The sequence below is a fragment of the Fundulus heteroclitus genome, chromosome 13, assembly GCF_011125445.2.
Source record: "Fundulus heteroclitus isolate FHET01 chromosome 13, MU-UCD_Fhet_4.1, whole genome shotgun sequence".
NCBI classification, from domain to species: Eukaryota; Metazoa; Chordata; class Actinopteri; order Cyprinodontiformes; family Fundulidae; genus Fundulus; species Fundulus heteroclitus.
In genome coordinates, this window is record NC_046373.1 from 1,191,266 (window position 1) to 1,305,668 (window position 114,403).

General features: G+C 41.1%; 2 protein-coding genes across 3 annotated transcripts; one reads left to right on the plus strand and one right to left on the minus strand.

Annotated features, from left to right (window-relative positions):
* The first annotated feature begins 19,591 nt into the window (after positions 1-19,591).
* Positions 19,592-87,467, plus strand: LOC105935396 (hippocalcin-like protein 1). Of its 2 annotated transcripts, XM_036144842.1 has the most exons (6): positions 19,592-19,736; positions 19,908-20,003; positions 67,128-67,300; positions 77,722-78,003; positions 82,458-82,563; positions 84,339-87,467. In XM_036144842.1, exons 3-6 carry the CDS (start codon positions 67,205-67,207, stop codon positions 84,434-84,436), a joined length of 582 nt encoding a protein of 193 aa, XP_036000735.1. In that variant the 5' UTR covers positions 19,592-19,736; positions 19,908-20,003; positions 67,128-67,204; the 3' UTR covers positions 84,437-87,467. The 2 variants fall into 2 exon arrangements, with proteins under 2 accessions (XP_036000735.1, XP_021178869.1); XM_021323194.2 differs by lacking the exon at positions 19,908-20,003.
* Positions 87,468-87,738: 271 nt separating this feature from the next.
* LOC105935395 (keratinocyte-associated protein 3) lies at positions 87,739-104,532 on the minus strand. The gene is made up of 6 exons (XM_012875766.3): positions 104,360-104,532; positions 101,110-101,306; positions 100,429-100,488; positions 96,692-96,883; positions 90,486-90,632; positions 87,739-90,365 (listed from the first exon to the last, which is right to left on the minus strand). Exons 1-6 carry the CDS (start codon positions 104,370-104,372, stop codon positions 89,892-89,894), a joined length of 1,083 nt encoding a protein of 360 aa, XP_012731220.2. The 5' UTR covers positions 104,373-104,532; the 3' UTR covers positions 87,739-89,891.
* Between the last annotated feature and the right edge of the window lie 9,871 nt (positions 104,533-114,403).

The following is a 114,403-nucleotide window of genomic DNA, read 5'->3' on the forward strand; positions in this document are numbered from 1 at the left end:
ATTGAATGCTCATCTCATTAGCATAATTCATTTTATATCCCACCCGGAGACATCGGAGGCACATAGAAACCAACAGGAAGTGACAGAAGACAAATAGATGTTGACAAATTTGATGACCGAAGACAATCACCCGAGGAATTCTGATTTTATGGTTTGGACTTTTCCCATCTCTGCAGCAGAGCATTAACTTAGTACATAAGATACACACATCTTTTTCTAAGTATCTCTGGGGTCTAGTGCAGGTCACAGGAGTTATTAAAGAACATTATTATTCATTGAAGTGAATGACTTACAGTGACGTCGTTACGTTGGTTAAAGGGCAGTTTATCAGCGACCTCTCCTATCAGTCATCAGCTTTATTCACAATTTGAAGCAGCCTGCTTGGAAACTTTGTGTTGGTACTTACCGTAGCTCGGCAACCGCTGGCACCATTCGTCTCAGTGTTAATTTAAACCAACAACAAAGCAGATACATGACAAAAGGACGAAGCCCATCATCTAAACCAGCTGTGCTCACCTTACAGTCATGATGGGGGAATGAAAAAAAATCAATCTAAATGCATGACAAGGAGTCATTGATCAGGACTAATCATATTTAAACAGAGTTTGGTTGATGCTTCAGTATGGGCCGGATGGTATTTTCTCTCACTGAGCCCCCTGATCTAGAGAATCTAATAAATGCTTCCAGCAGCATGACTCATAGGCTGCCTTATTTAGTTCAGTGATACAGTAGATTTGTGGTTTCAGTCATGCAGGATTGTCAGTGATCACTAAGGACACGAATTAAAGGATGCCCAAGAATGTGCTATAACACATACTGCAGATCCAATCATGAGATTTGGTGTAATCTGATTTTTGGAGGATGTTATCAGACTGAAGCTTCTGGACAATGATTCCATTATGATTCCTTAAAATTCCCAGATTTCCATCCATCCATCCATCCATCCATCCATCCATCCATCCATCCATCCAACCAACCAACCAACCAACCAACCAACCAACCATCCAGCTTCTTTGGCAACACTGCAGCAACATAATGCAAATGAACATACTTGATGCATTTAGATAGGAAGCAAGCTGAATAACCTCTGCTCCAACAAATATGTCTTATAAAAGCATTTTTCACATTTATTTTCTGAAAATCCCAAAGACCAACGTATTTTATGGGTATTTTATGTGCTGGACCAACACTAAGTAGTATATTTCGTAGAAGTGAAAAAAAAAAATACTTTGTAAAATTACATTCTGGTGTGATCACAGCTGCAAGACCTCTAAGGTATGTGTCTACCAGCTAAACGCATCCAAAGACATTTTTGCCCACTCTTCTCTGCTTAATAGGTCAAGCTTGGTCAGATTGAATGTGAAACAACTTAACATAATAATAATAATGATAACATTTATTTAACCAGGTTTGTCCCTTTTGAGAGCAAAATATCTCGTTTGCAAGAGGGACCTGGCCAAAAGTGGCAGCATTCAGTTAACAAAAATAACAAGCAAAAAACAGTTTCAACACATAATCATATTAAACACAGACAAAAATATCATATTTCACAAAGAAATTAACAAAGCTGTTAAAAATAAAACTGTTTACACTCAAATAAAACAACTGCACCTTTTGTGAGTCGGATAAGATGCAATCTGTCATTGCCTTAAAAACATTCAGAGTATCCAGAGTTTTAAGCATGAGTTCAGACTGCAAATGGTTCTATTGGAGCAGAAAAGCTAAAAGCTTTGTTCTGACCAGAGGAACAGTAACCTGAGCTGTGGATCTCTGCAGCCCCAACCAGCGTAAGGCCTCTTAGCTGCTATTGGCTGTTTTTGATGTGGGCCATATGGGCAACTGTCCTGTGCATCTTTTCAGCCTATTTGTTAATTTACCTCAAATAAGTTTTTATTTGATTATACATATAAATATTAAATGGGGAGTCTACTCCCCCTGCCTGCTGCCAATGAAAGTTTACATGTTCAGTGCATGACTGACTGCGCAGGATTTGATCCCGCCGAAGAATTCAGATTTCCTCCCGCATTTTGATTAGTCGCCTTGCAGCAGAAGGAAGGGCTCGCCCAGGGCATCATTCATGCGTGAACCGCCACTGTTGGCGTCTTCTCAGAATAACGTTCTCCTTGCCTGGGCCTGTCAGCTCGGGTGGACGGCCATGTCCTGATTGGCTGGCAGTTGTGGGAAACTTGCATGTCCTTTTTTTGTGTTGGTCTATCGATTCAAACCCCAATAAAAACACTAATGTTAGTGTTTGCAAAGTGAAAAAATGTAAGAAATGTCAAGGTTTATGAATACTTTTGCAATGTTCTTTGTGCTATAGTCAATGGCTGACCCATTGTCAGTGTATTCTTAGGAAGTCAGTGACTTTATAACAGACATGTTGGGTTTTTTTCTCACCTGAATGTGATGATTAGATCCCACTGACAGCAATATACTCTTTTACAGCAGACATATAATTAAACACTCCCACCATAATAGTTGTTACGCTTTAGTCGTCTTGTTGTATACGTTTACTAAGAATAAGGTGGTAACAGAAACTAAAATCTCTGCATTCCCCAGACCTTCAGAAAACACTGGTGCACCACAATTTGAGATTCTGGTACTAAGAAAAACAGAAAACTACTGAATGACTGGACTTATTATGCTGCTTTTTCTATGTACGCTCTTTTCTTTTCCCTGCCCTGGATGACTCATGCTCTACACATCAATATTACAAGACCTCCCATCCTTGCGCCGGCAGGCCCAGGCTGCATTACTGATTTAACTTTTTTTATTTTTCAGATTTCTCGGCCTGCTCGGATGAGTCCAGGAGGCTGGGAGGAGGAGCTTGGTGATGAGGGTGACCTCCCTGCCGTAGATCCAGATAATGTGTTTCACATATTCATTTAGTGCAACACGACCCTCGTGTAGGACATTTTATATAAAGTATGGACGAAAAAATGAAAATGCATATTGATTTTGGTTGCAATAACACAGAATTGAATTGGATTTTAACATTTGCTGCTTTATATCTTTACAAAGCATCCTGGTTGTTCAGAAACCCGTTGTGACAGGCAGACACTTTCAGCTTCAGGTCAGGTTTTGGACAGATGGGTTGTTACTAGACATCGATCCTGCATCGTGCGTCCTTGGATCGCATCAAGCCTGCACACCAGGAAAGGCGATGGTTTTCTCAAAACAATTTAAATCCAGGAGCAAGATATTAAAATTGATCACTTGGACCGCCGTGCATCGATCACAGGGATTGTGCGGTTGTTTTGCCGCGGAAGCCAAGCGTGCATCATGTGATGTGTGCGTTTTTGCACACAGACACAGAGTAGCCTTAATGCTTTCTCGTCTGGATGCCATTTGTTGGCCGGGTCTGAACATTTCACACGGTGAGTGGTGCTTTCAGGGCTTGGAAGTAAGCAACGAATACATCAAGTTCATTCCATCACATCATAGTTCATCCTCATACATTATGAACATAGAATGGATTGTGAAGTTTAGAATATTCATAGTTTGCACATAACTCTTTTTTTTTTTTTTTTTGCTGCTTCAGCTTATTGCTTTGTGTGTTTGTTTCATTAGTTGCTTCACTGTTCCTTTTATATGAGCATTTTTTTTCCTAATGGGCTTTTGAAAATTTCCTAAAATGAAAGGCAATTTATGTAAAAGTACAGAAACGATACTCATAGCACAGAACCTTGTTAAAGGAAGTAAATAAAATAACGACAACCTAAAATGGATAATTGCAATTGTAAGATAATTAGGATGAGTGACGGCTTGTCAGTGGGGGGCGCTAGGGTGCCACCCCCTTTAAAATCCCAAATATGTTCTGATCACCAGCTGCTTTGATTATGTTGATAAATATAAATATTTACATAACCTTTATAAAAGAAAACCTAACCTTTTTTTAATCACCAAGTGATGATACGTTGGATTAAAGGTTCTCCTTTCAGGTCAGTCACGACTACCCAGATTATTCATATTTGCTTTTTGCCTAACTCATGAGAGACCAAATCTTTATATTATTTTGACTTTGAAGTGCGCATATTATAAACTTTAAATGATTTGGGAGAGCCCAGATGATGATGCCAGGTTGTTGTTTTTTTGGCTTCTTCTTGGTCATTTCACAGCATTTGAGGTAAATGGAGACATAGCTCCAAATTTATTAGACTTTTTTAGACTTTAGACAACTTTATTTGTCATTTTGTATGCACAGAGTGCGTACAGAGCGAAATTTCGTTGCATACAGCTTGTGAATTGCAGTTGAATTAAATTACAGTATAAGGTGCAGCAGTGATTCAAATGTGAACAATTGAAATGTCGGCAATGCAGGAGAAGTAACAGTGTACAGGTGAGTATTTTAAAAAACATTTGTATGTGCAGAATTGGTTGTGCCAGTTATTACAGGTGTTTCTATATGCAATCTATCGAAAACTAAATCAGCTAAGATTTTAGGAAGAGAATTGTGGAGCAACCACAAGTCTGGTTCGTACTGCCTTCAGATGCTTGAAGGTGTCACATTAACCTTTCCAGACAAATTACATGCAAGCCCAAAAAAGCCTTCCCGAATAACTTTCAGGAAGGAGAAACCACCTGTTTCATGTTGTGTGGCTGCTTTGCAACAGAAGGGACTGGTGGACTTTGCAAAATTGATGATATCACAAAGAACTAACAGTGTGTGGAAATATAGAAGAAGGACAATGGACAATAACTCTAAGCATAGCACCAACCTGGTTAAAAATTGGCTGACGGACACTAAAGTTGAGATTTAGAAGGGTCGTTACAAAACAGAAACAGTCTTATGGAAAATGTGTGACCAGAACTGGAAGGAGGGTCAAGGCATCCTCCGCACTCAGTTCCAACAGTTCTGTCAGGAGGAATGGGCCAAAATTGCAGAAAACTAATCTGAGAAACTTGTAGAAGGATCACAAAAAACTTGAACCCAAGTCATACAGATTACACAACAAAAAAGTCAAATACTAATAAGGTCTTAGAATACGGCTGAATTTCTCTCCCATTTTTCTGACATTTAGCAAAGTAATAATTTTAGAATATCCCTAACTGACCTAGTTCAGACTATTTTGATTCCAGACATTAATAGAAAAGATGTTCTGTCTTTTGTTCAGTGAATCTAAATATTTATTTTTAGTCTGACTCTCACCAAAGAGAACAAGTAAAACAATGTGTGTTTTTATGAATATTTGTTCTGTCTTTACCTGCAGCTCATGACCAAAGGGAAGGATTGAAACACAGCTCAACCGGCAACTTGACAGATACCAGTAAAAAAACAGGAACAAACAGCGGTGCACCATCTTGAGTAGAAAGAAAGCCTTTCATGTTTGATTACCCCCCCAAAAAAAGCTTTGCTACAACTGGGATTTCTGTGCCAGTTCAGTCCTATTCACAGCCTTGCACACAGCCACTTGCAGCCATCATAAAGTTAACACTCTTTGCATTGAAGGCTCAGCCTTTTTGTTTCATTAGTGGAAAACAAAATGCAGAGGGTCTTCTCCTTTGCATGGGAAATCCTGGACCATCTGCCTGTTTTGTATGCTGGTTGGGATTATGAGGCCTGTGAGTGTGCATGAGCACAGTACCTCCTGTACATGAGTGTTTAAGTCCCTTAGGAATATAGATAAGCTTCAAAAAATCTTCTTTTTTTGCTCAGTTGTTTCCAGAATCCAGTCAAATTTAAATGGGACCGCTGCAACAGCTCTGCTACTACGAGGACCAGGCTCATATCTTGACTTTGCACGTCTGAAAGTGTTGCGTCAGAACGGGAAATGGAGCTTTCCCACATGCTTAGACGAACAAACTGCATATCTGAGCACCTGAAGAGCTTATTGAGGACAGTCATTCATCATCATCATTTCAGTCACAGCTCCCTGCCCTCTTGTCTGCACTCATTAAGTCCTCTGATCTTGAGAACATCCTCTACTCACACCCAAAGGAGATTAAGGGGAGGCATTATAGTATGCCGTCAAGGCATTAGAGAGGCGTGCAGTTAAAACTAGCCCCTCTCACTCTAGCTCTTTCTCAATGTTTAAGTCTGTGAACACGAAGCCAGCAGCATTATGCATCACTGAACCGGGGCTGGTTAAGTCATTTTAAATCCCGTGTCAGTCCATCCGACATTATGGAGTCGCTGCATCTCCTAACAGGCTATTGCATTTTAACTAAGACTTCTTCCATGCCTTTGTTTCCTCCCTATCTGTTTTTTTTTTAAATAGATCTTTACTTAAAAGTACACTTTATTAGGTAAACAGGATCGATTTTGTTGTTTACACAAATTGTCAATCAGCAAATCCCAAGAAAGTGAGGGAGTGCATTTAGTGGTTCTGTAAAGATTTACAACAGTGATGTATTCCTGAAATCTGCTTTTAATGTGAGTCCATGGCACAAAAAATGACCAAAGGAACATATACTGCTCTATTTACCTTAAAGAAAAAGGAAAGACCCAGAAAAAATTTAAATTCCCCTCAAATTTACACAAGCTGACCAAATTTCATGCGCTTTGCATCAACTCAGTGAAAGTTATCAGAAACTATCGTTGTACAGAGACCCTGCTGCGTTAAAGAATGCCGGGATCTGAGCAGAGCTGCATCTCCAACAGGTAGCCATGTTGGAGATGCAACTGAATGCAGGACAATGCCGTGGCTTTTGTGACTTCTGAAAAGACAAATATCCCGTTACACGTCCTGCTGGAGGGAGTGTGTTTTCCACATCATGGAGTTTGGGTCAAATGAAACCATGAAACCACCTCTGACACGTAACATTTATGATTTTTTAATAGTCCGACCACTTGTAAAAGAATAATGGTTACCGCCAGATGGTGTCTTGCTTTATATCCTGTTGCCTTTTGTCAATAATAAAAGCACGACACAGTAAAGCCAAGCTGATGCCTAGCAACCAGGCTGCACTGACCCCAGGTCTGTAACCTGGATGCAGGTTTTTTAGATGCACAGTGGCTGGGTTTGTTAGGCGTCTGGGCGGTTTGCTACAGACTACAGCAGCTCCTTGGCTCTGTGCTAAAAGTTTGATACCTCCACAGATGAATATTCTATTATTTAAAGACCAGACAAAACAATAACAAGACATTTTGATCTGGAATGTTTGCAAAACTCCTCTTGACACCATTCCACAGCGTTATGTGTGATGTGGGGAGCTAATCTAAGGAACTGTCACCGGAAGAATTTCCCTTGTTCAATTTGAAGAAAAGAATGTATTTTGGCTGGTTTACCAGTTTTGTATTATTGTATTATTATTGTCATGTATTATTTTAAATTTTTTTTGTCTTGTCCTGCTGTTTTTTTATATATTCTTTAGTTTATTTTGGCAGCTCCTATTTACACTGTGTTGTTTCAGTGCAGATGCCAATCCTATTGCTTCCTTCCAAAAGACCTAATTCATACAGTGAAATTAAACATTGCTTTGATTTTTTTTTTTTACAGTAAAACACATGGGCTTGATCGTTTGTTCGTGTTAGTTCTTGCTTTGAATTCCAGCCGGAGTTTGCATGTCTTCCTGATGGATTTCAGGGTTCTCTTCGGGCAGCCACCCGCCTCCAAATACACTCGCGGTCGATTCATTTGTGGTCCTTTCTGAGAATATCAGAAAAACATCTTTTCTTGTAAGGTTGCTGGTGACTTTTGAGATATCCTGTGGCTTTTAGCCCATTATCTTTGCAGAAAGCCTTTTTAGATCAACAGAGAGGGAAAAGTAAGGGGTATTGATTTAGACATTATTACCACCTGTCTGACAACACTGTGATCGATGGCCAGAATCTTTTGGTTCTTTTCAAGTTAACTTTTTTAAGAAGTTGACATTTTGCTCTTATTGTGGCATCTTTTAAGGCTATAGTTAATACGGTCTTTGTTTACAGTCACTACGGCTTCAGAAATCATTTCTTTCTCTTATGGGCCAACCGAAAATCTCACACTCCACATGACGTCTGGTACACCAGACTTTTCTCCGTGTTTTTTTTTTTTTTTTCATTCTAAGAATGTGAGCAGAACCTCGTCCTCCTGTCTGTACTAGCACTGGCATTGCTAATACAGTGGCAGTCATGCTTTCTGCCAGGATCTTCAGTTTTTTGGGCTGGCTGGCTCTTTGCCGCTCTCTGCTCTGCTCCACCCTACTGCGCTAATTAGTGTGAGCAGCTACACCTGTCCCTCTCAATTACCTGCACTTTTCCCACCTGTGATCCTGCCAGTATATACCCTGGAATTGAGTGATCCTCAGCCATACCATACCTTAACTCTTTTCTCGTTGCCTGCATGTTAGCGCCCCTGTGTCTGTGGGCTCAGCTTGATCTATTCTGTCTTCCTGCACTCGCCCTACCCTCACTGCTTTTGGATCCAGTGCATGTGTGCACCACCTGCCTGCATTGCCGTGTGGGATCTTGAGCTCACTCTGCCCTCTCAGGGGGACTCATTGGCTGACTACTCTGGGCACACCTTCAATGTCCGGCTAGCATATCAGGTTCCCAGAGTACAAAACTTACACAGAATAAATGTATCACTGGGGACTGAGAAGTGGTTGTTTGGAGCATGCGCCCGATAGATGGTTTCTCTGAGTGTAACCCACGACGACGCTCAATTCCACTGAGTTATCAAACTCAGCTTACCCTATTCAGGTATACCATTAAGACGCTATAAGTTTATCAGTTACACATTTGCTGTGAAAAAAGCCCTGATCAACTGAGGCATGGATTCCACTTGACCTCTTGTCTTCTGTCATACCTAGCTCCAATATGTTAGCAGGAGTCCTTTAAAGTTCTTTAAGTTGTAATGTAAGGCATTCCTTCATGAAAGCACCTCCCACAGGTGCATGATTGGACTGAGATAAATAAAGTTATGTTTCTCAAACCACGCCTGAATAATTTTTGCTTTGGGGCGATGGGCTTAAACATGCAGGAAAAGGTGACAGGCGTCGGAGACTACTGTTTTCATGAAAGGATGAACTCATTAACACGGCCCCTGAACAAATATTTTCTTCAGGTGCCATGACAAAGAAACAATCTGAGGTATTCCTCTTGCAATGTTATGCCTCGGGACACATCCTAAGGTAGCTCGTAAGATTTTCCATGTTTTTTTTACGTGCAGCAGGGTCGCTGTAAACAGACTTAGATGTGTAAAATTAGTTCCACTTTAATAATTCAGCTCATGGATCTATAGAATGAGGACCCTGGGTATTTTGTTTCATGCTGGTATAATTCTCTAATGAATTATTTATGGCAGTTAAAGAATGAATACACATCTGCAGACGTCTTGAGCTATAACAAGCTATACTTCTCATTCCATGGGCTTGTTGATTGTATCTCCCTGTGGGGAAAAAAAACAGCCTTCTATTCATACGTTCAGCTGCTGTATTTAAATACCCGTGGGCCTCTCTGTGATGAATGACACCGAGAACAGCAGAAAGCCGAAACACTCATCAATAAATAATGAAATAAACTCATTGTTGCCTGAGTCATTTAAGAGCACCGCTCTTTGTCCAAAGCAAGAACCCGGTTCTTTATTCTTCTTCAGCGAAGGTCAAACAGGTCCAATGATGCCCTCCTGTTGGGAGCTGAGCTTTTTTTTTTTTTTTTTTTTTTTTTCTAGAATCCTGGAATATGAAGGTCAGATTTCTGGGCCGCCGTTTCCCTCTGTGCCCATCCCACCAGGGGAAGAGGAGATGGAGGATGCAACGCAACACGACCGCTGCGCCGTTACGCAAGGCCAGAGAAAGTGCCACAGCAGCACTGAAACCTGGCTCAGAGCAGGGAAAGTGCAAACGGTACACAAAAAATAAAAATAAAAACTGCGGGGGGGGAGAAAGGGTCGAGGAGGAGGTGGGGGTAATTCAATCACATCAGTGTCCTCATTTACAGGACAGAGAGCCAGAGTTAAGAAGAGCTAATGAAATAAGCAAAAGGCTGAGTCAGAGGTTTGCCTCTACCTCACAGCGAGGGAAAACAACAGGGAGAAGGACGGAGGTGAGAAACACTGTCCTGTACCTGTACACTTCTTTTTCTTTTCAGGTTAAAAGGTCAGACGCAGGGATAGAAACTTTCAAGCATCAAACATGGTTCTCGTAATGAAGAAATAGCCTGAAAAGAGAATATTGGTTAATCTGGCGATGAATTCCTTTTTGAACAAATCCCAGTGGTAGCTAGTCAGGGCAAAACAAACAAAAATTAACTTAAAATCTTAAAAATGTAGAGTAAATTTGTTTGTGATCGCTGTAAGGGTACTTCATGGTAACGCATCTTATGCGCTTGAAAAGTCTGTTTGTTTTAGCATAAATGATGCCACATTCCTGGGTTGAGAGGTAGTGCTGGATGATAATTCAATAACAATATATATCGATCGATAGAAAAAAAAGGAGTCAATAACAAGTTCAATTGAATAAAAGTTTTTCTTCCTTTTGTATTCTAGCCTATCATGTAGGTTAATATTACATTGTTACATCAGGGGAGTGGTGGCCTAGAGGTTAGAGCACAGAGCTTTGGTCCCAGAAGTTCTCAGTTCAACTCCCACAAGCTGCCATTCTGGGTCCCTGAGCAAGACCCTTAACCCCCAATTGCACTGCACCCCAAGGGGATGGGTTAAGATGCAGAAGTGAATTTCTCCATTGTGAGATCAATAAAAATTAGTTATTATTACATCCTCCCAACCAATCACAACACAGTCGCTAAGCAACAGCATAAAATGGCCAGGGCTGCACTTAAAATATATGTTTTAAATTTAATAATTATCTATAGATCAATATGATTTCTATTTTATCAATATGCTTTATTTCTATATCGTCCTGCCCTATTGAGAGGTAAAAGGCCACCTCAAACCAGAGAGATATCTAGACGAGATTCTGTCTCTTAACTCTGTCAACTCTGTCAGCGCTCCGTCTAACAAACAGGGCTTTCTCAGAGGCTACCCTCAGAATTTGGGACGCATTCCTGACCTGAGGCGACTGTGGCTCAGTCTTGTGGCTGTCTTGCGATCGGAAGATTGTGGGTTGTGGATTAGATTCCCGCTTCCTCCTGTGTCACATGTCAATGTGCCCCTGGGCAAAGCACTTGACCTCAAGTTGCCTACTGATATGTGTCGGTGTACTGAATGTGTGTGTTTGTGAGTGTGATTTGATGAATGTGGTTCTAGTTTAAAGCCCTTTGAGCAGTCAGTATGACCAGACTGTATAGATTCAGTCCATTTGGCCTTTATCTCAGTGCCACCAAACACTCGTGGGTTCAGCCTGGATAGACTGACCTGGTGTTGTGGTTTGGTGCTGTAATCCACTGAGCTTCCTGCTACATTGCCAGTATGTCGTGTTTTGTGTAACCTCAATTATCTAATCTATTAAACAGCACAAAACAGGAGCCGACAGAAGGGTAAAACTTCGGCAACCTGCGGACAGGATTTGGAAGTTTTTTTTCTTTATCGTGTCCCCGCATATCTCTGGGGCATGACCAACAAATGTGCTGTTCTTGCAAACGGGGCCCGATTTAAAGAGTAATAAACAGTCTTTCTTACTTCATGGCCAATCGTTTTTATTACAACACAGAAACAATCGTCCAAACACAAATGTTCTTAATTTTTGAGCAAATTATATTTGTCAAAAACCAGAGAAAGTACAAATATTCACTCACTCAATTATACCCTATAACACTGTTGCTATTGTGCACCTCATTATGGTGTCATGAAATTATGAGAAATTCAATGAGAAAATGGACAAATTAATTAGAAATTCAGCCATTTCACTGTCACAACTCTGAGACACCATTTTATTATTATGTCCTTATTGCCACACTATTGTGGCAATAAGGACATAATTTTCTGATTCACTTTACAGACTCTCCGTCTGCACTGATGAAGATGCTGGAAAAAAGAAAACACCACATCCTGATGCTGCATAACCATGTAAACTTTACACTCTTCCCAATACGAGCACAGACACGACAAAAAACAACACGCACTCTCCAGAGATGTGACAGGATGTAATGTTTCACAAAATGCTGTTCATTTGGTCGGGTTAGCACCGAAGTAACGTTTATGTCATTACGTCCACATGCATAGCAAGATAGACAATGAGAAAGCACCTTACACGTTCATTGGCTCTTTGTCACTGCACGGCAGTGTCACGGCAGTGGCAGTACCATTGGTTTTTGAAAGGGCTTCCGGTGTTGCCTGTCTCTGGTGTTTCTCCCAACGTCTTTTGCTTTCAAGGAGGCGGGGTTTAGGTGCTTTATGGATAAAAATAGTCGGCGCGGCAGTAGGTTTTAGCTAGCGAGGGTAACGTCCACCTGTTAGTTCCTTCATCGATTTTGTTGGTACAAATGACTCAAAGTGTTTAGAGTACAAATGAGGGTCCTTCAGGACTTGTCTTCTTCCATCGGCTTTTCCCATGCCACTTTTCTTTTTTCTCATAAAGGACGCGATGAAGACTCACCTCACCTTTTTCTGTTGTCTTCTATTTTCAAATTACAGCCAGCAGTGACACAGCGTGGCATAAGTATAAATTTAGACAAGTCAAACGCAATTCAATAAACGACTCGGATCACTCTGTAGGTTCCGGCGGTAGGACCTGACCGCGTCGTTAACCCAGCATGCATTGCGCAGCTGAAAAAAATGATCATCTACATGGGTGAAAAGTATGACAAAGGATATACAGTTTATGAAGTAAATATGAGTTTTATGTATTGCAAACAGCAATTTTTAAGTTAATAGGAAATTTACAACACATTTAGACCAACATGTTGAACTAATGGTGGATCCCGTTAAGACTCCCTGTTTGCGTGGGTGCAAAATGTGCTTTCCATCCTTTGAAACTTTATAATTCCCCCAGCAAGTTAGTTGGAAGTACAATATCTCACTATGGTTTACAGTTTATGAGATGCGCCATGACGTTTTCTTCTGTCTCATCATCAAAAATCTTTGTTTCAGCAGCTCAAACAATACTGATCAGGAACTTGCGTGGGTGCTTAATGTGCTCTTTGTGAGTAACGTATTGCATTTGCTCGTTTGACATCTTTTACTTTTTAGATACGTTTTGGATAATAGTATGCCTACAGCCATAAGAGTTTATTTCCCCTCTTGGCTGTTGAACATTGATTTTTTTTTAAACAATTGAAAGGCCTCAAAGATCATTAATCAGCATTGTCTGCCGAAGACATCTAATTTTCCTACAATCTCTTTGATGGATTTCCTTCGCTATTGCCACCCGCTTTTATTTCATCCAAACTCATTCGACGTCCTAGTTTGCCCCCGTTTTTAAAATTCCTCACCAAAGGGTCCTTTACAGACGGTCTGTGTCGACTGTTTATGCTTATTTTACTTGTTTCATATCACATTGCCATTACGTCTATTTAGCAGTTGTATTTGTAGTCTAAAAATAAAGACAGCCATAGTTTAATTTTATTTTTCAATTCAATTCAATTCAATTTTATTTATATAGCGCCAAATCATGAAACATGTCATCTCAAGGCACTTTACAAAATCAAGTTCAATCATATTATACAGATTGGGTCAGATTATACAGATTGGTCAAAAATGTCCTATATAAGGAAACCAGTTGATTGCATCAAAGTCCCGACAAGCAGCATTCACTCCTGGGGAACCGTAGAGCCACAGGAAGAGTCATCTGCATTGTACATGGCTTTGCTGCAATCCCTCATACTGAGCAAGCATGAAGCGACAGTGGGAAGAAAAACTCCCCATTAACGGGAAGGAAAACCTCCAGCAGAACCGGACTCAGTATGAACGGTCATCTGCCTCGACTGACTGGGGTTACAGAAGACAGAACAGAGATACAACAAGGGAGACAAACAAGTAGAAGCACACATTAATCCAGTAATCTGGATCAATGTAAATAAATATCTTAATTGTGTGGCTTGTGTTTGCAAGCAGCCTTCTTTACTATGATACCCTGAAATAAAATCCACAGCAACCGTTAGCCTTCAGAAATCATCTAATTAGTGGACTCCCCCGGGTTAAAATATACTCTTAATACAAGCTTAGCACTAAAAAGATGTATATTTCTGCTTGATCTTTTTTCTAACTATGCTTCTATGCAACAGATCTTTATAGGTTTAAAAAGGCTGATCATCAGCTGAATACTTGCCAAATGCTCTTAACCAGTGCTCCTTCCCTTTTGGTGAAGGCATTGTGAAGATTTTGATTTGGCTCATTGTGTTTGTACTCTAGTTTTTAAAAAGCAGCAAATTGACAACGTGGCCGCACTGCACTGTGAAGGAATTTCACACCTTAAAGTCTTCCCGTACAAAGGACTTGTCACACTTTAACAAGGTGAGCGGCGAACAGAAGACACGCGGATCCCGCTGAAGGAATCTGTGCCCTGAAGAGAGACGAGCTAATGAGACGTAATCAACATAATAATCCTCGGCGTTTGATTAAGACGGCCGCTCTCAGAGCTCTCCTCATGCGGTTCCAGTCTCTGTGTCTTTGTTGCTCCAGTTACAGGCTCCTTCAAGGAATGTGTCAGGTTTTTTTTTTTTCTGTAAAGGTAGTGCTCATTATACAAGGCAGCTGTATCTTCAATGAGCAGCCAAATATTTCCGGCGATGCCACCGACTGTGACTCATCGCTAACCTTTTGGAGTTGGTAAAACTTTCCTCCAGCTCTCTGATGCTCTGTGAGGTGTGACAAAGCGCGGCTGATGTCTGGATCAGATGGAAGACCTCTGAATGTGCGTGTGGATGTGTTCGTGTGCCGGCCATTAAAAAGGGAGAAAGCTAACATGCTGCAGCCCATCTGTCACATGAGTTTTTAAACTTTTAACAAAATAAAGACTTAAAGGCGATAAAATGCCTTCTGTGACTGGTACTGATTAATGTTTCATTTTATTGCCCGTCAGCAGCAGAGAACATCGACGCTCAGGGATAGATCCAGAAAACAACAGCCTTGTTTTTGTTGTGCTGGCGGGCTGGGCGTTCTGAAATGAGCAACTGTGGCCAAGCTGCTTCTCGTGGCACCTTCCATTATAACTACAGATGATTAAGCAAAAACATAACCCAGTACATGTTTCATGAATTGGCGCTATATAAATAAAATTTAATTGAAGCAGACACTTTTTTTTCACATTGAGACTCCATATTATGGGTCAGTTTGCTAAAAGGCAGACAAATTTGCAAGATATCGTTTAGAGAATTCTTTATTAGTTTCCTCAAAATTCCCCAATTTTTCCCACACTTAAATTTCTTAGCCTTTAAATAAATTGGGGCTGCCCTGTGATGCATTTGGCGTTTTTTTTTTTTGCGTTTTCTTTTGGCTGACTGGCTTTCTACGGTGCTGCTTGCCGCTGCCTTCTTCATCTGTTGAGTCTGTCACAGCCATCTCCATTAGTGCAGCTCTGCCGTTATCTCTGTTCACCTGTCATCTCTATCCCTTATAATACACTTTTCAAAACGCAAACCCCGTGTCCGGCTGGAATTCAGGTTCCCAGTTTATAAACCGTAACAAGCCCAGATGACAAAGCCGTGGCTTTGTAAGATCCCAGTAGGGTTCTTTCACATAACTTGAGCAGAAAGGAGTCACAGTTGTTGATTTATTGTCAAATGTCATCTCAAACCCAAGGCACCTCTGTACGGAAACATAGGATGATCTGAAGAAATAAGGCAAGATACCAGGAAGAAGAAGGTGTAAATCTATTTACAGAACAGATATGAGAGTATTAACAATGCGGCGAGGTCCGGCCATGATACTGTTCAGGAACAAATAAAGGTTCTCTGTGCAAAACGTCATTGTGTGTTGTCTCGAAGATCCTGGTTGAAACTGACGAGAACTATTATTTTTGTTATTATTTAGTTTAGTAAGCTGTCTAGCTAATACCAGCATGTAAAATAATTTTAAACCAACATTAACTTATATATTGAGGTTGTTTCTATGTTATGGAAACCTTCTGGACACATTAACTATATAGCTTTATAGGCTATCCGTGTAAATGCGAAATTTGTCATCTATAACAATCCTGACTAGATCATGTTAATGCATTTCTAACAAATTCACTCCGGGACAAATATACAGACAAAAAATGATTATGTTCTACTTATTGCTGGACTGGTTTTATACTTTCAACATTTACTTATTGAACATTTGTATTGAAAAAGTCTTCAGTGATAGATCCTCACTGCTTGTCGTTCCTCCCAGCTGCTGTTAGACTTTATAATCTCTGCTGCTCACAACAGACCCAATAATGTTTACAACATGCTAATGGTTGCACGGGTTCTGAGTTGTCTCTCAGACGCTAAGAGGTACACTTGCACAGTCTTAGCTACTCCAAGATGCTGCTGTACTATCATGCATACTGCATACTATTTCATGTTGTTATTTAAATAGGCTAGTGTTGAATATTTAATCTATTTTACCTGAGTATTCCCCATCATCAATGATTGTGCAATATTTACTCTGATATTTATTTTTTACTTTTATTTTTTTCAGCGTTTCTGATAAATCTCATTCTCTGTTGCTTTAGAACTAACATTAGATTAGATTAGCTTGTTTTTTTTCACTACTATAAACTGTGTGCAACTCTGCCTGTGTCTATGCACTGTCACGCCTGAATTTCCCCATTGTGGGACAATAAAGACAACAAAGAAATTTCTCATCTTCTCTTATTTACATCTTTGGATCCATACAACTATTTCCTTTGGCTTAATTGTGTTCACTAGGGCAAACTTCCATTATTTAAAGGTTGCCTGTCAGACTTGAAATAGGATTACAAGAGGGTAATTTAAATATTCAAACATATCCCCTCTATTATAACCCCATATTATACAGCTGTATTTTTACAATCCTATCAAGGCTGCAAGTTTCCTTGTTGCTCATGCGCCTTTTTCTACCACTGTTTTTCCTTCCACTCAATTTTCTATAAGTATGCTTTGAAAAGGCACTCTGGAAACAGCTAGCTTCTTAGTGAGAGTCCTTTTGATGCTTGCCGTCGTTGCAGAGGGGCTCAGTATCTGCCTGCTGGCCAATCGTTACATCAGCAGTTCCCCGTCATTATGGCCTAGAAAATCCTGAGGACCTTCATGACTGGCTGGCACAGCCGGACTGTACCACCTCAGCAGTGATAATAAAGTCTTGTAGCTGTTATTTCTTCCAGGCTTATTCCTCGTTCCCCTGGAACTTACATCAAGTTTCAGCCCAGTCAATTATAGAACATATCGTTTAATGATTTAACTTTCCCAATATGGCAAGCCAGGGCCAGACAGTAAGGCCGATAATCTGTTGATCGTGTGGAGAAAGAATGTTTGTTTCTCCATTATCTTTGACTAATATTGTAATCTTCATCCATCTTCTCAGTACAGTCTTTACCTATATTCGCAAAAGTACCTGGAATGAATCCATGAATTAGTTTGCTCAGATTTTGTCAAAGATATTAACAGAGTTGAATTTTAGATGGTTAAATCAAACAACCCTTTGTTGCACAATAGAAGAATATTAGGAAGAATCATCAGGTATTTACAGGGATTTAGAGGTATGGGAGAACAACCTCAGAAAAATTGTAAAAATCACAGTAAGAAAAAAAAAAACTAGATCCGATCTTACTGCTTGCATAGAGATGAGAGGTTTAAAGGTAGCCCTGCGATGCTAACGAAAAGCACTTCATTACCTGGTCCTCAGCAGGTGTGACCTCCTTTACAGAAGCAGACGTTTTGACAGTTCATAGGTCTGGAGCATTTATCTGTTTAGGTAATGCAAGGACAAGGAGCAAATATGTCACATCAGCAGTGATCTTAGATGAGTAATTACTGCTGCCGTTCGGTCAGCAAAATGTTTTGGTTATATTTTTAATTGGATGAAGAGAAAAAGCTTATTCAAAATGGAAAAGATTCGGCACAGTTCTGAATCTTCCCCAGAGCGGACATCAGAAAGTTGGGCCTCTGGGGAAAATGCAGTGCAGAGAGAATTTTTCCCCAAAACCACACCAAAAGCTAATGGCACCTGCTCTATTTGTCAGTAAACAAAGCCCTTTTGTGTGTATTTACCGTAACAAGACCTGATGAACGGAAGTACTATAGTGTTCATGTGCACAATGAAGAAACAAGGACATACGATGGAGCCGAGCGCCACAGCAACACCCAAATGTGAAAATGAAGAGGAAAAGTCCAAGATCAAATGTGATCAGGTTGGTCTTTGCCCATGCTGAGCTGTCACCCTTGCGAGGCATGGCAGGACGGTCTAATGGCTTTAACAGTAGCTGCATCAATTGTTGCCATCTTGCTTTCTGATATTCCTGCAGCAACAATGTCCGACAGATGATTGCACCCAGTGCAAAGTTCTCTTCAGGCTCAAAAAAAGTAAACACTATCAGTAAGAAAGCTTGGCGTATATTGTTTTATTTGGAGATGTTTTTTTCCTGTTTTTGTAGTCATAATATGTGACGAGGCCCCATTAAAGTTGACTGCAACTGTCATGTATGTAACCTTTATTTATCCACATAGATCTCATTGAGATTGAGAATCTCTTTTTTAAGGGAGACCAGGCCAAGAATGGCAGCAGCACACAATTCCAAATCAATAACTACAGATATGTAAGTACATTAAACATACAATTTTGGCAGAATATGATTAAAAATTAGGCAAAACATCTACAAACAGACACCTTATTTATGAACTGATTTAAAAATACCTTAAATACATTAACAGAGATCAAATCCTTTAGTTTCAAGTCCTTCTGCAATTGCTTAAATTGTGAGGGAGCTGCAAACTGGAAAGATTTTTCATGTCATAACACAATATTGTCTATCAACATAAATGGCCGAAACGACCTACTGTCAAGCGTGGCGGTGGAGATCTTATATTATGGGCTGTTTTGTTGCCATCGCACATTATTTTTTGCTTTTCAAAAGTGCTAATACCACTTGGACTTTTCCAAACGTAGTTCAAACTGCAACCATATATGTCAGTGGATTCTGTTTAGATTTATGGGAAGTTGGTGGAAAATACTGCTTTACTTTGAAAAGCTCTACAAATAAAAATGAGTTAAAAATGTTTTTTGTTGTTGTTGTTGATTTTCTTTTCTTTCTTTTTTTTTTTTTTGCTCAAAGCAAGCCACAATAAGTCCCTTTGCTGTTTGGTAGCATATAAGCCACAGGGGACACAACAAGAACTTGGAAGAAGCTGCAAATACATGATGCACTTTGTAGATTCTTAAACTTTTAAAAACCTTGCCTCGTTTTCCATAAAAATCCCAGCAAAAACACTCAGAGTTTTGTTCTACTTTGACAACACGTGAAAAGGTTCGTGGGACTGTGCGCGTCCTAACTGTGGATGAACTGCGCAAATAATGCACCACGGTGTGCCTGAAGCATATACGGGCATAATAACATCATTTCTAGAGTGGACGCTATTTTAACATATCTGATCTCCAATCAGCACAGGGAGACAGGCGTAGTAAATCACTGTATAATAGACCCGGCGTGGTTTACTATCATTGTGCGCCGTGAGACTCCGGTGACACGCATCCATCTGGAAAAGCAGGCAGGGGTAGGAGGATGAGGAGGAGGAGGAGGAGGAGGGCTGCGCCAATAGGCACAGCGCTATCTAATTAAACTCCTACCACGTAATCCCAACGACACCCCCCCGTTTAAATCCACTCCAACGGCGCACAGCGCTTAAACCCACAGTGCTCCTCTCCTCTGCGTCCCCGCTCCACGGCGCTGCTGTCCCGGTGTCTGCCTCTGGAGGAGAGCGAGCGCCCCAGCAGCTCCAGCAGCTCCATCACGGCTGCCTGCCTGTCGACAGCACGGTAACATGCTCTGCGGGCTTCGGCTGCTCTAGCTCCACAGATATAGGCTATATATATATATATTATATATATATAGGGGCGTGTGTTTTAGTGCGTGTGTGAGTGAGTGCATGCGTGCGTGCGAGTCTCCCTGGTGGTCAGAGGTTTTTTTTTTTTTATTCCGACCCGGAGGATAAAGCGTCCAGTGCGAGCCGAGCAATCCCCGCATCTCCCTCCACGCAGCAGGGGAGAGCCGTCGTCCGCTCCAGAGCCCCGTCGCTGCAACCGGTAAGGAAAGCGCTCCAGATACGAGCCCCCCATCTCACATTCACCTTCCCCTTGCATCAGCCTTTGTGAGCGGCAGTAGAGAGGAGAGTGGAAACCGAGGCGTTATTTTGTTTACCCGCGGGACAATGTGCGTTTTTATTCGGGATGCGTGATGGCAATATATATATATATATATATATATATATATATATATATATATATATATATATATATATATATATATATATATATATATATATAAACATTTCCGAACACCATGTCAGGTTGTTCTTCCCACATCGGACCACCGGCTGTGTGTTGGGTTGCAGGTTGGGGTGAAGCGCGGACAACTCCTTTGTTGGCAGAGGCAGTGATGGGAGCAGTGTGGGCCTGCAGTTTTTTATGAATGATCTGAACACGGGACGAGAGGCAGGATGCTGCGGATCTGCCACCTTTCCCCAGCACTCCTCCCTTCCACTTAACTCCTAAAAGACAAAAAAAACTGCATGCACCGGTTGGAACTTGCTTAAGTTCATATATTTTTTTTAAGAAGAAATGCTAAAATGAGCTGTTTTAGTGTGTCTTTTGTAGTGTATTTTCTTAAGGGCTTGTTAACTGACCTGGGGGGTCTATGCATACGCCACATCCGGTTGTTTTCTTTGCACCAAAAACAAAGAATTAGTGGAGGAGCATGCTGGCAGCTTGTTGGCAGCTGACCTGCGTGGTGGTCCATCACGGATAGTTTACTGGCGGGGATAAATAACAGTCCCTCTGATAGTGGTTCTTTATTATCTCTACCTAAAGCTTACAGATAGAAACTCCTTTCCCGATATAACGAACATTTTCTCTGGAATCGATTCAAATGCAGGGTTTGCAAAAAACAGACGTTTATCTATATCTTAATCTATATGTATAGTTGCATGAATCTATATCTACCACCGACCTAAAAACTCAGGGCTTTCTGGTTTAGTCCAAATGCTGGGTTTATGCTGTCGGGACAGAAGTCTGGCCCACCCAGACTGTTGGGTAGACACGGGCCTAGAAGTAGGGGTGTAAATCACCAGCGTTGTCACGATATCATGTTATATCGGTTGGTTTGGATGACGATACGAGTTGTAGCTATAGCAAAGTCTGTTAGGATTTCCGATCGATGCGATTAATATGACGCGATTATTATCTGCCCATCTTATGCTATTATTTACATTGAAATCAACCAACAAAAAAACATGATTTGCCCCTTTTATTTCTAAGCTCTTACAAGTATCTGGCATTTAAATAATTATACAAAATTCTTCTAATTTATAATAATAATAATAATAATAATAGATCACCAGTTCACTATAGTCTCATGCCTGAATTTCAAAACAAAGGTGTAGCTTAAAAATTATGACATGGATCAATATTTTCATTTTGCATCGGTGTAATTGGATCGTTAATCACCAAATGCGTATATCGATGTGATCAATGTATCGTTGCACCCCTAACTAAAAGGAGCTTTATTCATAATCTGGAGCCGTTCAATGAACCGATCAGATTTCACCGAACATCTTCCACACGGTGAGATAATGAATGGTGAGATGATAAAAATCATGCACTTTAATGCAATTATTGTTTTAACTTTAGGTCGCACTAAACAACCAGTTTGTTTACTGGAGTTAAAATCACAGGCTTGTGATGACCTTCTGAACAGTCATCACAAGCCTGTTCCAGTTGTTTTCAACATTCACACAATCTCCCATAAAGTAACAATGGCGCCACCAGGGGGTTGCCAGGGGTGGCCACGGCCGCTCTTCTTGACCTTCTATCGCGCTTTTATTTGTATCTGCCATTATCTACTTTGCCCTAGTAATTATTTTGCTTTTCAGTAAATGACTAAATGTACACCTTATTCTTAATATATTTACACAATAAAAAGGAACTGTTGTTCAACTCAAAATGTTAACTGTACTGTTATTATTTTTTCAACATTAAATTATGTGAAATTATGACTTTAGTTTCAGTGTGCCACCCCAAGAGTTTAAGTTGCCCCATCTGCCCCCCTATGAAACATTTCTTTATACAGCATTATAGCATGGCCTGGTTAGCAATAGCGAGGCATCCTGAAGTTATCAAATGGAAAAATATTGCTTGCAGCAAAACATTTCAACCCTATGCTGCTCCATGCCAGTCAGCTGGCTTTACCTGAAAGAGAAATTAAGCTGTTTGGAAATATATTTGATTGCAAGAACGAAAGAAAAATGGGTGTTGCAACCGCCACCCGTTCCTTCCATCAAGGCAATTTTGTTTTAACACTCTGGTAACAAAGAAAGAAGGAAATGAAAAAAGGAGCAAGAAGAAAGGGAAAAAGGAAAATAAAGGAGAGAAAAAACCTCAGTCAAGGCCTGTTTATTAAGCAGCCGACTGCAGGTTTTCTTCCAGAGCAGACAACCTGACTAATTAAGCAGTTCTATACAAGAACAGTTCACCAAAAGAAGTGAAATATTCTGCAAAAATAAGCCTAGTAAGTGAAGACCACCACTAATACTGGAATTGTAATAACAAATATGTCAGATTATTTTTGCAGTATTTGGAAAAAAATATTTGGAATTGAACTGCGTTATATATTTACTTTAAATATATCAGCAAATATATTTATATCATAAAACAGTGATATTTTACTCAAGCTTATCATAACATCATAACATGAGACTTTCAGCCCACTCAATGTCTATGTTTTTATTTTGATACTTTTTTCTTAATGATCATCTTGAGTGAAAAATCAAACCAAAACATGAAAGTCATTAATTGTAACCCAAAATTTTTTGGACAGTAATCCAGGTTATGAGCTTTTTTCAAAGCACTCCCTGGTATCCTGAACATTTGACACATTCCAGCAGCTTCTTATTGGCTGGACCGCACTCTGGAGTTGAAAAGTGAAAAGAAGTCCACCTAGAGATGTCTGTAAAGTAACTGGGGCTTGATACGGTGGGCAAACCAACACTAGCTTTCAACATCTTTGTCCAGGCTAAATTTGGAATGGACTTATGGGCTCATAACATCCCATTTATAAAAAATTTTGCGTGTCTAAACATAGACAAGGACTGGCCAAGCTTAAATTGACGTAGAAAAATGTTAATAAGTCTGCAGTGTTTGGAGGGTTTTCAATTTAAACCATTTTTGGAGTTGGAAAAGCTAACTGAAGACTTTGGATCAAACCCAAAAGCAACCATGCTGTGTTTTTGACTCAAGACTAGTTTGAATAAATTACACAAATTGGGTTGACCCAGCGGATTTTACAGTGTACTCATAGCTAAGGATGCACGGTGTCATTAACATCTGTAACGGCTAATCTGTATTGGTCCGATAAGTAAAACTGGGACAGAATTAGTATTATTTGCTGTTTGTGCATGTGTTTTACGGGGAATGTTGACCATGGGGTATTTTTTTGGGGATTTCTTTAATTGAAGCAAAAAACCAATGTCAGTAGTGTGGCTGCCTAAGGGCTAGGGAAATATATTCAGCCATATGGACAATATTAATATGATCCATCTTGTCCCACTTTTTATATTAGTGCTGTCCTCCTCGCTGATTGGCAGCAGTGTGAAGAGCTAGGCAAACAGGATGAGGTCCCATGTTGCCCCCCCCCCCCTCCAGAGACATTTAAAACTGCCTCTACATTTTCAGCTGCCAGCGAGGTGCTCACAACCTTCGCTCCGTATCTCTGCGACCGAACGGGCCCGCCTCTGCCTCTGCCGGGCTGCTTTGATGGCATGAGATATTTACCAGCACATCTTCTTTTTCCTAAACACCACCCAGCTGTTGCACGCCTTCTGCGTATAATCCCCTGGGATTGAACAAGTTTCTGTCAGGCCTCGCGTCATGCGCAGACAAGTGGAATTAGCGCCGACAGTCGTATGTTCAGTCCCTTTAAGAAGGAAATCGGTGCGTCCTTTTTAGCGGTGCGGTCCGTCTCTAGAGCGGGCTGATGTTTGAAAGGCAAACAACGGGCGCGCTAACGGGCCTCGCCCCCGCTTCTGACTCCAGGTTAACGGGGAATGGCCAGGTGTGGCCGCCGATTGATCCGTGTGCTGAGCAGAGCCGCTGGAATGGCCTTTCGGATCAGGCCGAATTTTGCCGCCTGTGCTTCACTGGGCCGAGGCAATTATTTAGCCTGCATGTGCTTATGCTCGTCTAGTTGTTACATAAGAGGATAAATGTGCGCTGGAGCACTACTCTCTGTGTCGCTTAAACTCCTAAGCACACACACACTCACACACACACACACACACACACACACACACATGCAAACCCTCCTTCTGCTTGTATGGTACACATCGGAGGAGGTTTTAACCCAGTGGCGTTATACGCCTCACACGTGGCAGATGTTGTGCTGAAGGTGCACTGAAGAGGACAGGCGTCGCTTACCGGGGCGAGGACTGGATCCCGAGGTGATCCGTGCATCTCTCCGTTTGTGCACAACGCATTTCTATCTCCGCGCTGCTCTCTGTGGGCTGTCACATTAACGGGAGCAATGCAGCTCTTCTCGCGGAAAATGACCTTGGTGTCATGTGACGCTGCCAGACATCTTGACAGGCCGCCCCCACTACGATGCAGCGAATACATTACGTGCGAAAGTGACTTTGAGACCAGGATTCAGTCAGGTCACGTGACCACGGGCCGAGGCACGACATCCCGACGTTAACTGGATCTGTGGTTTATCACTGGGAATGTGCTCGGTGCTACAGCTGTTGGGAATCCCAGTTCTTCCATAGTTTTGGGCCTCGGGGAAACACTCATCTTCCCCGATAGATCTCGGGATAACTCTGAGGCCGTTTTATGTGGGGAAAAATTGAACGGGGACATTTGAAATGTTATACGCGTTTGGAAAATCTAACGATTGGTCAGGTTACAACCTTACACCAGCTGTAAATATATTTTTATGGGATTTTTATAGGATGTTTTTGTGGGATCTGATGCAAAAAAGGGAAAAACGCATCTTGTGTTTGTATTCAGCCCCGCTGAGTTAATGCTTAGGTAGTCCATCTTTTCTTCCAGGGTTACTCTGCGTTTAACTGTGGCACTGAGCAGCTACAGAAGAAAGGCATATCCACCGCATGATGCTGCCATCACAAACAGCATTTTTTTTAATATGTGCTAGACAAACTGGAAGCTGGACTTCCTGTGGGTTACTTTTAGATTCAGCTGTATTTCTGGCACGCTAGGACACAGATTTGCCCAACTGAGCTGCCGATGTCTGCAGCTCCTCCAGACCTACCTCAGGCCTCTTGGCTGCTATTGTGATCAATGCTCTCCTGAAGCCAAATGGTTGTAATGAACTTCATGATGGAGTATTGAAGTTTGAGACTGTCACAAACATGCAGAACAAAGCACAGTGAGTGTTTGGACCAATGGTGACACTGAACCAAGAGGAAAATGGGATCTTTTCTGGTTCTAGAGCTATATTACGATATAATTAGCAAACAGTGAGTGGCCCCGTTCTCATTATCATTAACAACATAATTGCAGCGATAATGTCTGCTGTCAGGCATTAATGTACAAGAGGCTTCCCGCGGCAGAAAGATATGGAGTAGCTTTTGTCAAAAGGGTTTGAAGCATGAAGCCGGAGACGCAATTAGTGTCTGAGTTTTAAACTGACGCTGTGGTCTGCACCCCCTTTCCTCCCAACGGTCAGCATTAGCAATCTCTTTCTGCCCCTTTCACTTCACTTTAGTGCCGTATATTTCTCAGACTTTTAATGCTGGGTGCAACAAGTAGAGTTCAAGCACTTTTTTTCATTTTTTTTTTCTATTTTTTAACTGTTCTTCTCAAGTGCATATGATTGATCCGAATCTGTCCCTGTCACTTTTCTTGTGAAAGGCCTTATAAGTTTGGCATAAAAAGTAAGAAAATTTGTGTTTGGTCCATTTTAACCCCTTTTTTATGACAATGCTTCTTTGCAATAAATCTCCTGCTTACTGGAAATCCAATGAATCTTTCTTTAAATATCGCCATCTTTGTCAGGAAAATGCAAATATGGTTGAGCAACAGGGTTGACTTGCTAACACTTCGCTTTGGGCGGAGGTAGTGTGATGGTGTGAGACAGCCTCTCCATCACTAGAAAAAAACAAAGATTGTTTTTATTGGAGACAACCTTAATACCAAGAGATACCTGGATGACATTCTGCAACCACTGGAAATCCCACATCACTGCAACAACTGCTTGTGGATGTAGTGGGATGCCATCCTACAGCAGTGTGCAACCAAGCTGGTGATCAGCGTTAGACGATGCCAGGCGGTTGCTGTTGCATATGGTTGTCCTTCACATTACTGAGGCCCCTGTCTGTGAAAAAAATAAATTGCTTCTTCATCTAATCCCACAACGCCATTAAAGTAGAATAGGAGATTAAACTGTTTGGCACAGGAACAGCTGGTTTGACTAGTACTTCACCGGCACGACCCACACGTTCAACTCCACTGCTCAGCCCACAGACCCATTTTCCATGAAATGATGGCTCAGTTTAAAGGGAAATAAACACGTTTTCCAACTGTAAACCATTTATTGCACAGTAGCATTGTGTAAACAAAGAAATAGCTGTAGCAATCCAGTTTTGTAATCAACCAATCACAAATGTTTGTACTTTTTGTGCAAAGTGAAGTTCGACTCCTTTAACTTCTTCTCTGTCTCTGTGCCTTAGGAATAAATGAAGTATTCAGAAAGGATGAAATGGAATACGGGCAAATGTCACAACAGGGAATCAATCAAGCTTTAATTTGAATAATTTTTCATTAAGATCATTACGCTTCTGGACTGCCATATCTAGCTGAGTTTATTTATGTAGTTGGAAATCACAACAAGCATCATCTCAAGCCGAATAAATCCAATTCACATGCAGAAATTCATAATCAAATCAACCCAATCATATTGATTGATTCAATCCAATTACATAAATTGTAATTGGATCCTAGTTATGATGAAAAGCTATCCATTTCAGAATTATGGCAGTTGGTTAAAGCTCAAAATGTTGTTTAAAACTATTGAAATAGAAAGTTCTATGATATACCAGCATTCAAACTTGCGATAATACAAACATAATAATCAGTATTAGTGATTAGTACCACATGAATGAATGAATGAATTAATGAATGAATGAATGAATGATAAGTTACTTTAAATCAGAGATTCAACCAAAATGACCAAAATATCAAAAGTAACTCATACATCCATATTCTCCCTCGCAAATATAAAAACCATGCCACATATTAACATATAAACACAACATCAATCCAAATCAACTAATTTGGGAAACAGGATACCTATTGTATACCGCTGTAGGAATAAATACCCACACATACACAAATACAACACTTTATTTAGTGAATAGCTCTAAGAAGGGGTACAAAGAAGTAAACGTATTTAATTATACCCCTTCTTCATCCTGTAGTCCTTAAAACGAATAATATCCCTGATTCTTGTTTTTTCTTATGAGTTAAAAATACTCCAAAGCTACAATATAAACATACATGCACATATGCAAACACATCCACACATATGCATATTCATACATACTGTATACACATATGCTGAACATACATCTCTTCAGATACATGGAGCTTCATGTGTATTTTTCCTCCAATACTGACTCCCAATTTCTTTATATAATTCATATTTGAATAGACTTATAAACTCTTCAGTCCTTAGTCTGGATTAGTCTTATCCTTGTTTTTCTTGTAGAGGTTTTTACAAACTGCAAATACAAGTAGATGATCAATGGACATCAATAGTTAATAATCATATTTTTGTGTTATCTATGAGATTTGTAAATATATTATCTATCAGTGTTGCACTGCTGGATTTGATCCTGCTGGGCTAGGTGTGGTGAATTTGGGAAAAAGGTTCAGACTGTACATGACAACTAATAAAACTGTCTGTAGGTTTTTAATGCTACATCGCCAGACAGGACACACAAAACAAAACAAAAAAACAGTCAGTAGGTTTGTGATTGTTTGAGTTACGCCGATCAATATTAACAACTCCATGAATAAAAATTCTGAGCTGGATTTAACTGTGTATGCCAGCTGTTCTTGCACTTTAGTAGAACACCAGCCACTGTATAGTGTGTTTTTTTTGTCTTGATCCTTTATGTAATCTGGATTAATGTTGCAGTTCTTTAAAAAAAAAATGACGATGAAGGATGTGTGGACTGTGCTGAGTAAGACTGTGCACTTACTCCAATTTGTTTTTGAATTTTGGCTCCAAATCTTTTAAAAACAACTTTGGAAATTAGTTTTCTACATTTGTCCTCCCCTTTATTTTCCATGATGCGGAAAAGACGTCACCACTATGGTGCCATTTATTTAAAACTGATAATTTCTTTAAGAGTCCTACTTAAAATGGATTTTATCAGCTCCTACGCTTCATTTGATGACACATCATTTTGAACATAAATCAATCAGGAATATGACTCTCTTCCATAACTGAGCAGCTTTAGGCTTGGCCTTTACTTGTTACATTTGTGATTGGAATTCTTACAGGATTTTCACAAAGCATGCTGGCTTATGTAATGTCTAAAAAAAAAAAAAATCATAATTAAGAATGTTGGATATGTGATCGTGTGCATAAGGTTAAACTGTTGAAATAATATTTTCTCCCTGTTCAGATGTGTGTTTTCTCCGGGTACTCCAGCTTTCTACAACAGTCTAAAAAAGCCTCGTTATTGGAAATAGCGATGCTTGATTAACCTCGGCTGTGAGTGGTCAGAATTATTTTGCTTCTCTGAGATGCACTTGCCTTGGATAATGGCTATTCTGTCTTTACCGTGTAAACTGTTGGCTTGTGCTTCTTCTTATAAGGCTTCCTATGACTCTATTTACAGAATTTTATTTCAAAAGGTAAATATTTTACCTGTTCACTTTGAAATTAGTGGTTATCGGAAAGGATAGCATCTTCAGACAGTTTTGAATGAGTGCTGTAGGTCTAGCGTGGGTTCATCCGAGGTCTGAGTTTCCCAGTAATCTGGCCTGATCCTCCCCGTGAGGGGCGACTCCTGCCCTGTCGGACGCCCAGTCCCGATACGTCGGTGATAAGACTGAGAGAGCGGCTAGCCCTGCAGGAGGTGAACAGCTCGGTGCAAAAAAGCACTCCCAGCCCCAAATTCTTCCAATCAGCCTGAGGTGAGGCTTGGATTAGTATGAGCTTAGCATCAGCGGAGACTTTACAGGGCTGTGAAAAGTATTTGCCCTTGACAGATTTCTCCTGTTTTTGCGTTTTCACTAGACTGTTTTTTTTTTTTAGATTATGAGACTTTTTTTTTAAATATCAGACAAAGAGAAATTGAGTAAATACAATAAGGCTGTTTTCAAGTCAGGATTTCATTTATGAAGGGGAAAATGCTGTCTAAACCAACCTGGGCCTATGCTAGAAATAATTAGCTTAGTTGTTTAATCAGGAGTTGGCTGTGCTTAACAACCTGTTTTGCAAAGCTCGGCTCATTTTCACCAGCCACCCCCTGATTGCTGCGAGACCTGCATGATCCAGAAATCACTTAGGGTGTATTCACACCTGCCATGTTTGATTTGTTTTACACGGACCACACTTTGTTTCCCCCCCTTGGTCTGGACCTTTTGTGCAGCTGTGAATACTCTCAATGGAACCCTAGGCCGGACCAAACAACTCGTTTTTGTAATATTCTAGGTTCTGTTTTGGTTTGTTCACTCTCCTGCCTTAGGTTCTCTGGCTGCTTTGAGTTTTGTCTTGTCTAGGTTCCTGTTTTGCTTGTTTACAGTTAGTTTAACCTGTTTTAGTCATCCGTGTTAGTCTTGGCTTTATCGTCTGTTTTAGTTTTATACTTCGGGGTTGTTTCTTATAAGGTCTGGTGTAGTTTGTTTCTGTCCACTTGTCCTCTCAGCTTTTTAGGTTTGGTTTCTGATCTGTTCTTGTTTTGAGCCTCAGCACTGATGTCTGGTCTAATTACTTACCCTGCACACCTGCCTAACTCCACCCCTGCTGCAATCACATCTCACCGGTTTCACCTGCCTCCACCTCCATATATACTGTTGAGACCAGACATCAGTGCCAGGTCGTCTTGTTGGTCTTGTCATGTTTTTGGGTGAGTCAATCCTGATCTGATGTTTGTTTTTTGGAATTTTGACCAAGTTTTTCCCTTCCAGAGAACCTGAGCTATTTTGTCATGTTACCAGTCAGTTTCTGTTCCTATGAAGTTCTGGATGTTTTTTATTAGTCCTTTTGATTATTCAGTCCTTTTTGCATTGCTCTGCTTTTTGTTAAATAAATCCCTTTTTTTAAGAACCTCTGCTGGTCTGGCTGAATTCTGGGTCCGCTGCCGTGATTCATTACAGTTTTATGAGATTGGCCGTTTAATAAGACAGGTACGCTTCCAAAAGGACTTTGGTGCGGTTCACTTCTGGTCAGAATACTAAACCGGCCTTGAGCCGACCCAATTAAAGGGAAACATACGCCTTTTTTGGACTCAACGAGCCACCGTTGCAGGTGGTCTTTGCCCAAATCAGCCCTCAGTGTTGTCAACGCTACAACTGTGGCTTAGGGAAATCAGAGATCATCGTACCCTTTGGCTTGCAGCAATCATTCACCGACGCCGTTTCACTATCAGAAATATAATATAAGTTACGTCAGGAAACCTATGTTAAAGGAGCTGCTCTTGACATTTAGAATTATATCACAGCTGTAATAACAGCAATACAGCAGGAATTCCATGTTTGTTTTAGGAACTTTCCGGGTCTGTGCTTCGTCCCGCATTAGTCATTTCTGCCCAACGGGAGCAACGATCGTCATATGCGTGGTTTTGTTACAAGTTATACTTCACCTGCAGCGTGCAAAGCGCGCCACACGTTTGGTCCGGACCAAACAAGCAGGTCAAAGGACGTTCCTGGTGTGGATACACCCATAATGCAATCCTGTATGACAACTGAGGTAGGATAGGCTGCACAATAAAAAAACATCAAAAAAATAAACCATAAAAAACGTGCCCCGATATAAAGAGCAGCTGAAAAATAGGAACTGACATCTATCAGTCTGGAAAGGGCTATAGAGACACTTCCAAGGCTTTGGGACTCCAGCAAAACACAGAGAGAACCATTGTCCACAGATGGAGAAAGTATGGGACATGTGAACCTTCCCAGGAGTGGCAGGGATGCCTAAATTTGTCCAACAGCGTAAAGATCCAAGGAGGAAACAAAAGAACCCAGAACAACCTCTAAACCACTGCTGTCCTTAGTCGTCTTGATTATTTAATTAAGGTCTGTGTTGATGATTCAACAATAAGATACTGGACATATCTCCATGAGAGGATTCCAAAGCCAAGCCCAGCGGTGACCTAAAATAACTCAAAGGCCCATCTGTCTCAGGTCAGTCCCCCCAAAAATATTGCAATGAACCCAAAGAATTTTGGAAAATGTTCTTAGAAAAATAATATGACCGCTGTAAACCATGTTTTATGATGTGCAGAGTAGCCTCTGCTTCTTTAGGAGCAGAGGCTACTCTGCTCCTAAAGAACTAAAGATGGAGATGGAACCACAAATTCTGTTCTCTAGTACAAAATCCTGGAGGAGAATATCTGGCTGACCACTAGGTCAAGAGCGCTTCTGTTATGCGGCAAGACAATGATCAAAAATATCCAAGTGAGTCTAATTTTAAATGGCTGAAAAAATAGATACAAAAACAAGGCTGTGGTTTGGCCTAGTTAAAGTCTGGACTTATTGGCATGACTTTAACAGGCTGTTAATGCTAAAAAAAAACCAATGTGGCTGAAAGTGATGTAAAATATAAATATTAGGTGTACAGGGTAATTATTTTTTTCACTTATGTGTTTGATGATTTTAAGCATTAAACTGCTAAAATGAAATAAATAGAAGAAATCTGTCAGGAAGTAAAATGCATTTCCGCAGGTCTGTAGTTTCTGTTAGAGAATTTGCTCCTGAGTGAATATTCCTGACAAAACCAGGCATCACCATTCAGATCCCAGTTCATGAACAGACCGCAGCTGTCCGCTGTAGCATAACACAACCGAGAGATGGAGGCTGAGCAGCACAGACCTCATCACAGGGAGGTCCAGCGTCTCTGTCTCCTGTGAATCCAGAAGAAAAGATGCAGGTCTGGAATAATTTGACAGGACAATTTATGGCAGCTGAAATCTTTTGGCTTAAGCACAAAAAAACAGTTTAGGGCTGAGCGAGAAAGCCCGGCAATGAGAGCAAGCGCTGAAAGGGAGAGAAAGAGATCAAAAGAAAGGAAGCAATGAGAAGTTTTGAGCTGGGATCTTAATAAATAACAGAAATGGTGCTAGTTTGCCTCCGGGCCTCTTCTCCTATAGCCATTAGGAGGCTGAGAGGGCAGCCAATTACTCCCAGAGCTCTGCATGCGCTGTGGCTAATGATGCCGAAGGGGAAGAAGGTGTGTAAACGTGTGTTGTGTTGCATAAAAGGACAGACACCTCTGCGCGGATAAGGGGCGTGGCTGAGAGCACACTTCCACCACTGCCTCTGCTGAGATCGTCTCTCCCAAAATGGCCTAACCCTGTCTTCCTCTGGCTGGCCTCCACGTTTCCTCAGCAGATGATCTTCACCTCCTCCTGTTCCCCTAAAGGATGCCTTTGTTGTTCATTTTTCTGACTTGGGTTTAAGACCTTTTCAGATGAGACCTTGAGAAGAACAACGGGGCTCAATCAGTCCCTTCCTTTTAACGTGATTTAGAAAATAAAAGCATCTCCTGACCCACCGACTCTTCACTTCTCAGGGTGATCTCTCTTCCACACGCCGACGCAGGATGCAGGGAACTCTGCAGCGCCTGGTGAAAGTAAATACGACCCATGAACCTTTTTTTGATTTTGCCATGCTGGGAATGTTTGGGATTATTCTCACAAATCATAGTTAATGAGTTAAAGAATCAGTGGTTTGAAATCAATCAATGGTTTCAAATCATTTAGAAAAAAACCCAGAAAAACTGAAAAGTACGAGGTGCGTTTGTGTTCGGTCCATCCGAGGTATTAATCAGTAGGGCCAACGTTTGCTGCAAATACAGTCGTGTGTCTTTTTTCCTTTTCCACAGAATATTTCAAACTCAGGTAGATTGGATGAGATGTGTCTGTAAAAATAATTTTTCACCTCTGGTCACTGATTCTACAGTGTATTGGATGTGGGTCTGTACTTTGACTGGTCCACTCTAACTCCTGAATGTGCAGGAAGCTGAACTAGGTTTGCATGATATTAGGAGCAAACACAGCATTGCCCTATCAATATTGAACAACACAATGACAATTTTAATTACAGTAAACTACTCGCTATTTTTCTACCTAAGCTTTCTGGTCTTGGTTGCTAAGATCTGTATCAGTTGTGAGCAGAAAGAGTTGCATGGAACTCGAACATTCGGGATATTACAGGCAGTATTTTTATGTTGACAGGACTGATTAAATGTGTTTAATGGTCCATTCTAAAACCAAACCACAGTCTCCAGATTTGCCCATTTTCCTCCCAACTCCAACCAGCTTCGCTGTTTCTGCTGAAGAAATGCCCTCCCACAGCATAATGCTGCCACCACCGTGTTGGACTGTGGGAATGGTGTGTGCTCAGGGTAGATCTCTCTCCATTTGCAGATGCATTCCATGTCTGATGGCTTGAACATGTTTCTGAGACATGTTCACAGGATATTGTTCAGTAACCTAACCCTGCTTTAGACCTCCCCCCGTATTTCTCCCTGTCTTGTGTGCTGTGCCCCTCGGTCTTCATAGTGGTGTTTGTTTACCCGGTATTCTCTCACCAACCAGAGTTGGCAGAGAACAGATGGATTAACACTGAGAGGAAATGTCCCACAGGTGGACTCTGCCTTTCAGACGCTACCTAAGTTGTGAACAGACGGTTGCTTCTGATTTTATTTAGGGGTATGGGGGTAAGGGGGAACAGACAGAAATGCACACCACGGTTTCGATTTTTTCTTTTCTATTTGAGAAGCCGTCAGTTTCTGTCAACTTCCATTCTATGCTTGACAAAGTGCCGGCGTGGCACTGTGGGCAACAAGATTTATCCGTGACGTGTTTCCCATTTATTTCTGTAGTTAACACAATATTGAGAAGGAGGCGACGGAAAGTTTCAGGTGAGAAGAAAAATTAAACCAATGACAACATCAATTAGGCTCTGCTTTGACCCCCCCCCCCCCCTGTCCTCCCCCCTCCAACCACACACACACACACACACACACACACACCTCACGCTGCCACCCTGTCAGGGTAATAACAGAGGGCCAATCAGAAATAGCAAAAATCGATCTGGCGCCGGCTGGCTCGGATGCATTTACAAGCAGCCGTAATGACTGCAGACTCATTTCTGCAGGCCAGTGCTGCAATCACACTGCCAACCCTTTTCTGCCGAGCTATGAGCAAAAGAGCAGCGTTTTTTTTTTTCTTTTTTGTGTGTGTGTGTGTGTGTGGAGTCTGCTCAATTACTGTAAATATGCCGTCTGCCTGTCAGGTCGCAGCATGACACTCTTGTAATGTGAAGTGCAATAACGCTTCTGTGCTATGGCCTTGCTCGTGAAAGAGTTTTTTTTTTTTCTTTTTTTTTTCATTGGGAGTGTAACAGTGACTATGACTCTCCAGCTGCTCTCATACATACCGACTGAGGACGAGTCTCATCGGCGAGAAGCCATGAATGACTCTGTTGTGTCTTTGCTTTGGATTCAGTCAATGGCGTCTTTGAGGAGGAGGTTTCATATTGATTGGTGGTGGAACAACAGCAATTAAAAGGTAGAAGATGTGACCGACTCCAGCGCTCAACGCTGCTGATGGGCGGAGGTATGAAGGTTTCACTGGACCAGACATGGGTGGATTGCCTAGAGTAGAAATTTTAATTCGGTTTGCATATGTAATTTAGGGGCGAGGACTGGGCGGCCCTAGGTACACGCGCGTCCAATCCCCACGCAAATGTAGATGTATGAAGGTTTCAGGGTCTCTCCCTAACCGCCAACCTTTAGTATGACAGCTGTGCGCTCTTTCATACATGAGGCCCCAGGTGGGAGGATTACGAATGGAAAGGTCAGAAGACAAAAGTCACGGCTAAAAGATATCCGGCTCGAAGAAGTCCTTTTCGCTGTTTGCTACAAGCCATGCACACAGAGTGGAGGGAGCAAACGTCGTGTTGCAGAAAACCAGGACTGCATGCCACCGTCATGCTCAGAGGGAAATGTGGTGCTGGTTATATCATGCTATGAGGACTCTTTGCCTTAACTGGCACATGTAAGTTTCTTAGAACTGATGTGAGGATGGAGGGAGCCAATTAATGACCAATAGGAAACCATATCGGAAGCTTTGAGACAGACAAGATACATCCTCAGCTTCTTTTGAACACTTTAGAACCGGTTTGTTGTACTTCAGTTCACAAGGTCTGGTATCCTGACACTATAAGACTCACCTGAACCAAAGGGGTTAGATCGGTTCCTCCTCGTCATTCAGCCAGGTTTTCTAGATTTGTGTTAATGACCTAGTTTGATTCAGGCTTTTTGAAGTAAAGACGCATCTAAAATTAGCAGGACCACGTCCCTGAGAACCAGAGCTGGATACCCTGGTTTAGAAGGGAGCGTATGCACGTGTGAAGATGGCTTCTTCAGTCTAAAAATCCATTTGAGAATCTGTGAAAATAGCTGCTCTCAGATGCTCTCTGTTTTTGGGAGAAGAGAAATTAGGTAAAATTTGAGTCCCTAGATCTCCAAAGCTGCTTGAGACACAGCTTAGAAGCTTGCAGCCATAATTGCAGCAAAAGGCACACCACTTTGTGTTGGCCTGTTACATAAAATTCCAATTAAATGTAGTAAAGTTGGTTTGATGTGACCAAACGGGAAAAATTGTTAAAGCTATTTACACTTTTACACGCCACTGGAGCTGAATCTTTTTCCGGATGGCATCAAACCTTAAAGCCATATTACCCATATTACAGTAACATTATGGGGTTTAGCACTTTAGCTAACTGAATTTTGTTAGTAGTCTTGTTTTCAAGAAAATAATGACCGCCTCCTGCTGACGCACGCCAGCAAACCGGTAACAATAATGGGTACGGATTAAAAAACAATGTATTTCTGCCTGGCCAGTATGTATCTGTCCATGTAAAGTTTAAATTTGTCTAGTTTAACGTTTTGCCTTAATTGCCTTTTATAAGTAGCAGTGAAGTGGTAACACTAGGCGAGGCTGTCCAAATAAACCTAAAAGTAGTCAACTCAAAATGCCACTAGCTGTAAGAATGATCACCTGCACAGAAAGAGGCAATTAGCTGACTCATTCGATTGAAGGAAGCTTTTTGTGCTTTAGTATTCATATACCAATGCCGTGTTTTTACCAGGGAACGCTTTGTTCCAGGCTGTAGAGGACACGTAGAATGCATTTGGTAATTGCTTAAAACACTCCATTTGGGTGTCCTCTGCTTTCCTGCTGTATGCCACACAACTGCTGCGGTGCAAATAATAGCTGTGGTGGAGAGCTACGATTCTCCTACATCAGCTGATGTAGACCGTTCTAGGAAAGAATCAAGAGGCAGGCGTGACACCTGCCTACTCAGAAATGAAAAGCCTGTTTGGTTAGTTTGATAAAACTAACCAAACGGCCCAAACAGCATCCATCCATCCATCCATCCATCCATCCATCCATCCATCCATCCATCCATCCATCCATCCATCCATCCATCCATCCATCCATCCATCCATCCATCCATCCATCCATCCATCCATCCATCATCCCCATCCATCCATCCATCCATCCATCCATCCACCCATCCATCCATCCATCCACCCATCCATCCATCCATCCATCCATCCATCCATCCATCCATCCATTCATCCACCCATCCATCCATCCACCCATCCATCCATCCATCCATCCATCCATCCATCCATCCATCAGGCCATCCATCCATCCATCCATCCATCCACCCATCCATCCATCAGGCCATCCATCCATCCACCCACCCATCCATTCATCCACCCATCCATCCATCCATCCATCCATCCATCCATCCATCCATCCATCCATCAGGCCATCCATCCATCCATCCACCCATTCCATCCATCCATCCATCCATCCATCCATCCATCCATCCATCAGGCCATCCATCCATCCATCCATCCATCCATCCATCCATCCATCCATCCATCCATCCATCCATCCATCAGGCCATCCATCCATCCACCCACCCATCCATCCATCCATTCATCCATCCATCCATCCATCCATCAACCCATCCATCAGGCCATCCATCCATCCATCCATCCATCAGGCCATCCATCCATCCATCCATCCACCCACCCATCCATCCATCCATCCATCCATCCATCCATCCATCAACCCATCCATCAGGCCATCCATCCATCCACCCACCCATCCATCCATCCATCCATCCATCCATCCATCCATCCATCCATCCATCCATCCATCCATCCATCCATCCATCCATCCACCCACCCACCCATCCATCCATCCATCCATCCATCCATCCATCCATCCATCCATCCATCCATCCATCCATCCGTTCGTCCATTTGGTATTATATTGTGTGATTTGATTGCAATATTGTTAAATATTGTCATGACAATATTGATTGGGATTGACCCACGTTTCCTTCACTCTTCTCTGTCCTTTCCACACCTTTCATATCAATCAGTTTATTTCGTAAATCTTGCTAGTACTGGGCTTGACCCCCTTTTGCGTTCAGAACTGGCTGACATCCTTGTGACATCTGTTCAACAAGGAGTCGGTAACATTCCTCAGAAATGTTGGTTCATATTGACATAATAACATAACAGAGTGGCTGCAGATTTTGCTGCCCTATATCGATCACATCCAAAAAAGTGCGTTCCGTTGGATTGAGATCTTTTGACTGTGGAATGCATCGGGAGAAATGTGAACTTATTGTCACCTTCAAGAAACCAGTTTTCAGATTATTGAAATGTCAAACGATGCATGATCCTGACAGACGTAGCCATTATAAGAGAGGCACACTGTGGTCATAAAGAGATGGACATGGTCAGCAACAATACTCAGGTAGACTCTGGTGGTTCATTTATACTTGGGTGGTACTAAGTGGTGGTAGGCTTGTCAAGAAAACATTTCCCACACTATTATACCACCATCACCACCAGGCTGAATCTTTATGAAAGCCTGGTGATAAAAACAAACAGTATGCTTTGATGTTGTTTAGTGAGACTGTGTGAACTTAAGCCTCCCTTTGCTTTTCTAAGTGGTCTTCTGCTGCTGTAGCTCACCTGCGTCAAACACGTCATCATTTCAAACCGGTTCTCTGACATTAACAAAGCGTTGTCGTCCACACACCTGCTGCTCAGTGGATGTGTTCTCTGGAAATCTGAGAGGTAACTGCGTGTTAAAATGCATCAAAAGTTTCTGAACTACAGACCAGTCCATCAAACACCAACAGCTCTGTGACTTATCATGGATGGCCTAGTGATTACCCCTCTGGAGAAGGTCTGCACCATATTATATCAAATTTATCTTCATCGCAATACCACGAATCACAAGGTGAATATAGCAAAGAACCGCCTGGAGTGCAATAAGTGCTAGCTCATTATTTAAAGGGGACATAACATGCAAAATCCACTTTTAAGCCCTTAAATACAATTTGTGATGTACTTTTGGCCTCTGGAAGTACTGATAAGCTGAATTTAGTCTTCTAAAGTGTTTGTTTAGATATCTTTAGATTGTTTTAGGTCATTTTTTTTTACTTTTCTTCGCTGTCACATCACAGCTCTTTTTTGAGGAATGTCTAAATAAGGTAATAGGCATTCTACCATTTTTTTCCCTCCATGTTTAGTTATCGCTTTGATTTTGTAGTCCAAACTCAAGGATGTTGAAGTCTAAATGTTCGGTTGTTGGGTGTAGTGACCGACACAAGTCACTCCACCGGCTCCCATTATCAGAACCTTATAGAAGTGCCTAGTTAAACTTATTTTTGTGGGAATGTACCCACATCGTTGGGGAAATTTCTCCTTCAAGGATCAATGCTTCAGTAATCTTTGCCAGTAAAAAAGGAGGTTTTGCCCAAGGCTCAGTTCTTTCTGAGTATGCAAACGAAGGACACATCAAAGCAATCAGCTGCTTATAACTCTGAAATTTCAACAGACTTTATTTTAGATATCATAGCGCTTGCTGTATGCTTGCTTATAGTTTCTTGAGAGCACAACCGTAGTGTCTATTTCAAGTAGCATTATGATATGATCTTAATTGTTTTCTCTAGCTCTGGGTCAGACTCTAGGGCTTACATGTATGGCTGAATGGAAACATCTTCCGCTGACTTTTTTTTAAATGAATTTGGGGATAAAAAATTTCGCTTGCGTTAGATAATAGCATCTCGGCCATTAAACTGCAAAAAATAGAGAAGGGGGTGGAGATGGTAGGGGGCGGGGGGCAAAGGGCCGCATCAAAAAGGAATGAAAAACTCCCGGTCTCAAAGGCTGCTGATAATGGGTTACAAGACGGGGGTCTTGAGCTTGACTGACGAAGAATTCAGAGCAAAGCACTGGCGTTCCACTTTATATAGACCACAACCGAGGGATTTGAATGTGAAAGGGAAGGATTTAAAAGCATGATATTTGCCCTTTAAGCACCCAGCATTCAGGCTGTCAGTGTCACTAATGTGGTTTTCGGCTTTTGACATTCGGTCGTTTGAAGACGCCTGAGAAGGTAAAGAGGTCGAAAGTTGAGAAGAAACTACAGCTAAGCTGCTTCATTGCCAAAACATAACAAGTTGGACAGAGGCAGCCTTTTTCATGAAAACATTTGAGATGGAAATGATCAATGTTTTTGTTTTTCAGTAGCTAAATAGACTACTCAATATCTGGGGTCTATGTTTGCTATGATCCAAAAGCAGAAAGACATTAACTAGTTAATTTTTTCCTGTATTTATCACAAGCTATATTGTTATCGCAACATTTGTACCGCACATCCATTAGTAAATGGTCCATCTGTGTGTATTTTAACATTGGTATAGATCCAGCTGTGTGAGCAAACAGCACCATGAAGAACAACTAACACTAGACAGGTCAGGGATAAAGTTTTAATGCTGGATTAGATTATAAATCATTATCCTAAGCTTTAAAGATCTCACACAACAGAATTCAACCCAATTTTCTGAAAAGACGTAGATGGCACAACTGCAAGCATACCAAGGCTGAGGTGGGCAGCGTTGCTAGGAGGACGGATGGAGCGAAATAAGGGCAATCCAATCTCTCAATCTCTCAATCATGTGCTACTGTGTCGTGGTCACATAAAGTCCAAAGGTTATGATTACTCTTACAAGGAATCTAGCAACCACTTACACTGCAAAAACAGAACTTAAAATAAGAAATTATGTCTTGAAATTAAATAATTTTACCTTGATTTGTGCAGGTGAATAAGATTATTTGCCAATGGAATAAGATTTTTGCACTTAAAATAGGCACAATTCATCTCCATCATATTATTTCAAGTGAAGTATATCTAATTATCTTATTTTAGGGGTAAATATACTAATTCCATTGGCAAATAATCTTATTTTCCTGCTCAAATCAAGGACAAATACATTCATTTCAAGAAAATTTTACTTATTTTCAGTTCTCTTTTTGCAGTGTAGTTTCTTCAACCATTGTTCGGTTTAAATGGATGCCACTGCTGATCGTTTCCGTTCTGCTCACTTTATCATAAAATGGATCACAGCAACGGAATCACAATAATCTCAGCTTTTAAACATTATGCCGTATTGGTTGAACATATCCCCCTATGTACTGTATATAGATGTGTTTTTGTGCAAAGCAGATAATCTGAATATGTGGCTTCAGACCCTGATCATATTAGCTTTAGATTCAGATATACATCAGATACCAGAGGTTTTGGTCATAAAACGCATGTTTCTTTGGGATTTCCCATCACATCCACAGTTTCGTCCAACACTCCAATGGAAAGGCTCTCGGGTCCCTCTGGGGTGGTCCACGGTTGCAACTGGAAACTGAGGGGACGCGCTAACCTGTGAAGCTGCGACGCTATGTTTGGTAACAGCGGACTGATGTGTGAACTTTACACAAATAACGTCGAGTGGCAGAACATGAGAGCCTGAGAGCAAAAGACAAAGAGCTGCTCGAGTGTATGATCTCTGCATCAGAGCCCCTGAGCAAATCTCCCACCATGACGCAAGCCCCAGCGCTGCGTTACGAGATGTCTCCATCGCGCCTCTGTCAGTCCGACACGGAGAAACGTTGAAGGGGAAATTCTAGCTGAGTTGGCTGAGCGCCTCCCTGAGAAAAAGCCAGGGGTAGTTTCGCTGTTCATCATTTTGTTTCCAAAGCTTCTTCAGCACACGTGCTGATCCGTTTTTTTTTTTCACACCGATTTTTGTCAAAGGGGTTGCATGAAACAAGCAATGCCAATCCTGCTTGTGAGAACATGAAAAGGAGGCTAAATCCTCTTTATGTAAGCAATGTCCCTAGCTTTATTTTAAAATCAGGACTTTATGATGACAGCTTTCTCCTCACCCCACCCTTCCGAACACGTGGCGTTTCTGCGACAGGGGGATACAGATCAAAGTCCGACTCGTCGTAATCGCCAAGTGTCACACACCGAAGGGATTTGTGGATCTGCTCAGGGCAGCTCGGCGTTTTGTAGCGGTGACAAGTTTTGATCTAAAGACATGCGCTGCGTAGTGCACACAGAGCCTTGCACTATTCAGTGTTCAAACAGTATTCACACAGTTTAAGCTTTTTTTTTAAACATATTCTCACCTTACAGCCACACAACCATGAAGGTATTTTATTGGCAGAGTAAAACAAACTCTGCCACACATTTTTGCTCTTTCACTGTGTCCTGCATTTCTAATCTAACCCCATTAAGTTCATACCCATAAAAAACTCCATTGCAGTCAGTTCATATTAAGAGTCCAAGGTTTGAACGTCACACTGTCTCCTGTTGTATCCGTTATATTAGGGCTGGACGATAATTAAATAACGATATATATCGATTGATAGAAGTGTTGTTCAATAGAGAAAAAAAGGGTGTCAACAAAAAGTTTAATAGAAAAACAGTTTTCCTTCCTTTTGCATTCTAGCCTATCATTCTAGGTTAATACTTCTCATTATATCCTTCCAATCAGTCAAAGAGTTTAGAGAGCACATATTCTTTTTTTTTTTTTTTTTAAGGCAAGGCAAATTTATTTGTATAGCCCATTTCAGTACAAGGGCAACGCAAAGTGCTTTGCATGGTTAAAGCGTAGGAAAATTAAAACAGAATAAAAGCAAGTTGGAATAAAATGCCGAAAAATTCAAACAAAATAAAACATGGGAAAATGGAAACTAAAAGCAAATATTAAAAACAGTTGGATTACAAATATAAACTAATGATGTTTCAGTTAACAGTTTAACTAGAACAGTCAAATGCAATCCTAAACAAATGTCTTTTTAATCTCGATTTAAAAGACCTCAGGCTTTCAGCACTTTTACAGTTTTGGTAAAAATTTGGTTGAGTTTGAATTCAGTGTTCTTTGTTTAAAAATAGGTCATTAAGCAACAGTATAAAATGACCAGGGCTGCACTTAAAATATGTTTTTTAAATTTTTTGATCATTATCGGCATTGAGCAATATGATTTCTATTTTATAGATATGCTTTTTTTCCTGTATCGTTCAGCCCTACATCATATTACGTACCTACTAAGACATTGCTGTCCACCTAAACCAACAGGCACGGTAAGGGGAGCATCTATCAGAGAAGCAGCCAAGTGCTCCATGGTGACTGTGAGGGAACTGCTTATACCTGCTGCTCAGGTGGGGTAATTTGATATTAGCTGAGCACTCTACAAATCCAGGCTTCATTGAAGAGAGGTAAAACGAAAGGAAATGTTGAAAGAAAGCTCGCCACAAGTGAGCATGTAGAAAAAGTTGTTGTGGTCAGATGATTTTAAGGTTCAACCTTCCGAATACATAGCGGATGTGTGGCTGAACACGAACACTGCGTGCCGTCCTGAACTTACCATCCTCGCAGTAACACATACTACGGCAGCATGATGCTGGATGGAGGCTTTTCCTTAACAGGCCATAGAGGCTAGTAAGTGTTCATGGGATGATGGATGGAGCTGAAGACAGGACAAGTCTTGAAGAAATCCTGCTAAACTGTCTATTTCCCATGCATTATTTACATTGTTTTACATTTCAATTGTTTACATAAATCGCTGCTGCATCTTTATCCTGAAAATTAGTGCAATTTACTGTGATTTTTCAAGCTGTTTGCAAACGAAATTTCGTTCTGTACGCACTTTGTGCATACCAAATGACAAATAAAGCTATCTATCTATCTATCTATCTATCTATCTATCTATCTATCTATCTATCTATCTATCTATCTATCTATCTATCTATCTATCTATCTATCTATCTATCTATCTATCTATCTATCTATCTATCTATCTAACTAAAAGGCTTCAGATTGGGGCAGATAAACATACCATAAACATACAGCCAGAGCTACAATGTGACCTGCTCAAAGTCTAGATCTAAATCCTCTTGACAATGCTCCAAAAGATGGTTCTAAAAAGTATTAAGTCACAGACACTGACCAAAAATACACAGTAAACCTTACACATTTTTATTTGTGAGACAAATTTAAAACCATCTAATCTTTTCCATTCACACTTGAACATACTGCACTAATTTTGCTGGTGTATGACAGACATTTTGAAGGACGTCCATAAAGGTCTGTGCTTGTAACATGATAACATATGATAAAGCTTAAGCTGGATGCATACTTCTGCAAAGCAGAGCATCTTTAGAAGAAATGAAGCTACAGGGCACACGCTCTGCCAGGATCAGCGATATTTCCCTATTTGATTCAGTCATTGCGTTGTCTTTTATGTGTCACACATTGCAGAAGGAGGTGCGATCACCATATGTTGGGTGCGGGATGGAAACCCGCCAAGGAGTGCATGAAGGCGGGGAAAATTGGATTGACAGCCAGGGTCTGCTGGTTTGCTTTCCTGACTCATTAGTAGAGAACAAGAATAAAGGAGGGCTTCAAAAATGAGAGGGACAATGAAGAAGAGGAAAAGAATGAGGGGAGCGAGAGTAACAAATGAAAGAGGAGTCATGGCCCTGTGTTTACTGTTGTGCCAGCAAGCAGCTGGAAAGGATGCTTCTGCCTCACCCATCTGCCTCCCACTCATCAGCCCTACCCGATCAGCCACTTTCTTCTTCTACTAATTACTTTCTGCACATTTCAAACATGGGGCACCGCGATAACTGGCCTTGATACATTTTGGTCTTTATTTCGACTAATTGAGTGTTTTATTGAAAATGTGTAAATATTAATAACCTAAAGTGTATACATGTATATTATACAATATCCATTGCAATGAGTTAGAAACCTCAGTAAATTACTGTGCCCATTGACAATATTCTCTTTATTTACAAGGTACCATGAAAAACATATGGCCCCCCTCACAGATCTTTGCAGTTTGAATTTTTTTGTCACGCTTAAATGTTTCTTAACGTCAGGCATGTAGTAAAATCATGAAAGCAGCGTTTAAATCATGGTTTTATTGATTAATGGAGAAAACCTATCCAAACCAACCTGGCCCTATGTGAAAGTGCCCTATCTAATGGTTGGAAACATTTTGGCTCACTGTTCTTTGTAGATATTTTCTTTATTCACCCACAGTGGACGATGTTAAACTACAGAATTTCGGTCCAATGGATTTCAGTGCAATTGGGATGGGGTGGGGGGCTTTGGATTGTGACTTGTTTTCATCGTTGTTCTGCTACATAGCCAATGTTGTGCTTAAGGTCACGACTTGAAGTCAGGATTTTCTGCTTCAGAGTAGAATTTATGCAGAACTTTGTCCTGGGCATCGGGCAACGAATATGGTCTTTTCTTGCGTTAGATATACACCCCGTATAATCTAAAAAGTTCCACTTTTGTCTTACCAGTTCCAGGGAATATTTTCCCTAAAGTCTTCGCAATCTTTCTTTTTATATCAAAGTCAAAGTATCTTCATTAGTCTTCCTTGGTAAAAATTTGCCTTGGATACAAGGATCAGCTGCGTAGTATTACCTTTAATCACTTATAAGAGGAGGCTTAGTAAAATAATAAATAAATATACAATAGCAACAACAGTTCATAAATCACAGTTTGACTAAAGCGATCATATTAAAAACAGTGCAAATCAACCTTTAAACATAGAATAATTTCAAACACCACAGACAAACACCTGTAGATCATAAGAGACCATAGATGTGGCTACCTACGTGTCCTTGCCCTTCCCCTGTTAATATTCTCATCCCAAACCATGCGCTCATTAATAAGTTTTAGAGACAGTGAGAAGAACAAATGTTTATATCTGTTATATTTGCCTAAGGGGGTTCTGTAGCTCTAATTCAGAGTGGAGCACATGAGAGGAGTCGGATAAAATCCTGTCTGCCTGTCTGAGGATAGGCTGCTCAAAAAGTTCCTGTGGAGACAGAGGAGGAGCCATTCCCATTATTTTACCTGCTATCGTTACAAAGTTTAAGATCTGGGTCTTTGTTTTTACCGTCAAATTACCAAACCAGCTGGTGATGCCATATCTTAGTATATTGTTTTGGGGCAAACATGAGACAGACTGTTTGCTATTGGGCAACAGTGGTTTTGGCCTTGACTCTCCCATGGATGCCATTTTTCTATCACTTTCCAATTGTTAAATCGTGAACATTGACCTTAACAGGTGAGGCCTGCAGCTCCTTAGATGTTGTGCTGTTTTTTTTTCTAACCTCCTGGATAAGCCATCAGCGTCCCTCGAGTCATTTTTGCAGCCTGGCCACTCTTGGGAAGGTTCACCACTTTAATTCTCCATTAGTAGATAATGGTTCTCACTGTGGTTCTTTAGAGTATCAATGCCTAGAAATGGAGGATTTGTAACTCTTCCCAGACGGATAAATGGCAATGTCAATGAATTGGGGTATTGTTTTAATTCCACCCTTAATCTTAGCCCTTACAGAAGCAATAAATTACATGTTTACTGTTAAATCATTCATCATCATCTACCTAGAAGTACGGTCCAGAACTACTTTAATTCAGAGTGTAGCCGGTGTTTACTTCCTGGTTCCTGAACTAGTCATATGACAGTTCCCAGGGTTCCCAAAACAGAGCGCAGCATTCGGTGTTTTATTTTGGCAAAAGATCGGCAGCCTGCTAAAAATGGAAGCTAGCAAGAGAAGCAGACCAGAAATAGAACAGAATACAACATCATTGACCTGTCCTGCTAGTAAGTAGTGCAACAACATGACTGTTGAGTAAATGACAGGTGTCCGTAAAAGACATTGTGTATGTGTTGTTCCGATTTATTATTATTATTTGACATTCCTTATTGTTCCTTTTAATATAATAAATATGAGATATATAACAAATAGAGTGAGCTATTGTCACACCAGAAATTTAATTTCACTTTTTTTTTTCTAGCTTACCATAAAAATGTGCATTTTTTTCTTTCTCTTATTCCAGTTTAGCGCTAAATTTATGTTCTACATTTCTCACCTAAGATAAGTATCTTCAAATAAAACACATTCAAAGACATTAGACATCTACTCATCGTGACTCTAAATAATAAATAACTGCAGTCTAAACAGAGATCCCTGCGATGCACCACACACAATGTCAAGTCTATACACAGCAACTGTTATTAAGTGTTGTATGTTCGCTAAATACTTATTATTAAACTCAATACCCCCCAACCCAGATTATTTCATGATTGTGTGAAGGGCTTTTTTTTAGGATTTATTCAATATATGTTTATGCTCATGTTGATGCCGGTTTTAAATCCTCAGTGATTATTAGAAACTAGTTGAATTTTTTTATTTGCGGCTCAGGCTTTTTTGAGAAATCTGAAAGCGGCAAAGAACAAAAAGGCCTAGAATCAGTGAGGCGTTGTCTGCTGTTGATGTGAACGTCAGAGGTTTGTTAGGGCTCTGAACAGATACTCCTGGCTCCAGTAATGTGTCTGTGATAGCAGTATCACTCCCTTTGTTTTTTTTCAAAGTGGGAAGTGCCACATCTTACCGAACGGCGTGACGCCCCGACGCTCCGCCGTCTTTTCTTTTCCCCGCGCTCATCACGGAACAATCCCTGACCTAAATAAGCCACTAATTGCCTTCAGCTACAAGAGAAGGAAGTTGATGCTGAGAGAATAATTACCATCTTCACTTTGAGTAGCGAGCGCTGCACATGACTGAGACCGTGTCTTTGGAGCTCTCGGCCCCCCCGTGCCAGAGCACATTGCTGTTCTGGGACACAAGCTAAAATCTGCTCCGGTGCCTCGAAAGCCCTTTGCCCAGGAGGCCTCTCTCAGTTAGGGATGTCCCCCTTTTTGAGCGCCCTTGGAGAGCTGAAACGCAGTGCAGTAACCCTTTAGGTTCTCTGGGCCTGTGGGATAATTTACTTCCTGTGCAATGTGACACTGGCGGCAGGCTGAAAGCAGAGAGGTTTGATTGAGTGTCCTCTTTAACTTGCCCTTCCATTATCATTTACGCCGGAGCCACGGCTAAAGACAACCTGTGAGAGACATCCGATCGATGACATTTGTCTCATAACGCGCACAGGTTTTGCGCGTGAATTCTATTTTAAAACAATTTCAAATGTCCTCTGTTAGTTCTGGCTGTAGTGAAGCAAGGGTACGGAAAACTCCCCAACACGACGCAGAGCATCTAGTCCCAGTTTTAGGTAGTGAAAGTGTCGTTAGGGAAAGCAGCCTGGCTGACGCGAGCAGGACCAAAAAGATCTAGAGCAGCGATACCAAGGGAGCGCAGGCGGCAGCGAGCTCGGCCCAAGGCGTTTAGCAAAGATCAGGGGCTGTTAAAATGACAAATTGACATTGGGACTGATTCAGAGAGGAGAGGAGGTAGATGGAGGCGGGAGGAAGAAGAAGAAAAATAATAAAAACGTCCGGTTAATGGCAGGACTGGGAAAACGGGTGTTGTGTGTCTCAGCGGATCAATGGCTGCAAAGTTTAGAAACTGCATCAGGATTCTCCTTCACCTCAGCAGCAATAATAGCTGCTGTCGAGGCCCCCATTGGGAATCAGTGGGAATCTGTGGATGCTATAGATTTGCTTGAGTATCTGTGGTGTTTTAGAGGAATCAAACTCTCAGCGGTTGTCACGCTCTGTAATCAAATTGTCAAGGGTGTCCCTTATTTTAAGGGTTCTACGGAAGCAGACTGGTTGAAAAACATTTGTAGTGCTTTGTGTCGGGTGTTGTTTCATGTGTAATCGCTTATTTCTAACGGAAGCTGTGTCTGGTGTATTGTTGTCATCGTGGCCGTATAAAAGTATGGGCCATGGAGCTACAACTTTAAACGCCCACTTCAGTCAGCAGCTGCTGCCTTATCCAATCTGTTCATACATTAGCTACCCTTTTTTTTTTTTTTTTTACAAGTATATACTAAGAAATATTATCCAATGTTATGTTTCAGCAACAAAAAGTGGCTTGTATGTATAATTTTTGTTTCACCTTGCCAGTGCACCTTATTCCACGTGTTTGCTATGTCCTCCACGTGTTTGGCAAACTTTAAACACGGCTTCTTCTGATGTTCTTCCAACAATGGCTTTCTTCTCGCCCCTCTTTTGTAAAAGTCGGATTTGTGGATTGCAAGAATAAATGACAGTCGACAGATTCGCCCACCTGAGCTTTGGATCTCTTCGGCTCCTCCAGAGTTACCATGGACGTTTTGGCTACTTCTCTACATTAAAGCTCCCCCCTGCCCGGCCGGCCTGTCACTTTAGTTGGACGTCCATGTTTTGGTACGTTTGCTGCCATTCCATACTCTTTCCATCTTCGGATGATGGAACGGAGTTCTGTGAGATGTTCAAAGCTCAGAGTGTGCTTTTCTAGCCTAACCCTGCTGTAGACCGCTGCAGTCTCCACAACTTCCTGTCTGACCTGCCTGCTGTGTTCCTTAGTCCTCTTGATGCTGTCTGTTCATAAGGTTCTCTAACAAAGAACGACTGGACTTGTAGAGCGGTTAGATCGTAAATGCAATTTCCTACCCCTTCACCGTTATCAGATACTTTGCTTTGGTCTACAATCTAACCCTAGCCCAATACAATGCACTGATGTTTGAGGTGAAAATATTTCTGCAAGCCGCTTTATGTAGGGCCTCGCGCCACTTTAAATGTGCAGGCTTGGCTAGTGGATGGATATGTGCTCGGGGGCCTATCTTGCTGGCAATGTGTTTTCTTATTATGGAGTAATGTCTTAAATATTCCACTGGGCTCAGCTTAGCTGCTGAGGTCAGTCTACCTCCAGCAGAAAGATGTGCAAACCTGTGGCTGTATGTGCTTTTCATGGAAGCGTGGCTGATGCTGATATAATGGCATACGTGTGTGTGTGTGTGTGTGTGTGTGTGTGTGTGTGTGTGTGTGTGTGTGTGTGTGTGTGTGTGTGTGTGTGTGTGTGTGTGTGTGGTGGGTCACGACTCAGCCTGTCAGCAGCTGAGCCTCGTGTCTGCGGTTTGCACAGCACGCAGCAAACCCTATGGATTTTCATATAGCATTATGCTCCGTCTAGGTGCTAGAATTACACACTCACTAAAGGTCACAGAGCTGCACGGAGCAGATACTGAAACAAACACAGGGGGAGGGGGAGGAAGGGGAGGGGGAAGGAAGAGGAAAAAGTGCCATTAATTATCCATCAGTGCTTCTCTTGTTTTGTTTAATCTCCGGTTTAACGGCGCTCCTTTCCCTTCTCCCGTCTAACTCCTCCTTTACGGCCCGAACAATAACCCTGGAGGCATTTCCCACCCATGTTGCCTGATATTCTCAAAAATGATGTAATCGGCAGAAGTTCTAAACTCCGTTTGATGGGCGAGCCGTGGAGGATGCCATCTCCTCAAAACCCCTTCCCTTTACAGCGGGGACGCTCGCCGGAACAACCCTTCCCTTCCCGCTCGGGATAAAGAGGGAAATATGAGCTGAACGCAGGTCTTTCTGAAACCAAGAGCCAAGAGAGCCCACAACACTTGACCCAATACTCGGATCCCTGCACCCATTAAGGAACAGAGACAGTTATAATGCAGCTGAATCTAAGCCATTAAGTCAAACAATGCGGGGTGGGGGGGATGAATAAAAAACCCTCATAAGGCTTTCATGCTTTCCGGTTTGTGAGCACTTATCTCACTGTTTTACTCAACTGCCACACAAATATCCAGCATAAACAGCACGGAGATGCATTTAAAGGAGTTTTCAGGTCTACTCTGGCATCGGAAGTGGAAACAGAGGAGCGTTGTTGGTTTCCGTTCTGCATCGCTTTTATCTTTAACTCGTGTCCCTCACATGCTGGATGCATACTGCGCGTGTTCTAATACCACATGCAGATGTCCGGCGTAATTCAGCGTTTACGTGTAGCGTCTGGGACGCGCAGAGAGAGGAGCAGCTACAGCCGGTTAATGAAGGCGCACCTGTCGTTGCACGTTGAATTTGGTGCTACCGACCAGGGAGATGAGCTTCCCGCTGTAAATATTTCATGAGGGTTGCTCAAAGAAGGCTTTCCACAAGTCTGCTTCTTGGAAAAAGTGAGATGAATATTATATGCCTGATATCCCCTGTGTTCATTCCCAGATGCTGACATACCAGAACTGTGAACAAATATGTTGCCCCTTTCAGATTTCCTCTTTTTTTTTTGCTTTTTTGCCTCCCTTAAAATTTTCAGATCATTAAATACATTTTAATGTCAGACTATGGTAACTCGAGTAAACACAAAATTTACATTCTAAACACTGATCTCATTCATTAAGAGGAAAAGCTATCGATGCCAACTTGGTCCCTTGTGAAAATAGATTTGTCGCCTTGTTAAATCATGAATGAAATTGTGAATTACGACATTTTTGGCCTGATTACAGCACAACCTCGAGAATCAATAATTCATTTAAACAGAACCCATCTATTATGAAGAAGTAGGACAAAACGTCTCAGTATTCAACACATCATGTCCTGATTTAAAGAAATTTGAAATTAGAAGTGAAACAGTCATTCAGATTGTTCTGTCTGTCAAGGGTTACGGCCCATTTCTCAGGGTTTTGGACTCTGGCGAACCACCAGTGAGAGGTAGTCTCCGTAAATGGAGAAAAGAGCCCCCTCTTTTCTCCCCTAAGGGGATGGGTTAAGATGCAGAAGTGAATTTCTCCATTGTGAGATCAATAAAGTTATATTATTATTACATCAACATTTTACAGGATTTCAGAAAAATAACCACATTCTGACACCAAAACATGGTTGTTTTAGTGAGATGATCTGGGACGGCTTTGCTTCGGCAAGTTGACTTTTTTAATATGTGATGAATCCAATAAGTTTGCTCTTTATCTAAAAAAAAAATTAAGCAAAATGTCAAGCCATCAGTTTGTGGCCTGAATCTCTCTTGGTTTATGCATCAGGATGGTGAGTGGCCTAGTCAAAGTCTGGACTTAATCAAGCTCCCATAGATGCTTGAAAACCCTACATTGTCTTTGACTTAGAACATTTCTACCGCTAAAAGTTGGCCAACCATATGGATTCTGTGTATGTGTGGTTGTGGGGGGGGGGGGGGGGGGACAGTAGAAGGCCTGCAATACCCAGCACCCAAGAGCAGAAAAGGACACAGGTGGACAGACACAAGGCATCACCCCAAGGAAACACATGAGCAGCTGCCACAAAGGCACAGGGTGAGACTTAGGATGTTAGGCATCCCTGATCCCGTCACAGCCACAGCAAGTCCAGGACCACGGCCCCCTGGTGGTACAGGGCCAGCACCAACCTCCGTCAGAAAGGCCACTCAACACCAAGCAGGAGATACCCTCCCAAAGCCCCCAGAACACTGGGCAGGCATCAGCCCACTGCATCAGCCAAAACTAGGTAGGAACAAGCAAGGGAGGGTGCATTCCCACCCCCCCGGTGAGCTCGCCCCAAGAGGTCAAGAGTGGGAGATACCCACCAGAGCCCAGCGTAGCTCCTGTAGTGCATGGTCGGCCCGATAAATCTCCGCGAGACATAAGCCACCGAATGCAAGGCTACTACTCTGTGGTGTGGCTCAAGTACCCACACAAACAACACCCCAACAAGGGGGGGCTACCAAGCCCAGAACCCACTCACACTAGACTTGAGTGGCAGCAAACCAGGCGAGGGCATGGCAGTTCTTGGCCCAACTCCCTCCCAGTGCCAGCAGCCACAGCAGCACACCCGCCCTAACACAGACAACTCCATGCCGGATGCAATTTGACCCCAGGGCAGCCCAGTCCACCTAGGGTCAGCACTGCACCCGTGAAGGTGAATTTCTGGTCTCGATCAGAGCCGAACAGAGGGAAATGTCTATCGAAATTACCGGTGCATATCCACTCATTTCCGTTTTGCCCATTTATCATGATACATTATATTCCAAAGCAAACCCACTTGATATTTTTCTCCCATTTGTAAGAAAACTCAAAAAATAAATTCAGATGATAGAGCAGGCTTTGGGCTTTGATAGAGCCGGGGAATAATCCTTCCTGTTTAAGAATGCCCATCCATCCATTCATCCATCCATCCATCCATCCATCCATCCATCCATCCATCCATCCATCCATCCATCCATCCATCCATCCATCCATCCATCCATCCATCCATCCATCCATCCATCCATCCACCCATCCATCCATTCGTCCGTCCGTCCGTCCGTCCATCCATCTGTCCGTCCATCCATCCGTCCATCTATCCATTCATCCATCCATCCATCCATCCGTCGTCTTTTGCTATCAGATGGCACAAACACTACAGCAGTTCTTTATCCACCCTATGGTTGAGACTACGGACTTTTAAAAAAAAAATTTTATATCCCAACATAGGTTCTCAAAACCTTCGATTTTAAAACCAGTAAAAGTCGTTATCCTCTGTATAGGTTTGCTAAATACATTTGGCCTGGAGAAAAACAGTTATGATCTTGGGCTTTAGGGTGTACAATTTGACCAGATAGCTACCAAATGGACATCTTGCAACTTGAACGGCTGTTCTTCCTGCCTGCACAGAAGCTCCAATGGCTGGCAGGTCAAATTTAGGCTAGACATCATTGCTTTGTGGAGTTTGCATGTTCTCCCTGTGCATGCGTGGGTTCTTTCCGGGTACTCCGGCTTCCTCCCACAGACCAAAAACATGACTGTTAGGTTAATTGGCTTCTCCAAATTGTCCTTAGGTGTGTGTGTGAATGGTTGTTTGTCCTGTTTGTCTCTCTGTGTTGCCCTGCGACAGACTGGCTACCTGTCCAGGGTGTACCCTGCCTCTCGCCCAGTGAACGCTGGAGATAGGCACCAGCAACCCCCGACCCCATGAGGGAGAAGCGGTTTGGAAAATGGATGGAATGGATGGATGCATTCAGTGCATTACCCTTAGGTGGGACTTTTCTTTCCTGGCCTTGTGGTAGACTGGCAGCATGTCTGTCGTCCATGCCCTGATAAACAGTGTTTGGTGGATGTAGAACACGGATGGATGAATGCTCTTCGTTTTATCCCCGAAGTGAGTTTCATGGATTCTTTTTATGTCTCTACTTATGTGACTTTAAATCTTCTCCCTCAATATTACTCTCCCTTTTTCCTCTCATTATTTCATCTTAACTACTTTGCAAGAAAGAAGATTGAAGATCTGACAGACATACCCTGTGCTTGGACAGATTTCTGCGAACAGTAATAAATGCTTTACATGTAATAGTAAGTTATTACTATCTGTGCACCAGAAGAGAACTCCACACTAAGGACCAGCCCTCGTTCTTATTTTTATCTGCGCCATTAATGCCTTTCCTTTCACCGTCTCTCTGTCTTCAACTCTCTCCCCCTCCTTTCTCCTTAATTTCCACATCTTTGTCTGTCACAGTTCTTCATCACTCTCAGATGATGACTTGATTCTTATTGACCAGAAACAAAGACAGGTCAAGAACAGAAGAAAGGGTTGCACTGGAAAATTGTCTTTAAAAAAAGAATAATACAGGTTTAGTCTTTGATATATTTTCCATTTTTTCCCCCTAAACTGATTTACTGGTTTTCCCACACTTGATGGCAGCATACACTGCCATCCGCCTTTTGAGATAACTGCCAATGAGTCCTATACACTATTGTGGCAGACATTTGGCCCACCCTTCTTTGAAGAATTGCTTTAATTTAGGTTATATTGCAGGGTTTTTGAGGATATTCAGGGTCAAGCCATGAAATCTAAATTTCCAAAGTCTTTGACTATATTGTTCTGGAAAGTTTTGCTTTGTGCACAGGTTTTCCCATTTAGGGATGACTTTCTTGTGTACTTTGAATTATCGTCTGGCTGCATAACCAAGCGTGTTTGAGGTGCATAGTACACGTTTTTAAGTTAAATAGTATTTGTTTTCTTTCCCATACATGGCTGGATTAGTCAGATCACGAGAGAGTGATTCGGGCCGAGTCCTCTGGGTGAACGCGTCAGTGTGACACACTGTGCGCTCTCGTTCACCTGGCTACTTTGTTGAGTCTCCGCCGTAATCCATGCATTAGCGAGAGAACTCTAACTTCGATACTCATAGCTTTCTTACCTCAGAAGACATTACGCCTCCTCTCCCATGCACGTGCACAAAACGGGTGTCATTTCAACTTGTCGCCAGAGGGGGCAGACGCCTTCAAAACTCCTGGGACTTACGCTACGCTCCTTTAACGCTCTGAAACGGATGGCCAAACGATGTCCCTCAGGATTTCCTGTTGGAGAGCAAATTTCATGGTACCATTATTAACAGCGAGTCATTTAGTCCCTGAAGCAACACAATGTATCCCTGATCAACAAACTAGCACAAGCGTGTTTGCTGAGTTACTTTTAAAAACTCCAGTTGTAAATAACACTACAAAATGTTTGTCTCATCAGTCCGTAGAAATTGGGTTATTTTTTGCCTGGCAGTGCTTTTAGCAGCGGCAGTCTCTCGTCGATCCCGTCGTCCAGTTTTTGTTCCTATTGTTTAGGAATGCAAATGATTCCAGTGTATAAGATGTTCTCTTTATGACCTCTCGGATGAGTCATCATTATGCTCTGTGAGTGGTTTAGGTAGGCTGGCCTCTTCTGGGAATGTTCACAGTTCTCCTCTGTTTTCTCCATTTGTGGATAAGGGCTTTGTTTTTGCCGCACAAATAGCTTAGTAAGCCTTTCAGGGCTAATGTGGCCTAAGTCTATGACTTGTATCTTGAATTAGCTCTGATCGGGGCAAGACACATTGCCTATTGAGATTGTTTAGTCTAATTCATGCTGTCAGAAAGCCTCTATTTGAGTGAGTTTTTGGATTGTACAGGTCTGGAAGTAGGAAACTGGAACTAAAACGTGTGGTTACCCACAATTATTTCTAGCTCTAACAAAAGCATCAATATATTTTTACATAGGGCAAGGTTGGTTTGAATATTTTCTTTCACTGATACATAAAATTATACTAATGTTATCTTAGTCTATAGTTGATATTTGTTGGATGATCTGAAACAGATGTGGCCAAAAAAGCAAAAATGGATCCAGTCTTTAAGGGGCCAAATACTTTATCAGTGTTTTCAGCGTTGTATATTTAGCTTTGTATTCAGCATTCAAACTGCAAACTGGAATTTAATCCAGCAAGTTTAATTAGGTGTTGAATATGCCATTTGTCTTTTTATTACTTAAACCAGACAGTTTCATTGTTAACAGGGTTTGAATAGAGCAGATGAGACCAGAGACACATTCTCTTGTGTGCAACCTAACCTCTGTTAAGGCCCACAATCGCCTTCTTTCCACAATTTTTCTTTGTTTCTTTCTGTTTCTTTATTTTCATGGCAAAATCCATGAAAAGAGGAAATTTCTGATGATTTTGGCGTCCCATGCACAGAGAAAGCTAGTGTTTCTCCGCTTTGATAAATTTAAAAGATCAAAATAATTGTGTTTTCATTGGTATGTGTCCCCCATCCTGCTGTATTCCGCTTACAGTATAAAGTTTCCATCTAAAACACAATGTCCCAAATGTGTCACAATGTACACAGGTTTTATTTTAGATGCAAAATCAAACTTTGGAGGACACTTTTATCTTTTTTGCTGTTGACAGTATTTGTCTTTGAAAGGAGGATCATTCAGATTCCCCGAGCTTGCATGGATATTTTAAATTAAACATCATAAAGGTGATCTCTTCAACTTCCAATCATTTTAGCAGTTTCTGAAGAGTCAGACATTCAAAACATTGTCATCTAACCCTAGATTGACTTCGGGAACAGTGAAGAATTGTTCAGCTCTGGTCAATTTCTGTGGCAAACTGTCTCTGAATGAGATTTTCCTTCGTGACTCTCTGAGCGTTGAAGATTTTCTATATCGTTTTTTTTATTTACAACCCCTAGTATGCTGTTTTGGATCAGCCTAATTTTTTTATCCATCTTATTTCACTGGGAAAGTAGAGCACTGAGCTCAAAGCTACAGATGAAATGGCTGTAAGAAAACTACAGGTGGGGAAAAAGGACTTTTCTTAGCTTTTTTGTCATTTAATCTTTCAGTTATTAAAACCGATTTTATAGCAAATAATGTTAACCTTGGGAAATAAAGAAATGCACTTTTCACATCTTGATTTCATTAGTGAAGAAAAACAAAACATATCCTGACCACGGGTTGCACAGTTGGCAGCACTGTTACCTTTCAGCCAGCAGCTCCAGGTTTTTAATGTTTCTGAGTGGAATTCACAGGTTCTCCCTGTGCACCGGTCGGTTCTCTCTGGGTACTGCAGCCTTCTTCCACATTCTCTCTAAATTTCCCTTAGGTAGGTGTGTGCGCATGCATGGTTGTTAGTCCTGCGTGTTTCTGGTTGCCACTGCCAAGGTGTACCCTACCTCTTGCCCAAAGACCATAGAGAGAGGGTTCCTTTGCTGTTTCAGGAGCTGTACGACTTTCGTAACTGGTTAAATCACGAATCATTCCCTCTGTGAGAAAATCCTGAAGGAGAATGCCTGAAACACTTAACAGCAGTTGTTGTCAGCAACAACTGCTGTTAAGTGAACCCTGAATAATCTTAACACAAGATGAAATATCACTCCAAAACTCTTAATGCATGACTTTTCACATTTGTATTTATCATGATTTCTGCTGTGTTAGTTTGTAAATTCATTGGATTACCCCAGCCTTTCATGAACACCCTGCTGCGAAATTCAACCAGATACATTTTTCTTCTGTTGTTGATGCCTTCAGGCATGCTGCACAATGTTGTTGTTTTTTTGTTCTCATTCATTTTCTTTTTCAGTTTTTTGCATTTTTGAAGATTGAAACGATTTTATAGAAGCATAGGAGTCTAGATTAAAGCATCTATAATCTTTTTTAGCTGTAGCGAAGACGGAAAGATTGATTTATGACATTTTTTTCTAGGGAATTTGCATTTTTCGGAAAAGCTGCTGGACTTGAAACGGGTTTAATTTCAGGAATTGTGCTGACTTGGAAGATATAAGCTAATATGGTTCCATAGGTCAGTGATTCCCAAAGCCCCAAATGGGAAGGGTTGGGGGGGGGGGGGGTTATCTTCAAACAGACTCCAGAAAGGAAATCAAATTAAAAGTTACTCAGTGTTAACATGTTTTTCACCTCATTGTTAAAAGAGAGAGAAAAAATAATTCCTAAATGAAGAAAAAAAACTACAGTGGGTGTTAGGGTTGTTAGTGTAATTCAGCCAGTGGTAATTGGGGTCACAGATCACTTTCACAGTAAATTTGTGGGCTGGAAACTGGAAAGTTTGAGATGCTCTCCTGTAGAAACTGGGCTGGTGGTTAAAAGCCTTTTCTGTCGAGCTATTAGACAATGTTTTAGTTGATAATTAAGGCACTATACAGAGCTTTCTTGTAAAACGTTGGTGGAATAACAGAAAATGTTTATTTCATTCTTATTGCATTTTCATTTCTTGAGACGTGCTGCACCAAAAAAAAAGAAAAGAAGGAAGAACCAAATTTCACAGATACGTTGTTTGGACAAGTGTGTTAAGGGTACGCGCCGTTCCTGCCGCAGAATGACACAGATCTGTTTCAGGGTTCTCTCTCTCGGCCTCAAAAACGATTAGCCACTGTGGCTAATTGTCAGCAAATTCAATTAACCACATACAAAGTTGATTAGCCACAATTACAGCATCTGTTATATAAAAAAAAAAAACATCCCTGGTTTAAACTGAACTCAAATGTAATTTAGTACAAGCTTAGAGAAATAACTTTGAGGAAGGATTTTGCAGACTAAAAGAAGCAGTAGTGTAGTGTAGTGATGGCAAAATCCCAAATTGTGTATTTTTAAAAAAGCAATTACTAAAACACATTTTCTTTTCTTTTTTCAGCACTGTTCTGCTGACAATAAATACATAAAACAACTTACAGCTGCATTCACATTCTAGCTAACAACTCCAAAACTAGAACACTTAATGTTACTACAGTCATGATCAATAAATTAGTTATTAATATTATTGAAAAGTTCATTTTATTCAGTAACTCAGTTCTCTAAGGGAAACACGTCATGTAGATTAACTCATACTGATGATGTTTTAAAGCTTTTATTCTGTTAATTCAGATTTTTATTCCACCACTGGTTGATAAAAAGACAGCATTTAGGTTTGGAATGAGACCAATAAAAACATTTTTCATGCTGAAATGCTGAATTATGTTTAATACCGGTTTAAAGGTTGTTATTTTGTTATGTGTTTGTTTTTCGTCAAAAGGTACATTTAATCTGACAGAACATTCATTTCTAAGAGGCTTGTTTAATTTCTTGAATGTGACTGTTTCTGCCCATCTCTGACAGGAAGAAATATGACACAAAGTTAAGTCTGGATATTTTAGTTCTGTCTTATAGAAACAAAGACAGAGAGGAGAATCACCTCTAACCAAGACGTTCCTTGATAAAAACTAGTAAATGAGGTGTGGATATATTGTCTCACAAAATACATAGAGGGAGCAAGAGGAGAAAAATTGAGATGTTTTGGAGCTGCAGTTTTTTTACCCTTTTGTTTTTACATTGGTATTAAAAAAGGTAAGATTGTACTGTCTATGACTCCGTTGCTGAGGAGATAAAATTGTTGCTAGATCGTACACTGATCCTAGGGACTGGCCTATGGTGAGGGAGGGGCATTTTGAGTTTTTTCTTATACATACCCTGTTACTCCTTTAGAAAATAAGACAAATTCTGTGTTTTGTGCACACTTTGGTGTCTGGTTTTTCTCCCTCGGCAGTGCTAAGCTCTAGGCTCATAGACAGTCGAGGATTTTTAAGAGTTAACCCAGGCAGCTTTAAAAAAAATATATATATATAACGGGCCTGCTGTTAAGTTTCTTAAATATTACATTTTGTTTAAAGCTCACCATAACAGCTTGCGGGGAAAAACAAGATGACTGTTCCTTCTGTTCCACCATGTCTACCTAAAGCATTCACACACCTTGAGCTTTTTTACATTTCGTCACAGTACAACCAATGATTTTTGCTCTCCGTGTTAAATCATGAAGAAAATGAAGAAAAACGTCAGAATAACATCACAGAAAAAAAGACAAAAAAAATTCAAACTAGCAAATTGGTGAAATAACCTGGTTACATGTGTTACATCCAGAAACAAATACGTTATTAAACAAGTTTTGTTTCATTTTCATCATTCGATCGTAGTCTGTTAGCATGGTGCAGATGTTGCCAAGTCAACATGTGCGCCCTCTACCTTGGAGGAGGTCTCAAACTCCAGGACATTGTGAGAACATTGTGGACCTTTCAGCCACTCCTAAAGAAAGGAATCCCCACAGCATGATGCCGCCACCACCGTGCTTCATGGGGAATGTGTATTCAGGCTGATGTGCAGTCTGGCATACGTCCACAGTTCTGTTTGTTGGCCAAAAAGTCCAACTTTGGTCAGATTGGACAACGGCGACCTCATGGCCTGAGGTAAAATGCTCATGAGACGTCCTTGTTTTATTTCTTAGCCCTCTTCTCTAAATAGCAGATTCGTAGAGGGCACAACTAGTAGTTGTCACCTTCCAGAATTTGTGTTTTTTTATTTATTTTTTTTCTGGTTGGATTTTATTTATGGTTAACAAATTTAAAGGGAACTGAAAACCAACGGCGGCTATACCTTTCAGTCTTCTATGAGTAAAACATCTAGAAAATGATGCATTGTTGTTTTCATTCCCCTTTTCTTAGGGGCTTTAACGAATAACTTATTTATATTTAACTTCTTTGTTGAAAATAAAGGCAGAAAACTTTCCGTTTTGTACAATGAGCCAGCCAGGTGACCTGCTGGTGTGTTTACTCCGTGGCCAGGCCTGCGGTCTGATCCGGCGCCCACGTGTGACCCGTTGGTGAGAGTGTGAAGGGGCAAAGCTAGGAAAGATTTTACCTAAATAGATTTCCACCGAGCGCATCTGTGGGGCCGCAGGATGCAGCGGGTAAGGGAGAGAGGACCTGAAAAGGTCATGAAATCTTCCACAAATCCGCCCTGAGTGCATTCAGAGCGAGTCGCGGCAGACGATGAACGGCCATCCTCTCTGTCCTGTGTGACAGAGAGAATCAGCAGGTGGCCAGGAAGCTGCGAGGGTACAAAAGCGAATCTCTGGCCGAAAATGATATGAAACTACGAGGGAGAGGGGTGGGGGGCAGTAGAAAGAAAGGTGGGGGCGTGAATAAAGTGTGTGAGCTGCCCTTCGTCTCAGGTGGGCTCTCAGAATGCTGCTCCTACAGAGCGACGGGAGACAGCAGGTTGAAAACATTCAAAGAAGAAGAAAAGAATCAATGGCTCCTGCTAGTTTGTTCCTTTTTTTTTTCTAACTAGCGCTTGCCGCTTTACTTCAGCCATGCACACCACTTCCTGGCCCCCTCCTATTGCGCTCCATTTTTCCTCCACTTTCAGCTTTTTGTTCTCCTCTTTTCATCTCTCCGTTCTAGAGAGACGACAGCAGGAGAAGTGAAGCACATAAAAACAGCCGACTGAGAGCAGCTTTCCATTCTGAAACTCCACTTTGGACTTATCTCTTCTCCAACTTTTCTCCCTTTTATACGTCTCTTCCTACCTCCTCTTTTCATCCCGATCTCCATCCCTGCCCTGCAGCTTTTTTTTTTTTTTTTTCTTTCAATATATTACAACCTAAGCTGAGCAGGTGCCCAATATCAGGCTTTTTTATTAAAAATCTGATATTGGCTGGCCACAGTCATCCACTTGTTTGACAATGGCAATATCTCTCTGTTCCCAGTTAGTCCATTTGCCTAATGTTATTCTTTCACCGCGCGGTCCGGAGGAATGGCTTCAGCTGGGTGTGGGAGGATTTCACTCAGCCTTCTGAATAACTTTCATTGAAGCCAGCTTCAGTCCTCCTTAAGGAGCAGCTTATTCAACTCAAGGAACTAAATTACTTTTCGTGTGCACTGTTGGGCTTTAGGCTTCTCTAGAGGGTTCCCAGGCAATAAAGTGGGTTCATCCCGAACGAAAGAAAAAAAAAAAAATCTAATTATAAAGTTGCTGAAAAATATCAAAGCGACTTGTAGGTAAAGTGAAAAGTAAATTGCAAAAGTTTTTTGGCGCTGTATTTCACCCGCATTTAGATTTACTGTCAGTTTTAACTAAAGTAAAATGCCAACCTGCACCTTTAAATGTAACGACCATCTTCCAGTATTTCTGTATTTTAGGCAGTCCCATACACAGTGAAAATATATACAGTGGTTGATTAACATAATTATTTTTTTTTTATAAATCTTAGGCTAATAATTTAGTCTGAGGTATAGAAACCATCCAAAAACAGAGATAAAAGCCTATTGTTCCACATTTTCTATGTAGACCAGTTAAAAACTAAGTACACTGAGGTCGCAAAACAGTTAAACTTATCTGTCAAATTGTCTTAGACGATGAGATTCCACAAAAGATCCTGGAGTGACCAAACTTATCTCTATGGCTTAGTAATAATCCAGTAACAATATATATTGATCGATAGACGTGTGGTACAATAGAAAAAAATAAAGTCAATAAAAAGTTCAATAGAAGTACAGTTTTCCTCCCTTTTTCTTTTAAGGTTAATACTACAGTTATTACATCCTCCCAGCCAATCACAACACAGGCCCAGAAATGCTCCTTCTCCAAGCTCCGCCCCCTTCAAAGAGTTCAGAGAGAACCTTTTCACTTCAAAAGGGGTTGAGTTTGAATTCAGCGTTTTAAAGAGGTCATGAAGCAACAGCATAAAATGGCCAGGGCTGCACTTAAAATATGTTTTGAATGTGTTGATAATTAACGAGATCAATCAATATGATTTCTATTTTACCGATACACTTTTTTCTACATTGTCCAACCATACTATAGAGTACACAGTAACATATCTCTGCCCCTCCCCCACTTGTTGCTGACCAACCCAGCTCCTTAGATAAGTACCTGCTGATGAAAAAACATGGTCAGTCACAGTGTGAAGACTAAAGGAACGCCACCTAGTGTCCCACTCAGAAAATAACGCGGTTTTAAACCTAGAGTTAGCTGTCTGTTACGCAGCTGTTTGCAGGCTGGCTACATGAGCAGATAGCCTGACTAATGTGTTGTAATTTGTCTTACTGTGTGAAGAGCAGAATGCTGAACTGGTACACGGTGTGTCCGATACTAAAATGCAGCACAACAATAAATGAGTGGTACAGATATATGAGCAGTTAGTTTGTTTATACAAAAGAAAGGAATGATTAACTCTGAACAAAATATTGTAGCTACTGTTAGCCGAAATAAAAAAAAGTACATTAGAATCATCCTTCAAAGCTTTTATCCTGAAGGTTTTTTTTTTTTATCTTTGCATATGGATTAAATTTATCTTTGCTGTTATGTTTAATCAGATTTTTCAGTGAAGTCAACTTCATGTCAAAATACTGAGGAATTTATTCCAAAATGGCCAAAATTTGATTTGTAATACCGAACACAAGACTCACAGAGAGTCTCCTGGTCAGTTGGCCGCATTGCCAATTTGTATCCATGAGGACCAGTTTGTTCATTCTTTTAAACATTTCACAGCTGGAAAGAAATCACATTTGGATCAGTATACCTAAACCATTAGATCTCAGTTCAGTTTACTTCGTAGCGGAGTATTTCTTATGAATTCTGGAGATAAATATTGCCGTATAATGTTCTATTCTATGAAGACTTATCTCTGTTCCCCTCAGTTTGTTGACTCAATTCAAATTCAAAAATACTTTCTTGATCCCATGTTATAATTCATATTAATAATTAAAGAGTTATCTTAGACAGTGATTGCCATCGGCAGGAGACTCTTCGGCAATAAGCTGCATAGTGGCCCCTGTTTAAATAATAACATACCATAACATGCTGAGTGACCTCCTGCTGATAAATATTATATTGGACTCATGATGAATTTTCCTTACAGTAAACTATGAGTAGATAATAGTAATGACCTGAAATGCCGGCGGATGGATATGCATTGAGCTTCCTGTTGCAGACGGCTCCACAGAAACGACCAGCAATGCTGAGCTGTGGGAGGGCGAAGGGTCGACATGCCTGGCATCCGCCCTGTTTGCTTACCCACAAAACCGCGTGGTTCACTGTGTAACTAAAGCGCATTAAAACAACACCACGGCTGGTTTTAAAATGGAGAAACTAAACTGCAGATTTTTACCTGTTTTCTCCGGCAGCGAGTCTTGGCCCGTGAACCGATTCTCTCCCACTTTTACCATCCTCGCTGTCCACGACCTTTTGTCCTTAAATCATCTATCTGTATGTCCGGCCCTCTGTCCCTTTCTCCCTTTTCCCCTATTTGCCAGAATCATCAGCCACAAGGTCGCTGACCCGCTTAGCAGCTGCGGAACACCATAACAGATGCTCAGAGAGTCTGTGTCTCCGTCGACTTACGACAGGGTTGGAAATGGATTAGATTTATGGTCCGGGGTGGAAACCGTTGGCTTTTTTTCTTGTTAGTTTTTTCGGTGAGGGTTGTGTGGGGCTGATTTAAGGGGCTGGAAGTAGGGTTTATGTTCCGGGGGCCAAGGTGGGATTAAAACATCTGTGGATGGCGAGGACAAAAAAGGGTTTTTTACAATGCAGCGATTGCCAGACTCCAAGCTTTTGTAGGTCAAAGCCAGTTCAAGAAAGATTATAAAAAATAAAGTAAAAAAAAAAAAAAGCAGGAGGCGGGTAGTGTTGAGTACATTGAAAAGGTCGCTGTGTTTGAACAGGATTTGTTGTGTGGTCTTAGCTTGTGGACTTCTGGCAGCCTGCCTTTTCCCTTTGCCGTCTGTTACTTTTCTTTTAGGCTCTGTTGAGTCTGCTAAATAGGTTTTGGAGGGCGAGTCGATTCAATGTTGGAAAAGGATCACACGGACGACGACAGCAACCAAACGGTATTTTAAACTTACAGGTTAGAAATGTGTGATGAAATGTAATGTGGATATGCTGGTAGTTTGGAAAGAGGGCTACCTAGAAAAATAATAAATGCTGTCTTGTTGCAATGTGATTTTTTTTACTGTGCAGCCCTAGTTCTGATTAAAAATATATTCAAGTTGTGACAAACTTGCTGTTTTAAAAAAAGACATGCACTTTATAGCCAAACGTATTCGCTCACCCATCCAAATCATTGAAACCAGGTGTTCCAGTCACTTCGATGGCCACGTGTGTATAAAATAAAGCACCTCTGCATGCAGGCTGTTTCTACAAACATTTGTGACAGAATGGGTCGCTCTAAGAGGCTCAGAGAACTCCAGAGTGGTTCTGTGATGGGATGCCACCTGTGCAACTAGTCCAGTCGGTACATTTCCTCGCTACTGAATTTTCCTTAGTCAGCTGTCAGTATTATAACAGAGTCAAAGTGATTCTGCCACAGATCCACAAAGTGTATGCTGATATTTTAATATTCTGCATAATAGACACTTGAAAAGTGCTTCTACATTTAACAATATACCTCAAGATGCACTGCTAAGAGCCAATCGAGGGACAATTGGCCAGTTGTGATATCTGGCTAACAGTGTTTCGTTTTGCTTCTAGTTTTAAACAAAAGATTCAACATGGGTGTGTTTCTACTGCAGGGACATTCAACAGACCTTAGGTGAATAATTAAGGGAATCTTTTTCTTTGCAATTAAACCTCATCCTGTTTCCTACCCCTTTTCTTATCATTCACTCCTTTTTGTCATCCGGATCATGCTCAGTGTTTTCATTGTCCAGCAGAGATTCCAGTAACTCCGTGGACTCTAAAGTTTGTTGACGGCAAAAACCCCTTTTAATTTACCCAACAGTTTCCATTCAGCTTAACATTCGGGTGCTAACAACCTATTTTTGCCAGAAGTCTTGCAAAAGATTGCTGTTATAATAAAATAAATAAGCTATTTTGGCTTTTTTATGTCATGATGTCCATAATTTAATTCACATTTGACCACAATCTGTCCTTACGGCTGTAATGGAGAGATGAGGTTGGGTTTGTAATAGCAGAAAGGATAACACTCTATCCTGTCTGCTATCTGCTTAACATTAAAAAAAAAACTTTAATAAGGATTAGTAATTAAGTAAATGTTTCAGACAAAATGTCTGTTCATTTAATGGATAAAACATCAACACTTATAGGCTGATGTGTGCGGCTTTAAGGCTGTCGCCAACGGTACCAAAATGAGGCGCAGCAAACCTCTCCACACGACACAATCAGACAAAACGTGAACATATGCCGCTTTTTATAGCAGGCGGTAAAGAGCCGTTCATTTCTAATCTTCTGTAGGTTCCAGCAATGCTCAGACTAGACCAAAATCTCTGTTGAATCTCAGTGATGTAGAATGAGGCTGGTTCTGAAGGGACCGACCGCTGCTGACAGTTGGCCCTGCAACAGCCTGCAAATGAGCGCCTAGCAGTGCTGTCAGTGCACCTGCATTTAACTCTAATGCCTTCGGGAGGAGCCATTTAATACGACTCTAATTTTATTAGCCCAGCGAGGAGGCGGAGCGGCGTGTGGGTTTTCTTGCTTTCTGTGCATGAAGTCGCTCGCCAGGCATCGATGAACACTGTCAACGCCCACGCTGCACCCCTTATGTCTTACACATGCTCTTTGACTCTTCTGTTTAACATCCAGGATTCATTTGCAGTCTGGAATAAAGTCTGGAGTTTATTTATGTACACCTCCAGAAATATATCGAGAAAGGCTGAGCAAATTCTATGTTGCTGTTCTTTTGGAATTAATTCCTTTTGTCATTATTTAATCCATCCGTCCGTCCATCTCACTCCAGTCTGCGGTTTCTTCCTTATTCAAATACTGACCTCTGTCAACAGGTCTGCATTCAACTCAGAAATGGTATTTATACTTTAAAAATAGGCCTAAAAGTGTGGAAGATTCTAAAAGTATGGAAGTATAAAATGTTGACATGAAAGATAAACGTTTTCTGTTCTGACTTTCTGTGACAGATTAAACCAGAACCGCTCGGGTTGGGCCGCTGAGCTACGCCTCATTGGCTTTCTGACGCACAGATGCTGTTTTCAAAGCGGCCGGTTGCTGCTGTGTTGCAACACTTACATCAAGCGCTGCCGTGTTTCCTGTGATGCTTTATCTAAAAATACATTCAGATCTCCCATACAACAAAACTCATCAATAAAATAAATACAGAACATTTCTTTAGTGGCGTCATTGCATAATTGAATTGCGAAAATCTCATTTTGTCCCGCATTTTTATTTCTTTTTTTTTTTTTTTTTTTTTTTGCCGTGATGAGGATTAAGAGAACACAGCAGCGCTTGCAGCAGACAGCCGATCTACCAAACATACACCCGGCTGGCTGATAAACCCTGACCAAATGTGATCAGCGAGCTTGTGCTTGACGTCAGCGGTCGCGGGATTATTTAGCGTTTGATACGAGCGAGGCAGCACATCAACACTTGCTGACTTGCGTAATGACCTGCGTGATGGGGGGACCGGGACATTTTCCTGTAACCTATTTGGTTTCATGGCAGAATAAAGGACGTCATCGTTTGATTAGTGACTGCGCTTTACGTCTTTACCGTTTTCTTAATTCCTTCACTTGCACAAGCCTAGTTTCTGTCGAATGCAGCTGGATGACGTATACTGATCTTTTAGTATAAAGCTATCTCCAGCTCTGCTTGTTCTAGGAATCCTCATCTTTATACGTTTAGAACGCAACTCTAACAGAATGACTTCATGGACCTCCTCTTGTGTTTGTGACGCCTGACCTCCTGTGTTCTCGTCTTCTGACCGGCAGGTGTGGAACACGGCGCGGCTCCTGCGACAGACGGCGTCGTTGTGAGGTGAAAGGCCAATAAAAACTGTCCCGTTGCCATGGGGAAGCAGAACAGCAAGCTGCGGCCTGAGATGCTGCAGGACCTCCGGGAGAACACGGAGTTCTCCGACCACGAGCTGCAGGAGTGGTACAAGGTACGCATGCACCGCTTCCCCCCGCTGTTTGCGGATTTAATAGCTAAAAATTTGCCGCATTGGCGTTCGTCAGAGAACTTGATTCTTCCATGAGAAATAGAAACTGTGTGATCATCTGGTTTTAGTTCACTGTTCTCTGAAGAGAAACACAGGATCTTGTGAGAGGATTCAGACCATGTTCTCCACGAACCTTTACGTATTTAGACAGTTTTGGGTGTGTGTTCCCTGGCAGCTTTGCAAATTACAAATGTTTTGCTCATTCTGGGCCAAACACTTCTAGTCAGATGACTAGAGACCCTCTAACAACCTCAACTTCTAAGTCCTGCATCTAACTCTGTATTTATCCAAGCTGAGGTCTTACAGCGCAAAGCAGGTTTCCCTCCAGGACTGTTCTGTATTTAGCTCCAATCCTGACAAAAAACCTCCTCACAGCACAATGCTGCCACCATAATGTTAGATTATGGGGAAAGTGTGTCCAGGTCAATGTGTTAATTTTCCACCACACGTATCGTTTTCCATGTTAGCAAAACACTTTTTTCTTCTTCCTTCTTTTCTGTATTCCCTGTAGAGCTTCTGCCAAATAGGACTTTTAGGGTTTTCTTTCAACAAGGATTTTCTTCTTGCAACTCTTTGATCTAAGTCATATTATTGTAGCGCATGCCTAGGAGTTGTTTGGTCAACAAAATCCCCCACCTGAGCTGTTGATTTTTTCGGCTCCTCCAGAGCTGAGCTGCGGTGGGCCTTTTGGCTGGCTCTCTAATGACTCCTCTCCTCGGCCAGCCTGTCTGTTTAGGTGGACAGTCGTAACTTGTTCAGTTGGCAGTTGTGATATATATATATATATATATATATATATATATATATATATATATATATATATATATATATATATATATATATATATGTATATATATATATATATATATCACAACTGTGTGTGTGTGTGTATATATATATATATATATATATATATATAATATACATTCAAAAAGTTTGGGGTCACATTGAAATGTCCTTATTTTTTAAGGAAAAACACTGTACTTTTAAATGAAGATAACTTTAAACTAGTCTTAACTTTAAAGAAATACACTCTATACATTGCTAACGTGGTAAATGATTATTCTAGCTGCAAATGTCTGGTTTTGGTGCAATATCTACATAGGTGTATAGAGGCCCATTACCAGCAACTATCACTCCAGTGTTCTAATGGTACAATGTGTTTGCTCATTGGCGCAGAAGGCTAATTGATGATTAGAAAACCCTTGTGCAATCATGTTCACACATCTGAAAACAGTTTAGGTCATTACAGAAGCTACAAAACTGACCTTCCTTTGAGCAGATTGAGTTTCTGGAGCATCACATTTGTGGGGTCAATTAAACGCTCAAAATGGCCATAAAAAGAGAACTTTCATCTGAAACTCGACAGTCTATTCTTGTTCTTAGAAATGAAGGCTATTCCATGCGAGAAATTGCTAAGAAATTGAAGATTTCCTACAACGGTGTGTACTACTTTACCTTCAGAGGACAGCACAAACAGGCTCTAACCAGAGTAGAAAAAGAAGTGGGAGGCTGCCTTGCACAGCTGAGCAAGAAGATAAGTACATTAGAGTCTCTAGTTTGAGAAACAGACACCTCACAGATCCCCAACTGGCATCTTCATTAAATAGTACCCGCAAAACACCAGTGTCAACATCAACAGTGAAGAGGCGGCTGCGGGATTCTGGGCTTCAGGGCAGAGTGGCAAAGAAAAAGCCATATCTGAGACTGGCCGATAAAAGAAAAAAGTTTAAGATGGGCAAAAGAACACAGACATTGGACAGAGGAAGACTGGAAAAAAGTGTTGTGGACAGATGAATCCAAGTTTGAGGTGTTTGGATCACAAAGAAGAACGCTTGTGAGACGCAGAACAAATGAAAAGATGCTGGAAGAATGCCTGACGCCATCTGTTAAGCATGGTGGAGGTAATGTGATGGTCTGGGGTTGCTTTGGTGCTGGTAAGGTGGGAGATTTGTACAGGGTAAATGGATTCTGAATAAGGAAGGCTATCACTCCATTTTGCAACGCCATGCCATACCCAGTGGACAGCGCTTGATTGGAGCCAATTTCATCCTACAACAGGACAATGACCCTAAACATTCCTCCAAATTGTGCAAGAACTATTTAGAGCAGAATCAGGCAGCTGGTATTCTATCGGTAATGGAGTGGCCATCGCAGTCACCAGATCTGAACCCCATTGAGCTGTTGTGGGAGCAGCTTGACCGTATGGTACGCAAGAAGTGCCCATCCAACCAATCCAACTTGTGGGAGCTGCTTCTGGAAGCATGGGGTGCAATTTCTCCAGATTACCTCAACAAATTAACAGCTAGAATGCCAAAGTTCTGCAATGCTGTAATTGCTGCAAATGGAGGATTCTTTGACGAACGCAAAGTTTGATGTAAAAAAAATCTTATTTCAAATACAAATCATTATTTCTAACCTTGTCAATGTCTTGACTCTATTTTCTATTCATTTCACAACGTATGGTGGTGAATAAGTGTGACTTTTCATGGAAAACACAAAATTGTTTGGGTGACCCCAAACTTTTGAACGGTAGTATATATATATATATATATATATATATATATATATATATATATATATATATATATATGTATATATATATTAGGGCTGGGCAAGTTAACGCGTTAATTTCGTGTTAATTCATTAGACTATTAACGGCGATATTTATTTTATCGCGCATTAACGCATGTTGCTCACATGCTTTCAGTCAGTGTCAGTCAGCAGGCGCACTGCAGCGCGCTGTCACGGAAGCACTCTCCTGCTCCCCCTCCCCTCTCGTACATGGCTCAGCGGCACCAGCCAATCAGCACGCAGGCTCAGCCTGGCCCGCCCACTCAGCTCTCACACAAACTTAACAAACAAACAGCTGAGAGAGACCGCAGCAGCAAAAAAACATGAACAAGGGAAGTAGCACCGTTTGGCTTTATTTTAATACCGTAAATGAAATCAAGCTGTATGTTTTGTAAAAAGCCGGTTCATTTCAGTGGAAACACAACAAATTTATCTAAGCACGTGAAAAAACATGAAAACGTCGAGCCCCAGAAACGGAGAGAGGAGACGAAACTTCTCTCATTGCCCCGACAGACCCACAGACTGACGTCTCTGACTGAGGCGTTTCAGTCCTCCATGGAACATCCAGGTAGATCAGTGGATGGATGGATGGATGGATGGATGGATGGATGTTACTGGAGCCCACACATAACATGTAATTAAGACCTTGAAAGAACCCAGTACATATATTAAAAAGTGTTATTTAAGATAAGATAACATTAGCTAATCCTTTTTTTATCCCACGACGGGGAAATTTATAGGATTAAAGCAACAGGCAGGTGCACACAACACAGACAAAATTACATAAGGATTGAAATATATAAGAGGTGGATTAGCGAAAAAACACTGAACATAACATTATTATTATTATTATTATTATTATTATTATTATTATTATTTAATTGTAATAATAAAATAATAACCACAAAACCCAAAAGGTCAACAGTTTCATGATACATCAAGCTTAGGGACTGGCTAATATACAGCAGGTCAAAAAAGGCCATATTTTGGCTGCAGTGCTTGCTGTTCTCTTATGAAGAAAAGATCAAGTAGTGCACTAAATTCAATAGATGGGTTGAAAATATCCAGTATAAAATAAGTGCTACAAATGTTACAACACTTTTGTTCATATGGCAGCAGAACATTAAAATAAAAGTGCTCTTTACACTACTTTTGAATTCATTCTTGGAGTTTGTAAATACAATGCGATTAATCGCGATTAATCAGGGCGATTAATCGCGATTAAATATTTTAATCGTTGCCCAGCCCTAATATATATATATATATATATATATATATATATATATATATATATATATATATATATATATATATATATATATATGTGTGTGTGTGTGTGTGTGTATATATTTCTTTCTTTCTTTCTTGACCTGTATGCTCTGTTCCTTGGTCATCATGATCTTGATTGTTCTCTAGTCTTCTTTAAAAAAGAACCCTGAGGCCTTTACTGGCCTCAGGCATCCGTCAAACTGTGCTTCTCCCATCAACTCAGTTGCTAAACTGAGCCAGGCAACATGCGTCACTACAGATGTGTTGTAATTTCCTACCATGGCTGTTATGTAGATCTTGTTCCACCACTGCTGTGCTGAAACAAATGAGCAGGCCCTTTACATATCAACATGTGCCCAGCTCCTGGTGGAACAAGGGCTTCCATGCGGACAGAAGCGTGCACACCTCCAAATTGTACATGGTCTGGTAGTTGACAGAATGAAGGAGGTATGTCAGGCTGCATTTCACATAAACATGCATTATAAAGACATAGTGATGAGGAGGGGTATAAAGGAGTAGGGAGGCAAGTAGAAGAATGATGGAAATCTGGGAACAGCAGCTTTGCAGGTTAATGACACAGTTCCACAATAGTCAAAACACAACTCATAAAAACCCTGGCTGCATAGGATCAGCTAACATTAACCAATGAAACACAAGTTTTGGATGTAGTGCATGATTCTTTCTGACTGTACTGATATGCAACTGAAATGGGTTAAAATTATAGATCGGGATGACATTGTCAGTATTGGGCTGCAATCTCATCAGAAACCCCCGTCTGACCTGTCTGATTATTGTCACCAAAGGCCACTGGCGCTACATATCTCAAAATAGTATTAATAACAAAATGCTTTTGCTGTAAAATCTGGTTTTCCAGTGATGTTTGAACTATCATAGTGGTCTTCAAGACCATAATTCGGTCTTAATCCAGTGGGAAAGTAACCTTATTGGCATTAAAAAAGCCTTTTTCACTAAATGTTTGATTCTAGCTCCTTAATATTCTGGATTTCTAATGATGAGGGAAACAGTTTATCTAGATAGATCACTGGATTTGACTTATTATTCTTGCAGGCATATGTCCCCATTCCCATTTTAATTTTATTGTCTGTTGGAGCACTGTTTTAAACAAAAAATTGTTTTTTTATAGCTCTTCACAATCCTGACCAGTGCTCATATTCACAAAGAATCCTGAGACTAAAAGTAGCTCTTAGTGGTGTCATTTTAGGAAAAAATATTTGTTTTAGGATGTTACCTCGGTAAGATAGAAGTTATTCACGAAGCATCTTAGGCCTTAAGAGAGTTCTTAAAGTAAAAAATGTTAGAAGTAGTGAGGAGGACGTCTAGCAAGCCTAAACGTGTTTTAAGTAGGAAGATGGTGGAAACAGAGAGAGCTGATTGGCTGATCCAGCACCTGAACAATGGAGGAAATGAGCAGATGACCTACTTTAGGAAACCATACAATTAATAATATGTAGATAAGATCAACTTTATCATATCCAAAAAAAAAGGAAATTAATTAGTTTAACCAGGCCCACGAGTGAAAGGCAGTTTTTGTAATGTAAATTTATTAAGGATAAACAAATAAAAGGAATAATATGGAATAATAATCCATAATAAAAAGTGGAGAAATGCACAAAGAATAAAGTACTGAGGATTTTATTTTATTATTAATTTTTTTTTAATATTCTCAATAATAAACAATGCTGAAGAAATGTAAAAAGCTCCAAAAAAATATATACATACTCTAGATAAAATAGGTAAGGAAGCATCTTCTGTATTGTTCATGATGTCAGTAGCCTAAAAGCTCATCTAGAAGTTTGCTTGTGTGATGCCATCTCCTCGCTTTTGATTACTGCGGTGCTTCTCATTTACCAGGCGTGTATGTTAAAGCTAAAAAGAATCGTGGAGAAAAAGACACATTGAAAGACACAAAGTGCTTCAAATTCGCCCTATTTGCACCGTGATCCTGGGACCAATTTACCTTTCAACACTCCTGTATTCTCAGAGGTGCTGCTCCTCTCTAGTTTCAGCTTGATACAAGCAGGCAATCCCAGTAACATGTTGACAGCTGAGTGCACATTAATATCAAATAGATGTATTAAAACGACCAGGATGGTGAGTAAAAATAATCAAAATAATGATAAAGATGTAAATAAGGTGCGTTGAAGGATTTTGACGCTGCGTGACAATTATTTCATTTTGCTAAGTTTCATCATCATGTCACAGATTTCTTAATCCAGTCCAATCAGTTAATTTCTCTCCGTTGATTACTAGGACAGAATTTTTTTTCTTGTAATGTCAACCAATCAGAGCTCTTAAAAGACAGCATCACACCTAGCAACGGGGTCAACCACACCTCCTCACTAAGATAAAAATGTCTACGTCTCCTTGCTCACACTGCAAAAAGGGAACTAAAAGTAGGTAAAATCATCTTGAAATTAGTGTATATTTCTTTGATATGAGCTGGTAAATCATTCTATCTGCCAATGGAATAAGATTTTCGTACTTAAAGTAAGAACAATTCATCTCTATCATCTTATTTCAAGTGCAGGATATCTAATTATCCTATTTTAGGGCTGGAAATTCTCATTCCATTGGCAAATAGTCTTATTTAGCTTCTCAAATCAAGGAAAAATATACTAATTTTAAGAAAATTTTACTTACTTTAAGTTCCCTTTTTGCAGTGCAGAGTCGCTCTCTGCAGCTTTCTGAATGGCTCTGAAGCTGAGAATCCTGGGTAGGAATCTTTAGGCTAAGAAAGGAGCTCTCTGAGGGGACTCTGAAGTCTGAATCTTTGTGAACACGGGCACAGATTCTTTTAGATGCTTTAAAGCCTGATTTCTTATTACTACCGTGGCAGGCCTACCAGTGTTTAGGAACCTGGTCCCAAATGCTGTTCATAGATCCAGCTGAAAATAGTGATTTTGAGTACAGCTTCAAGCAGTGCACTGACCTACATTCATTATGTGATGATTAGACAGACTGCTTAAGTTAGTCCTGTGCTAAAGCTTTAAAGACGATTGTTATCATATTGTCTTTGTATTTGCCTGAAATTGGTCAGCTTAAAAGGTTTGAACACGAGGCTCCAAAAATTGGAAGTGGTTGTTGGTCCCCACATGCTCTCATCCGGCCCATGATGAAGGTAGATCGTTCTCCAGAGCCGGTGCCATGAAGGAGCTAGTCTTTTCGGCACTGGAACCCGCGTCACTGTTTTAGAGAGGAAATCAATGGTGCTAAGCACTAGAACCAGCTTAGCACTGACGCTGGTTTAATTGAATACCCCCTAAAGTCACTGCCTTGTTTTATACTAATTACTCCACTGTGTTCAAAGCTGGTTCAGGATGCCACCCTGAGTCATGTTTCCAGTTTATCTTTCCTGTTTCTCCAGACTGAGAGTAACTGCTGCACAAAATGAATTAATCATGTTTGAATAAACTCTACTTTCTGTCATCTTAGATCAAAACCAACTATTCCTCTTCGATCGCGGTCAGCTTCCGTCACAGTAAGAAGAAAAAAAAACTGTATAAATGTTAGACGCACAGCAGGGGACTAAGTGATTTTGGCCCTTTAAAAGAAAATGACATGAAAAGTAAAAAAAACTGCTACCGAACAGATGTAGGAACACGGCGCATAAGTAAGGTTGAAGAGGCAGCGGTTGTGCTACAGACTGTGCCTGGATGGCAACCTTGGATTATTTGTCTCTGTCAGTGGCAGAGCGCCGTCCTCCAGATTTACCCTTGGAATGACCAAGTGCCGCTGCTGCCGGGCTGATCGCATCAATTACTCACTGTGTCCACGCTGTAGTTTTCCTTTCAAAAACTCTTTATGTTTCAGGCTCCTGACACATATTGTACATTTATATGCAAAACTATGTCGGAATCTGCCTGTAACTAGATGGGGATCGCCTTGAAGTTGCAGCAAAGTAGAAATCAGTTGAAAGCTCTGATAAACAGCTTTTACAGCAGCCCATACTGGGATAATTTGAATGGTTTGTTTCTTTTTTTTTGTTATCTTATTGTTTTTTTTGTTGGGTTATGGTGAGTAGTTATAAGTAGTCATGGGCTGTAATTAATTCTAACATGGTTTACAGTATCACTCCTGCTGCTAAACTTATTATAAAATACTGATTATTGGAGTTAAAATAGTATCATCTGTAATATTGATTTGCCGTTATTTTGGGTTTGATACATGGACTTGAGAAAAAACATTAAAAAAATTAAACCAACTATATTAAGTGCTACTTTTCAAAGTGTTTTTGCTCAGAATATTAACAATTTTGGCTGTTCTGCTTTATAAATTAACACTAAGATTATTACCAGTCTCCACACAGTAATTATCTTCTGTATGTCTATCTTTTTTTTATGGTGATTGGAAATCATTCCTAATCTATCTGTCTTAGAAGTAAGGAGAAAGTGCGGTAGCCTTTCAATCAGCTGACCATCGGCGGAGCAAAAGATAGGCAAGGCAAGTTTATTTGCATGGCACATTTCGCTTTAAAGTGCTGTTAATGAGCAGAACAAGAGAAAACATGGATGTGGAATAGTAGTGGTACGTCAAGATATAAGACCAGTTGGACTACAAACTTCAACATTAACACTTAGAGATAACTCTAAACAAAAAGGTTTTAAACCTTGATTTGAAGGAAGTTGTGGTTTCAGCAGTTTTACAGTCGTCCGTCTCCATGTAAGCAGTTTATTAATTTGAGGGTGAGTTACCCTTTAAACTATCAAGACAGTTTAGGTATTGCAGTATTAAAGTGGCCGTTTGTAAACCTCCTTACTTTTTCTAGAGACTTTTCCTTTGTTGTATCTGTCAAAACTGAACAATTCCCATGTTGCCAAGTGCAATTAAAACAGATACATACAGTACAAGAATGACTGAACAATCAAAACACATTATTTTCTCAGGAGATAAGAGAACCTCAGTCATGATCTGGCCTGTCTGCTGCCTTCATCCTGCTATTCCTCCTGATCTCAGTTGTTCATTAAGCCTGACGGACCGCACCTCTCCGCTGCATCAATCAAGCTCATCCATTGCACCTGTTTCTTCCCCTCTACAAGAATACCCATGTTCTAAACATGTGGCCCTGATGTGATATGCCTATAAAGTATATTTTATCCATTTTAATTGAGTTTCTCTGCATTGTTAAACTTGTTACTGAATACCACTTCATCGAACTACGTTAGAAAAGCACCAGCTTTTTTCATATGACTTCATATTCAGGATGTTGAAGAACTCAAGTTTTCACAGAACACATCCAGCTTGTCGTTTTCTTTTCTTTTCTTTTCTGGAAGGGAGTTCATGGGCTGTCAATCGGAGCCTGAGGCCAGAAAGCCGAGGCAAACACTGATGCTCTTTTACAGCCTGCAAAATGTCACAGACACGGCAATGAAAAAGATGGATTAACTGCATCGCCACGGGAACTCGCAGCCATCACTCGAAAGAATGTCTTATATAATGTTCAAAACCTAATTCCAGACTTCAGAGTGAGACAATGAGTTTGTCACCTTGTTGCGTCTATCTTGAAGGTCTGTTAAAAGAACATCTCTGAGACAGACTGACGTGACTTCCACTTCCCCTGGCTAGCAGAGCACCATCAGGCTTTATTAAATGTCTCTACTTCCTGAAACGGAGATACAGCTTTTGCCCTCAGCTTTTAAAGACTAAGCTGCTTTTCAAAGAGATCTTCTGCAGTCTGTTCACATTTCATCCAACATTTTCAGACTTTCAACACTGCTCAAAGTCATTTTTACACCAAAAAGGATTTTTTTTTAACTTCTTGTTTAAATGTGAATATTAGCTGGTATGTTATCGCCCAATAGAATAACAGAATGTGTTACAGGGGGCATATCATATAAAAAAACACTTTTTTAGCCCTTAAATACATTTTGTGGCTTACTTGGAGTCTCTAGGATTGAAGATTTGAATGTAGTCTGTCCAGGTGCTGCATAGATATATTTATATTCTTTCTGGGCCATATTTTTAAAGCTGTTCACTTATCTCTGTTCCCTTTGACTTTTTTAAACAATTACGTCGCAGTTTTAGCTGCGGAACTGCTGAGCCAGATCATGGACTTCTGACTTACCAAGTTCATGAGTTTGCCATTTTTATTTCAGAGTGATTGTGTAGTGCAAGCTCAATGATGCTGAAGCTACAAGTCGATGAGTCAAAAATTTGGTTTATTCATTACATTGCTCCCCCAGCATTTACAAAAATGGCCAAACGGTTTGGAGTGGAACACTCTGCGACCTGGAGGAGGGCGGGTTTGGAAGAGCCTCATTCAGATTTAAAGAGACAGCACCAAAACCAGTTGTTTTCAGACACACCATGAACAGGGGTGAAAAGGTTGAATGTGGGGGTAAATTTCTAAGGAATTCAGACCAAAGCATTGCAGTTCCACTTTATATAGACCACAACCGACTGATTTCAATGTGAAAAGGAAGAACTGAAAAGCATAATGTGTCCCCTTTAAGGGGCTTGCTTGAACCTATGTTCTAAATAAAGTATTAATCTCTTTCCTGCAGGGTTTCTTGAAGGATTGCCCCAGCGGAACTTTGAATGTGGAGGAGTTCAAAAAGATCTATGCCAATTTCTTTCCCTACGGAGATGCCTCCAAGTTTGCCGAGCACGTCTTCCGGACTTTCGACACCAACGGCGACGGGACGATAGACTTCCGGGAGTTCATTATCGCCTTGAGCGTGACGTCACGGGGAAAGCTGGAGCAGAAGCTGAAGTGGGCTTTCAGTATGTACGACCTGGATGGAAACGGGTACATCAGCCGTGACGAGATGCTGGAGATTGTACAGGTGAGTAGTTCAATCTCTTAGCAGCACCTCAGTGCATGAAGTATAACTCTCAGTCCTATTTCCAGCCTTTGTCATCTGTTGAGTGTCCCAGTTGTGACGTGAGTATGTTTGGGGAACATTTTCTCCTGAATGGTCACCAAACCTGAACTGAACCAACATGAAAAAGCTTTCCAAAATAAATATTTTTAAGGCTCCAGTTGAACACAACTAATAAAGATTTTATGAAAACAATTCAGCTGAAACCAGTTTATATGGGGGTGGACTAGTGGTTAGAGCATGGTGCTTGCGTGGTGGAGAGGCGCAGGTTCTCCAGGTTGAATCCCAAAGACCACCACTCTTGGTCCCTAAGATAGACCCTTAGCCCCAGGATGCTCCCCATGTGCCGCATAGTGGCAGCCCACTGCTCCCTAAAAAACAGCTATGGGTTAATTGCAGAGGAGATTTTATATTGGAGTGTATGTTGCAAAATCAAATATAGATTAGCATTGATTTACATAAACACATGTGCTTTTTTTCCCTGTGTGAAGTTAAATCAGACCAATTTGTCCTTGTTTTAGGTCATTTAGTCAGCTGATTTTTTTCCTTGATGGCTTCAACTTTGGCTCTGTGCCAATAAACTTTATTTTAAATAGACTCAAAACTTGTTGGGCCAGTTTGTATACAGAGGAGATCATAATACGGCCATCTAGCTGTAAAATTGCAATCCTTTTTAGTGTCATTTTTGGTGTACTGTTATGTGAAATATAAGCAGGTGTTAAATGTGGACTTTGCATAGACGTTCCAAAGCTAATTTTATAAATCCTGTTGCTATCAAAGGGAAACTTGCTGTAACCAATTATATCGTACAGGTAAATAAAGTGGGAAAAAGCACACTTAAGAACAGTTTCTATAAAGACATAACCTCTCACACTTTTTGGTGATAATAAAATGTGTAAATTGTATAAAATCTTGGACTATGGAATACATTATTTTTTTAAGCGTTTTAATTGTTTACTGGTTTTGGACTAATTCAATTCAATTCAATGAACTTTATTAATCCCCCAAGGGGCAATTAGTTAAGAGCAATATGCTTACAACAGTACATAACACAAATCCCACACATTATTCACAAAATACAACAATACAAGTATGCGCACATTTAAAAAAAAAAGGACCCTATAAAGAGTTTAAAATCAATGCAGCTCAATTGTTTTTTGACATTAATGATATTCTGACCAGATGTCTTCCCAGTGATAGATCAAATGCCCCTTTCTGATTAGTAGCTTCAGTTTGAATTCATCCAGACAATAAATGTGCAGGAATGTTCATCAAGACAATGTGCATCGAGACAATGTGCTGTAGATCACTGTCTGTGTTGTGTGTGAGTCTGCGTGGCTGTTTTATGGCTCTTATGGATTAGCAAGTTAAATTTAACCAGCCTTTATCCCTGAGTGCGCAGAATACCGGGATTATCCCCGAGCTCATACACGTTATGTTATATAGAGAGGAGGGAGGAGAGGGGGCCATTGTGTAGTTGTGCGCCAGCAGAGGAAGCTAGCTGCTCATTAGCAGCCTAGCTTTACACAGTCTAACCTTACTTAGTGTGCTCAGTAAATGTCTCCACAAAAATATGAACTAAAAATGGTGTGAGGCAACTAAATTGCTGTTTAATCTGTTCTTTAGTCATTTTCTTTCAATTCACACACGAGACAAGTAGGACTGTTAAGACCACCAGTCAAGGCTTACATTCTTATTTACGTTTTTCTTTTGTTTCACTCAATATCGTCGGTCAGGTCATCGTGGACGGTAGGTAATGTCTGACTAGTCTGCCATGTGTCAGGGCAAAAGTAAATCCCAGGTGGGAATCCGATAAGACATTTTACGCGACTATTAATCCTAGCCACATATTGGGAGGGTTCTTGGCAAGTATTTGTTATAGCATTGAAAGTCTACATCTCAGACAAATCGCCTTGAAGTCAGACAATCTTCATGCAAATGTTTAAATATATCTTTATTAGCCAATCTGGAATAAGTTTCAGTTTGCCGTCTAGGCAGTGATCTAATCCCTCCGATGGCTTTGTTGCACAGCATGGTGATGAGCTCATCTCTAGCCCCTCAACGTGAAGTGAAGCAGCAGCAGAAAACAGGCCGGCCGCAGTAGAGCAACAGACACTGCGTTCAGCTGGAGAGTGTGCAGCTTTAATTGGACAACCCTCACCATTAGGGTATGCTTGACATTTCCCTGCAGAGAGTGAGAAAGAGCAACAACACGGTTCGAGTTGCAGGTGTTTCCTTATTTAGGTTTTTGACTTTCACTGGGTCATTCTAGCCATTCTTTCGCGGCTCTGGCTGCACGTTCAGGGTTGATCCCTGCAGAAATCTGAGCCTCCGTCCCGGTCTGCACTGCACTGCACTGCAGCATCCACCAGGTTCCCTTCAAAGACTGGCCTGTGTTCAGATCAGTCCTATCCATGCTGAACAGCTTCCCTGTCCCTACTGAAGGAAAGCACTCCCACAGCATGATACTGCCACCATAGGTGATGTGCAGTATACTCATTAGATTTTGCATGGAGGCCAAAAAGTTCATTTTGGTGTCAACTGACCAGAGTCTTTTCATCCACATGCCTTTTCTTTTTTCTTACATGGCCTCTGGCAAACTCTAAATATGACTTCTTGTAGTGTTTTTTTTTTTTAACAAACTTCCATAAAGGCCACATTGGTAGGGTGTACCATTGGTAGGGTGTACCATTGGTAGGGTGTGAGAATTGCACACAATTGTCATTTTAACAGATTCTCCCACCTGTGCTGTGGATCTGCATTATTCCTCCAGAGTTGAGGCGGACAGTCACATCTTGGTAGGTTTGCGGTAGGTAGCGCTTTCCATTTTCAGATCTGTGGGATGTTCAAAGCGTGGAATATTGTTTCATAGCTGAGCCCTCTCTTCCTTGGTCTTCATGATGTTCTCTAACAAACAGAGCTCTTAGTCCTTCACAGAACGGCTGGATTTATACCCAGATTAAGCTTCTTCGCTTACCAATTGACCAACTACTTAAGGCAGTCAGCTGAACTGGATTTTATTTAGAGGTATCAGCATAAACGAGGCTGAATGGACGGCACACTTTTTAATCACCAGAACCAGCTTTATTTCCCCAAGTCTGAGGGTACGAACAAGGAATTTGACTTCAGATTCCAACACTGTGCATTGTGTAGGACAGGCAGACAAGTAAGATCAACTACAATCTATGACAGAATAGACATTTTCAGACTTTCAGGGGACAAAGGTAAGAACAGGAGCGGCATGTAAGGGGGGGTTCAGTATGTACAGGGGATATTCTCCTGAGGTCCACCCGTCATCTCTACAGTCTTTAGCAGGTTTAGGTCCAGGTGGTTCTGGTTGCACCAGTAGACCGACCCATCCACGTCCTGTCTGTATGCAGACGCATCACCATGTGACACAAAAATCTTTTTTTACAAAACAAAAAGTTTTTGTAATTTGTAGAGCCAAGTATGTCGTGGCCTCAAGCTAAATCTACATTGAACGCTTTTGTCTAAAATATCTGATGATACCTGGTATACTCTCACATGTACTTTCTTAATTTTCCAAGGCACCATGCAACAAAAATCTTGATTGTTATGGATACTGAAAAGCGCTGCTGCATCGTGGGTAATTCTGGCGCCGAGAGTGATGCATCCTCAAGCAAAATGGAAAAACATTGAACGTTGTGGTGGCAACATGACACAGTGTACACAGAAATAATAATCAAAGGGTGATGTGGAAGCCACTGTATTTACTAAAGTACGCAGAAGGAGAGGAAACACCTACAGCATCGTACAGCACCTTTCTCACTTTTTTGGCTTTTCTCTGTGGAAATCTCCCGCTAATAAATGTATTTTCCAGCGAGCTGCCCTCTTCTCTCACGATGCTGTGACACTGATCTACAATCAGTTTTACGCCCCTGGCCTCCCAGATGTGGAGAATTAATGGCCATGTAAACTGATTCTAAATCCGTTTGTGGGGCCAGCTGATACTCGGGGCCATTCTTTATTTTTTTTTTTTTTCATGCTTCTACTCCGAGGTTAATTTCATCAACGGACAAAGATGTATCAGATCAATACCGTAAGCTCCGCTGCTAAGCCCCCAGCCTCTCTTGGACACAGACATACGCTCCGAGCTTGCACATGTGATTCATGTAATCCTCCCGGTATGATAGTACAAATACTCTCCTGATTGTTGCACAGGCTCCAGGAGTTACAAATGCATTGCAAATGAACCTGCAGTTGGGGGGGGGGGGGGGGGGGGGGGGGGGGGTATGTTGGCACCCGGAGATCTGCGTTAACTCTATCCCTCATTTCTGCTGTACTTCTGCTAAGTCGCCGTAATGGCTCCCCACTGGCTCACATTCACTCAGTTTTCTCCTCTCCTGCCCCCCCTCCCTCTGTTTTCTCTCCTCCTCTACTTTCGCTCTGCCTTTCAGGCCATCTACAAGATGGTGTCCTCTGTGATGAAGATGCCAGAGGATGAATCCACGCCTGAGAAGAGGACGGATAAGATCTTCAGACAAATGGACCTCAATAATGACGGTGAGGGCGGGAAGCAGCAGCGGCGGCGCTCTGAGCGAGGCATGAAGGACGGGGAGCGGGAGAGAGCGGTTTTCAGCTCGTCTGTGAAGCGCTGCTCAGAGCGAGAGCCTGTGCAGCATTTTAGGTTTCATATTTTGCTCCACTATCCAACTGAGGAACATAAGCTATCTGTCAGAAAGGAGATTAAAAGAAAAGCGCAAAACATCAAAGTGAAAAGCTACTTTATTTTATTCTTACATTTCAACCAGAAAGAACATAGTTGTCGTTTCAAAGAAGTTGAAAGACCGTATTGAACAAAAAGGCGAAAACATTAATGACGTTCAAACGGTTCTTCTATCACGCTTTCTTCAGCACAAACGTTGGATAGAGCTGCGTTCAGAACCTATTAAAGTGTTGAAGGAATAAAAATTTCACGGAGCAGGTAAGCAGGGATTGTTTCTCTGTTTTGAACTCTTTGTGGCTCTAATCTGAGGAATTAAGCTCAATATCAACAGTTTTTGTTCCAACACTATACATGAGAGGCTTCATATTATGAATCATTTAGTCAAATCAAAAAGGAACACAATTGTTGGGATGGAGGTCCAGTGGTTAGAGTGCAAGGACTTTGCAAGTGTGCAAGGTTCCTGGTTTGACTCCCACAGACTGCCACCCTGGGTCCCGGAGCAAAACGCTACGCCCCAGAATGCAGTGGCAGCCCACTGCTCCCTCAGGGACGTATTTCACTGGAATGTACGTTGCAATCACAATAAAGATGAGGATTATTTCATTTAATGATCATTTAATGACCGTGACAATGAGTTCCCCTAATGTTTGTGTGAACACTGAACACAACCAGGTTGTTGTTTGGTTGTTTTAAACTGAGAATCTGACCTCAGCTTACCCTGGAGACTTGCAACTACGTTCTCTCTGGGGATAAAATGGTAATTCTCTGCTGATTTTGTACATTTGCTCGCTTTCAAAGTAGTGAATGTAACAAAGGGATGTCCAATTTCTATGGTAGATTCATTTTGTTGTGAGGTGGACAGAAATCCCGAAAAACACAATTACACAAAAGTTATAAAGAAAATTATGTATTTGAACAGTTTTGCATTAACAATAAGACCAAAGATGCAATATCCTATTCCCTTAGAACTGAAAACATGTTGTTCCTGGCGACACGTTGTGGAGTTAACAGGAAAACGAAGAATATAAAAAAGGAAGGTAGAAACATAATACGAGCTCCAAGCTTTGGTGTAGCATTGCAGCTGTAAGCATAAAAAAATGTAATTTTAGTCATGTGTTTTGTTTCTGTGTGCAGTTCAGTCCTTTTCCCTGCCCAGCCTCGGCCCAACAATGTGTTCAATGCTTAAAACTCTGATTCAATGTCTTAGGATAAGTCACATCACAGCCTGTTATTAAAGGCATTTTAATAACACTTATTAAATAACATCAATCAGTTCTGGTGGAGAGCAGTGAGTCTAGCTCAGGTTTTGTCACTGGTGAACCGTCAACATGATCGATCCAGTTTTAAGCTTTGCAAAATTAAAGATAGAACAAGTTCAAATAGAGGAGGAAGTTCCACAAAAGCCCCCCCCCCCCTTACAATTTCCAGCCATGATCTCAGAAATAAAATTCAGCACAAACTCAGTAACCCATTTCACCACCATAGTGGCTCATTCCAATTGTTTTTTTTTTTGTGTTCCCTTTATTGTGTTATTATACTTAATAGCAGCATCAGGATCCCAGACAATGACGCGTGTTTTTCCTCTTCCTTTCTATCTCCGTCTGTTTTGCAGGAAAATTGTCCCTGGAGGAGTTTATCAAAGGTGCCAAAAGCGACCCCTCCATTGTCCGGCTACTGCAGTGCGACCCCAGCTCCGCCTCCCAGTTCTGAAGCCAGCGAGCCCTCTTTTTACTCGGCCCCCCTCCGTTTCCTTCTCTATTCGGAAACGTCCCTGAAATCATTGCATGATGGTTCACATCTCTCGTCTGTTTAAGTTCTCGTTTTAGCGGAGGGTTTAAAGGAGACTAGGGATTTCATTTACCTTTTTGTATCGTGGGGGGGGAAAAGAAAGGACATGCTTACATACATTTAACGGCGGATCCAGAAGGCGCCTGCCGGGGGTTCCTGGCCGTCTCCGCCTGGATCTGGACCACGAGGCAGTCACGCAGCGCGGGTGCTTTCTGCTGCATGGAATAGGCCCTCGGTTTCACCTCCAACGCACGTGTATATCAGTGTACATACTGTATGTCTATGTATATCATAAGATCAAGTCAAATTGTCTTCACTCACTGTGTGGCATTGAAAGGCAGTATTATGTAGCGTTGCTTCCCGGTCTGATCTCAGTGGGAGTCTTGGGCGTGTTGGGATTTTATTGCTGTATGATCTTTCGCTGTGAAAAAGAAGGCCTAAGATCCCTTTTGATTTGTTGTGAATATCTACTGGTGTTTTTTATTATTATTATTATTATGATTTAACTTTTTTTCCCCTCATTTGTACATACATTTTTTCCCTTTTTCATGTGATTTTATTTATTCATTTTTACTCTAAATGCGATTTGACTTTATTTTTGAGATGACTATATTCCAGTTTACAGCGGCCCAGAGAGGGGAAGGCGTCATTTTTTTTTTTTTTGTGTGGATTTTTGGTCCAAATGAAGGATGTGAATTTGCAACGAGAACAGGTGGATCTCAATGATGCGTTCGATCGACAGCAGCAGTAGCACATATCGTCATTTTTGCCGCCGTGTATTTACGGAGCATGGCAGTGCTTTTGGTCTGAATGCGTGTGTGTGTGTGTGTGTGCATGTGTGAATTACACCTGGATGCTTGAGGCTAACTTTTACAGTATCACCATGTTGTGTTGTTTTCCATACGGTACCTTGCAACAACTGTTTGCGCCCCTTAAACCTTTTCGCATTTTCTCATGTTACAACCAAACGCTTTACATATTTCTGAGGTGTTTTAAGTGATGCACCAACACACGGAAGTGCATAATTTGTGAAGTGGAGATTAAAAAGAATATGTGTTCATATTTTACTTTTAAATAATGATCTGATAAGTATGCAACATGCGCGCCAGCCCCTTTTGGGAATGTTTCTGGTATGTCTCTAGTCTTTCTGGCATCTTGAGAGACGATTGGCTCCTTTTCTTTTATTGTAAAGGTGTGGAAATTGCCAAGCAAGAACGGAAAGGTTGCACAGTTCAGTGTCAACACATTTATTACCATTAGTTATTTCAAAATGTAACACAGACTTATAAAAATGGCTATAAAGCAACACTTATAAGGTCATACTTTGTGGATAGGGTTGCATTAAGAGTGCAGTTCCAGTATTGATCCTTCTTCTGCTACGCATGTTTGAATGCAGGCAGATTTGCTCTGCAGTGACATCTACAGTTTAAAATAGGAACTGCAGTAAATGAATGGTGTGTGTGCCACAAGCCAGCGTATAAAAGTCAAAGGGACATTCTACACGTCTGATTTCTCCTGAGGCATCTAGAGCATGAGCATATAGCCCAGGCTTCAACTTTCTTGTTGACAGTTTTTACCACCTCAGCTGTGGATATCTGCAGCACCATATGTTATCTACTTAAGTAGATAACATATTTTTTGGATGAGAATCAATTGATTCTCATCCTACATTTTTCTTCCACTTCACAATTGTGCACCAATCTTTCTTGATGTGTCTCATAAAATCCCCATAACGTCCATTAAAGTTTGTGGTTTTAATGTGACAAAATGTAAAAAAAAAAAAAAAAAATAATAATAATTTCATGAGGTACAAACAATTTGGCAAGTTATTGTAAGCATCTTAGAATTCTTTAATATCGAGCAGTAAACTTAAGATAGCTGTAACCTGTCACTATAATGCATGATCCTACAAAGCAAGACACAGGCTACTTTCACGACTACAGTTTACGCACGGTGATACCTTCTTTGGAGCTCGGCAGCCTTCTCAGAAATGAGTATTTCTCCCGCTGTGGAGCAACACCACCTTCCCTCCCTCCCTCCCTCCATCTTTCTTCCTCTGACAGACAGAAAACTCGCTAAGGGCTTGTTCATCACTCTTGTGCTGAATGCTTCTCCAACTCCCTAGATTGGTCTGCTTGCAGAGCTGTCACATAGAGGTGGGTTCCATTAGAGAGCAGCGAGGTCATACACCTGCTCTAGTTTGGGGATTTCAGGGGTAATGAGAGTGAATCAATTTCTATTGGCACTTTAAAGTCTATGATCAAGACACCTATTTTATTTGCTGTTAATAATTGCCCCACTATCGTCAGGTTTTTGGGGAATCGTCTCTTAGCAAAGGGAATTAAACCACCTCAGAATGTGTGTCGTTAAAGGCTTTATGAAACACTGGCACGGCACCGCTCTGAAATGTCTCGTTAAATCCTCTATTGTCATCTTCTGGTTTATAAACCGCGTTTAAACGTGAAATTAAACACAGCAAAGAATGTATTTAACTAAAATATCAAATCAATTGAGCCTTATTATAGTTTTATCCAATTGGTCGCAGATTAAAAACACTGATCGACAGAAGTAGACGACCCTGAGAGCTGTCCTGGTGCCGCTGCCTCCAACTGCTCTGGTAGGGATCTAAAGTCAGCTCATACCAAATGCTTTGAACAGGAACTACCTATCCAGCAGCCTCTCTGCTTCGGGGATCCTTAAAGTATCACTGCCTTCTGCTGGTAGGATAAGAAACAACAGTCAGAATTTCCTGATCTACTGCAGTTTAGTCCTTTTTCTATCATCACTGCCTCTTATAACAAACTGGTATCCTGTGTTGAAGAAAATAAGCCCCTCCTCCTTTATTTCCCCCATCCTTCCCCTTTTCCTGCACTACTTTTCTGTTGCATGAAGACCTCGTGTGAGGATGCAATGTTTGTTCTGTTGAACTTGACAATAAAGACACCGAAATATACCTTACGTGTCTCAAAGCAGCGTGTGTTGACCGCATCCTCATTTCCATTTCCACAATATTAGAATGCCTGGTTTTACAGCAGCAGTGTTATATCACCCACACTTAAAACAACTGAGGAGCTTAAAAATAAACAACAAAGGCACGAACGTGTGTTTTTACGTGATGGCGTTTCTACCCGTCTCTGAGTCCGACCAGTCATACCTGTCTGGTCACTAGCTGGTGCCTTAAAGGAAAACAAGGTTCAGACACTAAGCACATGGCAAGGTGAATCTGAATTTTAAAAAAAGGCATTTATTTACATAGGAAATAAATATCAACACTCGCAGTGCTGCTTTAAATTGCTTTAAAGGAGCAGACATCTTAAACAAAAATATTCTAACACAAGCAGCGGAAACCAAAAAGTCTTTCCTACGGTTTGAAAGTTGAATTAACACATTTTTGGAAAGTAACGCTTCAGTTTGTAAACTCAAATGTTAGGGCAAAAAAAAAAAAAAAAAAAAAAATCATCCTTTTGGGAATTACATTGGTGAGAAAATGAAAGTGGCTCACATTGCACTCGATGAGACAGTGATCCTGTAAACAGTGAGCTAGCCAAGCAGGACAGCACTACTAACAAAGATAACCATGCTTGTGACAACTCTTATAAAACACAAAGTTGGAAAGCACGTAAGAGTTTACATTTTAACACTTTGGTGCTTTAAGCTGATTTTGTTCCATTTTGTCTCAGTCTGACCAACTTGTGTATCCAGTCAAGCTAAGCTAAGCTCACCTGTCGTATATCAAGTATCAAAATGCGATAAACACATTATAAAACTAAACAATGCTTTTGTGATGAAAACAAATTCAAATATTACTGGTTGTAACACTTGTACGGTCTGCATAAGCAGAGACATTTGTTTTTTGTGGCCTACTCAAAGTGGCAAGAACAAGAACCAAGTAATTTCTAAAAAGGACATCCACAAGTTCTCAAGTGATTTTTCTCATAGCTCCAGCCCACCCAGCATAGTATCAACGCCCACTACCTGTAGCCTGTCGTCAGCCACCATACAAAACAAAACGTCTGCCTAGAATAGGTCTCAAGAACAAGCTGCAAGAACAGAATGGCCCTCTTGTTCTTGCCGCCCTGGGTAAACAAACAAATGTCTCCGTTTGTGTGAAGCTTTGGAAAGAACTTACATGCTAACCATGCTAACTTAAGGCCTCCTTTATCCTGATTGTGTCAGACTATTTGCCCAGCTTGTTTAACATGTAAATAACAATGCATTTACCCTTTTAAATTTGTGGTAAGAAAGTTCAAGCTATTTCTCAGAACATCAAACCCTTTTTATTAGGAACCTAGTCTGTGAACAATCAGCTTTTCCAGTTAGCGAGACATAACAAGTTGGTAATTTCTGCTTCAGACAGCAAAAGGTTATGTAAAAAGTGTGCTTTAATCTTCTAAACATAAGTGCTGTAGGAAGGTTTTTATTTGAATGTATATGCTCCACCAAAACAAAAATAAACTGTTCTTTCTCCTAGGGCCTCAAGAACAGGGCCAGGATTGAGAGTTCTTGCAGCTTGTTCTTGACATACATTCTGAAACATTTTTTTCTTATCTTGTGATTGGTCAGAAATTTTAAATGGCTGTGGGTACAACACTAACATGTTGCAGTGGGTGTGACCTATGGGAATTTCCCAGGAGTTTTGCATGTTAGTCCTTGTGAATTATGAAATGTCCTCACCAGACATAACTTTAGACTGGTTCTTCAACCTCAACGGAAAAAAAAATTGTCTGTTTTTGCAGAGTGCAAGCCTTAGCATTATTAGCTTTTTGTGGATCTAGTCACGCTTAGTTTAGTCAAGTCCAGCTCAGTCCTTATTAAAGCAGCATTTGGCAGTAAACATAAACAACATAAAATGTTTGCGATATAAACCAAATCGTTGCTGGTTCTGTTCTTCCTTAGAGAGGAAGAACTGTTTATAGCTAAAGTTAGCATAGAGGCTTTACCGTCTCTGAAAGTGTTCTTGGTTTGCTAACCATTTTTTTTTCAGCTTTATCCGTGTTACATGGACAGCAAAGCAAAACATTTTATCTTCCGGTTCATGGCTAAAAAAAAAAGCAGTTCTTCATGATGTCAAGCCCTTTGATTGGAAACTGGCACAGTGTTCTCAGTTTAAAAGATTAAGTGCAATTGTCCATTACGAGGAGAATGATGAGTAATAAAACACAAACACACCTCTAATACTATGCGTTTCGTAAAAAAAACATTCGGAACTTCCAAGAGCTTCTTGTCATGCTCAAGACAAATCAAATGTCTCCAATGACACAGCTTCTCATGGCTGATATATTACAGAGAGCGAGTTCTGTCCGTGTGATGCTGGACGTCTTGAAGGTGAGCACAGCAACAAAAACAGTGTGTACTTTAAATAAATTTGCAAAGACAACTATATCCAGAAGCTTGACCTGTCGACTGTACCCCTCCTCAGGTCGCGGCGCTGCTCATGTCCCCTTTGTTGACGGCCAGTCCTTGTGTCTTGACGTTCTATGTCTGACCGTTCTCTGGGGGATTGCCGAAGGGGCTGCCTCTCTGCGGAGGGAAGACTCCTACTCTGGAGAGGTAGATGACGTGGGGGCGTCTGTCGCTCCAGTTTTGGAGGCGCGGTGGTACGCCTCGATGGTTTATGGTTGCTTCTTGGGGGCTCGGTATAATGTTTGCCTGGTGTATTGTGGTTTCCAGGAGAGTTGGCGTAGAGTTGTGAATATTTGTCATGGCGTCTTGCCTGTTCCGTATGATGTCTAGGCGGCACATTATGGACTCTAGGAGGCTCCATGTAGACTTGCGGATTGTCGTGGTGCCTTCTTGGGGCCTCAGTATAGCGAGGTTGGTTGGGTTTTGCTGCAGGTATCCCCACATTGATCTAAACAAACAAAAGTTAGGAAAGTAGTTTTCAGTATTGCCCAAATAAAAGTCACTAAAGTATGACTTTACCTCTGATGTTCACAAATTTTAAAAAGCAATGTGTAGTTTGAAGACTCACTGGTCTGGTGTAGTTTTTACGTCGCATTCTTTTGGGGCAACCAGGCAATCCCAAGAAGGAAACACAGGCGGCGAGGCAACGGGCGGAATACACCGTCTGAATGCTACAAGACACAATCAGACCGACCCAAAGGACCATGGTTGTACTCTGGAGAGAAAAGGGAAAGACATTGGTAGGAAAACAGTATCTGGACCATTCGGAGGCAAGAACGGCAACGTAATTAAGGAGGATTTTGTTTGGATAAACGGCATAAAACAATGCTATCTTATTTGCAGCTCGTTAATGCCGCAGAGCAAAAATAACCCGCAAAGACCAGTAAGCATTGGGAATGAAATATGCACCAGGCAATGCATCTTCACCAAAGTGAATTGAATGAATCGAAAACAGAAAAGCAGCCTTTTGTTGTTAGGCAGCCTTTGTAAAAAACAAAGAATATTGGACGTTTACGTCTGCAAGTCTGTAGGGCTTTTTGAAAATCCTGATGAATAGCAGATCAACTGTTCCAACCATCTCATCACATTTACCCCAGGGCAAACTGTGTGAAGCAGAAACCGAAGTCCCAGCACACACTTTAGTGATGCAACGTGCTCACTGGCAGAAATCCTTGGTAATAGCACAGCATGATCTGCAGTCTCGGCAGACAATGGAAAAAGATGGTTACTTTTGAGACAGAATGTCACATTTTATACTAACATATACATGAAAAAGAATCTATATTAAATGGAACAAATGAGCCATTATTTCAATGTTATTTTCATTTTGTCTTGAAATTGCCTCAAATGATTGCATGTTTTCAACAGGATTTGTCTTCAATCTTAGTTTGTAGATTATTTTTTTGATATGTGCAGAAAAATGCAAAATCGAAAGTTAAAAAAACAAACAAAAAAACAAACAAGAAGTAGCTGTTTTGTTCCAATTATTTAGATGGCTTATATACAGTAGGTGTTTGCTGTTCAAGGCTAAACTAGTATGACAAGTTCTTGACGTGCTGTTTGCCAAAGAGGTTTAAACTGGAATCCGGGAACAAATTAATGTCACACCCAAATTTATTCTGTTACCGCTGCAAGTCAGAAAACCCATGAGAACCTAGATTATTGTGCTCCAGGATCAGGCCAGCGCTAATTACTAATAACGCATTCATAAAACAATTGTGATATTACATGTGCTACTGATTTAATCACATACAAACTGATAAAAGTGCAAATATACAGTGTGGTATTTTAGCTTCCCGTGACTTTTATGGTAGCTACTGTAACCTACAAGAGGGTAAAAGTTGTAGTTTACTTTCTTTCTAGATGGATTTCAGAAGTTCTAATTTCCGAGAACAAACTGAATGCACCATTACATGCAGCACATATATACTACATGTTAAGCCATGGTTAGCTTTAAATATAATAATGAATCTGTTAGTTTAATAAAAGACAGATGTTTGGAGAAGGAAATATATCCTAAATCTCAAGAGAAGTTCAAACAAACATGGCAGAAAATCTGTCTGAAATAATACTTTATTTGTGACAAATTGAGATGTGTAAGGATGTATTGTACAAACCTGCATAAACTACAATCTAACCGTATAAAAATTGAATTTCTTTTAGAACAGATTGTGTGAGGAATCTGTATAGCGTAGAAATAAGAACACCTTTACAAGAGGCTGTATTTTCATCACTTTGTTGACTTAGTGGGCTATTAATCCTCTTACATTTTAATTAAAAGGGCCATGTCAGCAAACAAATGGTGTGTTCCAGTTGTCTCGGAAGCACAAGCTTGGATTTGGGACTGACGGCACAGTCTAGTCACAGGTCGAGGTTTGCCGTTCGTTTTTGTGCCAACTGCAGGCAGCAACATGAGCCAAAACCTGTATTCACTTCCTTTTTATGCATTCAAACACTAAAGAAACATGTTCCCTAAGGTAACACCAATAGGTTGTGTGCTATACTACTTGTCCTGATGTTTTAATGAGATACAAGCTGCGGTGAAAAGTTGTTTATTAAGACTTCTACTACATTTTAGATGGGTAATGGCCATACTGGGTAATAAACTCAGAGGTGTCTGGTGGCCTCAGAGTACAAAGACGGTGCACTAAAAGTGGAACCATCCATGGGTTCGTGGGTTTTGGACCAAATGCACCAGCAGAAATTATACTTCGCATACCAGTGGCCAGTATCAATACTAAACCTTCATTATTTTACTGAAGAAGGTGAAAAGGAAATAAACACGGTTGAAAATACTTGTTTCTCAGCACTGTATAATAGTTCCAAGCAAGAAGTTCAAAGATAAAACGCGCCGGCATTAAAAACCAAACAGAGTCTGCGGGAAACATCTGTACTGTGCCCGTGTCTTTAAACGGCATCATATACTGCTATTTTAATACTAAAGAGACTACAGTTAACCTCGGCCTTGAAAAATGCTACTCGATCCCTCTGTGAATGCCAGCTGTACAGTTAAGTATACTGTAGATGCAAGTAAAGCGCTGCAACTCAAAGCATAAAAACACAATGGCTTTAGGGGCTGTACATCTGTCCGGTTCAGGCTTTGAGTCATTAGCAGCCGAAATCCCACTGAGCCACAAAATCCTGCACTCCTACAGCTGCTCTGCCATTAACCACTCGCAACGAGAATAAATCCAGCTTAAGACAAAAGGTCCTATGACTGAGAAACTGTCAACGGCGTGTTTAAGCGCCACAGCGCTGCTGACGTGCGCCTGCAGCGATGAGGCTGAGCAGGCCTGACAGTCCATCTGTAGCACAGAGGAACGGCACGCGGCCCGCGGCGCACCGACGGGGTCAGGTCAGCGTTTCTGCCAGCGGTCCATCAGCTGCGAAGCATGACTGACTTAGTGACAGTGAGGATAGACATCAAAAACTCCCGCTCCATTTTTCACATCCAGTGTGCTCACACACACACACAGAGAACACTGTTAACGTTCCTGCTGGTGGTCCAGATTTGTCCTTTTCATACCTGTTCAAGTATTGCAAAGTAAATCGTCTGCATGAAACAGTATTTCCTATCTTACAGATGTGTTCTAGTTTTCCCCTTTTTTTTGTCATACTTAAAGGTTTCAGTTTATCAAACAATTGTATGTTTAACTAGACAAAAACAACCAGGGGAAATTCAAAAAATCTGTTTCTAAAAGAAGATTCCATTTATGGCACTCCATAAAACTTTACCAGTACTTTACTTACTAAATGCATTCCGCCTTAATGCCAGACCCAGCAAAAAAAAATAAAAAATAAAAAATCCCTTAAACATGACTTATCTGACGGCATGAAGAAGTCTAAGAGATCTCAAGAATCAAAACATCTACCTCGACCTAAAGTACTTAAGAATAGAGACAATTCATCCACCAACTGGGGAGTCATTTCTAAGGTATTGGGGCTTCAACGAACCACACCGAGAGCCGAGGAGAAAGTGCTGAACTCTCCCAGGAGTGGACGCCCAATCAGAATGGCTTCCAGAGCACATTTGAGACTCACCGTGTCAAGAGGAACCTTTTGGAACGAGTGCAGCCTGTTACTAGCTAACATAGCACTTCAGAAAATCAGCTTCATGGCAACAGTCAAACATGGTGGTGTTAGTATGATGGTGTGGGGCTGTTCTCTTTCTCCAGGACCTTGGCCGTAACTGTGGGGAACCATAAATTCTGCTCTCCACGACAATAGAGGAAAATGTCCGGCCGCCGGTTCATGATCTTAGACCAAAGCACACTTGGTTTTCACAGCAGTTCAAAGCACAGCCACAAGCCCACCTCTGAATGGCTAAAAACAAAGAAAATAAAGCTTTGGGCCTAGTCAGCGTCTAAACTTTAAAACCGAGTGAAATCAACAAATTATTAAAAAAAATGTTTAGTGACAGAGAGGAGGGTTATAATTTGAGAGGAGAGGGAAACTTTAAATAACGATGAATCCAAACAACCAGAAAGAGTTTTTGTACATTGGTGTGTTGGATGGATCTAATGAATCAACTGATGGACTTAGAATAAAGTACATACAGGGGTTGGACAATGAAACTGAAACACCTCTCATTTTAGTGTGAGAGGTTTCATGGCTAAATTGGACCCGCCTGGTGGCCAATCTTCATTAATTGCACATTGAACCAATAAGAGCAGAGTGTGAAGGTCCAATTAGCAGGGTAAGAGCACAGTTTTGCTCAAAATATTGCAATGCACACAACATTATGGGTGACATACCAGAGTTCAAAGGAGGACAAATTGTTGGTGCACGTCTTGCTGGCTCATCTGTAACCAAGACAGCAAGTCTTTGTGATGTATCAAGAGCCATGGTGTCCAGGGTAATGTCAGCACACCACCAAGAAGGACAAACCACATCCAACAGGATTAACTGTGGACGCAAGAGGAAGCTGTCTGAAAGGGATGTTCGGGTGCTAACCCGGATTGTATCCAAAAAACATAAAACCACGGCTCCCCAAAACACGGCAGAATTAAATGTGCACCTCAACTCTCCTGTTTCCACCAAAACTGTCCGTCTGGAGCTCCACGGGGTCAATATCTACGGCCGGGCTGCTATAGCCAAACCTTTGGTCACTCGTGCCAATGCCAAGCGTCGGTTTCAATGGTGCAAGGAGTGTAAATCTTGAGCTGTGGACAATTTGAAACATGTATTGTTCTCTGATGAGTCCACCTTTACTGTTTTCCCCACATCCGGGAGAGTTACGGTGTGGAGAAGCCCCAAAGAAGCGTACCACCCAGACTGTTGCATGCCCAGAGTGAAGCATGGGGGTGGATCAGTGATGGTTTGGGCTGCCATATCATGGCATTCCCTTGGTCCCATACTTGTGCTAGATGGGCACGTCACTGCCAAAGACTACCGAACCATTCTGGAGGGCCATGTGCATCCAATGGTTCAAACATTGTAACCTGAAGAAGGTGCCATGTATCAGGATGACAATGCACCAACACACACAGCAGGACTGGTGAAAGATTGGTTTGATGAACATGAAAGTGAAGTTGAACAGCTCCCATGGCCTGCACAGTCACCAGATCTAAATATTATTGAGCCACTTTGGGGTGTTTTGGAGGAGCGAGTCAGGAAACATTTTCCTCCACCAGCATCACGTCGTGACCTGGCCACTATCCTGCAAGAAGAATGGCTTAAAATCCCTCTGACCACAGTGCAGGACTTGTTTATGTCATTACCAAGACGAATTAACGCTGTATTGGCCGCAAAAGGAGGCCCTACACCATACTAATAAATTATTGTGGTCTAAAACAAGGTGTTTCAGTTTCATTGTCCAACCCCCTGTATGTACACCAGTTTAAAAAAAAAACGTATAAAAACAGTTTATGTTGTACAGAATGGGTGGCTCAAAGGCCATTCATTGTTATTGTTGATGTTTATGACGGGCAAATGGTTGTGCAGTCACTGAGGGGGATAAGGAGTTAAAGATTTGATTAATGCGGGAATACTTTAAGCGTTTAAACTGGTGTGGGAAGACTTGAATGATTGTATATTGGGGTGTGCAAGGGACAGAAAATCATATGTTTGTTTTTTTTTCCATCTTCTACCTGCTCCTTTTCAAACAATTTATGTAAACTGGCATGTCTATGTATATTATTTTTACTTTGTTTGTTTGAAATAAAAAGTAAAGAAATGCTATGGCCTAATTTTAAACTCTTGCTCTAAAGCCTCCAGTGTAGCAGAATAAAAACAATTCGGCAAAGCATGCTAGGACAGAATTCCTCCACAGCGATGTGAAAAAAAAACTCATTGTGGGGTTTTATTAACTTCTGGGGGCAGTCATTGCCACCAAAAGTGGCTCTATTAGTTATTAGTCCAGGGGGTGATCACTTTTTCACATCTGGCGAGGCTAGCTTGGATAGCTTTTGTCCAAAATTACATCAAGTCATCATCTGAAAACCGTTTTCTCTATTTACTTCAGTCTGATTTTAAAATGTGTTTGACGGCGACTCTGTAAAGTGCCTTTGAGATGACGTGTGTTGTAAATTGGTGCGATACAAATAAACTGCTTTGATCTGATGATGTGAAACATTTGAGTGTGACAAAGAGGAGGAAAAAAAGAAATATGTGATGGAGTAAATTCTTTTTCAAGGCGTTATACATTGCCACACCTCGAATAAAGAATGACCACCAGCCTCTCTAAAGCAGCCTCACACATATTGGCAGAATTTAAAACAAAACGAGCCGATAGCTGTTGCTAAAAAACGCCTTCAGTTCGACAAACACACTCACGTAGATGCGGGTGGGGTCAAAGGGACACTCGTTGGTGATGCTGGAGTAGTCAACGGCATCGGGAAAGCGGCAGTGAGTCAGGAGCAAGCGGCCGCCGTTCAGGATGGTCTGCACCACTGACGCCAGGAGCCCAACGGTGGAACCTCCCGCTACGAGTGATGAAACCAGGCTGATGGAAAACAACGACCATGTCTGTGGAAGGAGGAGAGACGCTCGAATGAAATATCTAACACTGAAACTGTCAATCAGCATTGGGTTGTTATTTTTTTTAAAACAAAGTGCTACAAAGAATGCTGCAATTATGGAGCAAAATGAAAACGATACAAGGCTTTAAACATTTTTTTATGAAGAGAAATCAGAACAGCCTGTATTTGGCCCCTTTTACTCTGATAATTGACCATAAAATCTAGTGCATTTGGTCACTTTCTGAAGTTCTATAACTAGTGAGCGAGGTTCATCTTTGCGTCTCGCTATAAATACAGCCGTTCTGCGATGGTTTGCCAGAGAACGTCAGGGAAAACAACCAGACTGACAGGTCAGGGAGAACGCTGTAAAGGTTCAAATAGCTGACCTTTATGGAATTGACAGGCCTGAAGCCACCGCGACACGAAAACTGGAATAAATTCCTGTCTGCACTTTGCCACAAGCCACGCAGGGGACACAGCAAACATGTGCTCTGCTCAGACGAATGCAAAACGGAACCTGTTCGGCCTGCATGTCAGATGCCATCCGTGGTGGAAAAAAACAACAACAACAAAAAAACGCCCATCCTCACAGTGAGACATGGGGGTGGCAGCATCATGCTGTGAGGATGACACTCTACAGCAGGACAGGGGAGGGAACTCACAACTGATAGGAAGATGGAGGTAAACCCAGGACAATCCATGGAGATAACCTGTTAGAGGCAGCAAACTTCTTGAGACTGGGACGGAGGTTCACCTTCCAGCAGGACAAACGGCCTTAAACATACACATGATTAAATTATATATATTTGTGAGACTGATCCAGTCAAGGCCAAGGCAATGTGGCAAACTTACTCCAAACTATTGTACCAGTTTCTTTTTCAAATATGCATTACGACGAACGGCATCAGGAAACGTGTTGCCGTGTCATGAGAATGTAAACATGAGTGTTAGCGAAGGCAGCCTGTCGGTGCTGACTCACTTGCTGTGGCTTTCTCAAGCCCAGCTGAAAACGTGCCACCATCATCCGTCAGCTTTTGTGCTGTTGCACAGGGTCATGTCACAGGCAATCAGCACACACAGGACACACGCTTACAATCAAGACAGGAGTTAGAACAGGAAGGCACCAGCCAGAGTGCTGGAAGATGGGTAGGACTTTCATTATTTTGTGTTTGGCGGCATAGAGTTTTATTTATCTATTTATTTATTGGCTTAGGGTTTTAAAGGGCTGGAAAACAAGCGCTGCTGCAAGTTTTTAAACAGCAGAACACGACAGATGGACCATGATGCCCCCTACTGATTCGCAGACATCTAGTGGATAACGTTCTGGATTTTGTTATCAGGATATTGGAATTTTGAACCAAAAGTGTTGTTGACTAACTGCAACTTTAAGTTCTCACTTAGAAATGTCGGAAAGTTTTTTTTTTTCCCCTTTTTATTGCAAAGAAGTTTTAGAAAGTAAATGTATGGAGAACGATCGGCTGCTTTTACTTCTGCCGAGAAAAAAAAAACGATGTCAACAAAAGCTTATGAAATAAATCTGAATGATATAAATTAGATAAAACACAAACAGACAACACAGTGATGAGCTGGGTTGACGGGGGGGGGGGGTCTAGGATTTGATAATCGGTGAGTAAGAGGGGCTTTAGAAAGGTTTACTGAGGCCGCAGATGAAGCATCTGGGTAAGCTCCTAATAAACAGTAACGGTAAAGAATGGAGAGAGCACTTTTACTGTCACCGAAGATTTCCTCCTATGCAGGAAAAGTGAAAATAAATAAGGAGTAATGGTTCTTTCTGCCCACAAAAGCAGTGCTTTGGGTTTAGTTTTTTTTTATTTCCTCAAAACACCTTTCGTCCTTTTATTGTGAAACAAATGTAATCTTGACTTCAAGGGACGCAGCACAGTAAGTGCGGCTTTGACATGTAGCTGTAGCTGGGTAAGCATTACCTGTTTGACACAACCGCAGGTGTTTGAAAGTACAACGTTACAAAAGGTAAGGACATCTGTTGCTTTAGCATGCTTTTCTCTTTTAATGTCACAAAACATCTGCCGACTTCCAGCGATCATCGAATCAATAACCGCTCTCTCCGGACATTCCCTCCCCCCGGATGTTTCCCCATGATAATTAGCGCCAGCAACCTTTTTTCTAATTGTTTGAGCCAAATTTACTACACAACTGACATATTGTGTAGCCATGCTGGAGTAGTGAAGCTGTGTCCTCAGAATACCATACTGAGAGCTCCTTTGCTGTAAACTATCATGGGTCATGATAGGAGTTAAAAAGTGAACTTTTTAGCTGCTTCCATTCACTTCTACTGTGTTCAACACAAACTAGGCAAAAATCCATAGTGTGATGTATTCTGCTGGCACCACTGTCGGAAGAAATGCCAGTCCTGGGACACGGCCGCGTGCATCAGCACCGATGTTAGTCGGGACTTGGGCACTGATTAAATTTACGTGAATTTTGCAAAGATTAAACTTTTATGATTATTTTTTTGTCAGGGTTTTAGTCAGTAATGATCTTTTACCACTTCGGTGTGTTACAAGCAGACTGGGCCCGCCTCAGAGTGTTTTAAATCTATGGGTAGGGCACTGGTCTGTTAGGTCTCCAGGCTACTGCCTGGGTTAGGGGGGTGGGGCTTTGTTCTTGCTCGCCTTCTTTTACACTCCTAATTTTTAGTGGTTCAGTAGAAAACTGAAAAATGCAGGCTTTTGGTTTGTACCAGAAGTGACAGACTTTTTTTTTGTTACTGCTCCCTTATTTTTCTGTCGTCTTTCTTTTAAAAACTAACAATTTAAAACAAAAATCTAAAAGGTTTGGGGGTTTTAATAACAAGTGACTGCATACAACAATAAACGAAACACTGCCTCGGTCATCTTCTAAAACTAGAGTACACCAGGTGAGACTGCCATTGTTGGTTTAAAAAAAAAAGCCAAAAAAAGCAAAAAAAAAATCCCTCAACAGTCAGATCAAAACTCGATCAGAGCCAGAAAATAGATCTAGTCCAATGTTTTAAGCTGACATAGGTGGGATCATGCGAGGCGGTTGAAGAGCCAAACGGCTGCCTGTTAGGCCTTCCCCTCCCTTCATGACGGCTCTCGCCAACAAAGGCAACAGGGAGTGGTTTAATCGCTCCGAAGCCGACTCTGTTCAGCTGGTCGGCTCGTCGGTCTTGTTTGAGCTGCCTGACAGCTGACAAAGTAAACAGGGGGAAAGCTGCACCGCTTAGACACAGAGAGAGAGAGAGAGAGATGGGGAAAAAAAACAGACTCCTCCAGCTCTGCAGGGCTAGACTGGAGCAACGTGCATTTTTTTTAGGTTGTGAGTCAGACGGGGAGGGAAGCTGAGAAAGTATCGCAGTGCTATAAAACATCAATTTGTGTATGCAGACAACAGGAAACGAGCAGTCATCTGAAAGCTCCATTTTTCATAGTGCGGGTGAATCAGTGCCGAAAGCAGATACAGGCGAGGCGGAAAGCGGCAGGGAGGGTAAAACGCGTACTCTGCGCTCTCTGACTTGTAGGATCAAATCAAAGATGAAGTGACACTAACCAGGCGTTTGCTCTTCTTGTTTTTCGACAGGACGATCGCTAGGATCCCGTCGACGACACCCTGCGGGAAACAGACTGATGAGATTAGGAGAAAATTACCAAGAGCACACGAGAAGCACGTCATCTGCCAAGACCAGTGATGGATTTGTCACATTTAACACAAATAATGCTGATGTTCCCCAACATTCAGTGGTTTCTTTTTTTTTTTTTTTTTTCCTCTCATGCTCCCACTCTACACGGGGTTTATTGAAATTCACAGAGAGGCAGTTTGTGGCTCCTAGATGCTGCCGGTGGAAATAGAAAATGCAACCCTTTTAATTTTAGCTGGTTTTACCAGTCAGGAATTAAGAAAAAAAACATCTGGTTCAGACGTATTATGTATTTCTTTGTTATGTTAAGAAAAAATTCACACCATGGATTACGTGAGATGACTATTAATGGAAGACAGATGAAGCCTAAAAATCATCACCTCTCCACCACCGTGCTTTAAAGTTAACTGAACAGGTTTCTCTCACACCAATTACAATTTATCTTGTGTACCTCCAGGAGCCTTAAAACAGGTTTTGAAGTTTGCAAATAAAAGGTTTTAAATTTAGAGAACAAAAAAAACTGGAAAAAAAAGTTGACATATTCCATTAGGAGCATTTCTGCTCCTTCGCCGTAGAGTCGGCTCGGCACTCACCAACATGCCGGTGATGAGGGTGACCACGTTGGTGATGGCGTAGCCCATGCCCCGGGCCTTCTCGTGCAGGTTGATCTGCCTGAGCACGATGCCGTGCACCAGCGCTCCCAGCAGGAAGTTGACATGACCGACGAGGATCACGCTCAGGCCCATCTTCATCAGGGCCTTCGGTTCCTCCAGGTCGTCACAGCACATCCCTGGAGGGGAGAGTCGGGGGTATACGCGCTCCGAGTGAGAGAGATACCTGACAGCACCGCATCGCCCCTACAGATCATCTCATATTGATCAGGGGGCAAAGCGGCTGGGGTCAGAAGCAGCCACGTCGTCACCTGCGTTAATGATTGGCTGCTGAGCACATAACCACAGCAGAGTTTGCACACACACACACACCGAGAGAGTCCAACGCCAGACTATAGAACGGTCTAATAAGCTGTTTTAAAGGAATGTCTTTCAGTTTCTACCATGCTGCATACTTGGGACAGTATTGCAAGTTCCCAAAACATCTTCAAAGCTTCGGAGAGCATCTCAACTCTCAGCGATCTCCGGTCATTTCCACTGTGCAAAAGAAATCCGGAGGGTTCTAAATACTAGCCATAAAAAAAAAACACATTTAAATAAGCATATTAGTTAGAAAATATAATCATCAGTCACGTTAAATTTTGGTATGCTTCTGTGGATTGTTTAAAGAACATCTCAACTGAGTGAAAAAGAAAGTGTCCATGCTAGAGCAAGACCCTGAGTCTGTATTCAGCCTCAGCTAATTTTTAGCTAAAGTTATAAAAATAGCGAGCTAGCTCAGCTGGCAGGGTGCATAGCATTAGTCCGACAACCCTAACCTTACCACGACAACCTAAGGCACAAGTCATGACCGTTCTGTCTAATGTGGGAAAAGTTTAGTTTTCTTCGCCATGCACTCACCATGAAGTTCAATCTAATGCCATCAGAGAGTACTAGGCATGTTAACTGCTGATACAGATAAGATGAGGGCATAGGCCTAGCGCATGAATCTTGTCAAAGTATAGACCTGCTAAGAATCAATACTAAAAACCAAGCTCATTTTTTTCATATTGAAACTGGGTTGTCAGACTAATGGGTCATCCGGCTATATCAGACTATTGGGACTGTCGGACTATTGGGTTGTCGGAGTATTGGGCAGACCCCCAGCTGGCAGACCAGCTAGCTCCCTTAAGCAGGGGCGGTTCTAGACAGGGGCCAACAGGGGCCCATGCCCCTGTAGAAATGGTTCGGGCCCCTGTTATGGCCATTGTACTAAAGACATGATAAATACACTTCCCATAATTATTTGCAATGGCAAAGAAACCATAACTGATTGGTCACTTTGACCAATATTATTTTTTACCTATACAGTTTTACTCTAAAAAGAATTTAAAACTTAAGAGGTTTCACGTTTAGCTTATGAGCTGGGGGCAAAGTTTTAACTGCTAGATCAGGGGTCTTAAACCTGCAGTTCCAAAACTATACGTTGCTCACTTAATATTATTACATTATATTAATATATTATATTATTATATTTATTGTTTTTTAAGTTTTTTGTTCTGTACCCCTGAGAAAAAACACTGGCCCCACCTTGGCCCCCCTGGTAAATTTGGTCTAGAACCGCCACTGCCCTTAAGGAGGGTTTGAAAAAGCCTCACCTTCGCAAATTCCACCTCCCGGCCTTTTATTAACCATTCACTGATTTCTTCACACATGATTCATCGTATAAAGTATGTAAGCGCTGTGTGATCTGCGCTGCTTAGCGTGTGCAGGGGGCTGATACATTTTCAACGGATAGGAGTCCGGCGATCACATTAACAGACGCGCAGAGACTGCCTTTTAAATTCAACACACTCCCATCTAACTTCTTTTGTGGTTATCGGGCCCGGTATTAGCAATGTTTGTCATTTTGCACTTCACAGTGAAGGAACCCTGGGAGTATAAAAAGCTCATATTATCTGGTTAATTAATCAGGCTATCTATTCTTCTAACAAGTTGGCTGCATATCAGACATGCTCTTTGTCGCTCTCCAAACATTTTTTTTTAAATGTTAAAATTGTTCTTGTTAGCAAGGTAAAGACATAGTCTTCTTTCAGCCGTCTAGCCGACCGCCAGTGTACAGCTATAGATGGAGGAGAGGCAGCGCTGGGGGTCTTTATGTTAAAAAACTCCAGTTTCTTTGACACTTTCTTTGTTGTTAGATAGAAAAACAAAACATCATTTCGTAAATTATGTAGTAGACTTATTAAATGTTTTACACAGTCAAAAGAGGTATTGCTGAGTGTTTATATGTGCAAGACTTTAAGTTCCTATCCAGCTTCAACAAGTTTAGAGGCAGCACCGATATTATGGTGAAATTTAGAAGCTGAGGGTCACTCCTCCTTCTCTCCAGTCTACGGCTACACTTTAACTCAAAGTGAACTCCTGCTGGTAGGTACAGTATTATCTAATAGAGTCACAGAACCATATTTACTTTTAGCAGACTGTAGATTACAGAACATTCATTGAAATAGTTACGAACTGACCAAAACTGAAAAAAAGGTACAAAATGGCAAATGGAAGAAATGACCGGAATGACCAGCGCTCCTTCCATACCCTGAGGTCATTAATTGCCACTGATAAGCATGCCTTATTTACAGTGTTATTGTTTTTAAAGCATTAATTTAAGTCCAAATCAAAAATCTAGGTTTTATTCTTTGGTTTCAACAGGCAAGGACAAACCAGAAGAGTAAAAAAAAATCTAATCTAATAACTAAAATATATTACTTTAGCTATTTCAAAACACTGCTTAGAATTGATTAAAGTTTAACTAATTTGTTAACACATCTTTTAGCTCATTTTATTAGCTAAGTTCTACTCGGATACATTGACTGAATGATAAAAGTCACCAATCCAGGCTCTGATTAAGGCTTTTAGCCTGGCTACTTTTCCATTTAACCTTTAAATTTCATTCCTGAATGACCCCAGGACATCTGCACACACTGAGGCAACAACTTCAGTTTGTCAGAGCAGTTCAGCAGGATATCTAACTCATGAGGCTGCAGATCCCAGACACACGGGCCTGCCATCCCTAAATCGGAGCATAAAATGATCCCAAACGACACTGAGTCACAGACGGGCTTAAAACGGCTCAAGCGTAGCAGAAAGTCCTTTTACGCGCGTCTGCCCAGTAGAAAACATCTGTGCCAACCCAGCACCAACGCCTGGCCGCACCGGTAGCTCAGTGAAAACGGCCAGGTGAGGCTTTAGTTACCTGCACAGCCCATCTCTGTCAGGTCACCATGCGGCTTGTCTGACGGTACCGGTCCCGGTCCCGGCGGATGGGTTTGCTCAGCGCGTCCTCAGCTCCTCTCAGCCCAAACACCTCCTCTGTCCTCAGTCCGGTCTGGCAGCAAGCCGTGACACATGTGCGCGTAAGGAATGTCAAAATAAGAAAAAGAAAACACCTGTGAGAGGGTTTCACTTTTCCTCATCAGAGAGAAAGGGCGTGTCGTTGTTGTTATTATTATTGTTTGCGAAGTTCTGTGCTTTTATTTTGAAAGTTCAGCTGTCAATAAGTAGCCGCATTTGACAACTTTTGCTAAGATGTTGAGTTGAACGGTGCAAGTTTTTATTTTATTTATTTATTTATTTATTTATTTTGTGGTTTACAGTCCTTTTCTGCTCATTTAAAGGACGGATGTGTAGACAGGCAGACATGCTGGAAATGAGCTCGTCCGTCAGTTTGCATACATTTCAGTTTGGTGGATTTTGATCAAAGGAAATTATATATGTCTAATCACATCAAATAAACATTTAGCTATTTGATTTAAAAAAAATCCTTGTTCAAAAAAAGTTGTTTAAACAACTAATATGATAATATGATTTATTTTGTGACACAATAAACAATCGCACACGCACACACACACACACACACACACACACATATATATATATATATATATATATATATATATATATATATATATATATATATATATATATATATATATATATATATATATATATATACACACACACCGGAATTTGGACTTATATTTTTGTCTGTCTGATTACATAATTTGTTGTTATGATTAGTTACTCAGTATTTGAGTAACCTTTCGGCTGAGAAGCTGTTTCCATGTCCTCCTGCTACTCCTCCATACTCCTGATAAAACAGGATGGACAACTTCTGCTGGTGGCGTTACACCTCCTTAATCCCTTTTACACGATCCTACCTTATCCTACCAGTTCAGATGTGCCAACCTTTTATTCTATTCTACTCATGTTGGTATAAATAAATGAAAATAAAGCACAGCTGCTCTCTGCGTGCTCGGGGACCACAGTAGGGTGGCACGGGGCAGAGCATGGGAGCAGACAGACTGACCTGTCTGATCCAAACTTTGCCTCACGGACTTACAATTTAGAGCATTAGGAGTAGGGTTTTGCTTCATCCCTGGGAAGAACAAACAGGGGGATTTTTTAGGACTATACCGCAGACTTTTAATAGAAGAAAATTTATTTTTATAGGGTTATAGAATATATGCGCTGAGCAGATTCTTCTGCCGACCAAAAAAAGCAGAGCCAGCTTTTTCCGATCTGATTTAGGTTATTAAATACACTGCGCACATCTGTGGTTTGTAAACCAATTTAGGATTAGATGAAAAGTCAGTCTAAGGGAAACGTGTGTTGTCTGTGCACAAGGAAAATGAAAGGCCTCCGTTTGATCGTACTGAACTATCAGTCTAATTACAGAACTGTGGTAAAAAGTTTACAATTAACTTGGAATGCTGAAAACATCATGCCGAGATTTTCACATGTGATATCTGTTATGTGTAGATGTCAGTAAACGTTTTATATGACTTTTCAGCCGTGACGAACAGATCTAGTCTGCGGGAAATCACAGACTATCTGGCCGGCTAATAACCCTGCAGCCTGCCCAGCAAGATCAGCCTGTCAGTGGGTCTCTGCCGCTCCTGACAAGTCCGAGCAGAAAAAAAATTGGCACATAATCCTGAGGAACTGACTGCACAGATGAATTTTTTAAGTGTACTTTCTCGCCTAAAATGATCTTAAAACAACTTTTTGTGATAAATTATGGTTATAAATCGATGGGTTTGTGAACTCCTCGTCTCCTTTCTCCACCCTTGTGGCACACAGTTTTTCTTGCTGTAAGCAGTCCTGCCCCCTCAACAAGCCCCAGGAAAGCAGAGCAAAGTACTGGGTGGCATGAGGGACCAAAGCCCCAGGAAAGTGAAATCGATTGTCTGATATTCATTGGTGTATCTTATGTAAATTTTGTTTATTACCTTTGTCAGTTTCAAGTTGTTTCAGTGACTATTATGGAATTTTCTGATTTTTCATTAACAGAGGGGTGCCAACAAATTTGTTAATTTCATTAACAGAGGGGTGCCAACAAATTTGCTGTATATATATATATATATATATATATATATATATATATATATATATATATATATATATATAAATATATATTTTTATACATCAATTTTGTTTATATATCAAATGGAAATACAATTATGCACAGTATCGAGCTGATAGGACAACTATTTGTATTAAAGTGTATTACTCTCTACAAATCTGGCCTTCAATGGAACAGTAACAACAAGCCATCAATCACAAAAGTCAAAAGAAGGCCTGTTAACATTTTTCTACAAGCCATGTATAGGACACCGCAGAGAGCATGAGGAATAAGGTGCTCTGGTCAGATGAGCCAATATTTTGAACTTTTTGCCCTACATGAACTAAACACATGCCACACATGCTGTAGGGGAGCTTTTTTCAGAAGGAACAGGTAAACTGTATTAGGGGTTATACTGGGGTAGTCCTGGAAAAAAAGATGTTAGATGTGGCAAAAGACTTGAGACTGGGGCAGAGGTTCACCTTCCAGCAAGACAACAAACCCAAACATACAGCTGGAGCTGCAATGGATCAAAGCATATTACTGAATTAAATGGTCTAGTCAAAGTAAAAAAAAAAACTTTCATCTTTATATGCAGAACTGGATGAGACATATGAAAAAGACCCACATCTTCTGTTCAAGTAAAAGGTGGTTCTATAAACTAATGACTTTGGGGGTTTGAATACAAATGCATGACATACTTTTCACATTTTTAATTGTAAAAAAAAAATAAAAAAATAGGTCTCATTTTCCTTCCTCTTCACAATTCAGACTACTGTGTGTTGTTCCAAAATAGAAATTCTAATGAAATACATGATAATTGATGGAAATTTCCAAATATGTGGAAATACTCAGGGGCAAAGGAATAGTGTTTTCTTTTTTTTTTTTTACTTCAGGCATTCTTATCTTTAGTTCTCAGACAGGCAAGTAGGTTGGTTACGAGCTTAGTAAGCTTTGCTTTCAGTACTGCGTGCATGCTTTTAAATTGCACAGTAATTTAACAGATGGAAGTCAATAATGGTTACAAACAAGACTAAACTGATTGGTGCAAACAAAAACAGATTGGTAAGCAAATGATGTCAGTGGTCTCGTAAATTATTAGAATATGCTAAGTTAACAGAAAAGCAGGTCTCTAGTGGGTCTGCATAAACTAATTGCACACCTAACTGAGATGGTAGGGTTGTTGGGGCATGGAATCAAGTTTTTATGGAGAATCAAATTTTAAGACACAAAATCAATGATATAGAACATGAATCCAGGAAAACAGGGAAAAACATTCTTAAATATGAAATGTGTAGGAACCCGGTGTTGTAGGTTGCCTCTCAGAGATCAAATATTTATGAAGTTTCTGCCACCAAGTGGAGAAACGATGCAATGACAGAAAGCGTGAAGCAGATCATCAGCATCAGAAGGCATATTCTCTGGTTATATAATAACTTAAACACCTTCAAACATCTAACTGCCAAGAAACACTGGATACCCAGGTAGTTAGTTGTTGTCAGACTGGAGTGGCTGCATTTCAAAATTCATTGCCATTAAATGATGTGTTCAATCATGACTTGTCTAAGACTTTCATTTATAAGTTTAGAACCTAAAGGAGACATACATTTTTAAATCCTTCCATTTCACATTTAAAAATGTGAAACTTTGGTCTGAACTCCTCTTTATTGTTGCCCCACAGCCTCTCTTGTGCACCTGTTCTAAGGTGCATCTCAGGGCAACTTGTTTTAGTGCGTTCTGTTTTGATCTAAAGGAGGCACTACACCTGGCTCACCTCCAGGTCGCAGAGCGTTCGCCTCCACCCTGTTCAGCCATTTTTGTAGTGTGCTGGGGGAAGAATTGTGACGAATTGTGTGGGTTAATACACGCAACCACTGAACACTTTTACTTGTCCACATGTAGCTTTGGCATCCCTGTGCTTGGACTTCAAAATTGCCGGGGAAAAAAAATTAAAATGCCAAATTCACAAAAATGCTAAGCCGGAAATCATTGACTTTGTTTAGTAGTTCTGCAGCAAATACTGTGACATAATTGTTTAAAAAAAACAACATTATGGAAAACCAAAAAAACTATACAGGTTGAGAAATATGACCCAAACAGATTATGCAGATAGCACCTCAGGAGACTAAATTGCACTTTTCTGCACCACTAAAGACTCCAAGTATACAACAAAATGTATGTAAGGCTGTGCTCCCTGGCGACTACCTGCTTGGAGCAGATCAGTGCGCTAACCTCGGTGAAAGCTGCTACCTATCCACGTGGACTCCAGGTGGACTCGATGTGCACTACAGCCCTCCACCCCACAACGAAGCCTGCCGTGCCGCTCCAATGTTTTCCGTCATTTTATTTTTGGCCCGGTTTAATCCTTTCTTTTTGCCTTGCTGTTTGTCATCAGTCTTTTTCTGTTTGTCTTTTTGTGTTTGCTGAGCAGGTGCTACCCGAGAGATTGACATTATTCCTGAAAGGCAGGTTGTTTTTTCTACCATTTCCCCACACAGCGGCAGCACTCCAGCAATCTTGGGCTTCAATATGACAGTATGCGCTCTGCAAGGGAAGGGTGGTGAGCAGCTCATACATGAGCATGATTGACACTGCCAACAACCAATCAGAGCCAGACATTCCTCTGATTGGTTGTTTCTGACCGGGAGTAGCGTGTTTCTGCCAGTGGAGTTTAATGTTTTCACAGATTATCTGTGTTATATTTTTGTCATGTCATAGTGACAGTTTTACCAAATATTCAAAAAATTATTTTTTTCACAAAAGTTAAATAAGGTTAAATTAAAAAAAAGTGGATTTTGCAAAAATAAGTCCCATTTAAACTAAACTCGGGACTGACCTCAACTCGGCTCGAGACTCGAAAGTCTGCTGTTGCGGTTTGGCTGACGTCACTTCCTGTTTGCGGTAAGGCGTATTGTATCACTTCCTGTTTTCACTGCGTGAGCAACGGTTTGTTGCTCCAGATTCTCTCGCTTTTATCTTTAATCTCTTTGCTGTAACATCTGTTTCTAACACATAAGTACTTTTAAAACATTTTCTGTTGCTGCACATCACGCTTGGGAACTCCTCGTGTTTCACGGTTTGCTCTCTTGGCGTGGTAGAAGGGCGCTAGCCTAGCTTTAGCCTAGCCTAGCTTTAGCTCCACAATGGCTTCCTCTCCTACTATTACTTCAGCTTCTCCGTCTCTGACTAAGTCTCCCCTTATCTCCTGCTCTCTGTGTCAGATGTTTAGCTATTCCTCTGCCTCCTTTAGTGATAATGGTACTTGTAATAAATGTAGTGTTTTTGTAGCTTTGGAGGCGAGGGTGTCAGAATTAGAGTCCCGGCTCCGTGCTATGGAAAGACCAGCTGATAGCCGCCCCTCTGCTAGCGCGGAGCCACATAGACCTAGCGTTAGTTCACTTAGTGGTCCTCCAGAAGCACCCGAGCAGCCGGGTAAGCAGGCCGGCTGGGTGACAGTTCGTAGGAAGCATAGCTCTAGATTTCAGCCCCCAGTTCACCACCAACCCATCTGCGTTTCAAACAAATTTTCCCCACTCAGCGACACACCAGCTGAGAAGCCGATCCTGGTTATTGGGAGCTCAATAGTCAGAAACGTGGCACTAGAGACACCAGGGACCATAGTTAAATGCCTGCCAGGGGCCAGAACGGGCGACATAGAATCTTACCTAAAACTGCTGGCTAAGGATAAGCGTAAATACAGTAAGATTGTTATTCACGCTGGCGGTAATGACACCTGATCACGCCGATCGGAGGTCACTAAAGTTGGTGTTGCTTCGGTGTGTGAGTTTGCTAAAGCAATGTCGGACTCCGTAATTTTCTCTGGTCCCCTGCCTGATTTGACCAGTGATGACATGTTTAGCCGCATGTCATCATTCAACCGCTGGTTGTCTAGGTGGTGTCCTGAAAACGACGTGGGCTACATTGATAACTGGAGAACTTTCTGGGGAAAACCTGGTCTGATCCGGAGAGACAGCATCCATCCTACTTTGGATGGTGCAGCTCTTCTTTCTAGAAATCTGGCCGGATTTATTAGTCCTCCTAAATGCTGACAACCCAGGGTCCAGACCAGGAAGCAGAGCCGTAGTTTAACACACCTCTCTGCAGCTTCTGTACTGTTACCCATCCATTATCCTATTGAGACGGTGTCTTTCCCACGGCCAAAACTTAACAGATCAAAAACGTATCTAAAAGGAACAAATCATAAAAACCTAATAAAAATCAATACGGTTCACCTTGAACCTAAAAATAAAACAATTAAATGTGGTCTATTAAATATAAGGTCTCTCCCTCCAAAGACTTTGTTAGTTAACGAATTGATTTCTGATAAACAGATTGATTTGTTTTGTCTCACAGAAACCTGGCTACAAGAGGACTACGTTAGTATAAATGAGTCAACTCCCTCCAATTATTCAAATTTCCACATTCCCAGATCTGTGGGAAGAGGAGGAGGAGTGGCAACCATCTTTCAGTCTGATTTATTAATTAGTCCCAGGCCAATTAATAACTACAGTTCTTTTGAACATTTAACCCTCAGTTTCCCTCATCCAAACTGCAAAGCAATAAAACCTCTGTTTGTTGTTTTGTATCGTCCACCAGGCCCTTACACTCAGTTTTTGGATGAGTTGTCAGATTTCTTATCTGATTTGGTGTTAAATACTGATAAGGCTATTATAGTGGGTGATTTTAACATCCATGTTGACACAGAATGTGATAACCTTAGTGTAGCCTTTAAAACTATCCTAGATTCAATTGGTTTTGCTCAAAATGTGCATAAACCGACGCACTCTTGGCTCCATACTTTAGACCTTGTGCTGACATATGGCATTGATTGTGAAGAATTAACAGTATTTCCTCACAACCCTGTCCTATCTGATCATTTTTTAATAACATTTGAGTTTAATCTAACTGAGTTCTCCACCCCCAAAAGAGGGTTCCATTATAGTAGATCTTTATCGGATAATGCTGTATCAAAACTTAAAGAGTCTGTCCCCTTTTTAATATCCTCCGTATTGCAGAAATGCCCTGTAGATGGCAGCAATGTTGTTTCTTCCAATTCACAAATAGATGTCTTTGTAAACGGTATGACTTCGTCATTGCGTTCTGCATTAGACAATGTAGCTCCCTTGAAAAAGAAGGTGATTATTCACAGGAAGCTGGCTCCTTGGTTTAATTCAGAGCTGCGTTCCTTGAAGCACAATGTTAGGAAATTGGAGAGAAAATGGCGCTCTACACACCAAGAGGAATCCTACTTAATCTGGAAGAACAGTCTATTGTGGTATAACAAGACCCTTCGCAGAGTTAGAGCAGCATATTTTTCATCATTAATTGAGGAGAATAAGAAGAATCCTAGATTTCTCTTCAGTACAGTTGCCAAACTTACCCAGAGCCACAGCTCTGTTGATCCATCCATTCCCTTAGCTCTTAGCAGTAATGATTTTATGGGATTCTTCATAAATAAAATTGATTCCATTAAAAATAAAATAATTGGCATCCTCCCAAACATGATTACCTCATCCTCAGTAAGTGAGGCAGCATTGGAGGAATCCTTAGAACCTGCGCAGTGTCTGAACTGTTTAAAAGCAGTAGAGCTTTCTGAGCTATCTAAAATTTTAGCTTCATCTAAACCTTCTACCTGTATGTTAGACCCAATCCCAACCAAGTTGTTTAAGGAGGTATTCCCTCTGATCAGTGGTCCTATTTTAGACATGATTAATCTATCCTTGGTAAATGGATATGTACCACAGGCTTTTAAAGTAGCTGTTATTAAACCTTTACTTAAGAAACCATCTCTTGATCAAGATGAGTTAGTAAATTACAGACCTATATCTAATCTTCTTTTCTTATCTAAAATTCTTGAGAAAGTAGTTGCTAATCAACTATGTGAACATTTACAAAGTAATGACCTACTTGAGGAGTTTCAGTCAGGCTTCAGAGCTCATCATAGCACTGAAACAGCTCTGGTGAAGGTCACCAATGATATTCTCATGGCCTCAGATAATGGACTTGTGTCTATACTTGTCCTGTTAGATCTCAGTGCTGCATTTGATACAGTTGATCACAATATTCTCCTACAAAGACTTGAGCATACTGTAGGGATTAAGGGAAAAGCATTAGGCTGGTTTAAATCTTATCTGTCGGACAGATTCCAGTTTGTTCATGTTAATAATAAATCTTCCTCAAACTCTAGGGTCACTTGTGGAGTACCACAGGGTTCAGTCCTTGGACCAATTCTATTTACTATATATATGCTTCCGATTGGCAAAATTATCAGACAGCATGGGATTAATTTCCACTGTTATGCTGATGACACTCAGCTATATTTATCCATAAATCCTGATGAATCCAATCAGTTACTTCGACTGCAGTCATGTCTTGATGACATCAAAGCTGGATGACTTTAAATTTCCTGCATTTAAATTCTGACAAGACAGAAGTTGTAATCTTTGGGTCAGAGTCTTCAAAAAATAAAGTTCTTAATCAATCCCTTAATCTGGATGGCATTAACTTGGCCTCTGGTAATAAAGTTAAAAATCTTGGTGTTGTTTTCGACCAAGACATGTCATTTAAATCCCATATTAAACAGGTTTCCAGAGTTTCCTTTTTTCACCTCCGGAATATCGCCAAAATTAGAAACATTCTGTCCAGGAGTGATGCTGAAAAACTGGTCCATGCATTTGTTACTTCAAGGCTGGACTATTGTAATTCTTTACTATCAGGAAGTCCACAAAATGCAGTTCAAAGCCTTCAGCTGATCCAAAATGCTGCAGCAAGAGTTCTGATGAAAATCAACAAGAGGGATCATATTTCTCCAATTTTAGCTTCCCTTCATTGGCTTCCTGTTAAATCAAGAATAGAATTTAAAATTCTCCTTCTCATGTATAAAGCCCTTAATAATCAAGCTCCATCATATATCAGAGCTCTGATTACCCCGTATGTTCCTAACAGAGCACTTCACTCTCAGACTGCAGGTCTGCTGGTGGTTCCTAGAGTCTCTAAAAGTAGAATGGGAGGCAGATCCTTTAGCTATCAGGCTCCTCTCCTGTGGAACCAACTCCCAGTTTTGGTCCGTGAGGCAGACACCCTATCTATTTTTAAGACTAATGTTAAAACTTTCCTTTTTGACAAAGCTTATAGTTAGAGTGGCTCATACCCTGAGCTATCTCTATAGTTGTGCTGTGATAGGCCTAGGCTGCTGGAGGACATCAGGGTCTAATTTTCTCACTCTACTGATTTCTACTGTTCTTCAGTCTACTGTTCTCCAGTTTTGCATTGTATTACATTGAAATGACTGTCGTCATTTCAGCTTTTAACTTTTTGCTCTCTCTCTTTTTCTTCATAGTAGGTACACCTGGTCTGGCGTTCTGTTAACTGTGACATCATTCAGAGAAGACGGCTCACCCGCTATTACCATCTAATGTAGAACAGATTACTAGATCAATGTGTGCTTCTGTGCTTTTTTGTTTCTCTTGTTGTGTCTCTGTTCTGTCTTCTGTAACCCCAGTCGGTCGAGGCAGATGACCGTTCATACTGAGCCCGGTTCTGCCGGAGGTTTTTCCTTCCCGTTAATGGGTGGTTTTTCTTCCCACTGTCGCTTCATGCTTGCTCAGTATGAGGGATTGCAGCAAAGCCATGTACAATGCAGATGACTCTTCCTGTGGCTCTACGCTTCCCCAGGAGTGAATGCTGCTTGTCGGGACTTTGATGCAATCAACTGGTTTCCTTATATAGGACATTTTTGACCAATCTGTATAATCTGACCCAATCTGTATAATATGATTGAACTTGACTTTGTAAAGTGCCTTGAGATGACATGTTTCATGATTTGGCGCTATATAAATAAAATTGAATTGAATTGAATTGAAAGGAAAGACTGGGTGTACTTTTGACATGCACTAT

Bases quoted from the DNA above. Each gene is read 5' to 3' on its own strand.
- LOC105935396 (XM_036144842.1), top strand. From the start codon at position 67,205: ATGGGGAAGCAGAACAGCAAGCTGCGGCCTGAGATGCTGCAGGACCTC. The intron at 67,301-77,721 runs GTACGCATGCAC...TCTTTCCTGCAG, and splicing joins AGCTGCAGGAGTGGTACAAG to GGTTTCTTGAAGGATTGCCC. The intron at 78,004-82,457 runs GTGAGTAGTTCA...TCTGCCTTTCAG, and splicing joins AGATGCTGGAGATTGTACAG to GCCATCTACAAGATGGTGTC.
- LOC105935395 (XM_012875766.3), bottom strand. The intron at 100,489-101,109 runs GTGAGTGCCGAG...TGTTTCCCGCAG, and splicing joins CCCTCATCACCGGCATGTTG to GGTGTCGTCGACGGGATCCT. The intron at 96,884-100,428 runs GTTAGTGTCACT...CTCCTTCCACAG, and splicing joins ACAAGAAGAGCAAACGCCTG to ACATGGTCGTTGTTTTCCAT.